Source organism: Ursus maritimus, unplaced genomic scaffold, assembly GCF_017311325.1.
Source record: "Ursus maritimus isolate PB19 unplaced genomic scaffold, ASM1731132v1 scaffold_29, whole genome shotgun sequence".
In the NCBI taxonomy this organism is placed as follows: Eukaryota; Metazoa; Chordata; class Mammalia; order Carnivora; family Ursidae; genus Ursus; species Ursus maritimus.
In genome coordinates this window covers 34,174,335-34,318,513 of record NW_024425452.1, presented here as the reverse complement: position 1 = coordinate 34,318,513, position 144,179 = coordinate 34,174,335, and the positions used below count along the sequence as shown (strand labels likewise).

General features: G+C 39.1%; 2 protein-coding genes across 6 annotated transcripts; both read right to left on the bottom strand.

Annotated features, from left to right (window-relative positions):
- Positions 1-39,921: 39,921 nt before the first annotated feature.
- LOC103657441 (cytochrome b5 reductase 4) lies at positions 39,922-122,044 on the bottom strand. 5 transcript variants are annotated; one of them, XM_008684884.2, is made up of 16 exons: positions 121,818-122,043; positions 117,692-117,845; positions 97,620-97,720; positions 93,734-93,815; positions 84,644-84,673; positions 81,225-81,285; positions 79,775-79,832; positions 78,292-78,385; positions 76,224-76,256; positions 74,145-74,267; positions 59,608-59,748; positions 57,996-58,148; positions 55,096-55,246; positions 54,704-54,790; positions 45,114-45,278; positions 39,922-40,447 (listed from the first exon to the last, which is right to left on the bottom strand). In XM_008684884.2, exons 1-16 carry the CDS (start codon positions 121,890-121,892, stop codon positions 40,393-40,395), a joined length of 1,563 nt encoding a protein of 520 aa, XP_008683106.2. In that variant the 5' UTR covers positions 121,893-122,043; the 3' UTR covers positions 39,922-40,392. The 5 variants fall into 5 exon arrangements, 4 of the variants coding, with proteins under 4 accessions (XP_008683106.2, XP_040499642.1, XP_040499641.1 ...); XR_005838365.1 differs by lacking the exon at positions 39,922-40,447 and adding an exon at positions 52,580-52,649 and having other exon boundaries at positions 45,141-45,278; positions 121,818-122,044; XM_040643709.1 differs by lacking the exon at positions 39,922-40,447 and adding an exon at positions 46,281-46,334 and having other exon boundaries at positions 45,142-45,278; positions 121,818-122,044.
- Positions 122,045-124,192: 2,148 nt separating this feature from the next.
- RIPPLY2 (ripply transcriptional repressor 2) lies at positions 124,193-128,357 on the bottom strand. Its single transcript, XM_040643722.1, has 3 exons — positions 127,995-128,357; positions 127,673-127,737; positions 124,193-124,454 (listed from the first exon to the last, which is right to left on the bottom strand). Exons 1-3 carry the CDS (start codon positions 128,355-128,357, stop codon positions 124,307-124,309), a joined length of 576 nt encoding a protein of 191 aa, XP_040499656.1. The 3' UTR covers positions 124,193-124,306.
- Positions 128,358-144,179: the final 15,822 nt, after the last annotated feature.

Here is a 144,179-nt window from a genome sequence, read left to right as displayed (position 1 = left end):
GAACTTCTTTCAAAATTGGAGCCGATCCTCTCAAACCCTGCTGCTGTTTTATCAACTAAGCTTATGTAATATTCTAAATCCTTTGTTGTCATTTCAATAGTCTTCAAAGCATCTTCACCAGGAGGAGATTGCATCTTAAGACACTTTTCTCTTTGCTCAGCCGTAAGAAACACCTGCTCATTCCTTCCAGTTTGATCATGAGATGGTAGCAATTCAGTCCCGTCTTCAGGCTCCACTGTAATTCTAGTTGTCTTGCTGTTTCCACCACATCTGCACGTCCTTCCTCCACTGAAGTCTTGAATCCTTTCAAGTCATCCATGAGGACTGGAATCAATTTTTTCCAAATTCTGTTAATCCTGTTGATAATTTGACCTCATCCAATGAATCACGAACGTTCTTGATGGCATCTAGAATGGTGAATGTTTTCCAGAAGATTGGACTTGTCTTTGCCTAGATCACTATGACAACCATAGCCTTATGAAATGTATTTTTTAAATAAGATGACTTGAAAGTCAAAATTACTCCTGATTCATGAGCTGCAGAATGGATGTCGTGTTGGCGGGCATGAAAACAACATGAATCTTGTTTTCATACATCTTCAGAGCTCTTGGGTGACCAAGTACATCGTCAATAAGCAGTAATATTTGGAAAGGAATCTTTATTTTGAGCAGTAGGTCTCAACAGTGAGCTTAAGATATTCAGTAAACCGTACTGTACAGAGATGTGCTGTCACCTAGGCTTTGTCATTCCACTTACAGAGCGCGGGCAGAGAGGATTTAGTGTAATTCTTAAAAACCCTCGAATTTTCAGAATGGTACGTGAGCACTGGCTTCAGCTTAAAGTCACCAGCTGCGTTAGCCCCTACAAAGAGAGTCGGCCGCTTTGAAGCTTTGAAGCCAGGCATTGGCTTCTCTTCTCTAGCTTTAAAGTCCTAGACGGCATCTTCTTCTAAGAGACGTCTGTTTTATCTGGCCCAGAAATCTGTTGTTTAGTGTAGCCGCCTGCATGGATGATCCTAGCTAGATCTTTGGGAAAACTTGCCGCGGCTTCTGCATCGGCACCTGCTGCTTCACTTTGCACACTGATGTTATAGAGATGGCTTCTTTCTTTAAACCTCATGAGGTAACCTCTGCTAACTTCAGACTTTCCTTCTGCAGCTTCCTCGCCTCTCTCAGCCTTCATAGGATTGAAGAGAGTTAGGGCCTTGCTCTGGATTAGGCTTTGGCTGAAGGGAACTTTGGGGCTGGTTTGATCATCTATCCAGATCATTAAAACGTCCCCGTATTGGCAATATGGCTGTTTTACTCTCTTACCATGTGTGTGTTCACTGGAGTAGCACTTTTCATTTTGTTCAAGAACTTTTCCTTTGCCTTCACAACTTGGCTAACGGATCCTAGAGGCCTAGCTTCTGGTCTAATTTGACTTCCAACATGCCTTCCTCACTAAGCTTAATTACTTCTAGCTTTCGATTAAAAGTGAAAGATGTGCAACTCTTCTTTTATTTGAACACTTATAGGCCACTGTACAATTATTAATTGGCCTAATTTCAATACTGTTGTGTTTCCAGAAATAGGGAGGCCCAAGGAGAAGGAGAGAGATGGTTGGTGGAGCAGTCAGACACATACAACACGTACTGAACAAACTCACCATGGGACATGGGTGTGGTTGGTGGTGTCCCAAAGCAATACAAGAGCCACATCAAAAATCACTGATCCCAGATCACCATAACAAATAACAATGATGAAAAAATTTGAAATGTTGTAAGAATTTTAAAAATGCGGCACAGAGACACAAAGTGAGCAAATGCTGTTAGAAAAATTGTGCCCATCGACTTGCTCCACAAAGGGTTTCCACAAACCTTCGATTTGTACAAAATATAACACCTGTGAAGGGCAATAAAGAGAAGCATAATAAAATGAATATGAGAAAGAGGGAATATTCAGTGGAAAGGAAAGGGTACCAGGTGAAAATAATTTAAAATTCACCTCTATCTAGGTAGATGGGAAAACCCACAGAAGCTCAATCCTGAAGACAGCTCTGAACTCATGGATGTCTGTTCCCTGGCAAAATAATGAAAAAATTCACCCTTGTTCATTTGTGAAAAATAATTTAAATCAATGATTGAAATGTGGTTGTTTGGTGGCATCCACACTATCAAGAAGAGTCAATGTAACAGCCCATGAGAACAGGGGTCAGAGTTAGAGACCGAGGTTCAAGTTTCTGATCTGCCACCAACTCGTTTGGTCTTGGTTTTCTTTTCTGCAAAGTAGTGATAAGCACTGTCTCTGGGATTGTTGCAACTAGAATGGGCTCACTTCTGTGAAGAGCTTACCACAGGGTCTGTCACACAGTAACTGCTCCTCAGGGGGCAGTAGCCATTGTTCTCAGTTGCCATGACACGGCGATCACATGGCCATAGTCTCCACCTTGTAGAGAAAGGAGGAGATTTTGAGCCTGGACATTTGAGTTTCAGGCTGAGTCCAAAAGTAAAGTTTGTATTTTGAGCAAGTCAATGAATCTATGTATGCTCCTTTTTATGACAAAGTCCCACTCATCCAAACCTCACAAATAACAACTAATTCTGCTTCAATTCCAGAGCCACATAAAAAGTAAAATCAAGGACAGCCTAGTTCCAACCAGTGTCACCGTAAGATCTGAAGGCCTTTGGCCTCAAATAGGATTTCCATGAAACTAGAACATTTCCCAGGGAGACAACGCAGCTGTTCCCTGTGGTTCCTATAGTGCTATTTCTCTGTGCCTGAGTGTTTTCTAGAGCTGGTTGCTTCCTTCTCATAAGAAAGGATGTGGGCTTGGGGAACTCAAACTCAGGAACATAAGCAAAACAATGAGGGAAAGAAATCTGTGGGCAGAAGTATCCCCCATTCAAACAGAAGAGAAGTTTTTCCAATATGGAGTTTTTTCAAAAAGTTAAAACTAGAACTACCCTACAGTTCAGCAATTGCACTACTAAGTATTTATCCAAAGAATAAAAACATACTTATTTGAAGGGATACATGCACCCCGATTTTATAACAACATTACCAACAATAACCAAATTACAAAAAGAGCCCAAATGTCTATCAACTGATGAAAATAAGCCATATATATATATATACACACACACAAACAAACAGGTGGTGGGTATTAAAGAGGGAGCTTATTGTGATGGTATGTAAGTGATGAGTCACTAAATTCTAAGATTGCACAATATGTTTTTTTTTTTTTAAGATTTTATTTATTTATTCGACAGGACAGAGACAGCCAGCGAGAGAGGGAACACAAGCAGGGGGAGTGGGAGAGGAAGAAGCAGGCTCCCAGTGGAGGAGCCTGATGTGGGGCTCTATCCTAGAATGCTGGGATCACGCCCTGAGCCGAAGGCAGACGCTTAACCGCTGTGCCACCCAGGCGCCCCAGATTGCACAATATGTTAAGTGGCTGGAATTTAAATAAAAACTTGGGGGAAAAAGAAAAGGAGTTTTTCACTACCTGCTGTTTTGGGGATCTCATAACATGGCTCATTCCTTTGATAAAAAGAGTAGGCTCTGCAATGTTTGCTTTCAACCTGGGTTCCCCAGAGCAGTGCTCCCCCAGGCTTTCCAAGTGAGCAGCCACTTTCTGTCTGGGACAGGATTAACAGCAGGTCTGTAATCCATTCTCCACAGGGTTGTCCCCAGGAAATAAAGAAACTAAAGAAGGTGACATTGTCTAATCTTATAAAGATGCTAATAACAGGTCTCCTGCCAGGCAAAATAATTGAATCGCTAGTGGGAGAGTCCTTCTGTAAAAACAGTTTTAGGATAGGTACCAGGTCGCTAAGATTGCTTCTGGTAAACAAATGTGGCACCTGTGAATTTCTGGGGCAGGTCTCCCTGAAAGGTCATGTAAGCTCTGTAACCAGCTGAGTATAAAACGGAGAGTTTTCAAGGCTCAAATGGCCCACTTCTGTGTAAATGATTCGACCAGCACATATTCCTTAGGAACCTCATATTGCCTGGGCCAGAATCAATCCAGTGCTTTGAGAAAGGGCCTAGGACCTGCACTGACCGTCCTAGACTGGCTCATGCTTACCCTATGCCTCTTGATTACTTGTCTCCTTGAAATTATTAGTAAAACTTGCCATTGGCAAGATCTCTGATCCATGTGAGTCTGATGTCACAGTCCCATTTTTGTGATCAGCCAGGAGTCTAGTAAAGAAAGAGGGTGGGATGCACTCAAATTGAAAGTAGCAGGCATCAGTCTGTGGGGTAAACCCCATACCTTCTTGGGGGGGCTCCACAAACTGAACAGAAATGTCCATCTTCTGTTCAATCTGCCATATGTAAGGACCTGGAACTTGGTCCTCAAAGAGATAGTTTAGATGAGTATTAAGAGGATAAAGGGATGGAATTTAGAAACCCAAATAGAGATTTCATTCCCATCCAACAGATTTCTCTCAATTTCAAAATAAAGGGCTTTCATTATAGACTATTCTTTGACTCTGAATTTAGCTAAGCTCCTAACATCAGAGCAGGGATGGTGATACCAAGCACTCGCAAATCCTGCCAAGTGGGTGGAATGTTTGAGTCAAAGTAGTCAAGCAAGCAGAACAGCCACACCAAGCGGGAATACCAGTATTTTCCAGGTCGGATGTGGACGAATGAGTTCCTGACCACACATCCCTCCATCCTGCCTCCAGCTCTGCCTCTCAGCAGCCCCACCACATAAGTCCATATCGTCTGACTTTGTCCCTGGACTTCCCAATCATTCTAATTTTCTACCCATGTCCTCTTATTTTCATTTTCATCCTCTGGGCTCAGCCTTGGTAAGATACCTGCCTTACTGAACAACAACAACAAAGTTCCCAAGCACTTCTTCCTCATGATGGAGAATTACTTTCCTTTAGTCCGTCTGAAAGCATTCTGCTGTATAACTCAAATGAATCACTAAGGAGCATGTCTCTTGATTAAATTCAGAATATGAAGGTGCATGTGGTTGCTTAATCACCAGAAATAGTTGTCTCTGGAGTGTGGATGGGAACCTGAGCTGTCAGTTCCCTGCCAGGACCAGGTGAAATCATTTGACTCAAGACTGACTAAGCAAGGTATGTCTTTAGAGGGCAGTTGCGTTGTTTGAAAACCAGCTCTTGCCTTCAGCTTCTGAGGAAAACTCAGGATTTGCAGTGCTGATTAGAGAACAGAGTGTCTGCCAGACTCTAATGGATGTTTCCCAAGATTGTGGAAGCAGAATGAAAACTGCGTTATCAAGAGCAATCAACTGTGGGCTCCATTTCGGATGTCTCACTGGGCAAGAGCTGTTTAACTCTATACCAGATATAAGGTGTAAATCGATAACTCGAGTGGACATCTCAAGTAGATATCATGGATTTCTGCATACTCTAAAGAAGACATGAAATATAGAATATTTGTAACACAATAAGAGATTTTAGAGGCTAATATACCTGACAACATCCTTATCTTCCTTCCCCCAAAGACAATCGTTTGTTTATATTTAACATTTACTATTATGAATACTGTATAAGATTTATAAAGATTGACTCGATTCATCCCTGTGAAACCATATGAAGTAGGATAGATATTATTGTTGTTATCTTCATTCCAGATGAGGAAACCAAGGAAGAGAGGGATGAAATAATTTGTCCAAGGCCACACGGCTTGCCTAACTCCAGTTTAGAGTCTGCTCCGGAATCTCTGCTCTCATCCACTCTGCTATGTTGCCTTGTTGAGTATTTTAAACACAAAACTTTAAAGCATTTAATTATTATTTATCTTAAAATAGTCCTTCTTTATCTAAGAAGATACATGCATGGAAACCTTGGCATGTGGGCTAGGGAGCCTCCAGCAGAAAGTGGGCAAACATCGCTCACAAGATAGTGGACAAAGTGAGCAATTGCTGCTTTGATTCAACCATCTTGCCAAAGCCTGGAAATGTCCCTCTTATCCAAGTTCTGCCTTCATCATTTGGGTCTGAGTAGAGGATCTTATCTGTTTTCTTGTTCCCTGTTCTACGTCCAGGCTCCCAAATTATTATTGCCCATTAGATGCCAGATAACCCTTCCAAGATCATTTACTCATTTATTCTATAAACTTTTTTCCATATGCGTAGCCTGTTCTTGGCATAAAAATAACTGAGAGCATCTTCTAGGTGAGTGGAAATATAAAAATGTGACTGGAAATATAATAAAAAATGGGATAGGAAAACTCACAAGTTAATGCAAGTTAATCCAGCATATATCGGACAGACCAAAGATCAGTGATCCATCCCACCTTTTACTGAATACTAGTGCTAGACACTATGATAATATGAAGTGAAACAAACATTATTAATTGCCTTTAATGTTCCTGAGTCTATACTAGGTTCTGAGGACATATTAGTGGACCATATAAACTCAGTCCCTGCTTCACAATACATACAGTCTTTGGAGAAGGTTGACAATAAGAAGGTAATTACAAGTATAAATTATTAAAAACTTCTAAATTTATGTTTCTAGGATCAACTTCATTAAATGCCGAGATGCCCTGATCAGGCAGTTACATTCTCAGGAACTCCTTATTCAGACTGATAATTCCTCTTGTTAGAGCTTTTGGAAAATACATGATATTGAGCACTAAGTAATTAAATTGTAATTTCCAGAGGTGATACTGCTGGGTAGAGGGAGAGATTGAATAGTTACACAGGCTGCTATGGTGGGGTGCACTGGGGGTTCTCAATGGGAAGGGATTCTTTCTGCCTCGGTCCCGAAAAATGGAAAGTTAGCAAGAGCCAGAGCATACTGGATGGGAGCAAACCCTCCCTTTGAAGTCAACAGACAAACATTCAGTACATAAACTATAATTGGAGAAGATTTTAAATCATAAATTAAAAAAAAGACTTTTAAATTTATACGTGAAGGAAACTAGAAAAAGAACAACAAAGTTTAAGGATTGTGGAAGGAAGGAAATAATAAATACCAGAGCATAAATAAATAAAATAGAGACTAAAAAAGTAAAAGAAAAGATCAATGAAACCAAGAGCTAATTCTTTGAAAAGATAAACAAAATTGACGAAACTTTAGCTGGACTCCTCAAGAAAGAGAGGACACAAATAAATAAAACCAGAAATGAAAGAGGAGAAGTAATAACTGACATCACAGGGGTGCCTGGGTGGCTCAGTCATTAAGTGTCTGCCTTCGGCTCAGGTCATGATCCCAGCGTTCTGGGATCGAGCCCCACATCAGGCTCCCTGCTCAGTGGGAAGCCTGCTTCTCCCTCTCCCACTCCCCCTGCTTGGGTTCCCTCTCTTGCTGCCTCTTTCTCTGTCAAATAAATAAATAAAATCTTTTTTAAAAAATTAAAAAAATAACTGACATCACAAAATACAAAGGATTATAATGGAATTCTGTGAAAAAGTATATGCCAACAAATCAAAAACCTAGAAGAAATGGATAAATTCCTAGAAATAGACAATGTTCCAAAACTGAGTCAGGAAGAAATAAAAAATCTGAACAGACCAATTACTAGTAACAAAATTGAATCAGTAAATAAAAAACTCCCAATAAATGAAAGTTCAGATGGCATCACAGGTAAATTCTACCAAACAATTAAAGGAGAGTTAATACCTAATTCTTCAAACTTTACGAAGAAGAAGGAAGAGGAGGAGGGGGAGGGGGAGGAGAAGGGGGGAGGAGGAGGAGGAGGACGAGGAGGAGGAGAAGAAAAAGAAGAGGAGGGAAAGCTTCAAATACATTCTATGAGGCCAGCATTACCCTGATATCAAAACCAGACAAAGACACTACAAGAAAAGAAAACTACCGGCCAATATCCCTGATGAACATAGATGCAAAGATACTCAACAAAATGGTAGCAAACCACATTCAACAATACATTAAAAGGATCATTCACCACAATCAAATGGGATTTATTCTGGGGATTCAAGGATGGTTTAATAGTCACAAATCGATCAACATGATACATCACATCAACAAAAGATAAAACTTATGATTATTTCAATAGATGCAGAAAAAGCATTTGACAAAGTACAACATCCATTCACAATAAAAACTCTCAACAAAGTGGGTTCCCTTCGAGGGAACATGCCTCAACATACGTTAACTCACAGTTGATATCATACTTGGTGGTGAAAAACCAAGAGCTTTTCCTCTAAGATCAGGAAGAAGAAAAGGATGCCCATTCTCACCACCTTTATTCAACATAGTACTGGAAATCCTAGCCACAGCAATTAGACAAGAAAAGAAATGAAAAGCATTTGACTTGGTAAAGAAGACATAAAACTGTCACTATTTGTAGATGACATGATACTATATATAGAAAACCTTAAAGACTCCACCAAAAAACTATTAGGGCTGATAAAATGAATTCAGTAATGTTGCAGAATACAAAATTAATAAACCGAAATTGGTTACATTTTTACACACTAGTAACAAAGTAGCAGAAAGAGAAATTAAGGAAACAATTCAATTTACAATTGTGCCAAAAAGAATAAAATACCTAAGAATAAACTTAACCAAGGAGGTGAAAGGCCCATACTTTGAAAACTATAAAACACTGTTGAAAAAAAAAAATGAAGATGACACCAATATATAGAAAGATATTCCATGTTCATGGTTTGGAAGAATCAATATTGTTAAAATGTCCACACTATCCAAAAGCCATCTACAGATTCAGTGTAATCCCTATCAAAATACCACAGTATTTTTCACAGAACTAGAACAAATAATACTAAAATTTCTGTGGAACCACAAAGGACCCCAAATAGCTAATGCACTCTTGAGAAAGAAGAACAAAGCTGGAAGAATCACAATCCCAAATTTCAAGATATATTACAAAGCTATAGTAATCAAAACAGTATGGTACTGGCATAACAACAGACACATAGATCAATAGAACAGAGAACCCAGAAATAAACCCACACTTATATGGCCAATTAACAAAGGGGAAAAGACAGTCTCTTCAATAAATGGTACTGGGAAAACTGGACAGCTACATGCAAAAGAATGAAACTGGACCACTTTCTTAGACAAAAATAAATTCGAAATGGATTAAAAACTTAAATGTGAGACCTGAAACCATAAAACTGCTAGAAAAAAACATAGGCAGTAATTTCTTCATCATTGGCCATAGCAACATTTTTCTAGATGTCTCTTCAGTCAAGGGAAACAAAAGTAAAATTAAACTATTGGAACTACACCAAAGGAAACCATCAAGAAAACAAAAAGGCAATCTACTGAATGGGAGAAGATATTTGCAAATGATGTATCTGATAAGTGGTTGATATCTGAAATATATTTTAAAAAAACTTACAAAACTAAAACCAAAAAACCCCCCAAACAATCCAGTTAAAAAATGAGCAGAGGACCTAAATAGACATTTTTTCCAAAGAAAATATACAGCTGACCAACAGACACATGAAAAGATGCTCAACATCACTAATATCAGGGAATTGCAAATCGAAACCACAATGAGACATCACGTTATACATGTCAGAATGGCTAGAATCAAAAAGACAAGAAATGACAAGTGTTGGTGAGGACGTGAAAGAAAAGGAACCCTCATGCACTGTTGGTGGGAATGTAAGTTTGGCCAGCCACTGTGGAAAACAATATGAAGATTCCTCAAAAAATTAAAAATAGGACTACCATATGATCCAATACTTCCACTACTGGGTATTTACCCAAAGAAAACAAAAACACTAATTTGAAAAGATATATGTACCCCCACGTTTGCTGCAGCATTATTTACAATAGCCACATTACGAAAGCAACCCAAGTGTCCATCAATAGATGAATGGATAAAGATGTCGTACACACAGACACACAGACAGGAATATTACTCAGCCATTAAAAAGGATGAGAGCTTGCCATTTATGATTACATGGATGGATTTAGAGGGTATTATGCTAAGTAAATTAAGTGGACAGAGAAAGACAAATACCATATGATTTCACTTATGTGTGGAATCTAAAAAACAAATGAATATACAAACAAACAAAAAGCTAAAACAGATCTAGAAATACAGAGAACAAACAGGTGTTTGCCAGAGGGAAGGGATAGGGAATGGGCAAAATGGGTGAAGGGGAGTGGGAGATTAGGCTTCAAGTTACAGAATGAGAAAATCACAGGGATAAAATGTACAGCATAGGGAATATAGTCAATGGCATTGTAACAGTGCTGTATGATGACAGATAATTGCCTTACTGCATAATGTATAGACTGGTCAAATCACTATGTTGTACAACTGAAACTAATGTAACATTGCGTGTCAGCCATAGTTCAATTTAAAAAATAATAAAAAGACAAACACTTAGTAATAAATGCCCTGAACAAAAGGCAGAAATTAATTCAATACAAATGATAAGGACGAGAGTGACGGGGAAACACACATGAATCCAGACTGTTCTGCAACTAAGACAACTTTCATTGTTGTCATGATTCTCTTAAGAATGAGAAGTGGCTATTAATACTAGGATCCACTTTACAGTCTTTGCAGATTATGTTATTTAAGTATAATAAACCTATGTATTCTTCTTAGAATAGACTGTCATTTCTTTCTGCAATCTTCATAAATTTCCCTGAGCATTCTTGTAGAAGGAGGACCCTTCCTAACCAGAATAAAACAAACCTTCAAGCAGAGCCCCTGAGTGATATTTATACCTTCTTTACCAGAGCTGTGTTCTCTGTTCTTAATTTCATCCAGCTTCAAGTAGCAAGTGTTTTGAAAAAGGATCAAACACCTTTCTCTTTACTCTAAACTTCATCATCTCCTCTTAGAAGAGCACCTTGGCTCTAAGGAAAACGGTCAGTGCTATAGCCTAAGTAATGCTTATACTAGCCAAAGCCCCAGTGCCTTTCAAAAGACTTCATTTAATAGATATTTACTAAAACATGTATAAGTATGTAAAGTAAATGATAATGACCACAGAGCAGTTTCCAGAGCTGTGTTCTAAAAATAGAGTTCTGAGATGTCTCCTTAGACAAGTAAGGTAAGGCTGGTCAACCAGCACTAAAAGACAATGAGGTATAGAAACAACAAACAATAAGAACAACAAACCCAGTCTTCACGCTAATGAAGCAGGCAGATTTACCTCCTTAATTGGCCACCTTTTCCCCACCTTCTCTAATGTTCCTAAGGATATCTAGATAAATTATTGTTGTTGTATGACCTGGGAATTCTGGGAGTTCACCATTACATATAAGACAGTGGTTGGTAAATGGGAGAGGTAGGAGAGTACAGGACCTTTAAAGCAGAAGCAATATGTGCTCAGAAATTATTTTTATGTCATTTTCATTTGAGAAGAGAGAGCTGGAGAAGAAATACTAAGGAAAAAAACCTATATAATAATGGGCACATGAGAGCTTTAATTTATAAAGTGTATGAAAGAAATATGGGTAAGGAAAATATGTTCAACATTTCCTTTTTAATCCCAGTGGATTTACAGATAAGGGTTGGGGAGGCAAAACCTAAAACCATGCAATTAATTACATAGCCTTCGACTAGTTTAGGGTTTGGGATTCAGAAGACCAAATAATGGGGGCGCCTGGGTGGCTCAGTCGTTAAGCGTCTGCCGTTCGGCTCAGGGCGTGATCCCGGGGTCCTGGGATCAAGCCCCACATCAGGCTCTTCCACTATGAGCCTGCTTCTTCCTCTCCCACTCCCCCTGCTTGTGTTCCCTCTCTCGCTGGCTGTCTCTATCTCTGTCGAATAAATAAATAAATAAATCTTTAAAAAAAAAAAAAAGAAGAAGACCAAATAATGTATAGACCCCAAACTAAAGAGTGTCCATGGCTCTCCCAATATCACCCAATATAAGGGTTCCATCAAATTCCCCTTTAGCTACAATACTGGCACTTTTATATCCCAGCAAAAAAGTACATTCATGAGCTCACATTTGTGTTTCCTAGCCTGACTGTTCCTAAGCAAGCCAGTGAATCACTATAGGACTCTGTGTCTCTTTAGAACTGAATCTGAGGCCCTTAGAGAAAGGGAAAAAATTCAATCATGATTTTAATGCTGGGATTCAAAGTGCTAGTATTTCCTTTGAGAGAGCTGTAAGAACATATTCACAAGGGCATGTTTGAGTAGTAAGAGAGGAAAGCCATTCTATAGCAATTATAAAAGCTTGAAAAAAATATTTAAAGCTCTTCCTCAGGTAATATCCAGTTCCTATCATTTCTCAAGATGACCTTGCTTATCCTAGGCCACACACCTTGCAACGCCCAGGTAATACTAATCATTTCCTTCTAGTCGATTAGTAGCTATGTTTAACCCAATTAATAGCAAGTGACGGTAAAGTCTGGGAAAGTTCAAAGTCCACTGCCTATTTCCTGTTGCTCAGAAAGACAGGTGCCCAGCACTGTGGCTCTTTGAATGAACAAAGGGAATGGAAAATTGTCATAGAAGTTTTACTGGTCTACTTTCATCCTTTTGCCAAGTTTTAAAGACTTTACCATGAAAATCACAATAAATGAAGGAAAATCTGCCCATGGTTCTAAATGAATAAAAAAAATCATTTTTTGTTTCTAAAGACAAAAATGATATCAAAGCTTTATGTGCATTTGTGTTCCCTTTCTTTTTTAAAAATTTTTTAAAGATTTTATTAATTTACATTTTTTTGCAAGAGAGAGAGCAGTATAAGCAGGGAAGGGTGGGGGGAGCAGACTCCCCGCTAAGATGTGGGCTTGATGTGGGGCTCAATGTGGGGGTTGACATGGGGCTTGACCCCAGGACCCTGAGGTCATGACCCGAGCTGAAGTCAGGCACTTAACCGACTGAGCCACCCAGGCGCCCTTTGTTATCCCTTTCTACGTCCAAGACCTGGGAAGTATGACTTTAGTGAGGAAACTCAGGACAAAAGTAGAAATAAGCAACCTACTTAAAATAAGCCAGAAGCCACCAAAACCAGTGAAATACCTACAAACAAACCTAACCAAAGCGGTGAAAGACCTGTACTCTGAAAACTATGAAACACTGGTGAAAGAAATTGAAGATGACACAAAGAAATGGAAAAACATCCCATGCTCATGGATTGGAAGAACAAATATTGTTAAGATGTCTGTATTACCCAAAGCAATCTACACATTTAATATAATCCCTATCAAAATACCAACAGCATTTTTCACAGAGCTAGAACAAACAATCCTAAAATTTGTATGGAACCACAAAAGACCCAGAATAGCCAAAGCAATCTTGAAAAAAAAATGCAAAGCAGGAGGCATCACAATTCCAGACTTCAAGTTATATTACCAAGCTGTATTACCAAGTTATAATACCAAGTTATATATCAAATAGTATGGGACTGACACAAAAATAGACACTTAGATCAATGGAACACAATAGAAAAGCCTAGAAGTGAACTGACAATTATATGGTCAACTAATCTTTGACAAAGCAGGGAAGAATATCCACGGTCTCTTCAACAAATGGTATTGGGAGAAATGAACAGCCACATGCAGAAGAATGAAACTGGACCACTTCCTTTTACCATACAAAAAAATAAATTCAAAATCGATGAAAGACCTAACTGTGAGACCTGAAACCATAAAAATCCCAGAGTAGAACATAGGCAGCAACCTCTTTGACATCGGCTGTAGCAACTCTTCCTAAGATATGTCTTCTGAGGCAAGGGAAACAAAAGCAAAAATAAACTATTGGAACTATGTCAAAATGAAAAGCTTCTGCACAGCAAAGGAAACAATCAACAAAACTAAAAGGCAACCTATGGAATGGGTGAAGATATTTACAAATGACATAGCTGATAAAGGGTTAGTGTCCAAAAAAGTATAAAGAACTTAAAAAACTCAACACCCAAAAAATGACTAACCCAACTTAAAAATGGGCAGAAGACATGAACAGACATTTCTCCAAAAAAGACATCCAGAAGGGCAATAGGCACATGAACAGATGTTCATCATCACTTATCAGGGAAATGCAAATCAAAACCACAATGAGATAGCACCTCACACCTGTCAGAATGGCTAAAATCAATGACAGGTGTTGGTGAGGGTGTAGAGAAAAGGGAACCCTCTTGTACTGTTGGTGAGAATGCAAACTGGTGTAGTCACTCTGGAAAACAGTATGGAGGTTCCTCAAAAAGTTAAAAATAGAACTACCCTATGACCCAGCAATTGCACTACTAGGTATTTACCCCCCAAATACAAAAACACTAATTCAAAGGGATATATGCACTCCTATGTTTATAGCAGCATTATCTACAATACCCAGGATATGGAAGCAACCCAGATGTCTATTAATTGATGAATGGATAAAGAAGTGGTGTGGGGCACCTGGGAGGCTCAGTCGTTAAGCATCTGCCTTCGGCTCAGGGTGTGATCCTGGTGTTCTGGGATCGAGCCCCACATCAGGCTCCTCCGCTAGGAGCCTGCTTCTTCCTTTCCCACTCCCCGTCTCTCTCTCTCTGTCAAATAAATAAATAAAATCTTAAAAAAAAGAAAGAAAGAAAGAAAAAGAAGTGGTGTGTGTGTGTGTGTGTGTGTGATGGAATATTTATTTTTCAGCCATAAGAAGGAATGAAATCTGGCCGTTTGCAATGACATGGATAGAGCTAGAGAGTATAATGCTAAGTGAAATAAGTCAGTCAAAGACAAATACAATGATTTTACTTATATGTGGAATTTAAGAAACAAAACAAATGAGCAATGGGGGGGAGAGAGAGAGAGAGAGAGAGACAAATGAAGAAACAGACTCTTAATTCTGGAGAACAAACTGATGGTTACCACAGGGCAGGTGGGTGGGTGGATGGGTGAAATAGGTGATGGGGGTTAAGGAGCGCACTTGTGATGAGCACTGGGTGTTGCATGGAAGTGCTGAATCGCTACATTGTACACCTGATACTAATGTTACACTGTATTTTAACTAACTGTATTAAAATAAAAACTTAAAAAAAATAAAGTAAGCCAGAAGCTGCCTTAAATTTTGTTTGGCTTTTTAGAAAACTATTTTCTCCATTTTCTCTTTCTTTTGGAGAAAGAAAGCCTGTTAGCAGGGAAAGTATGAATTTTATCAAGAGAGTGATAAGCCTCCTTTTCCGTGCAAAATCGTAATCCAACCCAGAATGTCTTGTCAGAGTGACCTCCTGAATGTAGCCCGCACATTAGTTTGTGCTTCTGCTGGTGACTCTTCCCTTGTATGTTTATTTTACAGTCTTTTCTAAGTTGAAAGCATCATTGATAGCGTGGTGTGGCTCTAAGAAATGAAGAAATGAGTGGTGAGATTGTAGAAAACAGCAAGAGATTATTTATGACCATGTTGACCTTTGAGGTTATGTTCCCTGGACTCCCGAATTTTGGTTATAGCATATTAGTTTCCTAGGTCTGCTGTAACAAGGTCCCACAAACTTGATAGTTCTGGAAGCTGGTGAGAAATCAAGGGACCCACAAGTCTGGCTCCTTCTGGAGGCTCCGAGGAAGAGTCTGTCTTGTGCCTCTCTCCTGGCCTCTGCGGCTGCCAGTATCTCACCATGCTTGTGGATGCCTTGCTGTAAGATCTACCCCCGTCATCACACGGTGTCCCCCCACCTATCTATCTCTGTTTTCTCTTCTCATAAGAATGCTACTCATATTGAATAAGGGGCCCTGCCTACTTATATCTTAATTACATCAGCAAAAAACCCTCAAGTAAGTTCACGGTCACAGGTACCAGGGAAAATGACCTCAACATATCTTTGTGTAGGACACAGTTCAACTCACAACAGTCAGAATTTTTTTTCTGATTTTAACAAAAATGACTAAAGGCCAAGAAGCCATTTTGTGTAAACCATTTTATGGTCCTATTCACCCCTAAAATGTACACCTTCGGGTTAACCTATGAGATTTGGATGTTAAGCAAGTTACGTGTTATACAGAAGGCCACAACTGGGCAACTGGCTTTTAAAAGAAATCTGCCAATCCAGTGCCCTTTGGCCCCATTAAAATAATCCAACTGAGGGCTCCTGGGTGGCTCAGTGGGTTTAGTGTCTGCCTTCGGCTTAGGTCATGATCCCAGGGTCCTGGGATCGAGTTCTGCGGCAGGCTCCTTGTTCAGTGGGGAGTCTGGTTCCGCTTCTCCCTCTCCCTCTGTCCTTCCCACCTTCTTGTTCTCTCTCTCTCTCAAATAAATAAAATCTTAAAAAAAATAATCCATTGTATTGCTACATTTGGGCGGGGCTCTAGAAATACCTTATTTGAAGTTGGCAAAATTGGAAGGAGCACAAATCAAATAAAATAGACCCTGTGAAGTCATCACAACAAAAACGAAATTTATTTCTTTAAAAGTTGAAAAGAATTGGGGAGAAAATGATAAAGAAATGGGTGAAGGAAATCCAACACATAGCTGGAATTACCAAAAAAGAAAGAAAAAAAGACAAACAATATAGGGATTAGGGGGACAGAAACAAAATGGTAAGTATTATCCCCCCGTAACACAGACATGTAAATGTTGAATTCTAGCAATGTAAAAGTGATTAAATAGCACAGATCGAAGTGGGAAGATGGGAAAACGGTGGGAGGAAGAGTAAGTACAAGGATCTGTAATACATCTGAGTGAAAAGATATCATTTCACAAGCAGGAAATGAAGTAATAGAAATATTAGCATATACGAGTCATACAAAGATAAATTTTAAAAATATATTATTGATCAAAATTGGGGGATGGGGGAAGAAGTTGAGAAGATGCGCAAATAAGCTTATTTTTATCATTGGTACATAGTACGGAAAAACGAATACTGTCTCGAAAAAAATAAAGGGCTAAGGGGATTATAGATCTATACTTACACAAGTAACCACAAAACAAAACACTGAGCTTCCTAAATATTAGAAGAATCACCCCCATCAATATAAAGAAAATTTTAAAAATAAATAGATCACAGAGTGAAATTCTTTAAAACCATAAAAATAGCAAATATAAATAATAGAATTAAGACCACATGTATTTTTGAATTAATAAATATAGGACAATTTAATTCATCTATTAAAAGAGGAAGAATTGTAGACTAGATCAAAAGATACAACACGATCTCAAGCTGTGGGTAAAACTCACCTAAAACAAAGTGATTCCTAACAATGGAAAATAAATGTGGGGAAAAAGTTATATGGATCAGGTAAATAAAAGCAAAAGAAAGCAAGTGTCTCAGCTGCAATATCAGAATAAGAAAAAGAAAAATTAAAAGAAAATTAAAGGAGACAATACAAAGGCATTTTACAATCCTAACATTTGCAATTAGTGATGAGTATGTGACAGCCATAAATATTTACATAAGCACAAAATAACAGAGATAAATTTTTATTATTCAGAAAGAATCGGAAATACCAGAAATGTTGACAAAACTGGCTTTAATTCCCTTTCAGCCTATGAGAGACAAATCGGTAAAAAATAAGAATATAGAAAACCTAGATAATAAAATTAATGGGATAGAAAAATTAATAAATACCCAGTATCCAAAAAAACCAGAGACTACATCTTTTTAAGCAACCATGGTATAATCACCAAGACTGACCAGAGGAGGCAACAAAGAAAATCCCAACAAGATAAATTCTTTACGATATTGAGTTTTGCCATGCAAGAAAATGAATGCCTTTCTGTTTGTCCAAATATGAGTTTTCCTCTAGGAGCATTTTATCATTTACTTCACATAGGTTTGTGCCTAATTATTGCTACATTTATTTCTTGATATTTGATCTTATTTGTCACTCTGTTAATAGGCTCTTTCATTCCACCATTTGTTATACTGACTATAAATATGCATAGAGAATTACATATATGTACGTATATAATATATATACATACATTAGATACATACATTATATGTACATTATATTTTATATATATATATGTGAATATTAGTTTTAAACTATGCTCCTTCTAATGAATCATTGAACACTACATCAAAAACTAATATACTGGCTAATTGAACATAATAAAAACATTAAAATAAAAAAATAAACTATGCTCCTTTACTGAACTGTAGATTTTCCCGCTGATTCTGGTTGTTGCATGCCAGGAAACTGCAATCAACTTCAGCACCTCTATGGTCCCAAGCAAGGTGGCCAGCAGCAGACCCTGAAGTTTCCTGCAAATACCAAGGCAGCTGAAGCCCATTCATCTGCCTCCACTGCCGGAAAAGAACATGATTTCTGCCTTCTATCCACTTTCCAAAACAATACAGGCATGCATTTTATTCATACAATCTAAATTGCATCCAGAGGGGAAAGCAAGCCTAGTAAATGTACTTTCCAGCTTCCGACCCCCGTGATTTAGGAGAGGACATGAGAGGGGATGTGAATGAATGCAAGCTGCCAAAGGGGGAAAAAAAGGGGGGGGTGGATCCAGCATGAATATAAAATAATAAAAATTTCCTAAGATGTTCCAAAGATGTCAATGAGAAGTGGCCAAAGAATATAAACAGTTCACAGAAAAATAAGCAAACATATGAGTAAACAGTTCAAAGAAAAGGATGCCTATTTAATGGCTCTTAAATGAAAGGATGTTCACATCACTTTTATAAGTGAATAAGGGGAATACAAATTTAACATACTCCAAAGTAACAGTTTTCATTGTTTGCCTGGAAACATCATAACGTTGGCAGCACGCTGTAGTGGTGAGTGTGTGAGGGAACAGGAGCTCTCATATAATAGTGGGGGTGTGCAGTTTGGCATTATCTAACAAAATTACAATTGCAAATATATATTTCATTTAACATAGAAATTCCACTTCCAAGAATTTGTTCTCCAGCTATATTTATACATGTGAAACTGTAGAGCAAATATCTTCACACAACTAAGTGTCCATTGATAAGGGTTTGGTTAAATTATGGTGTAGTCATACAATGGATTATTATCCATCTTAAAAAAGAATGAAGAAAAACTGTGAACTGCTTTGGACATATTTTCCAGACATTAAGTGAAAAAAACCAAGGTACAGAACTTTATGAAAAGAAATCTAACATTTGTTTTAAAGAAGGAGAAATCACCTGTATTGCATTGGCTATTATATGCTAAGAATTCTGGAAAAGCAAATAGGAAACTAACAATAGTGGTTATCTTTGGGAGGGGACAATAAGAAATGAGTAGATGAAGGAAAGGGTGAGAACCATGCTATTGGGTTTCATGGTTGGATTATATAAATATGTTGCCTAGACAAAAATATATAAATGATTTTTTAAATGAAGGAGACTGGAGGAGGAAAAGAACTTGCCAGAAGGTCAGTGGAATGCTACAGAGGCAATATGAAAAGACTTGAGAACAAGCCCCATGAAGAATGAAGAACGAGTCTGTGGAATTGAGTTTCTAAAAACAAGAGCTGATAGAACAGAGAACTCCTACATATAAGATAGCTGCTAGCCATTTGCCATCTTCCCTGGAAACAGGAAATAGTAAGGTTAAAATATGGTTTCACTTCAATAACCAAATAACACAGCAAATACAGGGGTAGGTTATCCAAAGAATACACAGACTTGCTTTCTCTGAAGCCCAGCACTCCCTGAAATACAGAACCCTCAGTTCACTCGGTTAAATATCCTGCAGTGGCTTTTGATCGAGTTGCTTTAGAATACAGAGAATACAAATATACACATAATCTGCACCAGCCTACCTCTGAACCTTCGCTGCTTTCCTCCTTCCACACAAGATACTCTCACTTCCAGCCTGGTTATAACTTCCTGTTTTTAAAACCTGTGCATTTTCCTTTAAGGATGCTGGTCTTACTTCCTGGAATATCCTAGAGAGCAGGTAAGACCTTTGAGAAACAGTTTTGAAATCCTCCCTAATTATGGAACAATTTGTTCCCTCCTATGCCTTCCCACCCCGAATGCCCATATTTCTGTTTTTTATTGTTCATTGGGCTATATGATGATCAGGGGAATAGAGGTCCGACGCCCCATTAAAATTGGCAGATGTCGGATGTGATCCTTTTATCCGTAGAAACCAACCTGATGGCCTAGAGTGAGCACAGTGCCTGACCTCACATTATGCTGACCGCATGCACAGTGAAGTATAAAAGACACGATTGGGAATGAGAAAACCCGGGCGGTCCTTCTATGCTTACACATTTCAAACGTTATGAAGAAATGAGACGATTACTACTCTGCTCTACTATATTTACAACGTCAGGAACAAAACCCAAGGCATCCTCGGGCTGCACCGATCAGACCCTGAACACATCAGAATATATTCCACTTCAAAAGCTGTCCCGCGGGCTTGCCATCAATGCCGTTGTTCAATGGGGAGTATAAATGTGCGAAAGCGTACTGTGGAAGTGAAGCTCTGTGAGTTGCATAATCATACCTGAGGAAAGATCAAGATTCGGGTGTGTGTTGTTTCATTATAGCGTGCATATTTTAAACTTCCAAATTTAATGTACTACTAATTTAGCATTTTGGTTTGTTTCCTCAAGGACAAAAAGGAGAAAAAGTCCACAAATACTTCGACCTTGACCTCACCAACACCACATCCCTAATTACAAAACAAACAGAAATAGGACCTCTTTAAGAAGTCTTGGTCTTCGCAGTGGGTCTCTCTCATGTCAGAAAAATACATCTTCATGTACGCTTCATCCAAAAGTTCCAATCATCAAATGCAATCTCAGGTTCACATTTTAAAGTGTTTTGTTTTGGGGTTTTTTTGCTTTTTTTTTTTTTAATTTATTTAAGGACTCTCTACACCTCACATGGGGCTCGAACTCATGACCCCGAGATCAAGAGTCGCATGCTCTTCTGATGGAGCCAGCCAGGTACGCCCCTCAGGTTCATATTTTACATCCAAAGTCTTGCCCTAATGAGGCAAACTCATCTTGGTCCTTCAATACGAGGATCAACACCCCTGCGAAAACTTCCTGACATCCTCCACTTCTTCACTCTTGAATCTTCTGCCTTAACATTCTAGGCCTACCTCCATCATTGTCTTTATTATACCACAGTATAATACTTATTTACGCGTTTAGCGCTCTTCTCCCCTCTTGAGAAAAGAGATTGTGTCTTCCTCAGTGTTGTATCAGTATCTTCAAGCACCATGTCTGCATTTAGAAGGGAAGTAAAAGTAAGGGCTCTTAAGACACTTGAATTCAGACAGCTAAAATTAAAAGAAAGCATAGGTGTTAATGGCATTTTGACTAAGAATGCAGAGGGAACTTTCTTATTATGCCAAATACTTGAAGTTTTTGATGTCCAGAGTTAGTCTTTACTTTTTTCAAAAAAATGGAAGTGTGGTACTTTCCTGTTCATCTAGAGAACCTCAGGGGTGCCTGGCTGGCTCAGTTGGAAGAGCATGCAACTCTTGATCTCAGGGTTGTGAGTTCGAGCCCCATGATGGGTAGAGAGATTACTAAATAAATAAATAAATAAAACTTAAAAAAAAAAAAAGGACCTGAGATTCTGGGTCTCAGGGGGTGTACTTTGGACTGCCATGGGGGGGAAAAAAAGTCAGCTCTGCCAGGAGGAAATTTAAGCATAACATGAACAATGTAATGTCCATAATATATGTCCATATGTCCAAAGTTCATAACAGTGTCTCAGCAAGTCTATACATGAATAAAAAGTGAATGAGAGACTCTGTTTTAGGTGAAGTTAAGGACAGTTTGGAAGAAAAGTTAAAAACCCTTCAGTGATGAGTGTTTGCCAGCTGATTCTCTAAATTTAATTCTCTGACGAACTATGTTTGAGAGGGGAGTACTGCTGGTTCAAGAATAGGTCTGGAAATATGCAAGAATTCTCAGTATCTCCCCCTTCCCAACCCCCTTCACACGCAAATGATTTATCAATTCTGATTAACTGAATTAAGAAGCTCATCTTCCAAAATGGAAACCGCCATGATGGGACGGGAAGGGAATACGTGAAGCAATCCTCTGAAAGCTCTAAGCAAGCGCTCAGTTCAAACCAGGACCACCTCTTGCTAATTAAGGTTGGAAGCAATCTTAGACTAGAAGGAGGAAAAAAGCTGAGTCTGAAAGGCTCAGGCTCTTGGTCTCACTCTTCATACCTTTGGTGCAGAGCAGTACACCCAGATTTTGTTCTTGGAGGAAGCTGGAGAGGGGCTCTACTCTAAAAGCTGAGAAATCCAGTTTTCAAACCAAACACATGCAGATATCTAAAATAACTCGCATTGTTTTCAACACAAACAAGTGAACAGAGAAAACAATTTGTATTTTTAAGTACCCCTCTTATCTAAGGAGGAAGGGTTCTGGTAAGTGAAGGATTTTGTTTGTGGAGCACGAAGCCAGCAGGATGGTGGCCTCTGGCTTCCTTAAAAGACAGCGTGAGGAGACGAGTGGGAGGCCCAGCTGGAGGAGTTTGCAGCACCCCCTGTCCGTCCAAGAATGGAGATGTGGAGGGAGTTGAGGGGACTCAGAGGAGGGAAGTGCTGGAGGGAGGCAGGTGGGAGAGGAAACGGAAGACAGGGGCAGGCTACAACAAAAGACAAGAGGAAAATTGCCCACAATGCGGAAGAGGTGAGAGGCTCTGAGCTCTCTCTTGCCAACCAGCTTCCCTGCCAAACCTGCAGCGAAATGTCCTGCCTCATCAATGCTTGAGGGAGAGACTTTTTATCTGGAAAAATGAGGAGCCCCCTGAGTTCTGTTCCAAGCCAGTCATGGGTTGAGGACAAAAGTTGTCCACAGGGCCCAGCCACATCTGTCTCACACAATTATTTCAGTCTTTTGATTTTGATTTGATTTCAACTTCAAAGGGGATCAACTAATTTCATCATCGATAGAGATGAAAGAAAGAGATAAATGAACCCCAACCAACATGGGCTACGCATCCTGCAGGGGTTTGCTCTTGGTCAAAAACAGTGGTGTTACTTGGAGCCAATAATAGAAAATCTCTTCAGAAATCTTTGAAATCGAGTTTACTGGGCCATGCTGTCACAATCTCAATTGGAACAGCTATACTGACGGAGCTGTAAATATTTTCCTTTGAAATCACAACAGTCCAATATAGGGTGTCTCTGGAGTAAAATCCTTCCTCCTGGCTGAGGAAATTGGTTGCCATGGTAACAGAGTTAAAGCAGCAAGTGGCTGAAAATCGTTTTCCATGCCCAGCATGATTCCTTCCTTTTTCACAAAATAACAACAACACTCTGACAGGCAAAATAACAAAAAAGAAAAACTCTCTAACTGCGGACACTCTAGAATTCATAGATACAATCTTATTTGTTCCATTAATCCGTCTCCCACGCCACCTTATCATCTGGTCCCTACCAAAAATGTTTTGATTCATCCCACCTCTTACTATAAATCTGCCTTCTCTTCGGATGGATGCGATGGTACAGTGTCATTCCATAGTTCTTCACAAATGTTTACAGGCAGCCAGGAGCCAGAACAGAGCAAATAACACCCGCAGAACCCCGTGCGTACACGCACTGAGGCTATTCACAAACAAATCTAAGCTGGATCCTGACCTGTGAAGGTAAATGCATTGCCTTACCCTTCAGACTGACCTTCCTTACCAAGTTCCTCATTTCATCTGAAGGTGAGGCCACTTCCTGTAGGCCCAGACTCCTAGTTCTGGCGTTATCTCTTATTTCACCATCTGTTCTTCAAGTCCCACCAGCTGCTAAGTGAGTCGAATACTTCTTTGCCATGTTGCTTGACGTTGACCCTTCCTCTGCCCTCCCTAGCAACTTTTCAAATGCAGGAACTTCATACCTACACTCTATGTACTGTTCTCTCTCTCTCCTGGCATCATAGTCTTTCTCTTTTATTTTCTCTCTGACCTATTTCCTCACCTTCTGATTTTAACGTAGAAACCCAAAAACATTTTTCTTTTCTTAGCCTTGAAAGACAGAGAACTCCTTCAGGGTAAGACCTGCCCTTGTTGAGGAAATAATCTGAATCAGAATCAGCTGCTTTGGGGTAGAAGCTCAGCCTCAAGGGCCCAAAGGTGGGCAGAACTGTTGTGCTCAAGGTGAGGGGAAGATCCGTTGGCTGCCCCAGCAGAAGAGGAAGGACACAGGGGCCAGCAAGATCACAGAAAGCTTTGCATCTCGGGGTTCCCAAGCTTTGGAGAAGTGAGCAAAGTCACAGAATGCTTTGTGAAAGTAGATTTGGGTTTTAGTTTTGTTTATTTTGTGGGTGTTTTGTGTGAGACAGTTGGTGAAGGTACTATGCTTATCATCCAGATTGCCATGGCAGGATTCGGACAGCCATTTGTCTCCTTTAGGGAGACAGGAAGCTGGCACAGAAATTATGATCGAGTACTAGGAAATTCCCAAAACCTTAGGACTTTGAATTCTCCTTCGTCATGTGTTCAAGTGTTGGATTATGTTTACAAAAATATCTGAAGAGCAGGAGGCCCTGGCTGATGTCTAGCTTACATTTTACTAAATTTATGTAATTTTATATCCTGCCTTTAATCTTTTCTGGCTCAAGGGAGAGCATAAAAATAAATAGACAAAATTCAAAGAATGTGAAAAAAGGACACTATACATGTGATTATAACCTTATAAAACTATTCAGAGGGAAAAAAAGGAAATCTATCAAAATATCAATCAACTGGTGATAGGATTATGGGTAACTTTCTCTTCTTTTTTCAAATATCTGTAATATGGTTATATGACTTTAATTATACACTTTAAATAGGTAATTAAAAAGGCTATGTAATGTGAGGAAATGTTCATAATAGAGTGTTATGTTTAAAAACTAGAAGTACTTGGGTATGTCTGCAATAATATAAAATAAAAATCCTATATATATATACATATACAGACAAGAGGTAGAAAGGATATTCAAAATTGTCACAGTTTGATTTTTCTGGGAAGCAGACTCTGAGACTGAGTTGGGTTCAAGAGGTTTTTCAGGAAGCTCTTAGGATCAACACCTCTGGAAAAGAGAAAACAAGAAGGCGTGTATCAGAGGGAGAAATCTAACTGGTCTACCAGAGTTGTCCCCTGGTGGGTCAGAATACCCATCCTGCATACTCCCACCCAACTCAGTCTGTAGAGTGTGGACACTCCAGGGAGGGGTGGCCTTGGGAAGGCAGTTGCCCGCCTGCAGGGACCTGCACCTGAAGCTTGTCTGCTGACAACACTCCTAACTTTTCCTGACTTACACCCTGCTAAGGAGCTAGTCCTCTTCCTTTCATTCCCTGTGTCACTAGTCAGTGCTTAACCACCTCTTTCTGCAACCATCCCTTATCTTTCTGCTTTCTGGCTTGAAAATGACGTAAAGGAGTCATGCCAGTCACCTTATAAGCATTCAGTGACAAACAACAGGCCAACACTCTAAGGATGGTGAAGCAAAAGAATAACTAGTCTGGGTCTTTACTGGCACTATTGAATTATCACACAACCCTGACACCATCCCCTTCTGGACTTCTTATTAAGTAAATAATCAATATCCTCATAATTTAAACTACACCTGGTTGGGCTTTGTTGCTTGCAGCTAAAACCATTTCTAACCCTATTTAGGAAAGTGGGGATAGCTGCAAGATTGAGAGGAAAGAATGCATAGGGTTTAGAAGCTGGCTTGAGTTCTGTAAGTTGGAAGGGTTGTGGGACTTTGGAAACTTAATGATGAGATCACTTCTGACTATGTCTGTTTCCAATTGCTCCATGGTTTAATTTTCTGAATACCTCTCTGTTCATGATACAAAACAAATTAATCCTTCCTTTACCTCTAAGCTAAATGGAACAGGTGTGTGGAGAAAGAAAGGATACTAATGAGATTTTCTGTGTGGCCATTAAAAAACCACCCCTTCATTCGGTACATTGAGATTCCTAGAACTTTTGTAAAAAGACCCGCATCCGGACAATTCCCAGTATTATCTATGATTCTAAGTGTAAGCTGTTACCCTCTCTATTATTCAGCAGGTAGGATTCCTGTGGAGTTGTGGGAGGACATGCTAATCTCCATTCTTAGGACAGCTGTGAAATGACTCCCCCGTTGACTGGCTGTGGACCACGGGGGAAGACATTCAGGAACTAGGAGTTTAATCCACTTGCCAGAATTCTCTCAGCAAGTGAGGACTGGAGATAGAAAAAAACTTTTGTGCTTCCCAATTTTTTATCCTTCATCCTCTCTAAATGATGCTGCTTAGAAGAGGTAAATTTCAAACTTTTATGTTGTCATATATAAAAAGAGCTACAGAAATAAAAGCTTCCTGAATTATCATTTTAGATGAGTTTCAAGAACTGTAGTTTTGAATTGGAACATCATGGAAAATAAGACGGAGTGCCTGGGTTGACTTTTAAGAATAGAACAAATCCATTGCCAAAGAAGAAGGAGGACAGGCTCCGAGCCCCAGGTCTACGGATCACACATGCTAATACGCATTTGGAAATGCCAGTTATTTAGCGAGATGCCCCCCCAAGTTGGCAACACATTTCTGGTTATACTGATACCCTAAATTCTGTTTTGTCACGGCTCTTACCTTTACATGGATGGCTGCACACTTGTCCCAATGAAATGAATTCTTGGTTCATGGTGGAAATGCACTGGCCTAGCAGAAAACCTCTCAGCTCCTCTCTGCTAGAGTGTGCTTCCCTTCCAGGTCTCCGTACTTTCCAGCTCAGACATCCTGGCACATCTTCCCAGACCCAGCTTTTGGCTGCTTATATGATTATGTGTTTATCTTTGACCCATCAAGTGTCGTGCGTTGAAGTCCCCACATACAATGTCCATGTAGCCTGACTCTGCTATAAGATCTGTCTGCTGCTTTCTCTCAGCACATTAAGTGAATCGGAACTCTGGGGGGCACTGGGGCAGCTGGCAAGTCCAGCACTACAAAGCCTCACTAGGAACCGGGTGCTTCCATGCTCAGGCCCACTCTCACCCCTTCTGTTCATGACTCTTTTGAGCCCTCTGCTCATCGGAAATGCCAAGCATCGAACACGAGTTCAGCAAGCGCAGTCCTTCCCTTTAGGGCGCTTGTGAGTCATTAAATCAGATTAGGTGATCAGAGCAGTTGAAAGGCCTACACAGGCACAGCCATGCCAACCCCGAACAGACACATCAAATGCATGATAGACTTTGAATTACTTTTTAACCCCAAGTCAAAGAAGTTGGCATCAAAGATCAATTTAAACTGGGATGAGAAAGAGTAACAGTTGGCAGAGAGACATAGTGATCCCCTCTAATTCATATATTCTGTGAATTGGTAACAGAAGCAAAGCTATAAGACCCTTCCCCCAAGATTATGGACTATTCTTAGAGTTCTCTTTTTAGTCTAAATGGGGGTATGACAACGCTGGGCGGTGCTTCTCAAAGTGCGAGGCCGAGAGGCCTTTTCTTCAGAATCACTGAGGACGAGCAGCTTATTTAAAATGCAATTTCATGGGCGCCATCTCAGAGCTAAATCAGAATTTCCTGGGGGGTGGGGAATTCTGGAAGTGTGTATTTCAATCAGATCCCCAAATTTGAGACTCAAGATACAGGGACTGCGGAATTTTGCCACCATCATCCCTGTTCCCCTCATGTGCCTGGAGCTCCAGGGCCCCTTGTTCGCACACTCCCAGGCGCCCCCCTTGGATTGGCACGTTCAGTAGGTCCGAGGCGGGGCCCTGGGATCCGCATGTTTCACAAACGTCCCAAGTGATTGTTGTGATGGGGCAACTCAGGGGGACTGTGATAGGAGATAATGGCTTAAAGCACATGTCCGTTAGACTCTACACAAACACAGGTGACACGTACTGAGTCCTTACCACTAAACACTGCCGAATGTGTTCCTACGTCAGCTCACCTGAAAACTATCTTTAGAGACAGGTGGTATTATGGTCCCTATTTTATGGAGACTTAGCAAAAGTAACTTGAGGGCACACAGCCAGCGTGCGGTGGAGACAGAATTCAAACGCATATCACAGGAGCTGAAGATCCTTGCTCTTCCGCATCAGACTGGCTTGTCTTTCTTTTCGTATCAGACAACCGACCTCCAGAACGGCTTCTCTGCTGTGTTAGACCTGAGACAATCTACTCTATGTGCTCTTGCAATTTTTTGAACCAGAACATAATACTCAGGGGTAGAAAATCTTGTCCTCTTTATTTTTTCCAACCAAAGCCTTGTTTTTAGGTTTTATTTTTAGAAATTATTTTTCCGATATTCAAATTCTAGATCAACTTCATTTCTTTATCAGAACATCACCTTCTGCAGTGTTTGCTTCCCTTCTAGTGACCTGGTTGGCTTTGCCAGAACTCAGGAGTGTTACTGCCCAGAGGCTGGAGCAGAAGTCACAAGACCTCCCCCTGAGCAACTGCAACAAAAGTGCTTTAGTCTTAGGTGTTCGTGATGGGTTTTTTTTATTAACTATGTCTAATGTTCACACATAAATTCCAAGTCAGGCTGATTTCTTGAGCTCGTGAACTCATTTTTTTTTAAAGATTTTATTTATTTATTCGACAGAGAGAGAGACAGCCAGCGAGAGAGGGAACACAAGCAGGGGGATGGGAGAGGAAGAAGCAGGCTCATAGCGGAGGAGCCTGATGTGGGGCTCGATCCCATAACGCCGGGATCACGCCCTGAGCCGAAGGCAGACGCTTAACCGCTGTGCCACCCAGGCGCCCCTCGTGAACTCATTTTTAAGTTTACCAAAGAAAGTCTGTAAAAACCCATCTTCTGAAAACGACTTCCTGTGCACACACAGTGCTTGGGGCTGTGCCACATCAAAGGAAGGGTTGTGTCGGGGTTCAGGGCATGGAGAGGTCGCGGGTGGGGCGGGGGTGGAGAAGGAGATGAAGTTGGTCTTGTCTGACATTAATGGACATTACATGACATTTTTTCTCGTTCAGATGCAAAGGTGGGAAGAGGAACTTGCTGGTGGCTACAATGAACGGGCACAGCACTCTGAGCCTGATTTGGGTTGTGGTCGCCTTCCTGTGGGGTTAGGTGGTGCTGGGCAGTCTCTGAGCAACCGGGCAATGCATCAGAAGTAGTCCCAATGCCCAGCAACAACAAATCAGGAACTGTTCTTAAAAGGTGATTGCATTTTTTGTCACCAGATCCAACAGTGGCCTATTTAGTTACTGGAAATGCTTAAGGCACCACTCAGAACTGCCTGCTTCAGAGTCCTTTTTGTCTGTTTTATCCTTTAAAATTTTTTCAACAGCTTTATTGAGGTATAATTGGCACAGAATACACTGCATATATTTAAAGCCATAGAAAAGTGTTGGCATATGCTTACACCCGTGAAACCATCACCACCGTCAAGTCAACTCGGCACCACCAGCAAAAGCTTCCTTGTAGCCTTTCGGAATCCCAGCTGCCTTCTCCGGAGACCCCTGCGACCACTGAGCATCCTGCTGCCTGATGCTACTGCTTCCTTTGCATTTTCTAGCATTTTATATAAATGGAATCATACAGCATGTACTCTTTTTATCTGGCTTCTTCCATTCAACAAAACTATTTTGAGATTAAATCCATTACTGTATTAATAGTTAATTCCTTTTCATTGCTACTATTATTGATTTTATTGGTAGTATTCCATTGTATGGACACACCAACTTGTTAATTCACCTGTTGATGGACATTTGTGTTGTTCCCAGTTTGGAACCATTATGAATAAAGATGACATTATGAATAATTATTTACAAATCTTTGTGTGAATATGCTTTCATTTCTCTTGGGTAAATACCAAGCAGAGGAATGGTGGGATCATAGAGTAGACACATGCTTTTATTTTTAAGAAAGTGCCGAACTGTTTTCCAAAGTGGCTGTACCATTTACATTCTCACCAGCAGTGTGTGAGCCTTCTGGTTCCTTCACATCCTCCCCAAACCCTGGGCTGGTCAGATCTCTAAATCGTAGCCATTCTAATGGATGTGTATTGGTATCATGGTGATTTTAACTGCATAATGACTTCCGATGTTGAACATGTTTTCATGTGCTTATTTGTCATCTATCTTCCTTGGCAGTATGTTTGCTCAAATTATTTGCCTATTTTTTAAAATAGTGTGTTCTCTTATTTTTGAGTTTTGAGAGTTCTATTTACATTCAGGACACAAATTCTTCATCAATCATATGAATTGCAAATACTTTCCCCCAAAGAGTTTCTTTTTATCCTCACAGTCCTTTAAGAAGTGTGTTAATTAGAAGAATCAAATCTGCCAGGAGCTGGGTATCGAATGCCCACTGTTGCAGATGGCCAGCCTCATATGAGGAGAGTCAGAGACCAGACGAGGTCCCTGCTGCTGTGGGGCAGTGCCTCAGTGCTGTGTTGGCTTCAAAGTGTGGGTGGGACAGGAACAGGCTGTGGCAGGGAAGACTCCACACAGGCATTATGCTAGAGGCCCTCCCACAGTATCTTATTTCATTCTCACACTCAGTGCTAAGAGCCATCACTATTCTGATTCCATAGCAACTTGCCTAAGGTTATGCGGTCTGCAGGGAGCAAGGCTTAAAATCAAACATTGTGTGTCTGACTACAAAACCCATGTTTGTTGCTTTCACAATGTCGCCCTGCCTCCACACAGCCTTGCGTGACCATGGGATGGAGTGGAAAAGACAGCCAACTTAACCTAATCCAGCACCAGGTCAACAAGTGTTCCTTGAAGGTCATCCATGTGCTCAGAACTAAGATATTCCAAGGTAGGTAAGCACAGCCCCAAGTGGATGAACACTAATTGCATAGAAATGGTAATGACCATAGAGATACTCGCTGGACTTGAGAATAGAATGAACTCAGTGAGAACTTACAACAAAGAGATAGAAAATATAAAAAAGAGTCAGAGATGAACAATTCAATAACAAATAAAAAATTCACTAGAGACAATCAACAGCAAATTAGAGGAGGCAGAACAAATCAGGGACCTGGAAGACAAGGGGATGGAAAGGAACAAGCTTTTTCAAATTTATGCATGAATGAGTGAATGAATGAACGAATGAATGAATGTTAAGGGAACTCAGCAACACCATCAAATGTAATAACATTTATATTATAGGGATCCCAGAAGAAGAAAAGTGAGAGAAGGGGACAGAAAACTTATTTAAAGAAATAATAGCTAAAAAATAATAATAGCTAAAAAACTTCCCTAATCTGGGGAAGGAAACAGATATCCAGATCCAGGAACACAGAGATTCCCTAACAAGATGAACTGAAGGAGGTCCACACCAAGACCTAAATAGTTAAAATGGTAAAAAGTAATGATAAAGAGAGAATTTTAAAANCGGTGGGGGGGGGGGTGGGCAGAGGAAAGAAAAGAAAAAAAGTTACATTCAAAGGAAACCTTGTAAGGCTATCAGCTGATTTCTCAGCAGAGACTTTCTAGGTCAGAAGGGAGTGACCTGATATATTCAAAGTACTAAAAGGAAAACAAACCTGCAAACAAGAATACTCTACCCAGTAAGTTTATTCAGAATAGAAGGAGAGATAAAGAGTTTCCCAAACAAACAATAGTTAAAGGAGTTTATTACCACTAAACCAGCCCTACAGGAAATGTTACAGAGAATTCCTTGAGTGGAAAGAAAAGGTTATAACTACAGGTAAGAAAATTATGAAAGGAAAAATTTTCACAGGTAAAAGCAAACATACATTAAATGTAGATTAATCACTTATAAAGCCAGTATGGAGGTTAAAACACAAAAGTAGTCAAATCAGTTATGTCTAGAAAAATCAATCAAGGGATACACAAAATAAAAACATGTAAAACAGGGCATTGTATACATAAATGTGGAGGGGAGAGTAAACATTTAGTCCTTTTAGAATGTCTTTGAACTTTTGCAACCATCAACTTAATATAGACTGCTATACACATAGGATATTACGTATGAACCTAATGGTAACCACAACTTAAAAACCTATAATAGGTACACAAAAAATAAAGAGAAAGGAATCAAAACATAACACTGAAAGTCATCTAGCCACAAGGGAAGAGAGCAAAAGAAAGAAACAGAAGAACTACAAAACAACTGGAAAACAATCCACTAAATGGCCATAAGTACATACTCACCAGTAATTACTTTAAATGTAAATGGACCAAATGCTCCAATCAAAAGACATAGGGTGATTGGATAGATAAAAAGGAAAAACAACAAGACCCATCTACATGCTGCTTACAACAGATTCACTTCAGCCTAAAGACACATACAGACTGAAAGTGAAGGGCTGGAAAAACATATCATACAAATGGAAGTGAAAAAAAAGCCAAGGTAATAATACTTATATGGGACGAGATAGACTTAAAACACAGACTGTAGCAAGAGACAAAGAAGGGCATTACATAATGATAAAAGAACAATCCAACAAATGGATATAACAATTGTAAATATCTATGCACCAAACATCAGAACACCTTAATACATACAGCAAATATTAAAAGAAATAAAGAGATTGACAGGAATACATGGTAGGCGACTGTAACACCCCACTTACATCAACAGATAAATCATCTAGACAAAAATTAACCAGGAAACAGTGGCTTTGAATGACACATTAGACTGGATGACCTAACAGATATATATCTAGAACATTCCATCCAAAACCAGCACAATACACATTTCCTTTTTTTTTTTTTTTTTTGAAGATTTCATTTATTTATTAGAGAGAGAGAGCACACAAGCAGGGGGAGTGGAAGGTTCCCCAAGGAGCAGGGAGCCCGATGAGGGCTCGATCCCAGGACCCTGGGATCGTGACCTGAGCTGAAGGCAGACACTTAACCAACTGAGCCATGCAGGTGCCCTAGAAATCATATTGTTTTTATCTTTCTCTTAAAAAATGAGAAGATGTGAATGGACATACAGGTGACCAACAGACACACGAAAAGATGTTCAACATCACTCATCATCAGGAAAATGCAAATCAAAACTACAATGAGATAGCACCTCACACCTATCAGAATGGCTAAAATCAACAACACAAGAAACAAGTGTTGGCGAGGATGTGGAGAAAAAGGAACCCTCCCATACTATTGGTGGGAATGCAAACTGCTACAGCCATTGTGCAAAACAGTATGAAGTTTCCTCAAAAAGTCAAAAATAGAGCTACTCTACGATTCAGTAATTGTACTACTGGGTATTTACCCCCAAAATACAAAAACACTAGTTCAAAGGGATACATGCACCCCTATGTGTATTGCAGCATTATTTACAATAGCCAAACTATGCAAGCAGCCCATGTGTCCAATGACAGATGAATGAATAAAGATGCAGCATATATACACAATGGAATATTATTTAACCATGAAAAAGAATGAAATCTTGCCATTTGCAACAATGTGGGTGGAGCTAGAAAGTATTAAGCTAAGTGAAATAAGTCAGAGAAATACACCATGATTTCATGCATGAATTTTTTCCACATTTCATGTGGATTTTTTTAAAAATGATTTTGTTTATTTGACAGAGAGCGAGAAAGAGTGAGAGAACACAAGCAGGGGGAGCGGCAGACAGAGAGGGAGAAGCAGGCTGGGCAGAGAGCCTGATGTGGGGCGCAATCCCAGGAATCATGACCATAACCTGGGCTGAAGGCAGACGCTTAATTGACTGAGCCACCCAGGTGCCCCTCATATGTGGAATTTAAGAAACAAAACAAGCAAAGGGAAAGAGAGAAACCGGGGGGAAGAAGCCAAGAAACAGAGTCTTAACTATAGAGAACTGATGGTTACTAGAGGGGAGGTTGGTGGGGGGATGGGTTAAATAGGTGAAGGGGATTGAAAGTACAGTTATGATGAGCACAGAGTAATGCACAGAATTGTAGAATCACTATATTGTACACCAGAAACTAATATAACACTGTATGTTATCTATATTGGAATTAAAATAAAATCTAAATTTTAAAAAAGACAAGCATGGGAAGGATGGATAGAAAGTTTAGAGTAATAGTAACTCTGGGAGTGGTATAGAGGAAAATGGAATCTTGGGGTGGTCCCCAGGAATCTTCCAACAATATTTATACGCTTTGTTTCTCAAGCTAGGTGAACAATACTTGCCTGTTGATTACATTTTCGTTCTACATTTTTGAGTGTCTGAAATATTTGATTTTTATTAAAAAGATAAGGAAGTACTGGCATCGAATCCTAATGCTTGTCAAAACTCTAACAGGTTTATAAGAACTCGTAACATACAGCTGGTGTATGAGAGAGCGATGGTTCATAAACCGTCCAGTAAGTCATGACTCCATACGATTCTAAACTTGTGAGCTTTCCTGTGAATAGCTCAGCTTCTTTGTTTTGTCAAGAATATCAAAACCCAGAAAAATCTAAGATAGTATTAGTGGCTCACATTTATTAAGCAGTTACCCTGTACAAGATACCAATCATCTCCATTATATTATATGAGAAAAACATGGCACCAAGAGACAAGTCAGTTTCCCAAACCCACCCAGCCAATCAGGGACAGAGTGGGGTCCAGAGCCTTCCCTATTACTTTCTCCTATGCCCCTTCTGGAGTAGTCATTATGTTTCTGTCTCACTTATGAGTAATTTTTAAACTAGTATGGATAAAATAAGTACTTCTGACAGTTTCTAGAACTGCCCATAATGAGAAGCTTTGTAATTTCATAGACTGAAAAACAAAATTCGGAGAGCTTTCTAGAAGGCCACCCGATCAGAACACCTGGCCTTGAGGCCCTGAAATAGCTCCCACCAGTGGCGTGACCTCCGGCGGGCTAATGAGACCACCTGATCTCTAGTCCCGGCTCTACCATTTTCAACTCATAACTTAGCTTTCTTTAAGCCTCATCACAAAACCTCACTAGGTTCGTCCGAGTTAAATGAAAACATGCACAGTGCCAGGTCTGTCACCTCCCTGAGACTGTTACCCTCTGGGCAGAGTCAGCAGTGCCCATCTCTTCCCAAACCCACATTCAATCACCTCACATTTGAAACTGACTTTAGCAGGATTTATGCCCTAGAAATTGGCAATTTCTACGTTTCAGGGTTTTTCGTTTGTTTGAGAGCTGGTTGTTAAACACTTACCAGCACTCCTGTGAGTGTTGTTGGAAGTTGCTTTGTCAATTGACAAGCGTTATATAAATAGTAGCTACTGTTACTTAAGATTTCATGACCAACAGAACATGAAGAACTTTTAAGGGTGAATACACCGCCCACACGAATATTGTTCTACCTGTCACAGAAAACCGCACGCGGCACACAAATGTAAGGCCTTCCTCTGCACCCCGAGCCGGCAGGATGGGACTCCAGGAGCCAGGGGTCTTCCCGGGAGTCGGTCCAGCTCAGTGGGGCAGAGCTCCAGGGCTGGGTTGTGAGTGAGCCGATGGTTATCAGCAGCGTGCTACTTTGACTTTTGACTGTGTGCTTCCTGAAACCCCGGTGAGCACTGAGAACCCGGTCCTTGGTTCTCTTTGCCGCTCCCTAAGTGGGTGAGGGAGAACACCTGCTTCTAAAGGTTTATTGGACAGAATTTCCACCTCATCAAAGGTGTAGGATAATACATTTACGATTTTAAATTATGAGTATATATATTAAAAAACGCCACACTTAATATAGGAAAGGTAATGATGGAAATCTAGATGTGTAATGATTTCTGTTTTTTTTCCTAAACGGCACAAAAATGTGGCTACTCTGAGAACTGCCTTGTGACATTTCTTGTATAAATAAAATATTAACTTGCTCAGACTGTGGAAGATCCCCAGCGTAACAAACACCTGAATATATTTTACTAAAAATTTCACAGCCTCTTCGCTTAGACATATTTAAAGAGCAATTGCAGAGCAGAAAGAACGGCTTTCCTGAGCATGGTCTAAATGAGAGGAAATGGAGCTGTAATGAAGTCCATGCAGGCTGCTTCAGCCAGCACTGCAAATAACACCACCCCCGTCCCTGCTCTGATCACCGCGGGCGGACACGGCTGATTAGAAATTCCCAACTCAGAACATAAGCTCTTTGAATTGGAGAAAAATGTTGCCACCTCATTTTCAGATTTCCCTCCGAGGGTCCAGTTGCTGCAAAGCAATGGACAGAATGTACTGCGTGTAAATGGTTTGTGCCTCCTGACGGCCGAGCTTCCAGGAATCGCGTACGGCTTCTACTTCCCTCGTGGCAGCAGAGTTCCGACGCTCAACGCTTGAAGTGTTTCCCAGGGAGGCAGAATCACAGGTGCTGAATCATGGCCCTGCTTGTCCTCAGCTGCCTGCCCCTCGGCCTGGCCCCTCTAGAATGTTCCCCCCAACTCCGCCGCTCCAGTTCTCAAAATTTCAGTCATTCACAGATCAACTTCACAGCTGCCTCTTGTAACTCTTATTTATTTAACGTTTTTATTTTGATCAAATCTCAGTGTCTCTAAGCTTGTTTTTGCCCTCAGCTCTCACAGCGGTGGGATCCCACGTGATTTGCTGTCACCCAGTGGAAGAAAATACTTGCAAAACATATCTGATAAAAGACCTGTGCATCGGGTACAGAAAGAATGCTTACAACTCAGGGACAAGAAAAAAATCCAATTTAAAAATGGGCCGATTTAAACAGATGCCCTACAAAAGACAATATACCGATGGCCAATAAGAACAGGATAATACGTTCAACATCACTAGACATTAGACAAATGCAAATTAAAACCACAACAAGATAAAATGCCAGGATTTTTTTCCCCTGGCATTTTCTTAAAAGTTTGAAACAGTGTATTCAAAAGCACAATTATCTAGTAAATATTTGTCTCTACATCAGACATAGAAATATATACAGAATAAAACAGGATTTTTTTTTTAATATTTAAGAGAGAGAGAGAGTGCAAGCAGGAGGAGGGGCAGAGAGAGAGGGAAACAGGCTCCACACTGAGCAAGGAGGCAGACGAGGGGCTCAATCTCAGGACCCCGAGATCATGCATGACCTGAGGCAAAAATCAAGAGTCCCATGCTTAACTGACTGAACCACCCAGGCATCCCTAAAATAGGGTTTGTTTTTTTTTTAAGGTTAACTATATAGTTACCACATGACCCAGCAATTAAACTTCCAGTTATTCATCCGAGAGAAATTAAAATCCACAGAAAGCTCTGGACATGGATGTTTGGGGAATAGCAAGCTTCTGCGAGTGAGACCCCATTCTAAGAGCTGAGTGCTTGGGGGTGGGGTGGGGGCAGCAGCCCAAGGTGCCCTCGGCTTGCCTGGTATGGAGCCATTGCCTCATGAGCAGGACCCCAATTTCGGTGTGTGTCACCCAAGGTAGAGCCTCCACTCTGTGCATGCTGACCGGGCGGCCGAAGAAAACCTTACCCAGGAAAGAAAACGTATTTTTGCATTTTAGACAGATCACCCTGGCAACTGATTCGACGTCTGCCAAACTGGCAACCCGGGCTTTCCAAAAGAACTCACCGTGAAGAGCAAAGCAGGACACCAAGAGACTGGGACTGGTTAAGGTTTTCCTTTTCAAGTTATTAGTCAGAATTTTAACTATTGTAGAGCAGAGTGGGTTCGTCTGGTTCATCAGCAGATACGGCCCCAGACAGGCCAAGGTTATGGGGCAGAGGTGGTGGGTCACAGAGGAAGTATGAGCTTTTGTCAGCACGACGAAGCTGAGCGTTCCGGAATGTGGGAGCGCCTCGCACTCCTCTCACGTTCTATTACGGTAAAAAGCGAGAGCTCGTAGCAATACCTAGACAGAACACAACGATCTCACCTTGGACAGGTTTCTCTCTGTTCTCTTTGTAGGCTGCAGAAAGCGGAATGTTCCGCCCTAAATGTCAACGCCCTAACACCTGCAAATTTTGAATATGTTACATTAAACAGCAAAAGACTTTGCAGCGTAAGCAACAGATTTTATGATTGGGAGATTATTCTGGATCATGTGGGTGGGCCCAGTCGAATCACGTGAGCCTTTAAAAGCAGTGAACTTGGTCCAGCTGGGGCAAAAGATGTAGCGGAAGGGAAACGGCGAGATTTGAAGCCTGAGAGCGGCTGGACCGGCCCGTGCTGCAGAGGCCACAGAGACAGCATGAGAAGCAATGTGGGCAGCTTTACAAGCAAAGCCTGGTCCCCGGCTAACAGCTGGGAACTCCATCCTACAACTGCAGGGAATTGAATTCGGCCAACAACCTCAGTGCGGTTCCCCAGAGCCTCCGGGGAAGAGTGCAGCCCAGCGGGCAAACTGATTTCAGCCACGTGAGGCCTTCAGCAGAGGACCCCGCTGAGGCCCCTTATGCTTGGGCTTCTCAGCCACGAAACTGTTCTGGCAGCAATAGAAAACTAATAAACACAATTTTTTTTTTTTAAACAAGCAAGCAAACAGAATTCTTAAGCAAAAGGACTTTGAATGCAATTCCTTTTCCTCATTGCAAACATGTAATGTAGGAGTCTTGGAGTCCTTTGGACAAAAAAAAAAAAAGTGGGGCGCCTGCGTGGCTCAGTCATTAAGCCACGTCTGCCTTCGGCCCAGGGTGTGATCCCAGCTCCCTGCTCCACTGGCAGCCTGCTTCTTCCTCTCCCACTCCCCATGCTTGTGTTCCCTCTTTCACTGGCTGTCTCTGTCAAAGAAATGATCTTTAAAAAAAAAAAGTTACAATCTATACTCCCACCTATGCCCCTCAGTATATGGCTGTATACAATGGGAGCTTGAAATTCTATGTAGGGGATTTTCTCTCCAGGACCTTCTAGAAGACCCTGGAAAGGAGAACGGATTTCAGTGAGATTAAGACTGTAACCAGGATACTGTCCTAATCCAGTTGAGGGATGATAGGGCAGGGCTGGCTGGTGTGAAGTCAGGTTGGAGAGGGAGATACCTGGACTGAATGGTCTGGAAGGTAGTCCGGGGGAATCTAAGAATGTAACAGAAGGGGACTTGGGGCGAGATGCCCACGGTGGGAGTTGAGTACGGGGGAGCTTGTGGAACATCCACGAGGCATCCAGGCGGTGCCTGGACACTGAAAAGTGAAGCTCAGTGATTCTCGATTAGAGACTCTAATTTGGGAATAATTAACATCTGGGTCCAGAAGATGCTTATGGATTTCCTTTTGCTTTAAAATACAATAAGAAGAGGAATGAGGAAGAGATACAGATAGAGTAATAGAGAATTTTGTGTGCTGGAGGTGATTAGAAAAGGATGGGAGAAAAAAGGTTAGAAAAGATGAGAAAACTGTTGGCTGAGGTGGAATTGATTATTTACTAATAAACTACAAAAAAAGGTGTGCCCAGAGTTCACGATCTCTCTTTGAGGAGACACGGGAGGAGGCAGGGAGGCAGAAGCTAGAGAATGTTCCCGTTAGCCCCCAGGGAGCACTGGCAGCCAGGACAGCCGGGTCCTGCCGGCCCCGGGAATGGTGAGGTGGGTGGAAGGGGCTTGCGGAAGCGGGAGGTGCAGGAGGCGGGGTCCCCAGCCACCTGCACACGTGCGGCCTCAGCAGCCGGGGGTTTGTCATCAGGAACGCTGATGTTGTGTTCTTCTTGAGTACCTCATTCAGTGAAGATGTAGCTGTTTATAACATCATTTTTAGGGAAATTGGAGACTCCTCCCACCCCCCATTTCTGTGAAAACAGGGCTGCTGTACTGAGTAAGACTGAAAAATCTCAGCTCCTGCAGTAGCCACCTATGCATTCAACAGTTTCCTCGTGAAAAGCTCACAGTGACTTTTCTGGATGTCCTTTGCTAAATCCCCATCTGTGAAGGTACTTGAAGGCTGCACGCAGCAGCAGGGGGAGAGAATAAATTGCCCACACACCAGAGCGCGGGAGGGCTCCCTGCTGAACTGCCAGCTGGGCGGGAAGCAGCCAGCCAGGGAAGGTAGCATTTAGGACACACTGGGCCTCTAGATGGGCTCAAAAAGAATGACAATTTAACCCATTCCAAAGACCCAAATGATTATCTTGGGTCTACACTTTCATGATCCTTCCTGACACCTGTAATTTTGGCTAAGAATCAAAACAGTTAAGATTCTCTTCAGTCCTCTGACACATCTAATCCAAAACTGCATTTGTGAAGTGTCACTAGAATCTTCTATTGTTGCCTTTTAAATTCCCCTTAGACACAGGATATTGCTGCATTCAAACACATTTCTACCACAAGAATTAAAAAGTACTTAAGTACTTTTATTCTACTCTGTATCAATGCCACATACACACACAAAATGTTTGGATCACTTAATAAGTTATAACATTCCATGTTTTAATAGGAATACAAGGACATAAACAATCATTCCTGAGTTAACAGTGCAATGTAAAATTTAATCAGTATTGCTAATAAGACATTTTACAGCATAGAAACATGATCAAGATGATCATTTACTTTACCATGTCATAAAACACAAGAGCTTACCGTAGAACAGTGATACACTTTAAATGGTACGGAACTTCGTGACTCATCACAAAAGACTCCTGTAGGGACTTGTTGCCATGATTGATTCCAGGTCAAAGATCAGTAGTAAAATAAGTTATGGTACAAAATAAAGTCAACAAGTCATCGATACTGAAGGAACAGCTGATTTCATTGAAGAAACTGAAACCTGGATTCTAGTTGACCTTTTAGTCAGTATGTACAAAAATGTGCTCTTAAAAAATCCTAAGTAATCACAAATTCAGACAAAACAGTTGAATAAAGGACAATGACAGCTCTTCATTATGCTGTAAAACTATGGATCTCATCTTTGGAAAAATTCAGATCATGCAGCAACCTGAAAAACAAATACAAAGTACATGTTTCTTTGGGAAAATGTTTAAAAATAAAGAAGTAAGATCAAAGTTTATCACTGTAACCATAGTATTTTTTCATTTTCCCCCTGCTTAGTACGTACTTTCTAAAAAAAAAAAACCCCACAAATATTACTTCTAAAAAATTAACAATCATATCTTGATATCAAATATCTAGTCAGTGTTCAAATTTTCAATTGTCTAAGAAGTGCCATAATTTTTAAGTTTGTTTAATGACAATTTAAAGTCTATTCATTGTGATTGACTGATGTCTTTTAGGTATCTTTTGATCTACAACATCCCTTCTCTCTCTCTCTCTCTCTCTGTCCTGCAATTTCTTTGTTGACAAAGCCAGATTTTCATGTGTTGAGCCTCCCAGAGTCTTCATTTTGCTGCGTCTCTGTGGTGTACTTTAATAATATGTTCCTATGCCTTCTTTTTTAAAATATGCTCCTACGTCCTATTATTTCCCACAATTTAATAACTGGATCCAGAGGCTTGATCGAGTACAGGTTCCATTCTTTTTTAACAAGACTACATCATAGGTGGTGTTCTTCCATCAGGAGGCACGTAATACCTGATTGTCCCTCTTTGGGGATGCTAACAACCACTGGTGACTGTGTACACATAGCTGGTGACACCTACCATAATTCATTTATCAGCTAAGGAATTCTACAGAGAAAAACAAACTTCTGCTCATTTCTTATGTAGTTACCCAGTAGTATAGCTCATACAGAAAAGGCAGAATAAATGCATGGTCTTTCCCCCCCTTTATCCACCAGGTTTCAAAGTAAGGCGTAAACACCCCAGCATTCTCTCTTCATTCTCCCAAACTGAACAAGGCAAGCAGAAGTACTGCTCACGTATAATTCAACTTGGAAAACATTATAAATAGAGACTGAAAGCTTAGAAGTAGCTCTGTTTAAAATGCTGCTGACTAAAATAACATAATAAAAATTATTTAAAAAAATGCTGCTGAAAACAGAGAAAGACAAATACCATATGATTTCACTCATGTGGAGTTTAAAAAACAAAATGGGGGCGCCTGGGTAGCGCAGTCGTTAAGCGTCTGCCTTCGGCCCAGGGCGTGATCCCGGCGTTATGGGATCGAGCCCCACATCAGGCTCCTCCGCTGTGAGCCTGCTTCTTCCTCTCCCACTCCCCCTGCTTGTGTTCCCTCTCTCGCTGGCTGTCTCTATCCTGTCAAATAAATAAATAAAATCTTAAAAAAAAAAAAAATGAACAAACAACAAAAAAAAAGACAAAAAAATACTCTTGAATACAGAGAACAAACTGGTGGTGGTCGGGGGGGCTGGAGGACATACATAAAGGGAGGAAGAGTACAGTTACTGTGATGAGCACTGAGTCACGTACAGAAATGCTGAATCATTACACTGTATGCATGGGACTAACATAACACTGTATGTTATAAAAAAGAAAAAAATGTTCCTGAAAATGCCAACATTTATTTAGTACTTAGTATATGTAGTCACATGCCTCAGTATTATTATGTATCCCTTGTACAGACGAGTGCACTAAAGTTTGGAAAGGTTAAGTAGTTGGCTCTAGGATATCTGATTGCAAGATGACTGTACGTGGTAGAGCTGGGATTCAAACTCAAAGTAGCAGCTTCCAGACAGACACACATATTCAGACAAAGCAACAATATGGCCAGAGGGCCAACCTGGTGCCAATAGTCAAGCCTCTCCTCGCTGGATGAACTCCTCCTGCCTTTCCAGCCACACTCGCTGTCCCTCACGGGCTAGTGGCTTCACACGTCTGAATACCCGCATCCCCCATGTGTCTGCTCGTTCCTCTGCCTACTCCCACCCTCTCTACCTCTCTGACGGGCAACATCGGGGCCATCACTCAAAGAGCAGGTAGCTCCCCTCTCTCCAAAACACACCCGTAAGTAAAAGTAAATTGCCTCTTCCTGAATTTTCCTAACACTTTGTTTTCACCTCTCGTAAGAGTATTTATGATATTCTGAGTCATATTTTAGTTATCAGTGTGTGCAGCTGTTTCCACTAGGCAGTGTGGGCCTCGAAAGCAGACACTGTTTTATTTATCTACATAATAAACAGGTGGGTATTTAGTAGATGAAAGCATCTTCACTGAGCAAGTAATTATCTTGCTCTTTATCTATATTAAAATCCGTTTCTGAGTCTCTGTTACCATATCATACAAATTTAACAGGTTTTCACCAAATATGGAGAGTATGTTTGAAATGGTTATGCATATATAGCAGACATGAGATTAACATGAGATTAACTTTGGAGGGCCTTAAGGACTGGGCATCACAGAGTCAGTTTTCAGGATAGCGAAAACTATGATATAATAAGAGATCCATGTAACTGCCAAGTAAGAGATACACTACATCCATTAAGATGGTCAAGGCAAGGAAATCAAAGAAACAAGAGTCCTAAATGGCACAGGGGCAGATGCTATGAATCGCAAGTACACGCACTCTTTAGAGATACTGTGGATTCGGTTCCAGACCACCGCAATAAAGCAAATACTGCAACAGGACAAGTCAAATGAATTTTTTTGTTTTCCGGTGCATATCAAAGTTATCTTTACACTACAGTCCAGTGAGTGTGCAACAGCATTATAGCTAAAAGAACAATGTACATACTTCAATTAAAAAATACTTTACTGCTAAAAAATGCTAACCATCATCTGAGCTCTGGGCAAGTTGTAATCACTGATCACAGATCACCAGTAACAAATATAATAATAATGAAGAAGCGTGAAATATTGTGAGACACAAAGTGAGCAAACGCTGCTGGGAAGGTAGCACCGATGGACTTGCTCGATGCAGGGTGGCCACCAACCTTCAATATGTTAAAAAAAAAAGGCAATGTCTGCGAAGCACAATCATGTGAAGAGCAGTAATGGACGAGGGGTGCCTGTACTGATGGAAATCGGGCTACACCTCCCCAGGCGCGCCGGCAGCATGCTGGACGGCGAGCAAAGGCGGGGATGCACAGATGATGACCGCCAATACTCCTGAGCAGTCCTAGGCAAGCCGGCCAGCGCAGCACGGGAAGATCAGCTCCGAGTCAAGCTGACAAACTGAAGCTGTTGAATTACAGTCAGTTTTAAAAGTTCAGACATACTAGGATCTTGGTTTCCTTCTATTCAATTCCACACGCACCGAGCCTCCGGTGTGCAAGGAAGCGGGCTAAGCCTTGCGCGGAACGAGAATGAGGATGAAGACCCCGCAAACAGCCCATCGTTCATGGGAGAAAACAACCCACTTCTTTAGGAGGCTGGACAAGGGATTCTTCCTCAGTCAGTTAACTGCTCTAAGTGGCCTTAAAGACAGTCTCTTTCAATGCTGAAGAGTATGATTCTCATCATTTAAAAGGATTATTATGCTGCCATCTATAAAGTAAGCATTAAGATACATCCAAAATCACTTGTCAATAAAGTTGAAGAATGTAGCTCTTAGCCTTGTTCTTTCTGAAAAATTATTTTACTTCAAACCATATTGTTAGTCTTCACTATAATTTTAATAGTTTTGTTTTACCTTTGAAAGATTAAAGAAGTTGTAATATTTAAAAAAAAATTCAAGTTTCGAGTGCTTAAACAAAAGAATATTTTTCTGAAGGCATTAAAATCCAAAAATACACTTAAATTTAATTAAAATACTTTTAAAATGCAACATGGAAAGAAACATTTCTCAATGTTTTTATTTATTGAGGTCAATCTTTTTCCTAATTAAAATTAAAAATAAAATAGCAAGAGAGAAAACTATCCAGAAAATGGTAGGTTTAGTCGTATATCGAAAACAATAAAAAACAGGGCATTTAAGGCAGTCTTATTTTAAAATCACCTATACACCCAATAGTGGTTACAGTTACCAAAATATTTTAAAGTGTCATTTTAGATCTAAATCCGAGCAAGGTGAATTTCAAATAAGAGGAACACCAGCACTGATGTTTCATTGCCCAGAATCAACTCTTAGTCTCCACTTATTTATGTGCCAGTCTCTCCTTCTGTCTTGCTGTCTGGCTTTCAATCACTATAATTTACTAGTTTTTTTTTTTTTTTAAGGTTTTATTTATTTGACAGAAAGAGAGAGACAGCCAGCGAGAGAGGGAACACAGCAGGGGGAGTGGGAGAGGAAGAAGCAGGCTCCCAGCGGAGGAGCCCGATGCGGGGCTCGATCCCAGAACGCCGGGATCACGCCCTGAGCCGAAGGCAGACGCTTAACGACTGAACCACCCAGGCCCCCCAGTAATTTACTAGCTTTTTTCTAATTGCAGAGAATGAAGAAAAGTCAAAAGCTACAATGAGATGAACAATGCTTATTAATTACTATATGTTATAAAGCTTTGGTGGAAGAACAGGTTGAATCCAATGTCCCACCTAAGATTGTGGCACCAAACTCATGAATATGTATCCATACTGCCGGTCATTAGCAGAGATCATCCATCATTCACGTCTAACTCCATGCATAAACCTGGCCTCCAACCTCCCACCTGCATGAAGCTTAAAAACTTTACTATTTTCTTAGGCTGTAACCGAAAATTGCAGTGCCGGTTTGCATGAATGGGAAGAACAGAGAGCTAAGTCAATTGCTTTTATGGAAGATTTGCATTTCAGAGTGTTGGGTATTCTTCTCCCTACCACATTACTACTCACCTTATTCCTTGTTCTGTGAATGGTGTTGGTCCACAAATGCAGATGAGGACTTTGGATTTGTCTAAACTTCTTTTCAAAAATTCAGAAAGAAGAGCTGGTGAAATGTGTCCCCGTTTGCCATTCCATTCAGAAGTCGGTGCTGAGAGAACATATTCAACGTCAAATCTAGAGAAAAGAAACATTTTTTAAAAACATTTTAAAAAGTCTATTATTTCAAACGTATTATTAGCATGTTTCAAGTTCATGAAAATGTTTTCTTTCCTCCCCCTTGAGAACAATTTAATACATAAAGATTGATACACTGGATATACTTGCTAGAAAAGCACTAGAACAGATTAGAAGCAAAGATTTAACAAAAACATACAGGTAAGTCCATATTTACTAAGGATTAGCTTTTGCTACGGATAAGAAGAGTAATCTGACATTGTTTACTAAATTCACTAGAGAGTTCCAAGGGATCTCAAAGAACTCCACATTTCCATTAATAATCTGCCTGCATAAATCACACTACAGAGCATTTACCAATGACACGTACATTTCAATCTCCGACCCGAACCTCTCCAATGAGTTCCAGACCCAAGAGCCTATTTGACTTCTCACTATCGCTGTCTCCACCGCTTCAACCTCAACTTACAAGCTTCCTACCCCACACCTGATGTTATCCTTGGGAATGGTGCCTTGGAACTTGGTTGCCAAAGCCTGGAGCCTGGGATTTATCCTGGGGACCTTTCCCAGCCTCACCACCCGTAGGCACAGCCTCGCCAAGTCCTAGCTCCTAACTGTGTGTCTACGTGTTTCAGTCTTCACATGCTGCCCATTCTCTTTCTTTCTATAATGCTTCTACCACGCCCTACTCCTCAGTTCCTAGAGCAAGCATCATTTCCACAGGCGGAAGCATTGCAGCCCATTAGCCCTTTGTTATATGTATTGGAGAAACGTCTTCCTTTCCCTTTTGTGGTCTTCAAGACGACTATTCTACGAATGTCTACCTTCCCCGTCAGATCATGAGCGCCCCGAGAGCAAGGACCACGTTTGCTTTGGCTGCCCCTGCATCCCTAGCAGCCAACACCCAGGAAGCACTCAAATACTAAGAAACGACACATACAAAAGAAAAAGGAAAGGTGCAGAATTAAAGTGAGAAAGAAGAACATCAAAACCAAGTCTCACCATGTGACTACAGACCACTTTTTCCCACAGTTCTGTAATCTGCCGAGTGAACTGCTGGTAAAGAATCACAGTAAATTAAACGTTTTATGTTGTCCCTGCTCTCTGACGTAGCAAACACAATTAACTGTTACCATTTTTAGTAGCATCAGATCAAATGATTTTCTACCATTACCAGTGAATAACTGAAATATTTCCTCAAGACTAGCAGAAACCAATCATCCATTAATGTCAATCTTAAGAAGAAGCCGAAGTGAAGTTTCCCTTGTGAGGGGGCTTGGGGAGCCAAGTATCAGAATGGAAACAAGATGGCATGGGTGCTGCTGCCCTCCCCTCGCTGTGCTGCAGCCGAGTTACAGTTCCCAAAACCTGATGGCACGAAGCACAAAGGACCAACTCTGAGAGCCTGCCAGGGGTGAGAGAACCAGTCCTCGCTCTCACCCAGACCCCAGCCTCTAGGTCTCATTTGTCCAGCTGTAGTACAAGGTGGGAGAACTCGATGATGCCTATTCTAATATTCAGATTTTATATTTAAGAACCCTACAGAACTATGTTCTAGTTCTTACCTCTGAGGCTCCCATGCAGTTTTAGCAGCACTCTAACCTACCCTGTATAAAAGAGCTTCCCCAAAAACGTCTTTCACTAACTGATTTTTCCTTGCTAGCTGTAAAATTAAGATCGTTTTAGATAATTCTAGAATGTCGTCTTTGTTTACTGCTCCATGAGGCAGGATCCGTGCCTACCTTATTTAATACCGGATCTAGGCTTGACTTGAGGTAAGTGTGCAAAAATACCTGATGAATGAGTACAGAAATGTATTTACAAAGAAGCTATATTGGTCAAAAATAAAAACTGTACTTAGAACAAAAGTCATATGCTGGCATCTATGAAATCACATTTAAAAATGTATGTGAGGGGCACCTGGGTGTCTCAGTCAGTTAAGTGTCTGCTTTCAGCTCAAGTTGTGATCCCAGGATTCTGGGATCAGGTCCCACACTGGGCTCCTTGCTCAGCAACGAGTCTGCTTCTCCTTCTGCCTGCCACTCCCCCTGCTTGTGTGTGCACGCACTCTCTTTCTCTGACCAGTAAATAAATAAAATCTTTTAAAAAAAATGTATGTGAATTTGTAAGTGCACTTTTCTAGGAAGATCCACAACCTTTCATCAGATCATCAACGGAGACCCCAAAGCAGCTGCAGAACCACTATCTGAAGACATTTCTAGTCACACATAGACAACTGTTTTGATAAAAGATAGCAACTGCCTCGCTGAATTAAAAATAAAGAAGTGTCTCCTCTGGCTCTATTTCCAACAAGTCTGTCACTGGAATAAAACTGCTAAGATACATAAATCAATAGTGGTGTCCCTCTCATCTGAAAAAATTCGTAATTTTCCTTTACTCAGATGTTTAAAAGAAAAAAAAAGCCTAACCATTGGCATACTTTCTGCAGGCATCTAAGGTGGTAAGTAGCTGAGACCCTTATATAAATGGTGTAAACTTCTCGTGCATTTTGTATTTACTCACACAATGGTCCCTTGGCCATAACTCTTGGGCCCTCAAAGGAAAAAGCCAACAGCCACATGGATGCAATTTTTAGGGATATTGTAAAAGAGGCTGCCACCCTGCTTATCCACTTTAAAGGACTAGAAGAGCTTAAACTGGAGTAGGAACCGTACCAAGCTAAGACTCAAGAACACTTAAAAGAGAGATTCCTTTTTACCCTATCAAGACACAGATGGTTACTATGGAATCCTCTCTTTTGGATTATTCTGAAAGGTCAATTTATCATCTGAAACAATTACAGCCTTGAGGCATAAGGGTAAATGTTCTGAAATTCCTTCCCGCCCTATGATTTCAAAATGCAGGAAAGGACTAGAATTCTTGAAAATGTTACCTGACAACAAATTTAGGTAATCCATAAAGTGCAAAGCAACAGAAAGAGAGAGAGAGAGAGAGAGAAAATAGACCTGCTTCCGGTGAATGCCTATGTGCTCTAAACGCCAACGGGAGTAAATAAGCTTCTGAAAAGCGTTCTTCTAGAGTAGACTGATAACGATCCGGGATGAAAAATCCTGACATACTAATGTATTCATTCAGTCTGAATCCTAGGCAGAGCCCGCAGTCGTCCAACAACCCAGTCCCTCCTCCGCCAGCCGGTTAGCTTCTGAAACCTACCTCCTTCACATTTCTTACACACAATCCCTAGCTTTCCATGTTTACGGCCACAACTCCACATCCAGCCCTTCGATCTCTTGTCTAAAATACTGCCCTGATACCCTGAGTTCCAACCTATCTGACACATCATTGCTGTATTAGTTCTCCTAAAAACCCAGATCCCATCTCAAAACTTAGTGCTCTTGAAGCTTCTGTGATTGGTAACTGTCCAGAGAATAGTATTTCAGGGTATTCAGGGCCTAGATTTCTCTAGAAAAAGAAAAATACTAGATCGTATGGTATTTTTCTTTCTCTAACTATTTACCTATTTCACTTACCATTATACTCTCTAGCTCCATCCATGTTTTTGCAAATGGCAAGATTTCATTCTTTTCTGTGGCTGAATAATACCATATGATTTCACTAATACATGTAATTTAAGAAATAAAACAAATGAGCAAAGGAGAAAAAAAGAGGGAGACGAACCAAGAAGCCGACACTTAACTACAGAGAACAAACAGGTGGTTACCAGAGCGGAGGTGGGTGGGGATGGGTGAAATAGGTGATGGGGAGTAAAGAGTGCACGTATCATCATGAGCACCGAGTAATGTACAGAATTGTTGAATCACCATACTCTACACCTGAAACTAACAGAACATGTTAACTACACTGGAATCAAAATTAAAAACTTAATAAAAAATACTAGAAACAGCAAGAAGACTTGCTATTTGCTCACAGGAAAATAACTCACAAAATAAACAGCTAGGGATTAAAATTTGATAAAATATATATATTATGCAAACACTTCTCAAAATAAATCTGATGAAATACTTCCTGATGTTCATGGTAATCCATGAGAAAAGGCTAACCTATCAAACGAGTTTGGGACTAATGGGTTAAGAAAAGTTTATTTTTATAGACTTCTTCAAAATTCCTCAAACCCTCAAATACGCTAATTTCACAGCAAACCTTCAAGAAGGTAATATGGTGCACATTCTTCCTCAAACTTATTTATTCACAGAGCCCTTTAGAGGGGAACACATGAACATTTCAAGAAACACATTCCAAGAAATACACCATTTGAAGAACATCTGGGAAGAACAGAGTGCTTAAGGGTCCAGATTAGGGGCCCACATAGCTGAGCGCATCACAAGCTGGAAAAAAAGAAAGGGGTTCGAGCACATTTTCAATTTGCTTATGCCTCTGAAATCATCAGCTTTTGCTCTCTCAATTGGACTGAAACATTGCTGGTCCTAATGCGGACACCAGAGTACAGAAACAGAGCTAAGCATTGTCCACAGAGCCTGCTGGTAATAAAGGGAGACGAGCTTCCTTCCCTGAGGCCAGAGCTTCCCGGCCCACTACGTACACACTTAATATATGAACTACACTTAGGGTCTTCCATTCCCTGATTTTAACCTACCCTGTTTCTCTGGCTGTAAAGCAAGAGGATTCGAAGTGATCTTTCTAAATAGATCTAATTAACGGTTCTATTTTTGCGAAGTTATTTCACATAGTTCATTATGCACTGTATATAGTTCAATGAAACTGGACTGTGCTCTTTTGCTAAATGCTAAATCACTCAACATACTGGCCCTCAAAGTTTTTTGCTCCTGAAATCCTATCACCCAAATTTCTTCTCCTGTTCACAGAAATGCTAATTGCTTCCCAAAGCTCAGCTCAAAAGCCCCTTCCTTCACCACGCTTTCCTCTTCCTAGACCTCTGTAACATAGGATTTGTTCCTCTCAAGGTACAGACTTTACCGTTACTGCTGACTTCAGACCTTCACCACCACTAGGGTATTCTGGTGCACTCTGGATCTTTCCCAACACTAAGCACATTTTGCAAACAGCACACAGACATCTGAAGGGATGCCTGTGATCCCCTGGTGCCTGTAACAGGCACACAATGCCCCGTCCTCTGTGCCCCCCTCCTCTGCTGCTTGGAATCCCTGGCCCTTTCTCTTTCCCTTCTGCCCTAAACATTAGCCTCATCCTTTCTAAAGGAAAAACAATGACACTAACATATTGTGTGCGGGATACAATATTCTGTGCTGGGTACTTCACCTTTCTAGAGGCTATGTGTCAAAATAGATCAATAGGCTTGGTATTCTGACCTGATGATTCTTCCGATGAATTTTTATCCTGCACGGAGAGGTACAGAACAACTTCTAATCACTATGCCAGACAGCAGGGCATCGGTTACATAAATCGTGGTATGCTTACATGACTGAATATAATGCAGCTATGAAAAATCATGGTACAGTGCAGGTTTTCCCAACTGGCACTACAGGCATTTGGGGATGAATATTTCTTTGTAGCGAGAGGCTGTCCTGTGTGCTGTAGGAAGTTAGCAGCCTTCCTGGCCTCTACCAACTAGATGCCCTCAGTGGTGATGATAAAAAATGTTCTCAGACGTAAATGTCCCCCGAAGTGATGGCAGGGGGTGGGGGCGGGGAGAGTTGAGGTGGCAGACAAAAATTACTCCAGATGGAGAACCACTGGTTTAAAATATTCTATACACAGAATAGGCATAATACACTAAGAGAAAATATAGTTATAAAACGTATAGTTAGTATGACCACATTGTTTAAAAAATGCAAAACAAAAAGATGAGTGTGTATACGTGCGCATGTGTTTGTGTGTCGGAGAGAGACAGAGATAGCTTTACTAAAAGGTTATTTTTCTCCCAAAATGATTGCTTTGAAAACGAAGGAAAACACTTGTTATGCTTATATATTACAAAATGTTGCCCAGAAGTCAGTCTCATTGTCAAGCTGTCCCGCCCCTCAAAAATCGTTCTGCCAAAGCTGAGAACTCACAAGCTAGGGCATTCTGCTGGGATGGGACCTCACGCACAACACTGTTCAGTAGTCAAGAGAAAGATAAGTGAAATTTAATTTGCTTTCCAGTTCACATAGTAATCAGCTACATCTACTACCATATATATTTGCCTTCTGTTTTCTCTCAATTTTCTTAAGAAAAATAAATGGATGAGATTCTGCTAGATCTGAAATGTTGTGAACGGAGTCTTCACTACTGGAGTTAAGAGTCAAGTATAATAACATCTGGATAAAATTCAAGTAAGCTGTTTTCTGTTCAGATTTTATACTTAGTGGAAACTTGATTGAAATAGAAATATCCAAAAAAAGTACTTTTGATATACCTGTGTTTTGCGCAATTCTATTAAGTTTAGCGATGTGGGTAAATGAAGAGATACATTCCTTGGATTGCATGAGAAAATAAGCCAACACAGTATCTTGTTCACTGCCATACCCCTGTATATAGGCGCATGGTAGAAGCTCCCATGTATTTAATGAATGAATGAATTACATTCATTACAAATATGCTAATTCTGGGCGAGGCACTTACATATACACTATCTCACTGACCCCCGTACCCAAACAATATTACGATGTAGGTACTGATATCCCTAGTCTACAAATGGAAAAACTGAAGCCATAAATGCTAACTGAAATACAGATGTGACTAACTGAAATAACCTTATATTAAATCTGAACTTTTAGGGGCGCCTGGGTGGCACAGTGGTTAAGCGTCTGCCTTTGGCTCAGGGCGTGATCTCAGCGTTATGGGATCGAGCCCCTCATCAGGCTCCTCCGCTATGAGCCTGCTTCTTCCTCTCCCACTTCCCCTGCTTGTGTTCCCTCTCTCGCTGGCTGTCTCTCTCTCTGTCGAATAAATAAATAAAATCTTTAAAAAAAAAAAATCTGAACTTTTACTTTCCTTTCTTATATGGGACTCAACAGTCAAGCGCGCTACAAGACCCATCAATAAGCTTTTAAGGCTCACTTTCTCATAAGGCCTCAGCATATGGTAATGTTGCTCATCAACAGGCCAAAGCCATCTATACAAGCACAGCCTCTTTGTTTGCCAGTGCAGGCCGACAGGAGTCTCCAGGGAGCGTAAATTATACAACACTAAAGGTCAGTGCCAACAGAGTGCCTCAAGCAAGGACAGCTACGTCTCTAGGAAGAGGAAGGAGGAGGTAGCGAGCAGAGAGAGAGAGAGAGAGCACAGAAGTGAGAGGGGAGAGCAGGAAGAGGAGAAGGAGCAGAACAGGAAGGATGAAGGCAGGCCAGAAGTCAGAACACCAGCACTTCTCTCTGCAAGGTGGAAGCAGCACTCACCTGGGGAGTGCTGTTAGACCAGTCAACCAGACTGGGGGGGGGAGGCTTTTCTCATCCTCAACACTCCAGCCTATGCAATCCACCAACAGAAATTACGATTATGTAGACCAAAACAAAACAAAATGAAAGAAAATACACTATATATTTAGAGGCTGTCAACGCATTTCTTGATACCAAATACTTCTTAAATCAAGTTTAACTCCCACTGAAAGACTAAATGGACAATGTCTGTTTATTCAAATGATGGTAAATGGATCTTCTTGTACAAGGGAACTATCTTGAAAAAATAACTTTGTCAAAACACTGCCAGAAATACTTTTAAAAAAAAAAAACCTACAGTAAAAAGGCCTAGCTATGCTGTTTAAATTATTCTAAATATGTGGTTAGGAAAACAGGAGCTCAAACAGTTAATACAGAAACGAAACACAAGAAGGTAGAGTTCTTCTAAACCACAATTCAAATATCTGAGGTAGGGCTTCCCAGTTTTCAAGGCAGTTATACAGTCTTCTCTAATCCTCACATTAGAGCCTTATGAAGTAAGTAGGAAAATGTCATTATTTTATTTTTGAAGATAAAGAGACAGGCCCAAAGAGCTAAGTAATTTTTGAATAAGTTCCAAGCTAGTGAAGGGTAGAATGAAAGCTTGAAATTAGGGCTTTAGGCTTTTTGATACATGCTGCTTCTAATTTTCCACTTTGAAAATAGTGAAAAAGACACTTGGAAACCCCAGGAATTTGTATTTCTTTAAACCATGCTCCAAACTGCCTTATAGCTACCTACATAATAGTAAATATTCTTAGGTTTATGTTCCTTAAGTATGTAGGAAGACAAAATACTTCAAGGATAAGTAAGTTCAGGTCGTCCTTAATTTGTGAGCGTTATTTATGAAGAGAGGAGGAGGAGGATGGAGGACGGGAGGGAAGAAAGCCAGAGCCGGCCAAGCACTCCCTTAGCTAGGACACTCAGAACGTAATCACAAGAAACGGAGCCCAGCGCAGCTGAGTTTCTGACGTCTTTAACTCTAACTTTCCAAAGGCCTAGACTTTCATCTGTACTGTATGATCCTCAACATATTTACTTCAGATATTTTGTGTGAAGTCCTTATAAAGTCCTGAATTTCATAAAAATAGTTTTAGAAATGCTTTAGAAAGTATGACAGCTAGTCCAATTCATTCTCTGAAAAAATTCCTTTAAAATTTCCTACGACTTTTAAATCTGTTTAGGGGACACGGGGCATGTGCCCATTTCGATTATCTTCTTTCAGCGGACTGTGTTAGGGCTTTTTTTTCAGTGAAACAGATGTCCATGCTCTCTCGTTTTACCACAGTTTGGCCTGATTCAAACTTTTCTCTATTGCCTACGCCTGCATTTCGTAAGGTGCGTACTGAGGACCACAGCCATTAATAAATGTTAATGTAAATAGACAAAAATGAAGAAAATCTTAACGACGTATAAGGAAGACCCCATCTTGAAAAGTCACAATGGACATTAGCATATTAAAGGTTCTAAAAGGGGCGCCTGGGTGGCACAGCGGTTAAGCGTCTGCCTTCGGCTCAGGGCGTGATCGCGGCGTTATGGGATCGAGCCCCACATCAGGTTCCTCCGCTATGAGCCTGCTTCTTCCTCTCCCGCTCCCCCTGCTTGTGTTCCCTCTCTCGCTGGCTGTCTCTATCTCTGTCGAATAAATAAATAAAATCTTTAAAAAAAATTAATAAATAAATAAAGGTTCTAAAAAATTCTGTACTAAAGAAAAATACTTATTTTTGCTAAGTCCATCTCATCACATTTATTTGATTTGTACCCACTATAACAAGAAAATCTTGAATTAGCAAACTGGCTACCCTACGTCATTTTCAATGAAACCCAACTCAGTATAAGTCACACACACGTAAAGTCCAAGATATATTTTACTGATACATATATGAAGTCATATTAATCTTACTGAACAGTATTACTTTGGGGGAAGGACATAAACATGACTTACATTGAGAGAATTATTGATTAGCTTATTTTGTCTTTGAAGAAACTTCCTGGCTAATTTAAAACTCCAATCAAAGGAGGTAAGGCCTAGATTGACTACACATTTTTGAATATTGAAATGAAGAGCTAACACCAGTTTAATACCTTTTATCTTTAAATGCTAATTTCTCCAACTGGCTTCTCCAAATTATATCATCCTCTGCTTTATTGAAGAACATCAGCTTCACTTTCCTTAAAAGAAAAAACAACAACAACTCAAAAAGAACTATTTCGATTACATTTAAAATACGCATGAATGGAAAAGTCTAAACGTCGAGTGGCATGAAATTTTTTTTAGTGCCAATTAGGTAACCAAAGTATCAAAAATAAAAGAATCAAGTTAGTAAAACAGCTAGGACTGGAGGACGTAGGGTAAGAAATGATAAATGAGGGAATGAGAATATGTCTATCAAGGCCCACTGAGTAATTAATTTAGAACACCTTATACTAACCTAATAGCCTCACAAAGGACAGTAATTAAAGATAAAATTACATACCTGAGACTGGGTATGTTAGTCAAAGCATAATTCAGTATTTTAACCATTGGTGTGAAGCCTGTTCCAGCTGCCAATAAAAAGAGGTCTTCTAATTCTTGGAACTGGGATATTTTAAAATTGCCCTCAGGATTGCTTACGGAAACAAAATCTCCTAAACAATGAAATATAAACTAAATCAGAAAAAAAAAATCAGGGAAACTGAGGTTTAGCTAGTCGAATTTAGAACACTGATGAGTAACAGGGTGAATGCATAACGTTCAGACTACGTCTTAGCCTTTAAAATGTATAAGGAGTTTTGGAAATACTCATTAAGCCCCCAAATATATTTGGATTCTATCATTCTAACCAAATCAATAATGAGATTTTACTAAACTCATTTCCCATCATTATTTTCCCAAATCATTTGGAGTCTCTAATTTACAAACTGACAAGTACTCAAGTATAAATTGTCAGTAAAGAACTGATCGCTAAACTAAATTATAAGCACCTCGAAAGCAAAGTTCATGTATACCTGCCTTGCACAGTACAAGGTTGAGAATATATACTCACTACTTTCGTATTGATTCTTAGCCAGAACAATAAAACCAGGAGAGAAAATTCAAACAGAAATGTCTTCTACAGTCATATGTCAGTAAATGTGCTAATGTCACCTCCATCAAATCTTTCAAAAGACCTATAAACAACAGCTCTTCTGAATTTAATGCCTATAAAAACAAAGACCAGAAACTATACTTAGAGCATGCTACTTCTTAATCTAGAATAAGAATATTTGAGAAAAAATATTTGCAGTGCATTTGATATAATCACTCGGTACTACCCAGAGAACTGCCTTTAGGACATTTCGGAAATTTCCAATGTAATTTTAAAAATAAAAAAGTGAAGTTAAACATTTTAAAAACAATTTCAAATATTTGCTTTATTTTTTTTCAATGCTCATAAATTTTCCTTCTTGTCCATAGCAGGATAGTAGGAATCTTGCAGTAATTGATGAATTAAGTATTAGAAAGGAACAGAAGCTTCCTGTCCTAGTTCAAAAGGACCATAAGATCACAATATCTTCAGGAAAAAGTCAGCTGGTTGTTTACTAAAGATGCCTCAAAGAATGATGCTAACTTGGTAACTTTTGTCAGCACTCCAGTCCTTCCAAGGTCAGAAAACTGAGTAGACTCAGGCAAGGGACCGGATTTTAATCCAGTTCACAGGATAGTAAAGTAGGCCTGCCAGAACAGCAATGAACCGATTCACAGAAGGCGTGTGCACCTAGCGACCTGAGTCTTACACACCCACCCAGGGCATCTCATCCCCAGGATCAGAACATTTGGAAGGCCAAAATAATCATAAAAGAGTTGCTTGGTGAACATGGAATTGAAACAAAGAAGTGGGTAATCTCAGACGGGAGCTCATGCAGGCTTGAGGGGGCTTCGTGAGTTATCACTAACCTCTAAGCGATACAAGTACTTGTGCTATGTCTAGCTCCCCTGGATGAAGCTGAAAAAACATGGGTCTTGTTCTTTGGGCTTTCCTTTTCCACGCTCTAGGCGACTTCTCCACCCTGCTCTGTTCACACAATCTCTATAAGCAGGTTACAAGAACAGGGGTTCAGTTTCCACATGCTGTATTACAATCACGCATCGGTCTACCACAAGATAATAGTGTCACCTCTGCTAGATTTTCAGGCATTCCGAGATTCTTTAGGTTCACAGTTATATTCAGTATTTTGATCTATGTAATCAAAGAGGACTAACCGCACCCACTATGTAAAGACTGGCTTAACTTTCACAACACAACACGTTTTCTTTCCAAGTTGTAACGATCTGCTTCACTGATACCGTGAGGTTACTGCTAATGCTGTGTTCCAGATGGGAAGAGCACTTCTACTGTCAGACAAAAGGCAGTGAAGAGTTGCAGATGCAGAAAGAGGAATAGGAACAGGAACAGGGGTCTTGAAATCTTAATAGATTTCATTATAGTCTTTTTACTAATTCTTTCAAAGTACATTTACTGAGAGCCTATTATGTGCCAATTGCCATGCTAGTTATGGGAACTACAAAGATAAGACAATCGTTACCCTCAAAACTCAAAGTTCTGTAAAGAAGGAATGTTATTTATTCTGATCCTAGAGCTATGAACAAAGTATTAGTTACTGAGGGGTTCAGGAGAAAGGAGGCTTCATAAAGGATGTGATATTTTGCTTGGGTCTTTAAAAACAAAAGCTACCTGACAGGCAGAGCAAGGGGTGATGGGCACCCTACGCGAGGCTCCTGCATGTACCTATGAGTGAGGTGACGAACGCGTGGAACTCTGCGGAGCGCTCACACAAGCAGTTACCGCGAGAGACCAAGCTGGAGAGATCACGGGAGTCTGTGCTCAGAGACCAGGATGTGCAGAGGACTTAATCAGCTAAGGAATGGACACTCATCAGAAGTTTCAAAGCTGCAGAGCGACCTGATTAAATCTATCCTGAGGGCAGTTTGGAAATGCAGATAAACAGAAAGAGAAAGACACTGTTAGAGGCAACTGAGAGAGAGCAGTTAGAGGTCACGAGAGAAATGATGAAGGCTTAATCTGAGAGGGTGGCAGAAGGGATAGAAAAGAAAGAGTAAAAAGTCACTGGGAGGTAGACTCCCCAGAACTTAGTAGTGGCCTGGACTGGCAGGGAGAAAATGGAGTCAAGGATGACTCAAGCCTGCAGACTGGGTCGAGGATGAACCGTGAGGCTGCAAACAACAAAGATGAGGAATGTGGGAGTAAGGATAGGTTGGGTGGGCCAAAGAAATAGACTCTGGTCGTAGACATGTTGAGTTTCCTTATTTCACGGACTCCCCCATGGAGATAACTAGAGGACAGTGGAACACGTGATCCAATCTAGAACACAAATGAGGTTTAAAAAAGATACTAACCAATGTGAAGATGATCAAGCTCTGGTGTGAAGAGTCCAGCAGGATAGATTTTGATCAAAAAGTAGATGTATTTATTGTTGACAAGAACTGGTTCCTTGACCTCTGAGAGTAAGAAATCAGATACAGGTGTATATGGCTTCACAATTTCAGTACCTAGAAAAAGTTATGACAAAGAAATTTAATTCTAAAAATCTCAAAAGCTCTGAATAAAGATGAAACATACTAATTTTACGATGCCATCAGTACATATTTAAAACTGTACACATCTAATGTGTACATAATTCTGACTCTCTATGTGTGTATGTGTGTGCGTATACACAAGCCTATGCATGCTGGAATAATTTACACAAATCAATACTTTAACCATCATATAAACAATGTGTATTTATTAAGTGGGGCATAAGATGATAGGGATTTATGGTAATGAACTTAGACAACCATCTGTTCTATCAGGAGGATATAAACTTTGTAATGGGCTACGAATAAAAAGGCATCAAAATTTTACGCGGATGTAAGAAAGTACTCACATAATAACCTTAATCATGCACCAATTTTTTAACATTGGTTACTGATGGCCATGGGGATCATTTGGGTTGAGAAAGGGAAGAATTTCACTTTTTTACTCTATATACTTTGAATTGCTTTAATGTTTTAATATATGATATATTACTTTGGCAACTGAAGGAAAAAATATGCATCCAACTACCTCTAAGAATATTTAAAAAAAAAACCCGGGATAAATTTAGTAAGAATTCATGTTATATCTTAGCTAGCCAAACCCCATAGAAAGAGGAGTCACCACACATTGAAGAGACCCACATTTTCTACGTGGCTCCTCGACATACACAGAATTCATCTCCTTGTGAATTCTGATACATCGACAGAAACTGCGCTGCAGAGGGGACCAGCTACTGAACGACAAGCTGGCGCTGGCGCTGATGAAGGGAGGAACCTCCCAGCACCGTGGTAATATGCCGTCCCGACCACGTCGGCTACACTGGCTGTGGGAAACACCGCGACTGACGTGAGAATGTGACCTTCTGAGGCTTCGAAAGGCCAAGAAAATGCTAGATGTGGTTAAGAAGGGCATTTAAAACAAGTACATAAGGTAACTTCAGGATGAAAACGAGGGGAGAAACTCACAGTAAGGAGTATCTCTATAGAGCTTCTTATCCTGGTGGCACACATGTAAGGACATCATTTACAGTCACTCACTCACTTTGAATTCTATAAATTCAGTTCCATAAATGACACAAGCAGGTGTGGTTGCCAAGAGACACTGGCATGTGTTTCTAATAGTTTCCCCCACAGGACCACCTGGGCACTCCCCTCACCTCTTCCCTTAGGGTTCTGGGAGTAATACATTCCAGTGCTGGTGGAACTCTCTCTGCCCAACTAGTGGCAGTGTCTCTGCTCCCCACAGCGTATGGTGTGGCTACGGCTCCAACACACAGGAACGTTGCATCTACAAACCTAGAATTGGGCCATCACTCAATCAGCTGCCAGAAACATGGATTAATAACCTAAATAGTTACATCCTAAAAGATGAGTACTGATTTGGAAGTGCTTATAAATAAAGAAAATGTTTCCCCAAAGCCTCTATTTACCTTACCTGTAATAGTTAGCTTGAGGTAAACATGTTGCCCAATTGGCACCTGAAGATGAGTGCTTGGTGGTAGCATCAAGCAGAAAAGCTTCGTATCATGAGTAACACCTTCCTTGGAAATTAACTGGCACTTTCTGTAGTGCAAACCTAGAAAGCGATTCATTTTCTCTTATTGATGAATACATTAAATAAGAAGTAACACCAGACCCACTAAGTGAAAGCACAGATTGAGCTTTTCTGCTTTCGCAAGCTTGAATTTCACTAAAATGCCTATGCACTTTAAAAATTCATCAGTAGTCTGAAAATCTTACAGTTGGAATTTCACTTTATTTCCCGAGATATCTATTTTCTAAAACCGGCCAATACTTCTGTAGGTTGAAAAACAAACTCTATTAAGTGAGTTTTATTTCCTCATGTCTAATTATAGCATATTAAAAGCATTACATTCTAAGAAATTAAAACCTATTTCTTCATAAATTCACTTTTTAAATAATTTCATCTTTTAAACCTTATTCACAGCTATATAACTACATTACAGATGTGGAAAATATTTGATAATCAACAAATCTACATTCTAAAGTCTTTTCTTACAGAGTGGTCTTGAAATTCAAGTATTTAAGGTTTAACAATACTTGTACTATTAAATAATTCTAGAAATACTTCTTTGATAAACACAGGAAAAATACACATTCTGTTTCTCTATGTTTGTGTATGAATTATAGAACATTTTAACTATCAAGAAATGATTAAAACAGAAAAATTAACTTTTATGTTTAAGTGTGTAAGTTTTCACTACCTGGAAAATTAATTTAAGTGAAAAATGAAAATTCCCAGTTTGTACTACTAATATACAAATAAACAAAAAGGAACAAAGTGTTTCTATAAATACTGAAAATATTTAAAATTAATATCCCAAGCTCAGGAAATATTTATCATTTGTATACAGAGCAAAATAATACCATTTAGGTTAGAAGAACTTGTTATAGAAATTCTGAAAGCAATATTTTCACTTACAGAACTCCTGTGGACACAAATAGCATGCCAGACTAGACTGATGATATTGGTTTGTTTTGTTTTTTCCTTGCTTATAAAACAGCATTTACAGATATGGAAAGGAATCAACTCTGATTCCTTCTTTTTTAACCTAAAAATATTTAAGTAGGGACAGATTTATTCCAGATCTTAGGAAGTGAAGGCCCAACACCTAATAATCAATGGTTCGTGGAAAACTGAAATTCACTTATAATCCTAAGAAATCATTTTGGCCATGGTTTTATCCAATTTCTCTTCTTCCCTTGTCCCTTCAGGCCCTAAAGACCCTGGTCTGAATCTTCCCCCTGCTCCCCTGGTGGCTCATAAATTTAAAGTGCAGCATTGCACACCAAAACCAAGGGGCATTACTGAACTCACCTCATTCTAGTGCCCGGGCAGAGCTCAGACCAGATTACAGCTAAAGGAATCACTATAAAGTTATCCTAGAACACCTAACCCAGTGTTAGACTGACAAAGGATCAATGGACATAGGCTCACCTAAAAGGAGAAACGAAGGTTCAAATGATCTGTCCCTTCCTTTCTGGGACCCAGAGTGAGAATACAATCAGAGACCCACATACTATACACGTAAACATTTAAAAGTTATAAATCAGATGCATAACTATTAAATAAAATATGTTCTATGCTGTACCATTAAATAAACCTTCATGATGTCCTAGGTTAGGTTCAAAATCAGGATTCTTGAACTCCTCAGAGTTCTTTGCAGGAAGATGGCAGAAGGATGAGAGCTGCACCCCCCACCGACTGGCTACGGCCCGGCCCCCACTTCTTTTCTCACCTCAGGCTCTGCCTGATACTGAGTGGAGCCTTATGCAGGTATGGACAAACCAGCCCATGTTTAAGCTCATCCTCTTGCTTTCCTCATAAACGGCCCTGGCCACTCTTTGAATGCAAGTGGATCTGGGACTATTTGAGCAGAAATTCTGGGTGCCAGATACCTAGCATGCAGCTGTTGAAGGAAAGAGGGTGGACGTTTCTTGAGGTGGATATTTCTTGGCCTTGCACACTTCTCATCCTGTGGGAGGGATATGACCGGAAGAGAGACACTGGGGAGTTCTCTAAGTCTGGAGTCCAGGGCAGATGCCTGTCTGGCCCAGGTCTGAGGGCCTTAGTGCTTTCTTACAATAAAATTGAATGCATGCCCTTCTGAAAACGTTACTGCTGGCTGAAAAGGTTCATGTTCTGCCTTGACAATTTCAACTCTAGCATTTGCCAGAAAGGATCTGCTACAGGAGCTATGCATCTCCTCAATTATATTTCAAACACAATGAAAGCCCAGGTTACAGTAATTTACTGACACTTCTTGTTAAGTTCATCGAGTATTCTTGCTATTTAACACCCAAGAGATAATTTCAGCATCTTGCCTAGAAGTCTGCCCTAATTTCAAAGAACACCCAGATTCTAAAAGTCCAGGAAACACTGAAGGAAGTTTTCATCTTTTAATTACACTGAGAGAGACGGCACAGACACACGGCCCGGAAACACAGGAGGAGAAAAGACAGGAAGCAGACGCGCCGACTACTTTGGGCTGCACGGCGCCATTATTTAAGTGTCAGGTTTTGGGCTTTGTGAGCATAAATAATTACACAAGAAAATGAAAAACTGAAATAATATAAGATGGTGAAACATAAGCATAAGACAGAAAAATTTCTGTCCCAAACACCTAACTTCTCTTAATAACATACAAATGATATTACTCAGGGTAATACTAAAATACTAAGGATAATATGATTAATCCGGGCATACTCTTTTCTTTTGGTTGAAAAGACACTGCATTTTTTTTTCTAAAGGATAGAATTTCACAAGGCTCAAATCTAGACAAAGTCTTCAGTGGGAGAGAGAACACAAAGAGAACCCTGGTTACGAGTCCACACTGCCCTCCATCTGGTCTTTAACTCCTACTTGACCTCAGCACACTTTTAAAGCACCCATCCACTCCTACTTTCCCTACTAGAAACAGAGACTTAGAGAAGTTATATAGCTTGCGCAAGGTCACAGAGCAGCCGGAGAAGATGTGGGAAGAGGCAAGATGTGATTAGAGTTTCCTGCCCCAGTTCAGAGGCTTTGTTCAAAAAGTACGAGAAGCTACTGTTCTAGACTAGCTTCTGGTTTGGTGTCTTCCTCCCTCTTCTGACCATGTCATTTCAAGCACAAATATTTATAGATTATCCCTCCACCCTTTACAACTTCCTAAATAACTATTTAATGTACAAATTAAGGAATCAGTTCAGCAAGTCAAGATTCTTCTCAGGTATATCTCTTGTTGAATATTCCCATTCTCTACTATTCTCATCAACCACACTTTTTCTCAGCACTCATTACTACTTTTGATCACCTAACTGTCATTTACTTACCTCCTAATTTGCAATCTACCTTTATTCATTTAGTTCTCCATGATCTTCCTAAACCAAGGTAGGGCAACCAATTAGCTGGATTTTAACACACTCAAAAATGCAGTCCATGGAAAAGAAACAACCCCAAACATATTAACATCTATAATAGTTAAAAATATATTTATGGGGGCGCCTGGGTGGCTCAGTCATTAAGTGTCTGCCTTTGGCTCAGGTCATGATCCCAGCGTTCTGGGATTGAGCCCGGCATCGGGCTCCCTGCTCTGCGGGAAGCCTGCTTCTCCCTCTTCCACTCCCCCTGCTTGTGTTCTCTCACTGCCTCTCTCTCTGTCAAATAAATAAATAAAGTCTTTTATATATATATATATGTGTGTATATATATATGTGTGTATATATACATATATATAAAATTTATGTAATATATATATATATTTATGTACATACTTAAGTATGTCCACACAGAAAAAAACACAACCTACAGCCATTCAATACAATAGACATTCCACTCAGAATCTGTCACAGTCATATGCTTTCACTCATTTATGGAACATAAGAAATAGGAAGATCAGTAGGAGAAGAAAGGGGAGGAAGGAAGGGGGGGTAAACAGAAGGGGGAATGAACCATGAGAGACTGTGGACTCTGGGAAACAAAGTGAGGGCTTCAGAGGGAAGGGGAGTGGTGATGGGTATTAAGGAGGGCACATATTGCATGGTGCACTGGGTGTTATGCTCAAATAATGAATCATGGAACATTACATCAAAAACTAAGGATATACTGTATGGTGACTAACATAATACAAAATTATAAAAAAAAAAAAAAAAAAAGATAGAACACCCAGATTCTAAAAGTCCAGGAAACACTGAAGGAAGTTTTCATCTTTTAATTACACTGAGAGTAATTAAAATCTGTCACTGTTCACATAGCAGGGGCCAGGCTGATTTAGCTTGCTAGCTATTTCTGCCAAGACAGTGACCTTGATGAGCAATGAACCTGACTGCAGGGATGATGCTCGGAACACTTGAGTATAAACTATTTTCAAGCACTGTACAAATGTTTAACATTTTGACTACTGATAAAATAATTCAAACTTATTAAGTTATTAGAATATCTTCCTATACTGAAGACACAGCAAAGTTGGAATATTACTCTTAAAAGCATTACATAACTGCACTTATTTTTTGTTTTTAAAAAATTATTGAGGGTTTTCACTAATTTTGATAAAGCTTCCACTTAATCTCTAGTAGTTTAGTTTTAATATCCTCACTCAAACCACTCTGTATATATGAATAAGAACACATAGGCTGCTTGAGTGGCTCAGTCGGTCAAGCATCTGACTCTTGATTTCGGCTCAGGTCATGATCTCAGGGTCGAGAGATCAAACCCCACGTTGGGCTCTGTGCTGGCCGTGAAGTCTGCTTAATATTCTCTCTCTCTCTCTCTGCCCTCCCTACCCCCTTCTCTCTCTCTCTTAAAAAAAAATATATATCCATAACTTGTCTTCAAACACTAAAGATGATGAGTATCTGTGGATACATGTTTATTCATATATTAGAATAAAATACAATAAAACGATGCTCAAAGACTGAGAATTTTCATACATAATTGTTAAATTAGTATTATCAAATCGACAGAAAGCACAGATTCCTTTTTGTTTTAGCTATTGTTAAAACAATATCTATTGTTTAGATATTTTTAACAATAGCTATTGTTAAAAAATCCTAAAGTCATATTAAGATGTTTTACTACCTCAGACTGATGGGAACTGAATCTTTCGAGGTGAGGATTTGGTGGAGTTAAACAGTAGTGTTAAATTAGGACAAAGGCAGCTCTTTCTCCATGACTAGATTCAATGGAGTCTAGACCCCACACCATTCAGCAAGACTGTCACTAAATTTGAATACTTCTACACCTAGCACCTTTCCTCTCTTGCTCCGTAACTAATAATGCTGCCAACACTGTACGCTCAAGTGCCTGAATCATCTGAATTCTAAGGTTTTAAACTTTTTCCATTTTATCTTTTAATACAGCAAATAATTTCTTACTCAGGTACAGTCTGCCCCATCTTTTCTGTGTTTCTTCAGATTTCACGTTTGGGCCATTCTAATAGAGATGAAAATAAGACGGCAAGATGCCAAAGCACTATATGGTTACTGAGTACGCAACACCTTCGTGCATGCTGGGCGGAGGAGATAACGGAGGAGAACAAAGCATAGTTTTCCTTTGCTACTTGCAGTGTTTCTTCTTTTCTAGTAATTCTGAATGCTTATTTCAGACAGCAAATAAACATGGATGTACAGGCAAAGACTGGGCAGACGTGTGGGGGTGGCTCTTCCTACATCTGCAAGAAGGTCTGTTCCATGGTGAGCAAGCAGCTTGCCCTACAAAAAGGCTCCATTAAATGATTGCTTACAGTGCGTCCACGAGGACGTTTATGAGCGCAGACAGTACCTCAGTGTGTGTGCGTGCACGCGGTGCCTGCAGCTAAGAAGCCTTATGAAAGTAGACGTCAAACCACGCAAAACGGTTCAGCTTTCTAGGTTAAAAATAGTAAAATACCAACAATTTCACATAGTTCAACACAGATTATAAAGACTAAAGTTACAGATTCAATACATGTATTTAACATAAAGGTTTATAAGTGGCTGCTGACATCAAAATTGTGACAAAATTTGTTAAACTCTTTACAGTTTTGTATCCTGATGTTCATTTACGGAAGTGTTCGTTGGCAAATCTATAAAACTAACTGTCTGGTGATCAAAGGCCCCACAGTAAAGGCAACTGCAATTAAAATAAAATTTTAGGTTGGCTACAGAAATAGTAACCCAATTGCCTATCAGTTGCTGACCCTTAATAGACAAACAAGGTCCTCACCCATCACACACACACACACAACTATTCACTCACAATTGTCACCTCTGAGGGGAAAAAAATGGGAAGCATCCAACTCAAAAATGGTAGTCTAGTTCCACTGATACAGTTGAAGATATCACATATTACATTTGGATTAAAGGTAAAACTGAAGTAGTTTCTCTTCTCTAACTATGTTCTTTGCTTTATTTTAATCTTTTGTGTAAGTAAATTCTAAATTCTACATTCTAGATTTGACATGAGAAGGTACTGCATTAAAAGTTTTAGATTTACAGGCTTATTTTAATAAGAGGAAGCCAGCATGCTAGTATTGTAAAAGTCAATAATTTTAGGGGCGCCGGGGTGGCTCAGTTGGTTAAGAATCCGCCTTAGGCTCAGGTCATGATCCCAGAGTCCTGGGATCGAGCCCCGCATCAGGCTTCTTTTCGGCGGGGAAGCCTGCTTCTCCCTCTCCCCCTCCCCCTGCTTGTCTTCCATCTCTCGCCATCTCTGTCAGATAAAAAAAAAAATCTTAAAAAAAAAAAAGTCAACAATTTTAACATATTGAAAACCTAGGAACACGTGATGGACTGTAAACATTTGACATTACTGATGGCAAGTTAATAGTAATAATTTGATGATACAAGTACTCAGCTTTGCTAGTGATTAATCCACAATTTCTGTCATGATTTAAGTAGTGGAAAGAACAAAGAAGAAATCATCTTTGCTAATTCAGTCACATAAATAAACGATCCCCTAAACTCTGAGTCATTTTCCAAAGTGAAAAACCCAATTCAATGAAAAATACTGCATTGATCCGATTTCAGACAAGAAAGCTAAAACTAACTAATGGTTCAGGACTCAAGCAGAAATTTATGGCAGAGACAAAAGAGTTCATGGAAAGCCTCGGGAAATTACTGAGAAAACTTGAGTGATACTCACTCTAACACTTTCCAAATGGAGGTCACCCTTTGTTCTTAGTATCATTTATTTCTTGGACTTGGCTTTTATCTGGTTTGCTATGATTTTTCAATCACTAGATAGATAATATCAGGGCAAGAGATTTCACTTTAACAATATCTCTTTTCGTTGTCACTGTCTTTTATCTATTTTCTTCCGACCTGCTGGATTGCACTATTATTCCTCTACGTTCTCTCTCCCTTCCTAATACCACAAAATTCTGGCCTCTGCTCCTATAAAAGAATTCTATTTTACCTTTCCCCACTTGTGGCTTACACTTTTCTTTCTCTACAGCCTGCAAAATGCCTTGGCACAATAAATACCTAGTAACAATTTGAACCTTTTCCTAGAAAACCCTTCATAGTTTTTTGTTACTTGTTTGAAAGTTATTTTCATTACATTGCTTGAAATTCACCTCTTTCAGGGAGTCATTCACAATGCAACTCATCCGCATCTGTTTGCTGGGGGTCATCTTGGAATATGCTCAGTTTGTACTATAGAACTTGCCCTTGTTGGTCTGTTGCTTTATAAAAAAGTATTCTTCAGTCTCATACTCCGGAAAATAATTAGCACAGTGCCTAAAACAGCTTTCTACTCACAATGTATACTCAAAATAATGCTACCTGATAACGTCTCTGAAATTAAATATTATCCGCAAATATAACTTTATGGTTTTTAAAATATTTATAATGTTAAATATTTAAAGATGCTAAAGTGAATACCTGCAGTTAATTCCTTCTAACTCCCCTAAAATAATAGCAAAGGTTTGTGTGTGTGTGTGTGTGTGTGTGTGTGTGTGTGTGTGTGTTTGGTTGGTTGGTTGGTTGTTTTTTAAAGCATAAGCCTGCAAGGACACAAAGAATGGAAATAAAAAGCAACAAAACTTTAGGAGCTGACAAGGCAAAGAAACAACTGGTAACTGACTCAGCGGACTCAATAAAGCTGAATCTTAAATTAGAAGTAAAGAAAGCCAAGACTTGACTCACTTGAAACAAAAAATCCCTGAAGCCTCAGAAACTGGCAGGACCCATTATATCTGGAATCGGAGTGAAGGTGGAGCTGAAACCACGTTCTGAATGAAAGTTCATTTAAGAAATCTAGATGCTCCCACCCCCCACCTTTTCTGAAGTCTTCCCCTACTTAGCATGGCCACATGTAACCCTGTCCTATCCCGGGTAAGTGTTAGAAGTGTACTCTCTAGAGTGGGTAAAACAAAGAGTCTCTGGATTGGGTATATGCTAGAGGCTGAATTGTGTCCCCCTCAATTTTCCTATGTTGAAGCTATAACCCCCAGTACCTCACAATGTGACTACCTGGAGCTAGGTTCTTTTAAAAGGTGAATTAAGTGAAAATGAGGTCATTAGTGGGGGTGATCCCTAATCCAATATGATTGATATCCTTGAAAAAGAGGCTATCAGGGGCACAGACACACAGAGGGAAGATCATGTGAAGATGGCCACCCACAAGCCAAGGACAGAAGCATCAGAAGGAACCAACTTTGCCAACACCTTAATCTTGGACTTCTGGCCTCTAGACTGAGAAAATAAATTTCTGTTATCAGGCCACCCAGTCTGGTACTTTGTTATGGCAGCCTTAGCAACTAATACAGTATGCCAGGCAACAAACAAACTATGAAGAGAAGGAAAATCAATATTTCTCAGAACTGAAGGTTGTAAGTTCCCATAATGAAAAGATAGCACAAAGGAGAAAGAGCCAACCTGAAAAATGAAAACAGACCCACATTAAGGCATATCAAATTGTGAAATTTCAAAATTCTTGGAACAAGGAGCAAATCCTGTCAATTTCCAAAAAGAAAATACAGTGGACATTTACTATGTGAAAATTCATCAGGTAGAACACTTTTAATATTCATCCCTTTACATAAATATTATACTAACACTAAAAACCTAAAAAAATAAAGGAAAAAGGGAAATGAAATGAAGAAGGAAATTAATTACATCCTTTAGGAATAAACTGAGACAATGGTTTAGATAAGCAGAAAAACAATAAACACATCTTCTTTAATATAAAAAATAATGAGATGTGCATACAAGGTATAAACTTAAACTTGGTTATGAACCTTTTATAAAAAGGAACCTGAAGGAGTAAATGGTTGAACAACAGTCTGAGCACAAGTGGGCTTCTCCATTCAGGTATCACTATCTAATAACTTTGTAATGCCTAACATTAGATAGTAGAGGCTGAAATTTAACCTCTATTAAAAAAAAGAGTTTTCCAAGCAAGTAAAAGCTAAAGGAATTCATCACCACTAACCCAGTCTTACAAGAAATGTTAGAGGTACTTCATTAAGCTGAAAAGAAAGAGCACTAATTAGTAAGAAGAAAATATATGAAGGTATAAATTTCATTGGTAAAGGTAAATACATATAAAGATAGTGGATTAATCACTTATAAAGCTAGTATGAAGGTTAATGACAAAAGTGATAAAAACAACTGTAACTACAATAATTTTTTAAAGTTTATACAAAAAAAGGTTTTTATTAAATGTGACATCAAAAACATAAAACATGGGTGTGGGGAAAGAGTAAAAATGTAGAGTTGTAGAATGCATTCAAACTTAAGTTGCTATCAACTTAAAATAGACTGCTACCAATACAGACTTTTAGATGCAAGCCTCATGCTAATCATAAAGCAAACACCCACAGCAGATACACGAAAGATAACAAAAGGAATCCAAAGTGTGACACTAAAGAAAGTTATCAAATCTCAAAGAGAGGAAGAGAAGAAAGGAACAGAGAAGAACTACAAAACAGCCAGAAAACAATTAACAAGATGGCAAAAAGTACACACCTATCAGTAATCACTTTAAGTACAAATGGACGAAATTCTCCAGTCAAAAGACAGAATAGCTGAATGAATTCAAAAACAGGACCCATCCATATACTGCCGACAAAAGACTCACTTCAGATGTAAGGACACACACAAATGGAAAGCAAAGGGATGAAAAAAGATGTTCCATGAGAATGGAAACCCAAAAAAAGCTGGGGTAGCTATACTTATAACATGCAAAGTAGACTTTAAAACAAGGACTGTAATCAGAGACAAAGAAGGCATTACATAATGATAAAAGGGTTGATCCAACAAGAGGATGTAACATTTGTAAATACTTCTGTACCCAACAGAGGTTAAAGTATCTAAATATATCAACCAAATATTAACAGACCTAATGGGAGAAACTGACAATACAGTAATAGTAAGGGACTTCAATATTCCACTTATACCAGGAAGGAAATCAATAAGGAAACAGTGGCCTTAAATGACATATTAGACGAGACTGACTTAATAGATAAACACAGAACATTTCAACCAAAAGTAAGTAACAGAACACACACATTCTTCTCAAGTGCACATGGAACATTCTCCAGGACAGATCATACGTTAGGTCACAAAACAAGTTTAATACATTTACGAAGATTAAAATCATATCAAACATCTTTTCCCACTAGAATGGTATAAAAAATTCACAAATGTGTGGAGATTAAACAGCATGCTTGAACAACCAATGGGTCAACAAAGAAATCAAAGAAGAAATCAAAAAAACTTTGAGACAAATGAAAAGGAACTACAATATATCAAAATTTACGGGACGCAGCAAAAGCAGTTGTAAGAGGAAGTTCATAGTGCTAAATACCTACCTCAATAAACAAAAAAATCTCAAACAATCTAGCTACACATGTCAAGGAACTAGAAAATGAAAAACAAGTGAAGCACTAAGTAGAAGGAAGAAAATATTAAAGATCGGAGTGGAAATAAATGAAACAGGGACTAAAAAGACAATAAAAGAGATCAATGAAACTAAGATCTTGTACCCGATTAGATAAATAAAATTGACTAACCTTTAGCTAGACTCACCAAGAAAAAAAAAAGGGCTCAAATAAATAAAATCAGAAACAAGAGAGAAAATGTTACAACTGATACCACAGAAATATAAAAGATCATAAAAGAATTCTATGAACAATTATACACCAACAAATTGAACAACCTAGAGGAAATGGATAAATTTCTAGAAATATACAACTTTCAAGACTAAATCATGAAAAAAATAGAAAATCTCAATGAACCAATTACTAGAAAGGACTGAATCAGTGAGTAAAAACCTCCCAACAAACAAAGTCCAGGACCAGAAGTCTTCACTAATGAATTCTACCAAACATTCAAAGTAATGTTAATGCCAATCCTTTACAAACTCTTCCCAAAAAAAGAAAAGGAGGTAATGCTTTTTAACCCATTTTATGAGGCTAGCATTACCCTGATACCAAAACCAGACAAGGAGACCACAAGGGAAGAAATTTATAGGCCAATATCTTAATGAACATAAATGTAAAAATCCTCAACAAAATATTAACAAACTGGACTCAACAATACATTAAAAGGGTCATACACCATGATCAAGGAGGATTTATTCTAGGGACACAAGAATGGTTCAACACCCATAAATCAATGAATGTGATATGCTACATTAATAAATGGAAGACAGAAATCATACAATCATCTCAATAGACACGGAAAACGCATTTGACAAAATTCAACACCCATTTATGACAGAAATTTTTAACAGAGTGGGTAGAGGGGGAACACACCTCAGTGTAATAAAGGCTGTGAATGACAAGGCCACAGCTAACATCATACTCAGTGGTAAAAAGCTGACCAGGAACTAAGGAAGGATGCCCCTTTCACCACTTTTATTCAACACAATACTGGAAGTCCCAGTCCCAGTCATTAGGCAAGAAAAAGAAATAAAAAGCATCAAATTAGAAAGGAAGAGGTAGAAGTGTCACTATTTGCAGATGACATAATATATAGAAAAAACCCCTCGAGACTCCACCAAAAACCTGTTAGATACAGTAAACGAAGCTGCAGGATACAAAATCAACACACAAAAAACCTGTAGCATTTCTATACACTAATATGAACTATCAGAAAGAGAAATTGAGAAAACAACCTCATTTACAACTGTATCAAAAAGAATAAAATACCTAGGAATAAATTTAACCAAGGAGGTAAAAACCTGTACTCTGAAAACTATTAGATATAGACAGGAAGAAACTGAAGATGGCATAAATAAATGGAAAGAAATACTATGCTCATGAATTGTAGGAATCCATGAATATTGTTTTAAAAAAAGTCCATACTACCCAAAACAATCTATAGATTTAGTGTAATCACTATCAAAATACCAACAGCATGTTTCACAGAACTAGAACAATTAATCCTAAAATTTGTATGGAATCACAAAACCCTCAAATAGCCAGAGCAGAGAAAGACCAAAGCTGGAGGTACCATACTCCCGGTTTTCAAACTATACCACAAAGCTATAGTAAGCAAAACATGGTAGCCATAAAAACAGACATATAGATCAACAGAACAGAATAGAAAGCCCAGAAATATACACAGAGATTCGAAGGGGCACATGCACCCTAACATTTATAGCAACAATGTTCACAATAGCCAAAATATGGAAAGAACCCAGATATCCATCGACAAATGAGTGGATGAAGATGTAGTGTGTGTGTGTGTGTGTGTGTGTGTATGTATGTATAATGGAGTATTATTCAGCCACCAAAAAGAATGAAAGCTACCCATTTGCAATGACGGATGGAACTACAGGACATTATGCTAAGCAAAATAAGTCAGTCTGAGAAAGACAAATACCATATGATCTCACTCATGTGGAATTTAAGAAACAAAATAGATGAACATAGGGGAAGGGAAGGAAAATAAAATAAGATGAAAACAGGGAGGGAGGCAAACCATAACAGACTCTTAACTATAGAAAACAAACTGAAGGTTGCTGGAGGGGAGGCGGATAGGGGGAAGGGGTAACTGGGTGATGGGCATTAAAGAGGGCACTTGATATAATGAGCACTGGGTATTATATGCAACTGATGAATCACTAAATTCTACCCCTGGAACCAACAATACAGTGTATGTTAACTAAATTGAATTTAAATAAAAAATTTAAAGAAAAAGAAAATCATCAACAAAATGAAAAGGTAACCTACTGAATGCGAGAAAATATTCGCAAATCTTATATCTGAGAAAGGTTTAATATCCAAAATATATTAAAAAAAACCCATACAACTCAATAGCAAAACACAATCTGATTAAAAAATAGATTAAAAATCTAAAAATAAAATTCAAAAAATGTCTCGAAAGAGACATTTTTCCAAAGAGGACATACAGATGGCCAACAAATACACGAAAAGGTGCTCAACATCGCCAACCATCAGGGAAACGTAAATCAAAACCACAATGAGCCACACCTGTGAGAATGGCTATTGTCAAAAGGACAAGAAATAACAAGTGTTGGCAAAGATGCATAGAATAGGGTACCCTTGTGCACTGTTGGAGGGAATGTGAATTGGTGCAGCCACTATGGAAAACAGCATGGAGGTTTCTCAAAAAATTAAAAACAGGAGTACCAAATGATCCAGTATTCCACTTCTGCGTATTTATCTGAGAAAATGAAGACACTAATTTGGAAAGATACGTGTCCCTCCATGTTCACTGCAGCATTATTTATAGTAGCCAAGATATGGAAGCAACGTAAGTGTTCACTGATAAATGAATGGATAAAGAAGATACGGTATGTATGTGTCTGTATATATATGCATACACGATGGTATACCATTCAGCTATTTTAAAAAAGAATAAAGGCTTGCCACTTGTGACAACATGGATGGATCTTGAGGATATTATGCTAAGTGAAACAAGTCAGACACAGAGAGACAGATACCGTCTGATCTCACTTACATACGGAATCTAAAAAACAGAACAAACAAACCAACCCAAGCTCACAGATACAGAAAACAGACTGGTGGTTGTCAGAGGCGGAGGTGGTGGGGTGGGCAAAATATGCGAAGAGGGTTAAAAGGTACAAACTTCCAGCTATAAAATAAATAAATCATGGGGACATAATATACTGCACGGGGACTACAGTTAATAAGTCAGTAATGAATATTTGAAAGTTGCTAAGAAAGTAGATCTTTATTAAAAGAGCTCATCACAAGAAAAAGCTTTTGTGACTATACAGTGATAAGTGTTAACTAGACTTACTGTGGTGATCATTTCACAAAGTCTATAAATATCAAATCATTATATGATATACCAGAAACTAGCTTAATATTATATGTCAATCCTACCTCAATTTGAAAAAAGGAGGAAAACAGATAAATGTCCTTTTACAACTTCTTATAGAGAGATACAAGGGCCCTTTGGCTCCTCCCAAATAGCCTTCCAAACTCTGGTACAACTGCATCACTGACACGACAATTTCATGAACACAGTACTCGAAATGAGAGCGCAGCATACCTGTATCTTTCTTTGGAATAAGTGAATTATGATTCTCTAGGGGGTGACCAAGACGTTTCCAAGAAGTATTCTCTTTTTTCTTTAGGACAATCTCTATTTTTCCTACGTTCTCAACAACCCGCACTGAAAAGAAGATAAATTCCATTTGTATTCATTGAAACTAAATATAACACATTACTTTAAAATCAGTCTTTCTCAAACAATACAAATATCCTCATCTGATACGAATAACAGGGATCATTAGTAAGATAAGACTTTGTACACATATTTGTCAAAATTGTTTATGCCTTAAATGATATTAAATCCAGCTTATTTTATGAATCAAATTAACTCTTTTCAAACTAATTTATCAAGGGACAAACTAATATGTACTGCTAGTTTTCATACAAGCTCAAATACAGCCATGGCAAATAACACATAGCTTTAAAAAAAAAAAAAAAGAGGGGGCTAACATACAAATTGGTCATTGAATGGACCTATAAAAGCAAATTTAATTTATACTCTTAACATTTCTTAATTGGGATCTGAGGTGTTCTTATGAATAAATTCAGTGGATTAATACTGAGCCAAGTAAACAAAGAAAAAACCTCATGAATCATTATAAAGTACATAAGAATCTTAAATAATTAAAGACCTTTTAGGGTATCTTTTAATTTTTGACTGAGTTCAGAATATATGGGTATAATAACAAAAAACAGACCTTTATATACTGGTTAAATTTTATGAATTGAATATGCTTTTAAGGACCTAAACTATATTTCAGTTTGTTTTTAAAAACAATCTGTTCTTCCTCAAAGTAAACACATAGTTCAATAGCAATTTAACAATAACTTTTTAAGACATTAGTCAAATCCATTCATTTCAATGAGCACTGATTTGAAGCTTAACAAATACAGAAACATGGTCCTTGACTTTAATTTTTACAATTTACAGAGCTTGCTGCCATATACAGGAAAAAGAAAGCACAGAACCAGTGTCAGATATTCTGATAGTACTTTAAAACAAGAAACGATATCATTTTTTAAAGTATATATATTTATACATATATGTGTACATCTCTCTATATATCTATATTTATATAAGAAAATATTATTCAGTCTTAAAAAAAAAAAAAGAAAACCTTTCATTTGCAACAACACTGATGAACCCAGAGGCATTATGCTAAATCAAATAAGCCAGATACAGAAGACAAATACTGCATGGTGTCCCTTATATGTAGAATCTTTAAAGAAAAAAAAGTCATGTACTCATTAAAAAGAGAGTAGAATGGTGGTTGCCAGGCTGGGAGGGTAAGGAATGGGGAGAGGGTGAGAAAAGGGTACAAGCTTTAAGACATGAATAAGGTCTGAGGATCTAATATATAACCATGGTGACTACAGTTAATAATACTGTATAATTCCAATTTGCTCAGACAGTGCACACACAGAAAAGTAAATATTCGAGGTGATGGATGTGTTAACTTGATTATGGGAATCTTTTTACAATGTATACACACATCAAATCATCATGCAATTAAATATATTACAATTTTGTTAATTACACATCAATAGAACTAAAAACAAAAGACAAAAAAAAACAAGAAACCACCATTCTATGAATCTTCTGTTGTTAAACAGCTTTGTGAAATCCATACTGTACTTTTATATGCAGCAATATTCATAACTTACTATGCCCTGTCAACATTACATATTTATATTTTTGAGCCTAAGAAAAATGTGTCTAGTATCTTCCTACATGTTGCATGTCAGGAGGAGGGCAGAGATAAGGAAGGAAGGAGGAATTGAAAGAAGACAAGAATTTTCTTCTAAGGAGAGAAAAAGGAAAGGGTAAAAAGATGAAAGGAATAAGGAGAAAGAGAAAACAGAGGGAAAAAACCTAAAACCAGAGGCAGAAGAACACATTTATAAAAATTAATGTATTCGTTTATATAGAAAATGTCACATCTTTGTTTTGCAATATGAAAATATACATATGAAAAATAAGACAAATGCTGATTTTCTCTTTCCCGCTCTCTTCTTATGTATGTATATATACATATATAGGTGTGTATATACAAATAATTATTTTTTGGTAGCTTACCAGAAAGATCTTCTTGAATTTCATGACTTAGCCCTAGGAAAGAAAAATATGTTTAGTTAAAATCCAACTTCAATTCATACGGTCTATGAACACCATGTAAGAGCATTTAAACAGTTCTTATATGCACTATGCACTATTTCAAATCTCTCAAAATGAGTAAAACATATTCTGATGGCCAGGAAAAAGAAACTGTACACAACCAAAATGTCCAATTGTTTAAATATAAATACAGTTTTCCAACTTTTCAATTTCTCTCCCTATTAAAGAGCAAACACCCAATTGCCCACAAGCGGGTAACCACACTAGTCCAAAGCATGGTCCCAGACAGAGAAACCTACAGACCAAGAAGGCAGCAGGGCAGGTAGGACTCCAGCACCTGCAGTGCGCATGCTCTGGTGCGTGCACAAGTATAGACGTGCGTGAAGGCCAGGCTTGTGTCTGGCTCCGTCCTCCCTTTCTTATTGTTCTCTACGGTTGAATATTTATTCAGTTATTGAAAGAAAATCATTGAGTATCTATGTGTTACTTTCTAGGTATTATAGATACAACAGTTAATGAAAGAGAAAAACCATTGCCCTTCTGGAAATTGCATTCCAGAAGGGGGAGAGAGATGCAAGAAATATTTTTACAGACATCTGCTCTAAACTTCACTGTGTTAATATGGCTATCTGGAACTTATAATTCTGCATTATTTTAGTCCTTCCGATCCAGTATCAGCATCCAAGGGTCTCATATTTTTTGACTCTGGAATTTTTGTTTCTTTTGTATTGTGTGTTACATATTGTTACACTATGAACAAAATTAGCCATAAAGTATTTGAAACAACAGAGGTGGCACAGAGGTTTTACTTAAAGAAAAATCATGCAGTGCTAATGAGTAATGTACACTTTTCTAGACATCTGAGTGTATGGTTAAAACTCTCCCCTAAGAGGCAATATACATTAGATCTTTTATTTTCTTTTAAGATTTTGTATTTCTTTATGGGGGGGGGGGCACAAGCAGGGGGAGGAGCTGCAGGAGAGGGAGAAGCAGACTCCCCTCAAGACTGGGGAGCCAGATGCAGGGCTCGATCCCAGGACCTCGAGATCATGACCCAAGCCAAAGTGAGACACAACCGACTGAGCCACCCAGATGCCCCTATGCATTAGATCTTATGCTAAGAAAAACAGGACAAGTTATTGTTTCTAGAAGAAAAGTTTAAGGTTCCAGTTTGATTAATCTACTGAATGGAGAAAATAGGAAAGAAAAAATTTATCAACTCTGATCAAATTCAAGACAAAGGTACTTCATTAATACAGTAAAGCAGTGAACAGAATCCTGAGTCAGCTGTTGTCTGGGGAATCAGTCTCTGTTTTGCAAAAGTAAATGATATGCTCTTCATATAAGAACGCCTGCTTAAAACACAATTTTCTTGTTGTTGTTGTTGTTGTTTTTATTTGCTTATTTCCACCTTCTAGAGTAACATCACCTTCATTAGAGAAGAAAAGGGTGAAATCCTAAAGTCATTTGGGAAAAAGTGGATTAAGAACCTGGTACTTTTGATTTCAGATTTTAGTCCTACTTTCTTTCTTCTGATTTCTAATTTCTCAAAGGAGACAGAAATGATTGTATGGTTGATCTCTGGTCATGAAGGAACAGGAGGCTGAGGACTACAATACAACTTTACAGTCTATGCTGCAGCCTCTGACCTCCCATGACAGGGCCAGCAAAACACAGGCCCATGGAACCAGCACTTAGTGATGGCTGCTCGGTAGGAGCACGTGGCAGGCCTCCAGAGATTTGTTTGTAGGTGTCAGGTAAAAGACACTTAACAAAGCCGGGGCAACAAATATTTCATATTATGATTTATTTTGACTGCATACAATTATTTAAACCTGGGAAAAATGAGGTCATGCTACAATTCCTAGCCCTATCATTAGTATGAAGAAAAAACAGAATAGAAATTGATCAAAAATGACAAACCAATTGACAATATCAGATAAAATACTACAGCTACCTAGACTGTAGACCAAGTTATTGCCAAACTTAAAGGAAACTGGAGTAGTTTCCATTAATATAAAGTACTTACCAAGATGTATAATATATGAATAATCCTTGATAATTGTTTCTGCTCTAAAGGAATCATCCTGATGATCAACTATTACTGAGTCTAAATTAATATCCTTAAACAGAAAGCAAAAAGAAAGATTAAAAAGTAAAATTTTGCCCAAATTTCTACAACTACACTTTTAAGATAATCCATGGATGTTCATATGCCACTTCTTTATAGAATCCACAAGATGAGGAAAGATTACGCCTGTTTTTTCCTCATATAACCCAGTTCTCCTTCAAAACACATACTGCAATTTTAATTACACATTGATATCTTAATAGCTTAATTAACATTATTAGCTATTAACATTTATAGCTTAATATCTACCTCACCCACTCATCTCTAAGCTCTAAACGTATGGAACTGTCTAGAATATTGCTTAGTACCTAGTAGGTGCTAAATAAATATTTGTTGAATAAATAATTTGGAAAAATTAAAATCAGATCAGCAATCAAGATATGTATGTTTATTTTAATCTGTCTACTATTACATGATGCTGGGCAAATAACACGACCTCTGACTTCAGCTTATAAGAAAAATTCAGTAACAAATTTTTAGATATCTCTAATTTCTACATAGCGTCAGTCCAAGTTATTTTGGTACTTATCCTTTATACCATACACTGAACACATTATTCCACAGAGAAATCTTCCCCCTTCCCTCAGTCATTCATCCTCTGTGCCTCACTGATATTACCAATGGGAGCAACTTCCCTAGGCTGTGCCCTCTTGGTTTTGGACTGTGTGATGCAGAAATTCCTAGTTGCCAGAACTTGCCTTTAAATTTACATGGTTCCTCAAGTGAGGGAACCCTGCCAACTGCTGAAGGAAAGGATCTACTTGGAGATGTTGTAAGTTGTCCGTGTATTTATCTGATTTCCCAGACAGATTATAAGCCCCGTGAAAGCCAAGTATCTACGTATCTGGCTCATCATTAGATCCCTGAATTCTTAAATAGTGTTGCAAAGAAAGTCGGAATTCAGTAAGTACTTAGTAAATCAACTGTCTCCTTAATTTTAGTTTCAAGAGGGCGTTGGAATCCCATTAGTGGTTTAAGCCTACTAAGCCACAGTAATACAGTCTCTACTGTCTCTCAAATCCCAATCTATGTGCAGGAAATTAGTTCTTACAATAAAGTTAACTGGGATTCTCCTTTTGTTATCCATGCTTAAAACACACACACACACACACACACACACACACACACACACACACAGTATATAATATATTTCCTAGTCTAGCTTTTTTAAAGAGGTACAGCATGGTTGTTAAGAGTATATATTCTGGAGCCAGACTGCCTGGATTCAAAATGCTAGACCCTGCCACTTACTGTGTGACGTTGGGTAAATTATTTAATCTCCCCCATGGAGTTTCTGTGAGTAAATAAGTTAATACAAGAGCACTTAGAAAATAGCTAACATTTATTGAACATTTACTTTTTTTTTTATTTTAAAGTTTACCTTCTGTTTGGTATATATGACAATGGTGACTAAAGAGTCTGTCTGGAACCAGTCATAGCTGTAAAATATTAAAAGAATGAATAATTACATTGGTAATTGTGTACTAAATATATTAAGTCATTAAATATATGATTTAAAAATATATATGGTTTAAAAATATACAATATGACTTAACGTAAGTATATGATTTTTAAATATATGGGTTGAAATCTACAGTGAAAAATAGATTTCTCTAAATAAACTTTTTTCTAAATAATGGGGTGGGATGTCTTACCGTTATATAAGTGGTAATTATTTCTGAATTTAAAATACCTATACTAACATGTAGTCCAACTTGGATTAAAACAAACATTATTCTTGACAAGATACTTTTTAGAAAGGTTACACAACATATTCTCTTAAGAAGCATGACGAAATCTACATACTTATTACCTTCACTCCTCCCCGTCACAAACATAATATTATTCAAGATACTAATTCATCAAGGGCTTTAAATGGTTCGACAATAAACCTTAAGGTAAAACTAAGTCTTCTGTTTTGTAATAGCTGTCCATCAAACTGCACTTATTACAGACATAAGGACACCCACAGGTAAATCCTAGAGGTTTCCTTATTAAGTTGAAACTGTATATGAAATACTTTAATAGATTTAACAAATATACCAGGATGCTACTGTTATATTATAGACTGGCAGTAGAGAGAAAGGCAGAAAGAGAAAAAAAAAATCACAAAGAACACTCAACCCTGAAGGCAACTGAAATGTTAACATTAACAAAAGTACATATGGATCAAATAATTTACTAAGACAGTTGCTGTGCCTTACATTTTAAAAACAGAATACAGTAGTTGAATAAATTATGGTATGGTCATACGATGGAAGGCAGACAAAAATGCTTTTGCACAATATTTAATGACACAGGAAATTGCTCATAGAATACATTGCAATGCCAGTATTATCAAAATAGAATAATACAGAAATAGGTGTTATACGACTCAAACTAGGTAGAATAAACCAAATATTAAGTATACACCTAGAGTTGATACATTACGATTGATTTTATCACCTGCTTTTTTGTATTTCTCTATATTTTTCAAGTTTTCTACCATGAATAGTATACTTTATAATCAGAAAAAACATTCTTGAATAGTTTCTTAAAGTTAAAAATATTTTTTAAGTTTTTTTAAATTTGAAGTTTTTTAAACACAAAGATTTAAACATAAAAGCCTTTAAACTGGACCAAACTTCAGTTATACTAAAAGCTCGCATTTACAGAAAACAGCTCATTCTCCAACAACACCTGACATATGGGACCCTCTAGTTCTTGTGTCAAAGAAGCGTGATTAATATAGTAGGCAATAACTCAAAGTCAGAGCGCCTTATTTTTTTTTAATGTGTATGTTTTGGTGTAGAACTGAGTTAGCTTTGGAAAAGCAAAACAAGACTGCATACCTTGGAGAACTAGGGCCTTCTTTGGCAAGTGTATCTGTCACTTGGCTCTTGGGAAGCATGCCTTCACAAAGAAAAACAAAACAGCTATAGTTAATCTAGAAAGCATTTTTTTCTTCTGGTAAAGGTATTGTAAAACATCATAAAAGGACACAAATCATAGATGTGCTACGTAATGAATTTTCATAAAGTAAAACATACCCTTGTAGTCAGCACCCATCCTATGCCCCCTTCCAATCACCACTCCTCCCCCAAGGGTTCTCATTATTCTGACTTCTAGCATCATTACTTTTTGTCTATATTTGACCTTCATAAAAATGTAGTCATAAGATATTCTCTCTTTCGGTCTGGCTTTTTTTGTCCTGCATTACAGGCCTTATGTCAAACAAGCATGACTGACAGTAAGCAAGAAGTCAAACTGTGAGGTTTCTGAGATCTTACCCATGCTGTTGAATGCAACAGTTGTTTGTTCCTTTTTATTACTAAATATTACTATATTGTATAAATATATGTGAATTTATACATTCTCCTGTTGATGGACATTTGGGTTGTTTCCAGTTTTCGGCTAGTGGACACAAATACCGCTGTTAGAAATATTTGTGTATACGTGCGTGTACATTCTTGAAGAATGTATATCCATTTATCTGGTAAGTTCATAAGGTGTGTGTATGTTCAGCTTTAGTAGATGCCGCTACACACTTTTCCAACGTGGCTGTACCGATTTACACTTTTTACCAGAAGTGTCTGAGAGTTCCAGATACTCCACAACATCAAAGACACGTGGTGTTCTGTCTTTTTCCATCTTTTTTTTTTTTTTTTTTAAAGATTTTATTTATTTATTCGACAGAGATAGAGACAGCCAGCGAGAGAGGGAACACAGGCAGGGGGAGTGGGAGAGGAAGAAGCAGGCTCATAGTGGAGGAGCCTGATGTGGGGCTCGATCCCAGAACGCCAGGATCACGCCCTGAGCCGAAGGCAGATGCTTAACCGCTGTGCCACCCAGGCGCCCCTGTCTTTTTCCATCTTAGTTACTCTTGTGGGCATGCATCAACACAGCATGATAAAAGCCTGCTAAAACTGTGGTTTTCAAATGAAAACTCTGAAATGTGGAAGAACTCTGGAGATTTTGGAAGCATTAAATATTTCCCTCCCACAACAGGAGTGCATTGTTTGTTACCTGTAAGGTTCAGTTTGGAAAAAAGGAGGACTGCTGCTAAAAGACTTCTGAAAATCACTGTATCAATTACATTTCTATTCCTCAAACTCTGCAGGGTAATAAATTTTATGTTTAGTCTCTGGTGAGTCTTAGAATTCTCACATAAGAAGTCATAGTATATAAAGTCAGAGAGGGGAGGCCTCTCTGACAGGCCAGTTTGGAGGTTTTCAGGATTCTTTCTGGCCAAGAAGTTTCTGTTTAAACCCAACTCAAGTGCAATAATAGGATATCAAACAGCCATATTTGGGGGATGAGGCTGCCCATGAGCCCTGAGCTCAGGCCTTCCTCAGTTTCCATCTCTTCCTATGTAACTACAAAACACAATTAACTTTCAGATAAACAAAGGAAATCTCAGAGATGTGACATAACAAAGCCAAAGTAATGAACTAACTAGTGGTGAACCCTAAAGAAGGATGCTTTACTAGAAAACTAAAAGTATAACAACAGGACTGTAACAATTTAAATGTATTTTTGTCTAAAATGACAGAAAATAAGAAAAGATAACCTTATTAAATGATTTGAAAATCACTGGAAAGCTATTTTACTGAAAGATCAATGTCATTTATCTTTTGGAGGCCTTATAGATAGATAAATTAAAAATGTATCACAATCTAACAATTTGTATAAGAAAAATCCATCAACAGGATTCACAAACTGTTAGTCAATTTTGATCTTATTAGGACCTGATTAGGACCAGAAAACTGGATTTGAGGCGTCAGCACTGTGATCTCACGAAAACCACCATTTCTGCTTCCTCAAATTCAAACTACTAAAGAAATCTGCCCTGCAGTCTCATGAGAGAACAAATGAGCCAATTTCCACACCTTCTAAAGAACTACACGGTATCATGCAAATATAACTTTTTAGAACAGAATAATGTCATAGGCAGTAGAATGTGTCTTGATGTCAACATTTACCAAGCAACACAAAACATCTTATATATAATATCCTCCTAGAAAAGTTGAAGGAATCCGTGGTGAATGTGGGGTGGAGTTTAATTAATTAATTAAGGTTAGGCAGACTAAATGAACATTCTCCTCTCCCAAAGTGCTGCCTGACGACTGATGTTAATTTGAAGGGGTCAGGTCTCAAGTGGAATACGCTAGCAGTTTATCTCATTCAGGATCTAAAATAGCTGTTTGAATAATGACATTGCAGGCAGATATCACATCTGCAAATACACAGACATACCACATAGACTTAAATGAGCCAAATATGAGAAGCAGCTAATAAATATAACAATCTTATAGCATCCAAGATCAAATAGGTAACTGTGCTGGCCAGATCACTTATGCAATGTTAATATTCCATTCTTAAGACCACCTTGAACTGAGGTATCAGTTAAATGCAGAGCATCCAGAGGAGGGCAATAGGAAAATAAAGGTTCTGGAAGCCATAAGTGGTGGGAATGGAAATGCCCAGTCCCTCAGTAATGAGTCTTTAAGCGAAGCTTCTATGCCTAGTATCACAAAAGAGTCAATCATCAGATGAAACCTAAGATCGGCCTGTCACTGAACACAGTGCTACAGTGTAAGACAAAAAGCTTCTGATATTACATCACAAACTGCAATAAGTCAGTCTACAATACAGATTATTTTCTCAAGTTAAAAAAGGAAAGGTAATTTGGCAATCCAGCTTGTAGCTGTATTTCTATAACTTTCTTGTGCAAATATGGAGAAAAAACCTGTAAAATAAGCATTTCCTGAGAGTCAATACTGACCACTAGACCATACCTTTCTTTTTTTTGGAGGGCGGGGGCGGGAGGGGGTGTGGACATTGGCAGCCATAATTCTGAGTCCTACTGAATGGATGAAGAAGCCAGAGCTGCTGAGCTTGGTAAAGAAGTTTAATAGGCTACTCAGCAACTGTATGTAAACACTGGCGTTGAGCTCCATGCCAGAGGGATGTGCCCTGTTCAGTGTTGCTTCTGAGGGTAGAACTCCTCATCACTGCAAATATTCAAGCTGCAGGCAGATGAACACATGTTCGGGGATGTTACTGGAGGGACTACTTACTGTAAGAGTAACGGATGGAATAAGGGATCTATAAGGTTCTGCCAAATCCTCTAAGTTAGGCAAGTGAAGACATCTTTTGTATAAAAAAAATATCTAAATACTACCCCAAATAATTCTGCAAAGCCATTTTGTATGTGAATGTAACTCATGTGAATATGATCCATTTTTTACCATAAACATATATGACTTACCATTTAAGACTTTCTTTTCTTCACCATAGTCTGTACAGTGATTCAGGAAAAAAAAGGCAGTTAGGAATACGATAACATCGAAGAGAGTATCAGTTAATATGATATTCGAAGATAACAGCCCTGTTTTTGAAGAGCTTTCTTTTAAGGTCTGAGGAGAAAAACAAGGCTAATAAATAGACAGCTGATCTTTGAAACAAGGAAGCTTCATCTCTGAAAATTACCAGGCCATTTCTTCTCCAGGTGTTTATCTCCCACTTCACTGAGTTTTTTTCTACTTCTTTGAACATTTTTTTTTCTAATATCTTGGTTAATTTCTTTAGAAAGCATACAAAAACCCAAGTTTTGTTCAGGTTATCATATGCTAAAGTAGTCAAAATTATCCAGAATTTTTTCTATTATACTTCATAAATAAAACATACCTGTTAACAACCCAAAGAAAGACACCTTATTATCTTTTTTTTTATCTAGGTCACGACTTAAAATGATTACTGTTACTCCAAATTTAAACAGCAAAATGATTAAAATATAAGACTTTCACTTGTATATACAATTCACTATAATTAGTGTTACAACCCAGGAAAATTTAACAGGTATTTTCTTTCAGGATGGCAACCAACTCACAAATCTACATTGCATTTTGATCACCACAAGTGCCACGCCAGATGGTCTAAAACCCTCAGCAAGATAAATAGAGTTAAAAAAAAAAAAAAAAAAAGAATGACAAGCCAACAAAATATCCAAGCAGTTAACTGACAGATATCAACTGTTAAGGTGAACTTGTTTTATAGAAAAAGAAACTACTTAAATGAAAGCTTTCAAATTATTTATGTTCTGATTTTCAATCAACCAGAGATCCTGTCATTACCTCCACCTCACCCAACTATCATAAAATAATCATGATGTAGGAGGCCAGATGACTACTGTTTTTATTTTCCTTACTTTACTGAAATAATTTCATAGCTGAAAGGGATCTTTAACAACATAGAGCAAATTACCATCTGATCCCCTCATTTACGACTGACAACCAGAGGTCGAGGACTTGAATGAAACCCACAGCTCTTCAGCCACAAAGCCAAGACTGGACTCCATCTTCTGACTCTCAGCCTCGTATTTCTTACTACGCCATTACTAGTGTTAATACTTCCTGGAAAGACATAAGACCTAAAAATCATTTACATTATACCTCAAAATGAGCTTTGTTTATCACGTGCCAAGTAAAAGACTCGCCATTACAGTTTGCAAGGGATCGCCGACGTCCCTGCTCGTCACTTTCTTTCATCAGTGGGCGTCATCAGTCTTTCCTACTGCAGTTGTGATTGTTTTATCTTAGAACAAACAACAAACTCGCAGATATAAGTAAATTAAGTCTATTTGCAGTGCACCACATAGTTGGCAGTTTGAGGAATTTCATTTGTCAAGTAAAACAATTTGTTTTTATCTAAGAGGATCACAGATTTTGAAAAATCGCCCCAGTTAATTTGTTTCTAGGGGAAAATGTACATTTATCTTACATGACTTACTTTCTGCCTGATGTGAATTGATTGAACCTGTCAGAACTTTCTGGATCCTACTAAATAAGTAATTTTTTCCTGAGTCTTTTTTTTAATATACAAAAAGTACCAGTAGGAAGAAATCTTCTACTTAAATAATCTAAATTACGTTTAAAAAGAACTCTACTAGTCTTTTGCAACTCTTTTAAAAACTGAGACACAGAAATGAGACTATTTTGTATTATTAAGCATATTTACATCTGAATCATCTTAGTCACATGAGACTGACAAGAAATCTGAAATTCTGTCTGGATAATTAATTCCTTCATTTAGTTGGATCCGTGGCCAAAAGAATTTCTATTTTCTCACAACATTGGTTGGTTAAACTGCATTACTCTGGTAAGAATCTCTGTTTTCTGGAGAGATCAGAGTCATTTTGAAAAATAGCACTACAATTTATAGACTGCACTCTACTCTTTTTTTGGTAAGAGGGTGGATGAGAATTTTTAATTGTGACCCCAATCTATTTTACCCCTGTTGAGTGGAGTCACGGAGGACCCCCCCTGGGGTAAAGAAAGAAAAATTCTGTTTTACCAGTATGCTCATTCTTTTAATATTTGTTGATCACCATCTTAATAGAGATACTGGTATAATATAAAACCATTTTGATAAAAAGTTAGGAAAATACAAATATATATTCAGTTTGCTTACCGAATTACTAGAATCACCCATAAATTTGGAAAGATTCATAGTGAAAGTAGTAACGTGGTTACTTTTGTGTATGTATGGGCAGGGAAACAAGTAGATGGGAGACAGAAGTATGACAAGAGCACTACTCATACCTGAATCATGTGAATGCATTATTTATTCAAATAAATTAAACAATTAAAAATAAAACGTTGATACATTCATTTGAATACATACAATACGATAACACTTTAAAAGAGGTATGTAGAAGGTTAGGTATAGAAACACAGAGGAGGGTATCTCTGCTTGGAAGGAATTTGAAAGGACTCCATTGAGAAGGTAATATTTTAGCTATGTTTTTGAAAACCTGCAGGCATTTGCCACAAGGCCCTGAAGAAAAGCTTTCTGGGAAGACAAATGCTGAGCACTTACATCTGAATGTTTTACATTTATCATGGAGCTACAAACCTCATCTTCTCATTTCAGAAACCCTCTGGATTTTGGGTTGGATAATTTTGGGCTGGATAATTCGATTGCGGGGTTCTATCCTATGCACTGTAGGGTATTCAGGGGCATCACCATCCTCTCCTCTACCCGCTAGGATGCAGCAGCACCTGGTTTAGTTGTGACAACCAAAGTGTCTCCAGACATTGCTCCCTTCAGGAGCAAAATCAACCCCTGTTGATTTTGGCATATACAAATACTGGCATTTATAATGAATGAATGAATGAATGAATGGGAGAAAGAGAGAAAGAGAAAGAAAGAAAGAAAGAAAGAAAGAAAGAAAGAAAGAAAGAGAAAGAAAGAAGCAAAACGGGTAACTTTTATAAGGTGATTCTCTGCCTTACAAAAGGAAGCATCCATGAGTTCTTTTAGGCAGGATTATCCAGTTGAGTAACTACAGCCTTTAAATAAGGTACATATACATATAAATCTCAGTATCTTCACTTTCATTTTTATTTAAAATTTTAAAAAAACAATTTTTAAGTTTTTATTGAAATTCCAGTTAGTTTACAAAAAGGGGGGATGGGAGGGGGGAAAATTCCAATTAGGTAACATATAGTATCTTCACTTTTAAAGTGAAGGTGTTAGAACAGCTTCTAAATCCTCTTTCATTTTTAAGTAGTCTACTGATCTATGGTATCGGGTGCTTTATAGTCAGTAACTACTTGAGTGAGTGGGTGTGAAAATGAAAAACATAAAGTATTAGAAACTATGATAAAGTAATGAGAAATTAAGAAGAAACATTTCTGACGCTGCCCTATGCCATTGGAAAATATGACCATTTTTAAAATATGACTTTCATTAAAATTTTTTAAAGTACACTTATGGTCTAGAACAGTGCTGCCCAAAAGAAATATAATGCAAGCCACAAGCATAATTTTAAATTTTCTAATAACCACACTAACAAAATAAAAAGGAACAGGTTAAATTAATTTTAATAATATATTCTTACTTAACATAATATATCCAGAACATTATCATTTCAACATGTAATCAACGTAAAATTTATGAGACGTTTTACATTCTTTTTTTCAACTAAGTCTTGAAATGCACTATTTTACACTTTTAACACATCTATATGTGGAGGAGGCACATTCTAGCATTCAACAGCCACAGGTGGTGTGTGCCTACAATAATGACAGCAAAGGATTAAAATAAGGGCAAAAAGCAAGAACATTTTTCATCTTTGCCAGAGAATGAAGTGTTCCCATAAATAAGTAACCAAGAACTGAAGCTTTACCTTTCAAGCAAAGTTTCTCCTTTTATTCATTACTGATATCTTTCTCAAGCACAATATAAACCATCATGCTTTTTAAACAAAGGATTATTAAAAAAAACACTTAATTCTTTGCTTGATAAGGATCCACTAGTATTATGTTTGGGTTTTTAAAAAAGATTTTATTTATTTATTCATGAGAGGGAGAGGGAGAGAGAGGTAGAAGCAGGTTCCCTGCTGAGCCCGATGCGGGGCTCAATCCCAGGACCCTGGGATCATGACCTGAGCCGAAGGCAGATGCTTAACCAATTGAGCCACTCAGGCGCCCCCACTAGTATTATGCTTTATATTCTGATGCAGTTAGCTCCTGTTTTCTTCCTAGACACCCATGCATTTCGCCACTGCCACACTAGAAACCACCAGATAAACTGAAAACTATCCTTCCAGAACTGCCCAACTGTAGGGATGCCCATAAAATGCTTGGATTTTGGATTCCCTTGCTTTGGGGTCTGGCAGGCCACCTACCTAAAAGAGGGTGCCAGGGATCTTGTATTGAAAGAAGCCCATGCATAAAATTCCTCTTTGGTGCAGCCCCTGTCTCCCCGTCTCGTCCCACAAATCCTCATGCCGGCAATAGTCTCTCTTCACCTACTGTCCCCACTTCATCTCTGGTTTCATTCTCTATTCCTACTTCATTTCTTTTCATCCTCTGTTCCCATCTCATCTAGAAGTTCTAATTGCGGAGTTCTAACATGCTCTGGTTTGCCAGAGTAACAGTTTATCCCGTCGTCCCAGCACAATTACTAAGAGAGCCTCCTTGCATACTCAGAACTGCCCCAGTTTGGACAACTATAGTTACCCCATTCTAGTAGTTTCCATGAATAAGGCCAGCTGAGTTCAGTGACAATCCCTCTAAAGATGAAAGGCCCAAGTGGTATTTATGTTAAAATGGTACTTCACCTTAATTATCATGAACATTCCTTATTTCTGACATGTTAGATCTTTCTGCTTACTCTGTCCCTTTTCATATGCTCTACTCCTGCTGGTTAGCCTGGAGTTCAGACTGTATCCTGCCAGATCCTAAGTCTCTATTGTTAAAAAAAAAAAAAAAAAAAAAAAAAAACCAAAAAAAACAAAAAACAAAAAACCCGATCCCCTTACTTGCAGTCAGCACCTTTCTGATTTGTGAAATTCCTGTCTTTGCTTCCTAATGCTTTGCAAGTTGTCTCATCACTACCCGCTACTGGCCTCGCTCTAGCAAAACACGAATACTCCAAAAAGGCTTTACAGCGAAAAACACAGATTAACAACCATCCTCTCACATGCCATGGCAATAAGAATGATAACGCTTTTTCACAGAAACAGAGCCATCTTTCAGGTAAAACACACCAGTGCATGCTAGTTTATACCTAATAACTGTAGAGATACAAGAAAGAATAGATGTGGGCAGCCTCAGTCCTGCAGGAGTGCAGGGGTGAAGGGAGCTACAACGGCAGCAACCTCTAACCATCTCCACCATCTATCGGTTGGCAGTTTCTCAAGTGCTAGGTGCTCAGCAAACATGACCTCCCTGAACCCTCATGATGACATTAGGATGTTTCATTCTTAAACCCATTGTACTGCTGAGGAGAAACTCTCAGATCTGCTCACTGATGCCAGAGAACGTAACAGCTTATGAGTGGCAGAGATGCGATTTGAACCCATGTTGATGTCTATGAGACTTGTACTCTTTCTGTAGATCCTCTGTGGCCTCAGTACAGGGCTGGGGACCATGTTAAGAAGGAAACTTTTAATTTATGAATACATAATAGTTGACTCCACATCTCATTGTGGGTAAGAAATGTGTTTGCACCCCTGAGCCGGGAGGAGCGGGGGAGAGGGAACACTCACTACAGTTTCACTTCTTTATGATTAGAATTTAATTAGAAAGCCTGTTTCCTAGACCCGTCAAACCCTCCTGATTTTGGTTTTGTGGTTGTTGTTTTATTTTTCTTCCTAGTCTTAACTACCTGTATTTCATCCTCATTGTTACACTGAAGGATTTTAAGCTGCCAATTATTTTCTCTCAGCATTTTTAAGATACTGTTCTGTTGTTCTCTGGTTTCTACTGCTGTTCTAGTAAATAGGCTGTAACAGCTCCTAAATCCCATGAGTTAGCTGTCCATACAGCACACACTGGTTTGTTGCTGCATCTGTCTCTCTTGGCTGTTTCCGAATCCTCTCACTGTCTTTAGCGTTCTGCAGTTTTACTATAGTCTACGCATGGATTTCTTTTTATTTATCTTGTTTGGAATTGCTGAACGAGCTGAATTTGAGGATTTATGACATCAACTCTGGAAAATTCTTAGCCACTATCCCTTCAGATGTTGCCTCTTCCTCTTTCTCACCACGACTTCTGGAAATCTGATTACAAGTGTCAGATCCCCCACGTCTCATGACTATATTTCTACCCTTTTGTTTCTCTGTGCCACATTCTATATAATTTCTACTGCCCAATCTTGCAGTTCACTGAGCTCTGTTGCTGTGTCTAAACTCTCTGGCTATTTGTGCTATGTAGTTTTCACCAGCTCTATTTTTCATTTCTAGAGGTTCTATTTGTTTTTATTTTTCTTTAATTCAACATGATTATTTTTAATCTTGCTTTTTACTTGTTACTAATGCATTCTTTTAAATATAATTCTTTGAAATATAGTTCAAGTATAATTATTTTTATTCTATATATGAATAATGAAGTCCTAGGGGTGAAAATCTGCTCATTTCTGCTAACCCACTTCCTCATGTTGTCTAATTTTTTATTGTGTACTAATAATTATCTGATGTGTGCCTGTGGGAATTTTGAGAGCTTTAGGTTGAAAGTGTGTTTCACCATTAAAATTTTGTATATACCTCTGCCACACAGCCTGGGAGACCACTAACGAGAGGCCATTTTATTTTTTGGTTTGAGGTTTCTGAGACCACATAGGTGGAATATATTTGAATTCCCAACTCTTATGTAGTCAGGGCTGTGATTACAAAGTCTCAGAGGAAGTCTCTCTTTCCTCTCCCCCATCACCGCATAAACAAGGTCAGGGCAAACAAGAGAACCTGACATCTCCCTTGTTGTTGGAGAGATTTTTTTAAGACTTCCCATTTCACTGATCATATAGACCCTTCAAGAGTCCAAGCCATAGGCAGCGATCTCAGTTCCAACTCCCAGCCTTTACAGACCCACGATCTGGTCTCCCATCCCGTATGACCATTAAAATTCCAATGTGGCTCTTAAGTTCCTAATATTTAGATAATTGCTGGAGGGAAACAGAGGAAGCTTGTCACCCTGGATTGCTGCTTCTACTTACCCTTTTTGTATGGGGAAATACCTGAAAAAAATTTCACTGTATAACTTGTTGTATTCTGATTTTTGAGTCATATGAATGTATTGTACATTCAAAAAGTGAAATTCTAAAAAACTAGTCTGGAAGTCAAACTCTACTCTACAAACTCCTTTTTAACACTGTCCCCAGCCCTGATACTGAGGCCTGATACAGAAAGAGTACAAGTTTCATAGACATCAACATGGGTTCAAATCGCATCTCTGCCACTCATAAGCTGTTACGTTCTCTGGCATCAGTGAACAGATCTGAGAGTTTCTCCTCAGCAGTAAAATGGGTTTAAGAATGAAACATCCTAATGTCATCATGACGGTTCAGGGAGGTCATGTTTGCTGAGCACCTAAAAAATCTGGGGAGATTTCCTTTTGAACTAATCTGCTTATTTTAAATGGTGTTTGTTGTACTTGGTGAAGCATTTTGAGGATGATCTGTCTTTCATTTCCAGGGAGGAGGAAGGAAACCAGAAAAGCCTTTTATAAACTTCATGTCTCCTATGGACTAAAAGCCTAAGGAGCCTGCCACGCTTTCTGATTACCCTGAATGGTAACACAGAAGAACACAGGACCGCTAGTATCAGGTTATATAAATGAGATAACAGTCAGGACGAGGTAAAAGTAGTCATTTAGAAACTTTAGTTACTATCATGTCTCCTGCTGGCAGTAAATCAGTGAACTTAGGAGTCAATTAAAAGGAGAAAAGGAATTGGTTTACAAAGGGAACAGGTTTACAAGAATTTCCACACCCTAAAGATCAGACTAGTATGCTTTTGGTATATACACACACTGCTTTTTTGTTCTGTAACAATAAGAGGGAAAAAAATAATCCTTTTGAGCATCTATTACAGTCACACTGAAAGGAACTTTACTCATGTTAATTCTTAGCCCTATGTATCATTGTACAGATTAAAACTGAGGCTCAGAGGCAGAAACTGGCCCAAAGAAGGCACAGCCAATAGGCCATGGAGCTAGGGTTCAAGTCTAGGTATGCCTGTACTGTTTCCACACTGCTGATGAAGGCCTCTGGAAACAGGCCTTGAATTACAAAACTCACTGAACTAATAAACAGAAGACTCAGGTCAAACAAGCCAATTTATTCCTAATTTGAGTGTCAAAGTCAGGAGTTATTCAAAAGAAATGACTAGCATTTCTTCCATAGTAAAGAATTAAGCAAGACAATTCTGCTATTCCTATTGCATGTCTAAAATTTTCAGGGGGTGCTCTTCTGAAAGAAGCTTAGGACGTAAAGAGGTGATCTCCAACACTATACAGATTATAGAGTCAGGTCACGAGGTAAGGGGAAGAAATTGGTGTATTTTAAAAGGAGCTTAAAATCAGAACATGGGTTTTCCAAACTAAAGGAGGGACAAGGTTCAAGGCAAATGGGAGACAAAGCTGGGAGGAAAAATTTCACTGTGTAACTTGTTGTATTTTCTGATTTTTGAGTCATGTGAATGTACTGCACATTCAAAAAGCAAAATTCTAAAAAACTAGTCTGAAAGTCAAACTCTACTCAAATGTTCTAATTTATATAATAACAGAATACAAGACTAATGCAAACTATATAAGGAGTAAATAAAGTTGTTTCACTTCCACAGTGCTCATTCCTCACACTACGAGTGTTCCCTCAAAACATGTCAAAATTTTAGGGTAAAGTCATTGCTTCATTCTAAAGAGTTAAAGTAAAATCTTTACAGTGGCTAGACCAAGAGGCCAGTGAAAAATACGAACAATACAGTGATTTATTTAAATCTATCTGTTGAAACCTAAGTAAAAAAAAGTATACGTGTGTCCCACGTCACCGCCAGGTTAGCACCGGCACCGCTCACCTTTAGGAACAGCAGGCTTAATGGCCATCCTGCCAACCAGGCATTCCTTCAGCATGGACTCATAATTGACCCAGCGATGAACCTGGCACGAGATATAAATGCAAGAAAAGCAACATGACTCTAACTCCATGAGATGCTCTAATTTTATTTGCAGCAAAACTAACCATTCTTATACTGCTCTGAAAAAACTTAAGAAACAGATTCAATTAGCCAATAAGAGAGCAACAAGAAGGCAGCAGACATAGGAATTCTTTAGAACAATGTTCTCTAAGTGTTGTCTACAGACCTCTGGAGGTTCTTGACACCCTTTCAGATATCCATGAGGTCTCAATTAGTTTCATAATAATACTGAGATGTTATTTGCCTTTTTCATTGGCGTTGACACTTGCACTGATGTGGAAAAAGCAGTTGGGGGTGAAACTGCTTACATGTTGGCACAAGTCAAGCCAGAGGTTTCAATCTTTACGTTCTTCACCATCACATACCCATAGGGGTAGGGGAGATTGGTTTCATTTAAGAATATCCTTCATGAAGGGGCGCCTGGGGGGCCCAGTCGGTTGAGCGTCCGACTCTTGATCTCGGCTCAGGTATTCACCTCAGGGTCATAAGTTCAAGCCCCGCATTGGGCTCCACACTGCATGTGGAGCCTGCTTTAAAAAAAAAAAAAAAGAAGACTATCTTTCATGAAGTAGAAGAAATGATTAATTTTCTTAAATCTTAATGCTTGAGTATAGGTCTTGGTCACAAAAGAAGTTCTCAAAACATTTCTGCTGCAAAGTAAGATGGTCACCTTGAGGAAAAATACCTATGTGATTATTTGATTTGCAAATTGAACTGATCTTTTGTCTCAGAAGGCTGTTTATATGTAGAAGAAAAAAAAAAAAAGACTGAGAAACTGGTTATTCAGACTTGGGTATCTGACAGACATTTTTTTGAAAATGAACAGACTGAGACTATCACTTCAAGGAAAACAACTGACAGTATTTGTTGCCAGACTCAATGGTGGGAATTAAATTTAAATACCCTCTGGAGGACACCTTCTCAATATACATAAAAGCCTAAAAATATGCTGCTCTTTCACTGAGTAATTCGTGAATTTACCTGAGAAAATATTCACATATACACAAAGATGCAGGTATCAGGATATTCATCATAGCACTATTTATATTAGCAAAATATTGGAAATAATCTAGATGTCCAATTGTAAAAGACCAGTAAAGGAAAATATATCATTCCTAATATAATTATATTATTCTATTCTATTATTATATTATATTACTATAATAATCATAATTATTAATATTAATAATTATTATTAATATATTATATAATAATTTATTATTCCATGAAACATTAGATCATCAGTAAAATAAATCAGGTCAAATAATACTGACATGAGAATCTTTGTGTATGTTCCTAAGTAAATAAATATATACGTAAATAGCAAATACATAATGTGTAATTATAAATGGGCACTCATTTATTAATAGAAATTGGTAAATTACATTTATCAAATATTTAAGGACCATCCGATGACATGTAGAGCACTATCCCTGGGGCTATAGTGTTGGGTAGAATTTTAATAGATAAATGAAGGAGAAAGATATTCAAGGAGGCAAAAGTATGAGGTTTGTTAATCATGGAACTAGTGATTTGCTCAAAGCAAAATGCATGTTGAGAATATTTGTCTTAATAACAGTATTTTAAGGCCTCAAAGTCCACGCCAGGGACTTTCGATTTATCCCACTGTCAACGGTGTGCATCTGAAGAGCTGCAGAACAAGATGCTGAGATGACTGTCTTGAACAATACTCATCCCGCTGTCATGTTATTTACATTGGTACTGAAGGCAAAGGTATCAGGATAGTATTAAAATAGCAGGACCAGAGAAGGTGATCATGACTTCATCTAAGGCAGCAGGAAGACAGAAAAGGATGTAATGTTTAAAGACAGCACCTCGGGATTTCACCAGTGCTGGATACTGGTGCACAATGAGGAAGGCAAAGATTCTCATGTGGCTTCAGGTCCCCATTACCAGAAATAGGAAACAGAGGAGGAATAAAAGGGAAGAAGATGAATTGATATTATTTGAAGGCAAAATGAACTGAAGTGCCAATGGGTAATCAAATTGCCCATCACGTGTCTGGAAATAAAAAACAGGAGGTCAGAAGCCAAAGTAGAGACAGAAATCTGACAGTGAAAAGATTATTTAATATTCTTTGTACAAATTAAATACTAGCCCTGAATAAATTCTCAAATATTTAAAGATACAAGAAGCTTCCCCACAGTTTCTAGAATATACAGTTGTTTACTTCTGTGGTAAGTAAAAGTCTTAAATAAACATCACTGGGCCTATTAAAGCCAAGGGGAATGCAGCAATCTCGTAACTAACGTACCGTTTAAACTGCTAAAGAATTCTTGTGACTTCTCCAAAGCTTAAATTAAGATTTGCTAAAATAAGGTCCATATAACCTCACAACACTGAGGAATACAAACAGGACTAGATTTTACTGGAAACTCTTCTTGAGGAAGAGTACATTCAGCATCAGGAAGTTACAGAACAGATATAAGAAAAAAGTATGGCAATTTTTCACACAAATGTTTCCAAACTTTTCTATTTAGCTTGCATTGCTAGACAATAACAAATTCCAAATGACAATGGGAATTTGCCTTAAATCAGCAATAAGAACTTCCAAGGAGAATGCTATTATGACCAGTGGCCAAACACAACTTTCCTCCAATCCACAAAGAACATTAACGGCAAATGGGATTCTGCTGTTCAAGCAGATGCACCTCAGTCCATTTAAATATAAAACAAACTGTATTTCCAGCAACCTGGTCAAAAAATAAATCCTAAAATAGCTGAGAAGGTAGGAGGAACAGAAACCAAATTATATTTGTTCAGGAGTCAACTCGGGGCGCCTGGGTGGCTCAGTCGGTTGAGCATCCAACTCTTGGTTTCAGCTCAGGTCTGATCCCAGGTTTGTGAGACTGAGCTGCTCAGCACGGAGTCTCCCTGAGGATTCTCTCCCTCTGCCCCTCTACTCACTCGTGTGTGCTCTCTGTCTCTGATAAATAATCTTAAAAAAAAAAAAAGAAGAAGTCAACTCTAAAAATAACCCGATCTCATTCCAGTATCTCAAATGGTAAAATCCCAGTACCACAACATGGATCATCATCACTAAAATACAAAATAAAGTGTATGTGAGACAAAGGCAAATTTCTATTTTTCTCAAGACTGTTGTTTCAAAATAATGGTTCAGCCTATTGATAGTAGTTCACATACTCTATGTAACTTTTAAATAGTATAAGAGCTAATGTTTGTTTTTAGTAAATGTAAGCGGAAATGAAAGGGGAAAGATGACTAATACAAGTATCTTCTGAAATATACATATAGAATCTCTGCTACCACTCTAGGAAAAATAAATTTTCTATTCATTAATCATCTAAACTTTCTACATCATATGCAGATTCAGTATACCAAGACAGGCCGGTTATTTAACATTCCCCAAAGGAGAAAAAACTAATAAGCACACAGAAGCTTAAGCATCTTGTTCTTTCTTCTAATTGCTACTGCCTCCCATAACCCAACCCTCATCATCATGAAAATCAATCAAAACCGAGTAAACAGCTGCCAGGAGAGGAGACAGCAAGCACTTAAGAGCAGATGCCCAGATACAGATTTGAAACCATCTCTAAAATTAGAGTAAAATAATTCGAAGGGAAATTAAACAGTTGTTACTTATGAGCATCTTCCTACATGTCAAAATTCAAGCCAACAAATGTGAAATTTGTGCAACTATTTTCTTTTTTTTCTACAACTATCACACGGCTAAATCTAAGAGAACTTTTCCACTGTAATACTATGATTACCTTCACCACCTCACCTGATCAAAGAGGTCAGTGCCATCAGATCCTGCAGCTTTCATTAGTTCATCTTCTCCACCAGGATGATACTCCATATATGGGCTGACATTATAAACAAGCCCTATCAAAACAAGGGGAAATAATATTCTAGATGAGCTTCTTAAAAGTTGTACAAACTAGAAATGTAAGTTTCAATAAATCTTTTCAAATACATCCTATTTAACAAATCATTATCATTTCAAAGTATTAAGTACATAAAGAATTTAAGATTTTACCAGACTAGCAAGCTAACAAGTTAGCCCGCCAGTTTCATGGGTCCTGGGCAGACAATGTCAGACAAAAAGGCTAATTTAGTACTCACATCACTAGCAGTAGCCACGATATCAGCATTTGCATGAGTTCCCCGTACCCCAATTCCTACAGACCTATGCAAAGAGGGCCAGATAATACCTGTGCACTAAAGTGCTGTATGACAGGAGGGGAAGTCCAAGTTTAGGAAAGTCGAATCTTTTATAATGGGCAGGAAGTACACATGCCCTTTGTTCTGGAGGGGAGACATTATCTTTATTATACCAAACAGTTCTACTACTCGAGGTTGTTTACTATGCCAGCATCCCTGAAAAGACTGTTCAGAACAAAGACAGGCAGTGTTTCTGCTTCTAAGAAGTGCAGGTATTTGAAATACCTAGAGAGAACTGCCTCCTAACACAAAGAAATAATGAATCACTGCTTATAATTTTTAAAACTTCTCTTCCTCTCTCTCTCCTCCATCATCTTCTACTGCCCTGCTAGGAGAATTTAATGAAGAAGAATCAAACTGTCACCCACGTGTCTGATCATCTCAGCGACCGCTGGGCAAACCAGTGTGACTGGGCCACTGAGGCATGCTCTGAGAAAGCAAGCACGATCCTTCTCTGCAGTTGGCCAAGGAACAAAGATTATTGTTTAGATCTTAATAATCCTTTTATCTTCTCCAAACCTTTATCTCACCTGTTCATATATTTAAATATATCTTTATCTTAAAAAAAAAGAAATAGGGAAAAACAAATGGAGGAAAATTTGCTCAATGATTAGCCTTCCCAAGGAAATGAGCTGCTTTTTAATCCTCTACTTGAAAACTAGACAGTAGTCAAATCCAGCCCTGAAGACACCTCAAGAGTACAATGAGATCAACTGGTTTTCTTATATCCAGGACTAGTCCCTCTTTATGCTATGACTTCCATGAATTTAAATAACTTTAGGTAACTTAAAATTTTCATCCTATAGGATAATCTTGGGAGGAAAGAAGAGACTGGATTTCAGGCCCAAAAAGGTACTATAGTTTTTCCACAAGTTTAATTTTAGAGAATAACCAACCAGATAGATTTCTTTCTAAGATGGCTTAAAAGCAATTTAGGCAACAAAAAGAAGTAAATTCACAAGATCTCTCTTTTAGCAGTCCTCCAAAGAAGTCTGAAAAAAAAACGCAAACAACTGGTGGAGTTCCCTCCTTTCTTCTTCCCTATCCACCTTCTCTACCAAATTTGGAAGGAGTTTTTCCTATTGTTTAATTCTTAAAATCCACAGACCACAAATGCCAGATGTAATGATTAAGATCAGAGTTATTCCCAATAGATTTTTTTTTTTTAAGACAGAACGCCTTACTTGGAATTCCAAACTTTCTCTGCAACCAAACCTTGACTAGAGTTTCTCAAGAACATGAAACTGACAACAACAATCATGAACCTTCTGTGATGGAATTTCATATGTTTCGGCAACTGGCAGAAAGATAAATAGGAGCTTTGCCAGCTATCCACAATCAGCATATAAAGCCTCAAACATCCCACATGTGTTCTCTTCGACCTCTCAGCCCTATAGATTGACCCTTATCCTCTCATAGTGTCACCCCAGACCTGAACAGCTTCCATGCTCTTCAAATGGACAAAACTAGGAATGCCTATAAAATCCCTCACTGTAAGGAACTGAGAGCGTTAGCGTCTCAGTCCAAGAACTGTTAGATCCAACCACACTTGGCAGTGTGAGTAGCTTGTTACTTATGAGACATAACCCAGCTTCCAAAACCAACAATGCTTTTCCTCTGGTGCAGAGGCTTTCTTCTCTCTTTTTCTTCCTCTATGTTATCTCCTTCCTTTTTCCTCTTCAAATGCATTTCCTAACAACTAAAACTTGAATGTGGCAGAAGAAAACAAACACAGAGAACCTAACTTTACGCTTTTCTTTCATGCTCGATTGTGTTCTATTTGTACTATACGTGCTGTTCAGACAGCAATCTCTCACTTACAAGCCTCTAGCCCCCCGTGGATTCTGACCACCTGGTTTTTGAAACTAATTTTGCTTGCAATTTTCTAAGTTCTGCAATGACACAATCAACTTCTTCCTATAGCTCTAGTTGCACAATATGGCAGATGTGTACAACAGATTGCCCGTCAAATATAAATACATGGTATTTAGGGACCCACAGACATAATCTCAACTCAATGCTAGGCTATTAACGAATTCTGCAAAACCTAAATCCTAATAATGATGTTAAAAACAAAAATGGGCAGGAAGAGGTTCATAAAACATCAGTCCTGAATGGTACAAAACTGCTGTGACCAGGATCCTCTGGTCACAGCCCAACAGGGGCTTTTAGATCATTTACGTGGGTCACCTTCAGTTGCAGAGGGGGAGTCAGGGAGAATATCTATCGACTGATCGATCAATCTATCTATCCATCCACCCAGCCATCCATCTTATCTACTCATCCCCTCCTTTATGCTGATATTTTATTTTTTGTTTTGTACTTTTGAAAACTCTAACCAGGAGTAGATATAAGGATTGACTGAGTACTGTCAAGACGAGCAAGTTAGGGGCATCTGGTGGCTCAGTCAGTTAAGCGTCTGCCTTCAGCTCAGGTCATGATCCCAGGGTCCTGGGACAGAGTGTTATATGTCAACTATATCTCACTGTACTGGAAAAAAAATAGATAAAAAAGAACAACTTATTAAAATTAAAATACAACAGTTTTATTAGGAACATCTACTCTAATGTTTAAGACATCACTTTTAAACACCCTAACGATATTCAGGGGTACCTTTTTTAGCTTCATCCTGGCCAAGCTACAGTGCAACGGAAAGCACACATTCAGAACAACAGCTACACTGAGTTCTTTAGGCAATGTACTGGTACCTATTCTAGTGTTTCTCATGAAATTATCTCTTGTGTTATATGTTTGGAACTCTGAGCTCTCAAACAAGTTCTCAGAATAAAAATTACTCACTTTAAAACGACCACTTAGTGCTCTGTATCATCAGAAACTTATACTGCCAATTCAATCACAGAGTGATAGAGTCTGACGACGAGGAGAACTCTAAAGGCAATTTCTAGTCTGATTTCTGACCCAGTACAGGGTCAAGATCTACAGACAAGACGATCATCCAGCATCTGCTTGATAGGCTAGGAGCTCACTGCTCATATAAAGGCTACGTTCAAGGATCAATATCATTTTTATATCTAAAAACTAATGTTGTCATTTTACACAGAAAGAACTCTTCCCCATCTTGGTAAATGCTGCCCCTAGTTTTTCACATATAATTTTTATATCTGTTGTAACTTAAACCCGAACTGCTACTGCTAAAGCCTAAGGCATCCTAGAACAAAATGTTTGTTTGTGTGTAAAAATTTTAAAAACCCACAACGAAACGTGCAAAAGAAAAGCAAATATGCCAGTGGCCTAACCCCACTAAAAATGTTACTAGGACTGAGCATGAAATGTCATCCTAAACTTCCTGGAAGCCAAGGCTAAAAAGAGACACTGGTAACACTGGTTGCATTATCTGATCTTAAAAAGTATTAAAAAGAAAACAAAAGGAGACTCCTTTCTTTTTTAAAAAGGAGAAAGCGTCTTTGAGTTTTTGATGTTGATATTGTGAGAAACGTGAGTCCCTGTACGGGGGTCACTGACCACACGACAGATACTATGATTTAACAATACGCAGAAACCTTCTTCAGGTAGCATTCCTACCATCCTCCCCAGCGCTGAGTCACCACTAATGTACGTTCTGTCTCTTGAGACTTGCAAATTTGGGGCATTTCAAATTAATGGAAGCATACAATACAGGGTCTTTTGTTTGCCTTCTTTCATGAGGATAATATTGTCAAGGTTCATCCATGTTGCAGCATGTGTCAATACATCATTCCTTTTTATGGCTGAATAATATTGCACGTATGGATAGAGCACACTTTGTTTATCTATTCATCAGTTCATTGACATTTAAGTTATTTCCACCTTGGGATTATTACAAATAATGCTGCTATGAACATTCATGTACGCATTTTTGCGTGGACATATATTTTTATTTCTTTTGAGTATATACATAGGAGTAAATCTGCCGGGTCATATACAATTTATGTTTACCTTTTTGAGGAACTGCCAGAATGTTTTCTATACTCAGCAGCAATGTGGGAAGCTTCCAATTTCAGAGCACTCTTTTTTAGTCACCACTCCAACTTCCCATAGACAGAAAAAGCCTTTTCCCACCTACAGAACCTGAATCACTTATCTCAGATAACGAAACTCACAACTGGATCGCAGCAAGCTCCAACTCGTTCTCAACCCCAGCTCTATATCTGACACCACAATGTAAGCCTCAAGTGACATTTATACCTATTAACCTATCTCCCAGATGAGGCTCCCACAATTTTTCAGGGTAGGTAACCCCATGTGAACCGTGATAACCCACCGATAGGGAGTGAACTGCATCCCTATGGTTCGAGGCCACACACCCACTGATAATTTGTCATTTTCTTTGTTCTATTTTATGTCAGAGAACCTCAAAGCATGATCCAGAGCTTCCTGAGGGAGCTTAAATGTCTTTTGGTGGGTGGTCCAAGGCCAAACCGTTTTTGTAGTAATACTAACAAGATGCCATCTGCCTTTTTAAAAATCTTTCTTCCACAAGTGTGTAAGATAAAATGCAGAAGGTGACACAAGAATACAGTTGTCACCTATGAAGTTATACTTTAAAAATATGTGCCAAGATGTAAAACAATGCCACTTCTCTATTTTTTGTTTGGAAAATAAAGTTATTTTTCATAAAAATATCTATTATTTGTGATAACATATGGTGACTTTATTGTTTTTATTTTAAAATTAATTTTAAAATATTCTTTGTCTTTTTTTTTTTAAGGTGGTTTTATTGGGGTACCTGAGTGGCTTAGTCAGTTGAACATCAGACTGTTGGTTTCAGCTCAGGTCATGATTGCAGGGTCATGAGACAGAGCCCCAAGTCAGGCTCCGCACTCAGCATGGAGTCTGCTTGGGATCCTCTCCCTCCCCATGTTCACGCTTGCACGCGTTCTCTCTCTCTCTCTCTCTCTCAAATAAATAAATAAATAAAATCTTGGTTTTATTAAAGCACTGGGACAGGACCTGTGGGCAGAAAGAGCTGCCTCTTTAAATTTCATAATTTTCATTTCTGAAAGGCAAAAACATCAACAGATATAACATCATAAACAAAACCTCCTCGGGGGTCTGTGTAATTTTTACAAGAGTAAAGAGATCTTAAAGCCAAAAAAATTTCAGAACTATTGCTATAAGTAAAAGTATTTTTGTAATCATATTTAAAATTAGTTTTGAAAATTCAAACAGAGATTTAACTCTACAGCCCCACATTGTATTCACTCAACAAGAATTTATTTAATGCCCATCATGTACATGCCAAATATTATGCGACTCACTGTAGTATTTCTACTTATTTCACAATTCCCCATGGCTCATTTTGTTGGCTCTAAAATCAATGAAGAAAAAGGTGTGCTCACACAATAAAATCATAGCATATTTCACTGTATTCAAATGTACAGATCCATTTTCGCAAGTACTGTGACCACTTTGCCATCTTGTGTTCAGTAAAGAAATAACACATTATTTTAATTTTACTACCGATATTTATCTAGTTCTTCTATCAACTGCTGAGAGAGGGTGTTAAAATACGCAACCATAACTGCTGATTTTATTTCTACCTTTCAATACTATCAGTGTTTGCTTCATGTATTTTGAAACTTTGTTATAAAGCATAAACAGTCTTCATAATGAACTGACTCTTTTAATGTTACGAAATGTCTATCTCTAGTAAGATTCTTTGTCTTGGTAATATACTTCATCTAATATCAATATAGGTCAACCCTGTTATACTTACTGTCTAGACAGTACACATTTTTCTCCACTTATACTTTCAACCTATCTGTGTCTATATATTTTAAGTGTACCCCTTCTACAGAGCACCTAAATAGATATTTCTACAAAGACACACGAATGGCCAATAGACACATGAAAACATGCTCAACATCACTCATCATCAGAAAAATGCAAATCAAAACTACAATGAGATACCACCTCACACCTGTCAGAATGACTAAAATCAAAAACACAAGAAGTAAGTGTTGACAAGGATGTGGAAAAAAAGGAACCCTCATGCACTGCTGGTGGGAAGACAACTTGGTGTAGCCACTCTGGAAAATAGCAGGAAGGCTGCTCAAAAAAAATTAAGGAGAAATACCATATAATCCAGTAATTCCACTACTAGGTATTTACCCAAAGAAAACAAAAACACTAATTTGACAAGATGCACGCACCCTTACATTTATTACAGCATTATTTACAATAGCCAAGATATGAAAGCAACCCAAATGTCCATGGACTGATGAATGGATAAAGATGTGATATATATATACATTGGCATATTAGTCAGCCACAAAAAAAAAAAAAAAAAAAGAATGAGATCGTGCCATTTGCAACAACATGGATGAACCTAGAGGGTATTATGCTAAGTGAAATAAATCAGACAGACAGAAAAATACCATATTATTTCACTCATATGTGGAATTTAAGAAACAAAACAAATGAACAAAGAAAAGAAGAGGCCAAAAAACTCCCCCAAAAACAAAACAAACAAACAAACAAAAACAACCCTGGCTCTTAAATACAGAGAATAAACTGGTGGTTGCCACAGGGGAGGTGGATTGGGGGATGGGTGAATTAGATAAAGGGGATTAAGAGTACACATAGTGTTGAGCACTGAGTAATGTATAGAATTGCTGAATCATTATATTATACATCTGAAACTAATGTAACACTGTATGTAATTATACTTCAATTTAAAAAGAAAAAGAAAAAGAAAAAAGAAAAGGAACTGACCTAAGTAACTTTGGAAACCAACTGACTGGGAACGTAAAACCAAAGACAAATAATTACATAAAACACTGCAAAATGAGCAAACAAAACAAATAAATACAGTGTATCCCTTAGAGGCATCATGTAGTTAGGTCTTGATACACATAAACACACAATCTCTATCTTTCAATTCAAATGACTGGTCCATTTACCCTTAATTATTGATGTAGCTGAATTTAGAGCTACCATTTTATCAGTCTTCAATCCTTATCCTCAAATTTTCTTTTTCTTCGTCCAAGTTTTCTGTGTCTCTATTCCTCTCTCCCTGCCTTCTTTTGGGTTAACAAAACTTTTTAGAATTTCATTTTATTTTATCTATTGATTTTTTTTTTTTTAGCTATACCTCCTCTCATTATTTTTAAAGTGATTGTTTTAGGAATATCTAGTATATATCTTTAACTTTAACCACTTTACTTTAGTTAATACTGCACCCAACTAGGTGTTGGACAGTAGAATATCTTAGAATTTCAGGATTAAAAGCATTATTTGTCTCTTAGACTCCTGAAAATTTTCTAAAATGACTGTAAAAGATAAATAACACATAAAGCCAAAATGACACAGAAATCAGAAGAGGAGATGACAGCAATAAAGTTTTAGACGCCTGAAAGCCAAATGGATGAGTGATAACATACTCAGCAGAATGAAGAAAGGTGAAAATAAAGCCTGTATAAGTTGGAGGGGAACCTATAAAAAGCCAATGTATGCAACACCCCGTCCCCCCCCCACCAACCAAAAAATGTAAGAACCAGAGATTCCAGGTAGTTCTGAAGTTAGGGGGCAGGAAGGTCTCAAATTCAATAGAAGAAGCAATATGAGCCGTAAATCCCCTCCCCCATCCTACACTACCAAGCAACCAGCCCCTTCTCTACCCCGCAAGAAGTATACATTTATTCCCTAGAGAGGATGGACCAGAGAAACATTATAATAAAGGAAACACACTCGGGAGTGCGGGAGAGGTTTGAACTAAAAATCAGAAGCAAAAGTTTACAAGTCAAAACATTAAGATCCACCATCCCAGCAGCACCCGTTTTCCAAATAACCCTCAGAACACTTATTTGCAGATGATGGGGGGAATTCCAGCCCAAAAGACTTGCACACAGTCGGTTGGGGACGCCTGCCAGTGCAGCCAAACAGATGCATAAAAGAGTTCTGCCCACACACGTGGAGCTTCCATTCTGCTCTCTGGTCCATCACTCTCAAAATAAAAGGACAGACCTTTGAAGAAAGTCCTCTAAAATTAAGATTAATATCTAAGCAACTTAAATTGTCAGCCTCTGGTGCACGATTTTAAAAAGAAAAAGAAAGATGAAAAATGAGTTTCTGCTTCACACAAACTTAGAAAAGAGCCAGGTAACAACTGTCCTGAATTCAAGCTGGAGCTTCTAACTTCACCAAACAACTTCAATGATGGTGAGTAGAATTTACAAAAGAGCAAAGACAATCTGATCTGAATGCCTCAGTTTGCGTGGGAAAATTTAAATAGAATGTGATAAAGGCCTCTATGCACTTCAGAATGTCAACAGGGCATAATTATCAAAGATCATCTTATGTGACATTAGTATTAGGAAAAAAAGCCCTGATATATAACTAGGAAATTGATTTGAGGCAATTGATCATTAAAAATTAACCAGACGTCTGAGGAATCAGTTACACTCCAAATATTTTGAAAAACATTCATAAACTAGGGAGAACAATGACCAAACACCATTAGCAATAGCCACATTGACCATATACTTAAAAGTGGTTTTACAATTTATGTCAGTATTAAACAGGACACCCTCTCTCTAAAAGATCAGTTTTCCCCATTCCATAGGGTCACTTCCCTGTCTGCCTATGCCTTAGGTCTACCACTGCCAGCTACCAACAGCACTTGACTACCTTGCTATTACCTCCTTGTGGGGAGGGGGAGCAAGTATGTCCTTGTGCTTTGGATTATTTCTTATTTTCCAAAGTAAGTCAGCTGCAAAGATTAGCTAAGATATAATAATGAACTTCAGAAGTAGAAAGCCACAGGAAAAATGTGTTCCTACCCTTAACAAAAAAGAAAAAGCCAGGCGTGCCTGGGTGGCTCAGTTGGTTAAGGGTCTGATTTGGGCTCAGGTCATAATCTCAGGGTCCAGGGTGGGCCCCACCTGGAGCCTTGTATCGGGCTCTGCTTTCAGTGGGGAGTCTGCTTGTGCTCTATTTCTCTCTCTCAAATAAATAAATAAAATCTTTAAAACATGAAAAATAGGGTGCCTGGGTGGCTCAGTTGGTTAAGTGCCTCCCTTCAGCTCAGGTCATGATCCTAGGGTTCTGGGATCAAGCCCCACATGGGGCTCCCTGCTCAGCAGGGAACCTACTTCTCCCTCTCCCTCTGCTGCTCTCCCTTCTCGTGTGTGCTTTCTCTCCTCTCTGTCAAATAAATAAATAAAATCTTTTAAAAAAATTAAATAAATAAAATGTAAATAAAACAACAAAAAAAGAAAAAGCCAGACAATCCATAAAAACCATAAGTTTTTGAGCCCATCAGGCAAGTGAGGTCACAAGGCAACCAATAATCTAAGTGGTAGCCCCTCTGAGAAGATGGGATACACGAGTTGTTTCATCTTTGACGGAGCACGGGAAAAAGACATTGCTATTAAAACAACTGAAATGTTAACAAATACTTGAAGGGCCAAATGTGCACTCATGCCAATTTACAACCCTGAAGGCCTCAGACACAGGATTCTGTACCTGCTCACAACCAAACTCGAGGGTGGAGCAGGAGTACCCAGAAGTGTCTGTACACTTTCCGACTGCCCAAATACACGGTGATTATCAGCTGCTGGTGGGGCAGACGCAAGAAATTCACGCGTGCTTCACACTGAACCCTCACATGCAGCAAAAGTTGTCTGCTTGGGGAGGTACAGCAAAGCCTCTCACCCTTGAGTTCCTGCGTTGATACCAGGCAGAAGTTTGCTGCTGCTGGGAAGGGAAGGAAACACACATCCCCCTTCACTCTGGTCTGACGCTAGGTAAATGCAAGATAAACACTGGGGGAGGGACAGAAAGCCCACTCATGCCCAGGCTCTGTGCTGATACAAACTAGAGGTCTTCTAGCACTGGGAGAGGCAGGGAAATTGCTCAGAGCCTATACCCTCTGCCCTGTCCTCCTCCTCTTGCCCTGCTGATATAAGGCAAAGCTCCACTGTCAGGAGGGGAGGTTGGGGAGAGGCAAAAACCCGCCTGCATTCTAGATATTACACCCAGTATGAGGCAGAAGAGAATGTCCACTGAGGAAGTGACACAAACACTGAAAAAGTTCAGCCTCAGGGTGCTTTGGGTGGCTCAGTCGGTTAAGCAACTGCTTCGGCTCAGGTCATGATCCCAGAGTTCTGGGATCGAGTCCCTCATTGGGCTCCTTGCTCAGCAGGGAGCCTGCTTCTCCCTCTACCTGCTGCTCCCCCTGCTTGTACTCTCTCTCTGACAAATAAATAAATAAAATCTAAAAAAAAAAAAAGTTCAGACTCTGGGGCTCAAGTGCACAGGACCTGCCTGAGACTGAGGCTCAAACAGGAAAATTGCAAAACCCCTTCTGCCTCCACCACAAGTCTTGCACCAAGTAACAAGCAAGAGCAGCCCGGAGCACGGAAGGAGAGCCTACACAGCTATGCAAGGCAAGCTGTCAGCTAAGAGTGCAACAGGAACGAGGAGAAAATCCTCCAAGGCTGCGGGGCCCCACGCTACAAACAAGTTAGCAGCAACCCACTGTGGGAGGTATTTGAAGTCTGTGGTATACTGATGGTAACAACAGCAACAATAAACCCCAAAACCAACTCAACTACTACCCAGACTGACTCAATCGAATTGTCTGCCAGAAAAAGTGTACTTGTTTCTAAGTGTAAATACCTCAGGTTCTACTTTCCACCTTATGCAATGCGTGACATTCAAGCAAACATTACAAGTCACACTGAAAAAAAAAGACAAAAGAACTCTTTGTCAAGAGAGAAAAACAGTAACATAACCAGACTTAAGATGGTGTATATGTTAAACTATTACACAGGGATGTTAAAATAACTGTAATTAATGCCTTTAAAAAATCTAGTAGAAAATGTGGATGACATTTAACAGAGAAGAAATGTCATCACAGAGACAAAAACTACAAAAAGGCGTTTAATGGAAATACTAATACATTGTAAAATGGGCTCAAAACTCAATAATGGACCATGAATCTAAGAAATAAGAAAACTATCCAGAAATAACAAAGTTTCAAACTGATTAAGGAACTCCTGGGGCCCATAATCTAGAAACATCAAATATCAAGTTTCTCAACTGGTTACTATTTTGTGAAATATAAAGCCCTACTACGGTTTAAAACTCCTACGTGTAATCAAAATATACAAATGATTCAAGGTACATTTACTGAACACTAGCCAGGAGCCATGCCCTGTGCTAGAAGGTAGGGGTAGGGAGGGAAGCAGTGAATTATATTCCCAAACTCAATTTAAATAGGAAAGACACTAAAAATGACCAAAACATGTTACAGATGTTCTAACAGAAGTCCAACACCAAGTGCTAAGGAAGAAAGCCCAGGGAAAGAAACACAGTCTGAGACGGCCAAAGTCATGAAGAGATTAAAGGAAGAAACTGTTGGCAGAAAGAAAGCAAAGAATTGAAGGGTGTTAGGGGCGCCTGGGTGGCTCAGTCATTAAACGTCTGCCTTCAGCTCGGGTCATGAACCCAGGGTCCTGGGATCCAGCCCCGCGTCGGGCTCCCTGCTCAGCGAAAAGAAAAGAAAAGAAAAGAAAAGAAAAGAAAAGAAAAGAAAAGAAAAGAAAAGAAAAGAAAAGAAAAGAAAAGAAAAGAAAAGAAAAGAAAAGAAAAGAAAAGAAAAGAAAAGAAAAGAATTGAAGGGTGTTAAATAGTGCTGGACAGGCAACTGCCCAAGGTCATGAGGAGGCTGGAGAGGACTGATAAGAGCATATGGAGATGAACCATAGTTAAGAAAATGTCTTAGAAAGAGTGGGATCTTTGAAAAGAGCGTGTCTTGGGCACCTGGGTGGCTCAGTGGGTTAAGCAACTGTCTTCGGCTCAGGTCATGATCCCAAGGTCCTGAGATCAAGTCCCACATTGGGCTCCTTGCTCAGCGGGGAGTCTGCTTCTCCCTCTTCCTCTGCCCCTAACCCTGCTCATGCTCTCATTCTCTCTCAAATAAATAAATAAAATTAAAAAAAAAAAAGAGTGTGTCTTTCCAATACAAGAGGAGAGAAGAAAGAAGATAGACATCACTAACTTTAAGCACCTTCTATTCACGGTGAATAACTATGTATGTGCATGTGATCTCTCTCTCACAATCACACCACCCAGCCTTTGCGTGTGCTTCTTCCCAGAGCCTGGAGCGCCGTTCCCATTCCTCTCTGCCTAGTTAACTTTCAGATCTCAGCTCCATCTTCTGCAGTGGTCACTCAGCACAGTGTACCTCTCCTTCACAATACTTGTCAGATTTAATTAATGCTTTGTGATCCCCACCACACTGTAAATTCCCTAAAATCAAAAGCCATCTCTGTTTTATATTTTCATGTTATCCCCAGAACCTGGTAGAGTGCATGATAAGAAATATTGATTAAATGAGTGAACCAAGATAGAGGAAAAGTTCAAAACTATCTTCTCTATTTTTTATGAATGACAGCTACACACAGGTAACAAAAAAAGCAAAAGCCATGTTTCATTAAATTACTAGAAATAAAAACTGTCCCAGAAGGATATCCTATATGATTGTTAATTAACATAAAAAAGAACTACAAGTAATAGGCACCCCATGGTAATTTCTTAATCAATTAATTTACATATGGCACTCGAAGTGAGTAACACACAAATGCTAACCCAGGATTCAATCCAGAGTTGAATATAATAAAACAGGAGAAAGTATGCCGTAACAGTTCAAGCTTAAAAGCTTAAGATCGGGTAATTCAAGACTATAATGACAGTAACTGTATAGTTTAAGCATAAAAGCTTAGAATCAGGTAATTCAAGAACATAACGAGAGTAACTGCAAATTATCTCCATAAATATATTGATGCCAACACTGCAGGAAAAGAGTCTTAAAATAGCCACCTTCTTAACTATGACAGGAGTAGAAATTAATGAAATAGAAAATGGATAAGCAACAAAGAAAATCAAAACCAAAAGTTAATAAAATTGATGCACTTCCAGTGAGACTGATCAAGAAAAAAAGAGAGAAGCCAAACAATCAGCAATATCCGGACCACAACAGGTGTATCACCACAGAACCTAAAGATGTAATAAGGGAATGCTGTGCACAGCTTTCTGGCAATATGGCAACATGGTCAATACCTGAGATTAGAATGAACAAATTCACTGAAAAACATAACATAAAAACTAAAAACAAAAGAAAATTTGAATTATCCTATATCTTTTTTTAAAATTGAGTTTATAATCACAAACATTCCCACAAAGAAAAAAATTTCAAAACGTTGGCTGAAGCTTGTAAACTGCTGTGTCAACCAAACAAAACCCCTGTGGGTCAGAGGAGGCCTGAGACCACCAGTTTGCTTCCTCTACTGAATTTTTAGTGAATGCAAGAAAGGGACAGAAAGAAGAAAACTTAAAAACAAAAACAAAAGCAAGGAAAAGATTGACAATTTAGGAGATACAGACAGAGTAAAAGCAAATCGTCTTGGATGTCAGCAGGACAGAACGAATAAAATCAGCAAGGATGAGATCATCTGCATTTAATAGGAGACAATAGGCAATGTGAAAACCTACAGATCAGGTTTGAAATGAGTAAGGGGAAATGTAGCTGTAAAAAAACGTTGATTTGTATTTCCTAAGCAAGCAAGCGATAGCAGAAGAGAGGTGTTCAGAAATCTGCCGTCAGGAAGTGATCAGGGCTGCGCACGAAGCAGACCAGGTACAGAGGAGCTGAGCTCCCTGTGATAATGGCACGTTATTGTTCAGATAAGCTCTGTACGCTTGTGATAATACACTCCATTACAAATTAAAAAGTTAGTCCCAAATTTGAAAGGCTATTCTTAGAAGAAAAAAGTTTCTCTGCTAGAGACAAAGAATACTACAGTTTCTCAAAATAAAAGTGAAGCAAGGAGCTAAGGAGACTTAAAGAAAAGAGCCTAATGTTGGAAAAATCAGCTCTGTTCTTGGTGGACTTGAATCTAACCCAAAAAGTATAAAACTCTCTTTATTTCTGGAGTATAAATAAAAAACAGCCTAGTCGATGCTCTTTTCTCTCAGCAGTTACGTTCCACGAAGTCACTGTGAACACTGAATTGGCAAACACTGAACCATTGCTCCTTGGGGGAAAAGGCAGCGTTAGGTTCCTGTAAGCCTCTGGTCACATTTTTGTCAAACAGTCCATAACCGTGGTGCTTACGGTGTATTTCTGTTTAAAGATACCTTAGTCCATATGTATTGCTGCTTCATGGGCATTTAATTCACAGCCGGCAGCACTGAATTCACGCCAGAACAAAGCTTAACTAACATACGTATTTTCTCTGTGAGGCACATCACAGCCTTCAGCACTATCCTTGGGGGCCACTTTAAGCCAAGAACACCAACAAAAAGCACAAAATATGAAAAACATGGCACGTAACAGACCTCAAGAAAGAGACATCTTTACGGTATGAGAGCAGAAATAGGAAGGCAGAGCATGGCCTTGTTCAACCTGAAATAGGAATGTGTGCTTGGGCCAACACATTTTTCCCTGTGCTGCTCATGTCTGCAAATGACTATGAAAGCACTGTGAGTATTGATTTCTGGGGTTACAACTTTAGTGAGTAGGCAAATTTGCAAATTTGGAATTCACGAACAATGAGGATTGTCTGTATGCACAAAAATTTACACTACCATCCTACAAAGTAAATTTTAAAAACATTTACTGTAAACGTATTTAGAAATCTAGGAAGCTGGATTCCTATAACAGGACTAAATACTACTTCTCGGAATCGATCTACCAAGATTTTCCTTTTTTTTTTAAAGATTTTTTATTTATTAGAGAGAGAGCAGAGTGAGCGAGCGAGAACATGAGTGGGGGGAGGAGCAGAGGGAGAGGGAGAAGCAGCCTCCCTGCTCAGCAGGGAGCCTGATGCGGGGTTCAACCCCAGGACCCTGAGATCATGACCTGAACTGAAATCAAGAGCTGGACACTCAACCAACTGAGCCACCCAGGGGCCCGAAGATATTCTAAATAGTAATGAAACACAAAAAGTATGGACCCATTTGAAGTCACTTTTACAGTGATCTCAAACAGGCCTCTTCAATTTACTAGTATATGATAATCAGCATTAGGAGAAATCAAAGCATGTTTATTTCTAAGTTAAAATGAAATCCATTAAATCCCTTATGAGCAACTTAATCTCATAAATTGTTTAAAGATTTTATTTATTTATTTGAGAGAAAGAGAGAGAGAGGGCACACACAGGGGGAGGGGCAGAGGGAGAGGAAGAGAATCTCAAGCAGACTTCCCGCTGAGCACAGAACCCAACCTAGGGCTTATTCTCAGGACCCTGCCATAGCCACCTGAGCCAAAACCAAGAGTCAGACTCCTAACTGACTGAGCCACCCAGGTAGGTGCCCCAAATCCCATCAATTTTTAACAGAGCAGCCAGTCTACTGACGGTAATCATCTTTTTCTAAATACCATTCATTCAAATGACTGTTACTGAGTATCAGGCAGGCTACGCTCACCCTCACTCTCACTGAGATCAAAGGCTGTATACCTTGCTGCCAAAAAATGATTTCATGACTTAAGATATCATTACCCACACTGATTACATCCTATAATAAAATATACTACAGGGGAAACAAAGCCTGATGTAGGCTCTACGGAGCTTTCACAGATGAGTGATTCAGATGTTTGCTCAAAGTTTCACATGTTTGTAAATCACCTTTCATTCTCGAGAGAGAAACAGCAATAACAGAGAAAACTACCAAAGTTTGCATTAATGGTAAATTCAACAAGAATTTTTAAAAAGCATTATCACTCCTATCCTATCCATTCCCTCAACATTCCAATTACAACCTACTACATTACAGTAATTACATACTTCACAGAAAATGGTGATTAAGTGAACAAACTGGAAACCCCATATACTGCCTTACAGATCATTCTAGGCCAGTGCTCACATTTTAGTTTATGTTTTACAGACTGCTGCCAGCCAAGTGTTCTTTTCACACCATCTTTTTTAGGAATGTAACTGGACTCAACACAATTGAACACGTGCATAAATACTGATATATACACAAAAAAAGAAAATAATCTCCATTATATTAGCCATAAAAACCCATACCAAAGTGTATATTTTCTAAGATTTCTTTAAAAAACTAATTGTGTCTACCTTAACACGATCAGCTAAAATTGGAACAGATCTAAATATGGGGCAATTGTTAGACAAATGAAGAATTTAATATTTTATCAAGGAGGGGAAAATGATACCACGATACCATGTTTCCCTATGGTACAGCTTCAATTAAAAATTGGGCCCAAACGTTATCTCTGACCTTCTAAGCTAAATTTGGCATACATTCGCCTTTAAGAAGATATCATTTAGGGGCGCCTGAGTGGCTCAGCCGTTAAGCGTCTGCCTTCGGCTCAGGGCTTGATCCCGGCGTTATGGGATCGAGCCCCACGCTGGGCTCTTCTGCTGGGAGCCTGCTTCTTCCTCTCCCACTCCCCCCGCTTGTGTTCCCTCTCTCGCTGGCTGTCTCTCTCTCTGTCAAATAAATAAATAAAATCTTTAAAAAAAAAAAAAGATATCATTTATATTTTAAATTAGAACAATAAGAAAAAGATGGTAACATTTAGTCACATGCTTACTTTAAATTTTGACTATCTCAGAAATTACCAGTAATCTGTTTAATCTGTTTGTCTCACAGTCATCCTACTTTCCATTGTCTTTGTCAACATCCTGGTTCCCCAATACCACCTGAACTTCTGTAACGAGCTAAATGCTGTTTGTCCCGTTTAATTCACTACACCCACCGCCAGACTCATGTTTCCAAGGCATACTCTGACCACACTGTCCCCACATTCATGTATCTCCTGGAGTCCATACAGCCATCTAAATTAAGGACATTAAGGACATTTTTCAGCCTGGCTTCCAAGGTCCTTTACTATCTGACCTAGCATAGCTTTCTAGTCTCCTTTATAACTGTTCAACAGTTAACCTAAGTTCCAGAATGTATCTCAAGCCTTTCTGGGTCTGTAGCTTAGGCTTTCCCTCTGCTTTGATGTACTTCCTCCTTATTTTCTAATGAAAACCTGCTCACAGCTTCCAAGCTATCACTACGACAACGGTGTCTCTGATTTTCCTAACCCACACATCTCCCTCCTTCCAATCTGATGTCACTTTCTTTATAGCTTCTTAGGGCACTTCACTCAGATATGTCCACCCGTCCATCATTTATCCTCCCCTACTAGAGGGAAAGCTCAAAGAGCATGACCTAAATTGAGTATTTCTTGATAATATAAATTGAACTCATCAAAAAGGGGGAAAAAAAAGACACTTTACTTTTTGCAAAGGGGTTTTCCTTATTACTAATAGAGCCTTATTACTAATAGAGTAGAACACATTCTCCAACAGAGACTTTAAACAAATTTATCCTTAAATCAACAACCTTACCAGACAAGGTGCTATACATTCATTCTTTATAGGAGATCTATAACTGGGAGCAGTGTACATATTACTTTTCAAACACAGCATACTAGTCCCTTATCTCCATCAATACACCAAATGAATAATAAAGTATGACTGTTATATTAATGTCTCATTTATCTAACATCACTAAGACACGAAGGGCTCACATAAGTGAGTTTTCTAGAGAGGTGGCTTCCTACTATAGAAACAGAACTCACATGCCTACAGCCTGCACCAGCGGAGATTCTCCTGGACACTGACCTCCACTTCACCCAGTCTAGCAGAAAACACTCATGCAGAGTGTGGCAGTCATTTTCTACCAGATACTTACACCTGGTAAAACAGGTGGGCAGCATGGAGAAAGAGCAAGGAGGGTATTAAAAACCCTACAGAATGGCAAAAGGAGCGGCACCTGGGTGGCTCTCAGTTGGTTAAGTGGCCAACTCTTGATTTCGGCTCAGGTCATGATATCAGGGTCATGAGATAGAGCCCCATGTTGGGCTCCACGCTCAGCGGTGAGTCTGTCTCTCTCCCTCTCCCTCTGTCCTTCCCCCCTCTGGTGTGCACACTCCTGTTCTCTCTTTCTCTCAAACAAATAAATCTTTTTTAAAAATTAAAAATAAATAAATAAAATAAATGGCAAAGGGAGTTTTTTTGCATCTAGCAGAATCCTCATTCCAGTTTATGGGTACTATCCACAGTTGTATTTCCCTGAGAAACTTCGGGGAGTTGAGCAGCTGTTCTTCTGTCTTAGAACAAGTGATGTCATCACCTGCTGAAGAGTCCACCCCCTTTGCTACTGAAAAAAATTTCACACTCTGATTGTGTCTGTTATGGGTTGAATTGCGTACCCCCCAAATTCATATGTTGAAGTCCTACCCACAAGTATTTCAGAACGTGACCCTATTTGGATATACGGTCAATGCAGATATAATTAGATGAGGTCATTCTAGAGTAGGGCAGGGTCTTAATCCAATATGCCTGGGGTCCTTATAAAAATGGGAAATTTGGACCCAGACAAGTACACAGGGAGAATGCAGTGTGAAGCTGAAGGCAGACTGGGGTGATGCTTCTACAAGCCAAGCAACTTCAAAGACTGGCAGCAAACCAGCAGAAGCTAGGTGAGAGACAGAGACATTTTTCTTTTTCACGGCCTTGTGAAAAAGGCACCCTGATCTCAGATTTTAGCCTCCAGAACGATGAGAAAATAACTCACTGTGGTTTAAGCCACCTAGTTTGTGCTACTTTGTTTGGGTGTCCCTAGCAAACTAACAGTGTCTACTGAAATCTTTACATTTATCACATCACCAATCCACCAGGACAACCACACACCTCTGTGAGTAACAAAACTTCTTAAAAATGTTAAGCAAATTCATTCAACAAACAACACATATTGATGACCTCTATGTGCCAGGCACCAAGGACAGAACAGTATGGCTGACATGACATGGTCTCTGCCCTCATACACTCTGCCCACAGTGTAATCAGGATAACTGACAACATACCATAATTATACAATGATAAATTACAATTGTGTAACACCAATGAATGACAAACCGACACTTCAAAGATCGTGGGCATATTTAACCATATCTGGATGACTCCATGACATTGCTATGGAAGCCCATTGTACATTCCCACGCCCTTTATTGCTTTCGTTCCCCTCTGAGGTGTGAGACTGTTGATTACCGTGAGGTCTGCTTTTATCAGCTACTCTCCTGTATCTCTGCTCACTCTCACCAATCTACTCATTTCTAGTTTGGCGTTTCTAATTTGCTATGGGGCTACAAAAATCAGATCATTAATATTGCTAAGAAACTGACATTAAATAATAAAAATTGCTTCATGTGAGAACTTAAGATTTGGCTTAAACACAGGCTTTCTGATTTACTTTCGATTCTCAGAGACATTTTTCTGGCAGAACAATTTCTCCCATTCAAAATGATTCTGTTATAAGGCACTAAGGTGGGACATGATTATATGTAAACTAGAGTGTTACTGAATAACCCCCCGGGGAAAACACTTGCTTTCTTTCAAAGGGAGTACAGTGCAGGTATGCTATGTAAACAGTTACCTAAGAAAGAAATACTGTCCAAATTCAGAATTACATACTTCATAGTCCAGCGTAAGGCATATTTTTGTTATCTAATTGTGAATCATATCACCAAATAATAGGATCATGAGGTCATATGCCATTACAACTGGAAAGCCCAGCCAAAACTTTTTGCAGTACGTAATAAATACCACGTACCTCTTATGCATATCCAGCAATCATCTTTTTTGGTGTGTTTTTTAAGTTCTTCTTCAGTTACTTCAATTAACCTGCCTTTTAATCCTGTTAGATCCTTTCCACTTTTGGTGAGGCGAATCCAATCCATAAGACTTCTGCCCTGTTTTAGAGGGACCTAAAAAAGGAAAAGGGAAGAAGTCAATGTGGCTTCTTTGAGTCAGCTGCCTCCCCCTCCCCCACCCGCTGCTTCTCCGCAGGCTGCATCAGTACTCTTATCCTCATTCAAAAAGATAAGAAAACTCAAACCTAACAATTCAACAATTTTTTTTTACAGATTTAGATGGTTGTCAAAATCATCTCTGATGTATTAGAATTATAAATAGAACAATATAAAATACATGGACTATGACGTAGGGCTTAGAAATTCTGTCACACAAATGTTCACCATAATGGTATCTAATACAACAAGAACACTGTTGAACCTGGAGGCAGAAAACAAGTTTTGGTCCTGGCTCTGCTCTGTCACTAATATGCTGGAGTCACTTACCAACTTAGACCAAAATTTCTTTCCCTTAAAAATCCCAAGAGATTTAATAGAAGAAAATATAAATGGCTAGCTAAAGTTGATTTTCTGGATTGTCAATATACATAGAACATTAGAAATCACAAGGCAGCAATCTGTTTTCTAAGAATTCACTGAGAAACAAAAGTTCTCAAATAATGTAAAAAAACAAACAAACTGTAACACTCTAGGGAAGGGTTTGGCAAACTGGCCCATGCCTGTTTCTGTATCACTCTGGAGCCTAGAATCATTTTCACACATTGCGGTGGTGGGAAAGAGACTCAACTGTTGTGTGGCCCTCAGAGCCTAAAATATTTATTATCTGGCCCTTTGCAGAAAAGTTTGCCTACCCCTGCACAAAAGATTTACTAAAGGATGTTCGGTTTTGGTAGTTTTTGCTTTTTCAAAATACACTTTAAAGGCTTTTGGATGAGAGATATTACTAATATTTTAACCAATTAAGACAACCTAGTGGAAATTTTTCAGAGATGGTCTTGAGCTACTGTCTAAACTTGTACAACTAGTTTGTAACAAAGTACCAGAGAAATGTCTGAAGACCAAAGACACGTTCAAAGAAGAAGTATATTGCTACAGACTCAACGTTTGTGCCCCTCCAAAGTTCATGCTGAAATCCTAACCTCCAATGTGATGGTATTAGGAAGTAAGGTTATGGTAGGTGATTAAATCATAAAGGTAGAGCCTTCATGAATGCTATTAATGCCCTTATTAAAAAGGCCACGAAGAGCTCCCTCATCCTTTCTGCCATGTGAGGATGTGGGGGAAAAAATGGCTATGACCCAGGAATCAGGCCTTCATCAGACATCGAACTCGGTGCATTGATCTTGGAATTCCCAGCCTCCAGAACTGTGAGAAATAGACTGCTGTTGTTTAAAATCCACCTTATAAAGTGTACGGTCCTCTGTTATAACAGACTGAATAGACTAAGATATTTATATACCTCACTTTCTGGAATCTTGCCTATTGTGGGCATTCATTTTCCCCCCAAATAACCAAGTTAATAGGTCTCTGGTACCACTGCAATTTCACATTCCTTCCTACCAATTTTATCACCCCATTCTCACCATCCCTGAAACTCTCTAGGTCTCTTAGTCCCAATAAATGAAGTAAAGTATGAGAATATGATCTTTCCCATCCAAACCGAATCACTCATCTCTCGTCTATGTGGATTCCATAATCCACTGTGGTTAATGCATAATCTTCCGAAAATGCAAACCTAAGCATGGGCCCTCCCTCTTTCAGTGGCTCCCCACACTACCTTATAATAATATCTCTAAATTCCCTAGACTGGTTTACCAGGCCCTTCATATCTGGTCACAGTTTACCTCACTAGCTCTGAGTTTTAATTTTTGCTCCTTGCTATTAAATGCTTTAGCTAAATGGGAACTGATTCATTGATTGCTATGAAACACCTGCTCCTCAACCTGGCCCAGTTCCCTCCCTCTTTCCCACAGACACTATCTCCTCCAGAAGCCTTCTCTGACCCCAAGCCCTCTGTGTCATAACACACAGTAATAGTACTTATGACATTTATAACTGACTATTTATTAGTCTGTGCAGCCTATTAGACTAAACTCCTTGGAAACAGAGACCACATCTCCAGCAAATAGTAGGTTCTCAAAAAATATTTATTTACTAATATTAGTAGAAACAATAATAGCTATCACATCTAGAATGCAGACTCTGCACCAGACACTGTGCTCAGGGCTTTACACAACAATCACACAACAATCCATGGAATGCAAATAAAAGTCTAAGGGCAAGTAACACAGTGAGTGCTAAGAGAAACATTATCTCATTTAATCCCATGAACAGCCCTATAAAATGGGTACTATTATTCTCATTTACACCTGAGAAAACTGAGACTCAGAGACTAAGTCGGGAGTTGGGAAAAGAATCTGGGTCTTTCTCACTCAAAAGTCTATGCTTTTAACTATTATGATATAAAAGCTCCCCAATTAGCTTCTATTTTTTCAACCTCTATCCATTTCATACAATCCTGAATCAGGTTCTGATACATGCAAGATTACCTTATTTCATAAAGGGGAAAAAAAGTCTCACTTTCCCTTTGAATTGTGCAATAACGGTATTCTGTTCTCTTTTTGGACCCAAAGACTCACCTTTGCCATCACCGCCTGTGGACCTTTAGTCTTTGCCTCTGAGCTTTCTCCTTTAAAAGGATGCTAAGAACGTGGTTTGTAGTTTTAGTACAGAAGCCAGCAACTCTTATACTCTAATTCAGAGATTCTTTCTCCAGAAAGTCTATACTATTTAGCCAAGCATCCAGTACAAGGAAAGAAAAGGTCAAACATAAGGAGGGGACAGATGATTAGATGACTGGATGATATATGGAGCTATGGAGCAATAAATGACATCACATCCAAGTTTCAGCGTTCAAAGCAACATTTCTTAATCAGTTTCCTTTTCTGTGATATAGAGGTAACAAAAGCAACCACTTCATGGGATTATTGTAAAGATTAAATGAGTTAATACACATGAAGCACTCAGAACACTTAGAACATACATACCGTAAGCACCAAATAAATCTCAGCTATAGTATTATTACAGTTGGAATTACAGACTCTGAAAAGCTAATGAAAGCTACAGATCCCTGAATCCATAATTCTGATATAGAGTCAAACTCCTGGTTTAAGTGGAGAGGAGGAAAAGAAAGAAAAAAAAAAAAAAGTCAGTGAAGATCTTAATCATGCTAAGATCCAAGAGTCCTAGAAATGGGGGTGGGGGTAGGGGGAGTGGCCCAAGTAGGCGAAAGTTTCAAAAACAAAATATGAACAAAACATGCAAATGAACTTATAGAATGAGGAACTAACGAATAACTGCACAGGAGACAATTTTATTACATTTTATAAATATAAAATACATTTGTATTCCACCTGTTGCTAAGAGTAAACTATGTTCAACAAAAAGTTAGAGTATTGTATTAGCTTCAAAATCAGCAAGTGGTATCAACAGAAAAGACCGTGTGATGAAACAGGTACTAGAGGAAGAAAGGCAGCATGGCTTAGAGAAGTGTCCGTAAACCCACCCCAGGATTGTAAACATTTGTTCTCGCTCCCCCCATCTTCCCTAGCTCTGGGAGTCCCCACCTTTGGAGGATGGTCACTGGTCAGTGTCGCTACTGCCCAACCTCTCCCTTCTCCTAGGGAACCCACATCACTCACAACTCCTTCCGGAAAGTACAGAACAAAAGACCGGAGACACGATAGACTGAGGGACCGAAGCTAATACTGAGTACCTATGATAACGGCAAAAGAACGGTGCTGGCCCTGTCCTACACAACTCAATTTAATTCGCGGGAAAAGACTTCCCAGAACGGGAAAAGAGGATGGGGGGAAAAGGCTAATAGGTGAGAGAAAGGGAGGTTAGGATAGTTCGAGGAAGGCAGACGGCCGGGGAAAGAGATCACCAGCAAGGACGAGAAGGAACGCAGGCTGGAGAGGAGGACAGGGGTTGGAAGAGGGGGCCGAAAGAGAGAATGCACCGTTCGGTAGTACGGAACGCCGGCGGGAGGCGAGCTGAACAAGACGCACGGTGTCACCCACTTACCTTGCTACGCCCCCCGGAGGCGACGCGCTGCTGCGAGCTGGGGGCCGGGAAAGACTGGGAAGGGACGTTCAGCATCCTGGACCCCTGGCCCGGGCCCTGCCCGGGGTCCGCCGCCGGACAGGATCGCTCGGCTCGACCCCTCTAGGGTACCACCTCCCGCTCCGGCTCCGAGGCCGGGCAGAGGCCAAGCCCCCGACCCACTTCCGGGGTCGTCCGGGGTGAGGCGCGCGGTGACGCAGCACGTCGAGGCCGCGGGAGGCGGAGCCAACGGGACCAACGCAGCGCCGGCAGGGGAGGAACCAGACCAGAGTACGCGGGCCGCGTTAGCCCGGCGCCCTGAATTTCAGCACCGCACTGAGGTGACAGCTATCCCGCGGAAGGACCGAAGACAGAGCGAAGCTGTTCCTTAGCCCTGGTGCTGACAGAATCTGAGCGTAAATTCTTACCAACTCCTGTTAACCCAGAACACGAGTGTCTGCCCGTTGCTAAGCCCTACCTTCGCACCACCCGAAGTATGGAAGAAAATACCACCGTCAAAGCATTCGGATTTCTCTGAAACCCTCTCCTCTAAAGCACCCGGCTGTACAGGAAAGAGAAATTTTAAGAGTTAAGGCGTCAAATGCAAACAGCCACAGCCACTCTTATGAGGTGAAGCCTCACTTTTAAGAACCCCCACTAATGACTAAAGAATGAATCAAAGAAGTTAGTAGTCTCCTGTCCATTCACCCACTCAAAAGTTCTTCCTCCTCATCTAACTTCCCGTCTTCGCCGAAAGCTACAGGGAATTGTGTACAGATACAGCCCATCCCCAAATGCAGTGACGAACAGTTGTTTGTCAGATAGGTTTAGTCGGAATGCCATCTCTGCACTTACTAAATGAGCAGCCTTATGCAAGTTATTTTAGTATTTTCCCCATCTGCCTAATGGATTTAGGTTTCAGGAAAAATTAAATGAGATGTCATATGTAAACTACCTAGTATAGTGCCCGGTTAATAGTAGGCACTCAAAAAATGGCAGGGGCTCGTCATACTATTCCGACATACTGAAAGAAGCTCAAATACTGTGCAGCTAAAAACAAGACCCTAATGTTCCAGGTCCAGATTGGTGACCTGGTGGGTTTTTTGCATATCCCTTGGGGAACACACACCTCCTGAGTGCAGAATTCAGTGAAGGGAAAGTTTTCAGAAGAAATACGTTCTAAATAACTCTCCCTGTCCGCCTGCCATTAGTAATTTTTCCTTACTCTGACACATGATTTGAACTTGCTCTATTTCAACAGCCTTGTCCTTTAAGTTCCTGTAATTCAATGTTTGTAGCATCCTTTCAATTAGAAGGAAGGTGTGTGATCTATGTAGCCATCCAAGTAAGAGGCATTCCGTAGCCAGGTAACCATCTCTGACCTTCACCTCTACCCATCATCATTCTGGGATACTAAGAAACATTTGCAATTAAAATGCTTATTGTGAGACTGCATTTGAGCTAAAGAACTTCATGACCATAGTCTAGTTTACCTCTACTTTGCAATGTGCTCCTGTTTTCTCTGTCATTAAATGATGATGTATTCTTCTGTGAGTTACATTTAAAAAAACTAATCACTGAGAATTTCTTATTTCACTACCCATGAGAAAATGTGTACATGACAATATAAGGAGCAAGGAGCCAGAACAAAGGAAGGTGATGCGGTTGAAGAATGTTTCATATCTGCCAAATGTCTTAGCTCCCCCTTAGACAGAAATGGAAAAAGATCAAATTCTAGCCTTTTGGCTCTCCTTTTTTAGACACCATATAAGTCATGCTCACTTAAACATTTTTTTTTTAAATTCTGGGGATCCCTCAATGAAGTGCTGTAATTATTGAACACCAATGCTATTTAATTACTGGATTTAACAGCAGCGGAAGAGTATTGAAGTGCATATTACTTGATTCATCATTCATTAAAAATCCCTAAAATTTAATAGCCATGGCATTAATTCCCATTTTCAATTATAGACAATGATTTAAAGTGTTTTTCACCATCTGCTAGCAAACACATAATATTGTGTGATTGGTAGCATAAGGTGATTTTCTTCATTATCTAAAAATATCCATCAGCAACTACAGTATCTAACGGAGATCAGTAGGAAATACCAGATGTTACAAGATTCAATCTTGAAAATAAAATATTGTCATTCTTTGCAAAGTTTTAGCTAAATATTTGCAAATTATAACTAAAATAAAATTTGTAATTTGATGAAGAGATCAAAATTATCTTTTGTAAGCCCCAAATGTTTACAATCCAATCAAGACATCCGTAAACAGCACATATTTTTAAATTCCAACATTGAATTATAGTGTAGGGGTAAAAAAAGCCACACTACTATAGAATTACAAAATATTTCATTTTATTAATAATTTATATACAAATAAATTAGTTTGAAGGATTATGATACATTTGTACACTAAATTTAAATCCTATAAGCTTTGAATGTCATTGCAAGTAACTAATCAGGTTAATTTTCACATATCAGCTCCTCAATATCATCTTCACTATCAGAATCTTCATAAAATGAAATTGTGGCTTGAATTGGAAAATTTTTCAGAAGAGCTTCTGCTTCTTGATATAAGTAATCATAACACTTTGATTTTGGCCAAAATAGTCTGAAAGAAGCAGACAACATAATATGCTTTATTTTTTTCACATTCAGAATCCTTATACTCATAAAATGTTCAAATTTTAAGAGCTCCATATACTTGACAATTGATGTGTGCCTTTAGATAGTTTAAAAATGCTACTATCTCAGGTTTCATGGGAGTCTACTTGCCAAAGTATCAATAACTAATTAATCATTTTAAGTCTTTATCCAAGCTATAAATTGGATCAAACAAATTCACACAAAACCCTTTGTGATAAATATTTAGCTCACTTCAGGTATTATGGATATATTTATTCTTACAATATACAGAAGAAGGTTTGTCTTCCAATTTCCAAATTCGTTTGTGAAAAAAATATGAACCTACCATTATATTACATAAAATTCTGAAACCCAATTTTACAAAGACAACAAAATATTATGCACCTTCCAGAAAAGCAGAAATCACCTAGTATCTTGCTTAAAACTCACAGATTTAACTGTTAGTTACAGATGTAGCTAACAATGTAAGTTTAGAAGAGTACAAAAAGCAATATTCTAAAGTTTTTCTGTGCACTCAGACCAGGGCTATAAGAAGGCTTCCTCTGACCCCAAGCTTGATCCCATCTCCCTCCCCTTTCCCCATCCAACTAAATTTGGAATACCATATTGGAATATTGAGAATAATACTGGCTTTATACAACTTGCATGTAACACAATTACCTCAGACTTTCAAATTTTTGGCAAATATTAATCTTGCCATCTGGTCTTCTATTATTTTCCTCCAAAGCAAAGCAAAGCAAAGAAGAATGATATGGCTGACTCACCAACAATAGTGCAGTCATTTTAGTGTAGGGTAGTTAGCCCTATGTACCCATTTATAACAGAGTGCTTCTAACAAACAGAAGGTTACATTATGCTCAGTGTATTCCATTTTAAAAGGCAGAAAAATAGGCAATGTAGTTTATAAATGTTTCTAGCCAGATGGCAAAAAAAAAAAAAAAGTTTTTAATTTTAGTGCCTAAATAAGCAACCATCAATAATTCAGTCATTCAATAAATATTTTAGTGATCTCTTGTGCCAGAAGTAATTCATAACTCAAAGATGAAAAAATCATGGTCTCTATCCCCAAGAAGTTGACAATTAAGTAAAAAGAATGAGAAATACCCAATAGTATTCAAGATAGAAATTAATAAAAATAAAATAAACTTAAAAAAGTACAAATAAATGGTTACGGTAGTTCAGAAAAGAAAGGGATTTCTTATATAGGAAACAAATGATTTTCTGATGCTTGACTAGAACTGTCAAACCCAAAGAATGTTGTTTAATTATTACCACACTCTGCCCAGAATCTTTCACTGACCACTCTTCTTTCAGGGACTTCATACGTTCCTGAATTCTCCCCTGTTCTGAGTGATTTTTCTCAGTCTCCTTTGTGGAACTCTTTTTCTTGTATACAGGTTGGTATTGGCTTCCTCAGGGTTTTACCAAGAGTGATCATTTCTCCTCTCTCTTTCCCCTGGAAGACCTGATCCACTGCCATGATTTCTTCAACTGTTCATTTACCGAAGACTCCCACTGTCTGTATTTCTGCTTAAGATCTTGACTCTGGGCCCCTTACCTCTGTGTGTGTGTGTGTGTGTGTGTGTGTGTGTGTGTGCTCGCGCGCGCGCGCCCCCAGCTCTTTACTGGACGTACACATTTGAATACCCCATAGGCACATTAAATACGATAAATGAAAAAATGGACTCATTATCTTACTCCCCAAATCTGTTTTAAGCCCTAATTTCCACTCTGTTAACACAGCATTCATCTGGTCATCAGCCACAAACTTGGAAGCCATTCTCTCTTTTTACCTCTTCTTTACCTACCATATCCAATACATTATAAGCCTAATCTATTATGTCCCCTAAGCATTCCTCAAATTCGCCCAGTCCCATCCCCACTTCCAATGCCTTAGAATGGCTCTTTATCATATCTTGCCTGAATTACAGTAACTTCCAATTTCATTTTGGTTTACTAAGCGTATATACCATTTTCTTATTGCTTTTTCTGAAACATAAATCTGATCACATTACCTTTGAGTAACCCACAATACCAGCCACAAAATAAAGGCCATGGGTTCCCAATGTCACATACAGGAATAGGACAAAACTCTATACCAAGGTGTACAAGATCCAGCCTATGGCTTACCTATTAGAATGACAACAGCTTCATGCACCCAAATTCCAGCTCCTGGAGGCTCCCATAGGAGCCATGTTGTTCGGTGACTCTGTATCCCTTCTCCTATGCTATTTCTTCTGTCCCTCTTTTCCCCACCTACCATCCACCTGGCTAACTTCAAGGCTCAGCTAGGTAACCACATCCTATCATACACACTTCCCAGATCTTTCCCCACTCCCTCTGGCAGAGTTAGGTACTTCATGTCCTTTACATACTGGTAAAAGTGACCAAACTAAACTATTGCCGTATTTGCCAGAAGGGTGTGATTATTTTTTTTCCTGCGTCCATCACTAGTGGTAGCACATGGTAGAAAATTAATCAACATGTATTGACCTCTACAAGCCATTTATAAACATATATATACAAATATCATACGGTTCTGCATTTCACAGCTCTCTGAAGCAAGCAAACTGCAGAATGAACCTTTCACCTGACTAAAAGCTACAAAGATTTCTACAGAAAGGCCGACTTCCCTTCCCATGGCTAGGAACGGTAAATTAGCTCCTCATTGTTATGTCAAGTAACCTCGATCCCTTTTAGGAAGCTTCGTGATTTTAGGATTTTCATTATACTCCATTTTCTCTTCCACGTCAAGCTCGATTTGCTGTAAAACTGCAACTATGAACACCATTCTTCCTTCTGGTTTGCAAGAGAATAAGAATATACACAGTCGGCCTGCTGTGAAGTCAATTTCATTCGAACCCTTTAGCATTAAAACAGAACTGGTTTGCAGACACAAGATGTCACCGGTTGACTTTCACGATGCCATCCACTTTCCCTCTTTCTAATATACTCTTAAAGAGTTTACCGAGTGGCCACTGAGTAACAGTTCTTTAGGCGACAGCGTGAACTACATTTATCAATTCGATGAGTAAAGGACCTCTGGGATCCGTGAAGACAGATTTTCCCAGAGAGAACTGCAAGGCCCGCAGTGGAGCTCGGCGGCTGGAGCGCGGCGCGGCGATTCCCGGCTCCACCCGGGGCTGCCGGAGCGGGGGACCTTCCGGGAGGCCTGTCACTCACCTGACTGGGTGTCTGTGCTGGGAGAGCTTTCCTGAGGCTGCGGCCACCCCGGGGCCGTCCGGCATCTGGGGACGAAAGAAGATGAATCGCGGTTATCTTCCAGAAATGGGAAAAGCGGTCTAGTGTTCCTGCGCCCGCGGGGAACGTGACCCGCGGGGCCCTCAGCAGCCTCGCTCCCGGCCGGAGGACACCCTCGCAGCATCAGGACCCCAGGGCCTCCGGTAGGGCCGGCCGGGCGCGCGTCTCCCTCGGGCGGGCATACCCAGTCCGGGCGGCTCAGCGGCCCTCCGGGGACGTGCGGCCCGACGCGCGGCTCACTCACCGCCTCCGCCGCGTGCTGCGGCGCCCCCTCCTCCTCGTGACCTGGGGCGTCGACCCACGGTCTCCAGAAGCCTGCGGATCTGCGGGGCGGGGGACACAAGGCGCGCGGAGGAGACGCGAGCCCAGACCCGGGAGGACCGCCCGCAGCCGAGCGCGGACCCGCGGCGGGCGGGGGGCGGAGAGCGATGGGGAGGAGCTGGGGAGACGCGGGCGGCAGGGCCAGGGTGGGGGAGGCGCTGCCGCCGGAGTCCGCGCCCTCGCGCCGCGTGGGGCGGTCGGGGCCCGCGGGTGGCGGGCGGCGGCGGCGGCGGCGGCAGCGCGCGCACTCGCCGGCTCCCCTCGCCGAGGGCTCCCCGGTGTCCATGGCGCGGCGGGGCCGAGCAGAAGACAGCTGCCAGCCCGCGGGTCAGCCGGGCCTCTTCCCTCCGCCCGAGCCGAGCGCCGAGCTTATATACACAGCCCGGCCGCTGGCTGCACACGGAGAGGTCCGCTCGCTCTCCGCCCCTCTCTCCCCAGCTAGCCGCAGAAACAAAAAGGGTGCGCGTGAAGGCGCAATGGGCTGAACCCCGGGTGCGAACGCGTGCAACTCCCAAATGGCCCGGGAATGGGTTTTGTTGAGCGAGTGTTAATCGGTCTTCGACACATGGCTGCGGGGGGGGAAAAAACAACATTCGCCCGAGCAGCCCATTTCCAAGTGAAGAGTCTAGGAGGAGATAAAATTAAGCAATTCTACACGTTTTGTGTATTTCTGCAAAAAGGCCAAGTGGCTGGTAATTGCTTGACTCGAGGCTTTTTGGAATGTGGTCAATGCAACAAGCTCTGCATCCCGTCTGCTAAAAGCTGGGATGCGGACTAAATTTAAAGGAATGGCCTTTATAGGCAAACAATGAATCATGGAACACTACAGCAAAAACTCATGAAGTACGGCATAGTGACTAACATAACATAATAAAAATAAATAAATTAAAAAAATAAAAGGAATGGCCTTAACTCCTCTTTCGGGCAGAATAAAAACTGGGTGAATGAACAGACTCCTTAAGAAAGGAGGTTTTTGTTAATGTATTGACAGACTAGGTTCTGCCTGTTATTATTTGTAGATAATACTAAAAAGAATAACAAAAGGTGAATTGTGAAAGACTGAACGTTACAGCCAGGAAAGCCGAAGATTGGAGTCATGTGATTTAGGCTTAGAGCTCTATGTTATTTTCTCCTATGTTTGTGATTTTCCTCAACATCTTACCAGTGTCCCCTGAAGAGAAGTCTTGAATTTCATGTATTCACTTCAGTCACTTCTTGGCATTTCGTCACTCAATGATAATTAGAAATTATTTCGTGGAGGCGGGGTGTGTGTAGAATGATAATGAAATCTTGAGAAGTTATGGGACAAGTTGTCAGCCTCTCTGTGACCCTGTTTCTCTTATTTAAGTTGACCCTCACTTATTACAAAAGTCCATTAAACTTGGTAAAAAAGTGTTATGCTTCAAAGGAAAGATGATATATAAATGCCATAATTTTTTCAAAATATTTTAAATAATAGAGCTGAACTTCTTAAAAGTTATAGATAAAAGCTTTTAATGTAAGTAATAGTGTCTCAGCTATTCATTCAGTTACTGTGTAGGAAAATAATCTAATACTTGAAGATTTATAATGATCTACCCATCAGGAAAGTGGTTCGTTTCAGATAGTGAAATCAGTAAGGATAGGTATCTAATACATGTCTCAATGTCCTAGACTTACTATTGGCTAAATAAATTAAAACTTACAGAATACTTGCTACAAGGCCACACATAAGAAGCTCTCAACAAATTTTAAGCTGTGTTTAAAATATGTAAACCCTTAACAGATGTTAAGCTAGCTGATGAAATGTTCATCATTTCGGTTTCATAAACATCTTTTAAGGTGTCTGTAATGTGGTAAGGACTGTGCTTTCGGAAATAATGGTGAATAAGATATCCCCACTTCCCCATCCCCATCCTCAAGAGGGTTACAGTCATTGTGAACTATGACCATCACAATGGCCACATAAGCAAAGGTCTTTAAAAAGTGCCACATTCAGTAACAAAAGCACATTTTAACCAGAGAAGTGGCACAAGGAAGTGAATTGGTAAGTCTATTTGGGACAACCAGGAAAACCTTTTTAGAATAAAAGAAACCTAAACTGGGATTTCTAAAAGAATCAGGAAATAGTGTAGTCTGTGTGTGTGGTGCAGGAGGAGGAAAAGAAGGAAGGAACAGTGCTTCTGAGGACCAGGGACTGCTGGAGCAGAGATGTGGCTGAAGAGTTAGAAGGGCTGGGGCTAACAGGAGCCTAATATACCATGAAAGAGCATTTTGGATTTATTCTGTAAGCACTGGTGAAATATTTTAAGCAGGAGAATGGAATGGTCTACGTGTACATTTTTTAAAGATTTTACTTATTTATTTGACACAGAGAGAGAGAGAGAGAAAGCGAGTGCACAAGCAGGGGGAGTGCCCGGTAGAGGGAGAGGGAGAAACAGGCTGCCCACTGAGGAAGGAGCCTGAAGCAGGGCTTAATCCCAGGACCCTGGGATCATATCCTGAGCCAAAGGCAGACACATAACCAACTGAGCCACCCAGGCAACCCTAAAGTTTACATTTGATAAAAGTCTCTCTGGCAGCCAGATGGAAGACAGATATAGGGAATTCTGATACTGGAAAAAAGGAAAGCATTTGCAAAGTCATTGACATAGTTCAGGCAAAAGGTGATGAGAAGATGTATAGTAAGGATGGAAATGAAAGAACATGTTTGAGGGATACTTAGGAAATAGAATGTATGCTACTACCTGAATCATAAAATGTGGGGCCACATGAAGGTGGAGTCTATATATGTTCCCAGGTTTCTAACCTGGTTAACTAGGTAAGTGGTGATGGCTCAAACTAAGACAGAGAAAACAGGAAATATAGGATGAAGAGCAAGTGAGATGCTTTTCGGTTTTTTTATTCTGTTAATAGTGTGCAGGGAAAAATAATGAATTTGGTTTTGGATCTTGGATCAGTCTGGTCAGGTTGGGCTATGCAGCGATATCAAAGAACTCCAAACTCTCATTGCCTTAGAATATAAAGGTTTATTTCCGACTCATGCCGTATTCCATTTTTGGTGGGTAGGATTTACTCCAGGTCATCTTCACTTAAGGATACTAGCTGATGGAACCTCTTGCCATTGGAACAGTGCCATTTGTCATAACAGGGGGAAGGGAATAAAATTAACAGATTTTTAAAGACTTAGTAACATGCAGGTGAAGAAACTATCCAAAGGGCAATCAGAGATAAGAGTTCAGTAGAGAGTTTAGGACTAAAGATTTAAATGTGGGAGTCATAAGAAAAGAAGTAGTAAGGACTGATTCATTTTCCCAGGAAATTTTGTAGTTTAAGAACAGGACCAAGGACAGAGCTCTGGAGAGCAACATCTGATGGTGGAGTGAGAAGAGATGCAAACCAAAACAAAGCAAAACCATTCCTGAAAAGGAATGGTAGTAGAAGGTACATTTGTAGAGCAGGTGTGGTGGGACCATGGCCTGAAAGAATCCTAACAAGGAAGGAAAGGCCCAAGGCATTAAGTGCCACCAGTGGGTCAAACAAAATAAGGATGCATGTTCATTGAATTTGGCAAGTAGGGGTCATAGTGACTTTAACAAGATCTCAAGTGTATGGAGATAGATGCTTTTTTTTTTTTTTACAGTAAATTGAGCTGTAGAGGTAAAAAAATAAAACAGTAAGTTGAGACTACCTTTCTGAGAGGAAAAAAGAGAGAGAAGAGGAATGTGGGATCAGTAGAGGGGTTTTGGTTTTAGGGTGCAAGAGGCAAAAGAATGTTTATAAGATGAAGAGGTGAGGCAGGAGTAGAGAGGCCTCGAGAGAAAGGGGACTGGACAATGACTCCGGGTCCCATAAGCAGAAAGAAGAAATGACATCAGGAGCTGTCGGGAGGATTCTCATGCAGTTGGAGGGTATTCAGCAGTGATTACTCAAGAAGCAGTTTTAATCAAGGTGACTAGATCTGGCATGAAGAAGGAGGGGGCAATGTAATGATGCGATGTGAATTTGAGAGAACATCAATTGTCTTAAAATTGTGGGGAAAAATGCATTACTAGAAGGAGAAAAGGGAGAGCCAATTAATAAACATATGATAAAATGTATGCTTGATCAAATTTAGATAAACTGAGAGTAGAAATATGTATTGCTGGAACTAGACCATTTATATACGTATCCATTTGTTCCACCTATTTATACAGATACTGAAGCTCATTTCCAGTGTGGCCAAGACCAAAAGAACTTATTCATGTTACATTTAAAATTTATTTAGAAATCTGTGTGAGTCCCACTAATGCACTTAAAACATGTGCTTTTTTATGAAGATGTAATTCACATACAACATTATATTCGTTTCAGGCGCACAATGTGATGATTCAATATGTGTATATATTATGAAATAATGATCACAGTAAGTCTGGTTAACATCTACTACCACACATAGTTACAATTCTTTTTCTTGTGATAGGGATTTTAAGATCTACTCTATTAGCAACTTTCAAATATACAAAATATTATTTATGGCTATAGTCACCAGGCTGTAGATTACATCCCCAGGACTTATTTATTTTGTAACTGGAAGTTTGTACCATTTGACAACCTTCATTCATCTCATGCACACCCATCCCCCACTTTTGGCAACCACCGATTTCTTCTCTGTATCTATGAGTTTGAGCTTGCTTCTTTGTTTAAAGATTCCACATATAAGTGAGATCAAATGTTATTTGTCTTTCTCTGACTTATTGTATTTAGCATAATGCCCTGAAGTGCCATCCACGTTGTCCCAAATGTCCGAATTCCCTCTTTTTTCATGTAATATATATATTACATTTTCTTTATCCATTCATCATTGGTAGATAATTAGGTTATTTCCATGACGTGGCTTTCATAAATAATACTGCAGTGGGGGTACAGATATCTTTTCAAGTCAGTATTTTTGTTTTCTTTGGATAAATACCCAGCTATGCCATTGCTGGGTCATATGGTAGTTCTATTTTTTATTTCTTGAGGAACTTCTATATTGTTTTTCATAGTGTCTGCACCAATTTGCATTCCCACCAACAGTGCACAACTGTGTCCTTTTCTCCACATCGTCGATGATATTTGTTATCTCTTGTTTTTTTGATAATAGCCATTCTAACAGGTGTGAGGTGATATCTCATTGTTGTTTTGATTTTCATTTCCCTGATGATGAGTGATGATGAGCACCTTTTTATTTACCTACTGGCCATTGGTACATCTTCTTTGGAAAAATGTCTACTCAGATATTCTGCCCATTTCTTAATTGGCTAGTTTGCTTTTTTTGCTATTGAGTTGTAATAGTCCTTTATATATTTTGGATATTAGCCCCTTACCAGAAGTATGACTTGCAAATATTTTCAATCACTCAGTAGATTGCCTTTTAATTTTGTTGATGCTTTCCTTCTCTCTCTAGTTTGATATAGTCCAACTATTTTGTTTATGCTTTTATTGCCTTTGATTTTAGCATCCGATCCAAAAAACTCATTGTGAAGACTGATGTCAAGGATCTTATAGCCTAAGGGTTTTTTTCCCTAGGAGTTTTATGTTTTCAGATCTTATGCTCAAGTCTTTAATTCATTTTGAGTTGATTTTTGTGTATGGTGCAAGATACTGATCGTTTCATTTTTTTGCATGCGTCTGTCCAGTTTTCCCAACATCATTTATTAAAGAGATTGTTCTTTCCCCATTGCATATTTGTGCCTCCCTTGTCATAAGTTAATTGACCATATGTGCATGGGTTTATTTCTGGGCTCTCTCTTCTCTTCTCTTGATCTATGTGCATGTGTTTATGCCAATATTGTATTGATTAGTAATACTATGTAATATGGTTTAAAATCAAGAAGCGTGATGCCTCCAACTTTGTTCTTCTTTCTCAAGCTTACTTTGGCTATTCAGGGTCTTTTGTGGTTCCATGCAACTTTAAGGTTGTTTTTTTGATTTCTGTGAAAAATGCCATTGGAATTTTGGTAAGAGCTGCACTGAATCTAGATTGCGTTGAGTATTATAAGCATTTTAATATTAATTCTTTTAATCCACTAACATGGAATCTTTCCATTTATTTGTGTCTTTTTCAATTTCTTTCATCAGTATCTTAAAGTTTGCAGAGTATATATCTTTCACTTCCTTAAATTTATTCCTAGGAATGTAATCTTTTTAATACATTTGTAATTGGGAATGTTTTCTTAATTTCTTTTTCTGATAATTTGTTATTCGTGTATAGAAACCCAACTGATTTTTATGTATTAATGTTGTATCTTGCTACTTTACTGAATTCATTTATTAACTAACATTTTTTGGCAGAGTCGTTAGGGTTTTCTATATATCATGGAATCTTCAAATGGAGACGGTTTTATTTCCTCCTTTGCATTTTGGATATCTTTTATTTCTTCTTCTTGCCTAATTGCTGTGGTTAGGACTTCCAATTCTGTGTTGAATAAAAGCAGCAAGAATAGTTATCCTTGTCATATTCCTGATTTTAGAGGAAAAGCTTTCAGCTTTACACCATTGAAAGTGATGTTAGATATGGGCTTGTCATATATGGTCTTTATTATGTTGAGGAATGTTCCCTCTATAACCACTTTGTTGAAAGTTTCAATCATAGATGGATGTTGAATTTTGTCAAATACTTTCCCTGAATCTGTTGAGATGATATGATTTTTATCCTTCATTTTGTTAATGTTGTGTATTATGTTGATTGATTTATAGATGTTGAGCCATCTTTGCATCCCTGGAATAAATCCCACCTGGTTACGGCGTATGATCCTTTTAATGTATGGTTGAATTCAGTTTTTCAATATCCTGTTGAGGATTGTTGCCTCTATGTTTATCAGGAACACTGGCGTGTAATTTTCTCTTCTTATAGGATCCTTGTCTGATTTTGGTATCGGTAATGCTGGCTTCATAAAATGAGGTTGGGAGTGCCCCTTCCTCTTATTTTCTAAGAGTCTGAGAAAGATTGGTTTAATTCTTCTTTGAATGTTTGGTAGAATTCACCAGTAAAGCCATCTGCTCCTGGACTTTTATTTGTTGGGAGGTTTTTGATGACTGATTGAATCCCCTTACTAGTAATTGTCCTGTTCAGATTTTCGATTTCTTCATGTTTCAGTCTTGGTAGGTTGTACCTTTCTGGAATTCATCCATTTCTAAAATATGTACTTTATGTAACGTATTGATATGTTCTTCATAACATACCAAGGAGGTGTGTTATGATCTACATAATCTTTTAGGATTAAAAATATTAAAAACTTCATTCATTCAACAAGTATTTATTGAACACCTACTGTGTGCCAGGTGCTGTTCTAGGAGCTTAAGCTCCTCAGTGAACAAGAGACAAAACTCCTTACCTTCACGGAATTTACATTCTGACATCTAAGCCACCAATGTTTTTAACTTACGGCAAAGAAAGTATTATAAACTCACCTTACACATGGTGCCTGTGTACGTAACATGTTTTCTTTTTTTTTATTTTGGGATTTTGTATGACTATAAGATGAGAGAAGGGAAGCATACCCTGGAGAAAGGATGTTAGGCAACCATCGTTGAGGTGGATGGATGGAAAAAAATCAAAAGCACATAAAAACAATGAGTATGTGTTTTTCTATTATCCAGAAAATAATATTAAATGAAAAGATAAATTAGAGCTTGAACTAGGTTCCCATTTTGAATGTGACCTGATGTTGCCCCACCCTTTTCGATGGACAGGATGACCTCAACTAGGGTATGACTTAGTCTCCACTTAGAGACTAAGGTGAGAAACAGAAGTGTGAAGCAATGAGGGGAATATAATGACTCACATCTGCTATTGCCACCGTGTGCCTCCTCAATAATGCCGGTTTTGCTGGTACGAAAGTAGGGCCAGTCTCAGTTTCTGCACATCCTTTTTTATCCATGATTTTATGAATATTATTTAAGGAAAATTATAACATATGCTTTATAAGCTAGACTCCTTTTTAAAAGACTGTACATATAAAGTGTGCTCCTTTCTAGGATAATTATTCATTTGTGTCTGAATGCCAACAGCATCAAATTTATTAACTTACTTATTTAGGGTATTTTATTTTAGTTATATAATCATGTTTTCATGTAAAAAGATTGTGAAAAATCCACTACCAAACCCTACACATAATATGTATGAGGGATCTTCTTGGCGTGATGGAAATGCTCTAAAATTGGATCACACGGAGAGTTGCACAACTCTGTAATTTACTAGATGTCATTAACTTGTTCATTAAAAATGGGTGAATTTTATGGTGTGCAAAATACAGCTTAATAGAAAAACTTTAAATTTGGCATTAAAGTATTGTTTCCGAGCCATACTCAGTCTAGGCTCGAGAAACTAAATGCTGCAGTCAGAAGCAAGCCTGCTGGAGGTGTTTCTATTTGTGTTTTTTAAAATATGCATCTTGGATAGAAAAAGTGGTTGTGACAATGTCTGTTATAACTTTGGAATTTGCTTCCAAGCATATGTTGTATTTACACTGGCCTCTGGACAGTTCTAAGTGGTTTCATTGCAGCGCAGTCTCTGCGAGGTTCCACCCCGATGCTTTGACTCATGGTGGTCAGAGCAAGATCTTTAGAAAAGATTGTACTGGGTCTACAGCAAGGACTTTAGACCTCCAAACTATTGAGTGCAGTGACAAACTCTCCGTCAGGTCTCTGTTAATAAAGTCTCCACTATTGCTGAATTGTCAGGAGCCAAGCCCTCATACTGAGGCCATTACAAAAGAAACGTTTGCATCACTTCAATTTGAGATTGAACTAAAGAGCAAGCAAATGTCTTCAAGTAACTAGGATTTTTATTGTGCCTTGTCAGAAAGTGAAAAACAGGAATGGCTTCTAAACTTATTAGTAAGCTAAAAGACTCTTTCTTCCCCCTTACAGTTGGATCGCAACTTCTATGATCAACCCTTTCTGCCAATAAAATCTTACTTGAGATAATTGATTTCACAGAGGTCTTTTTTCAGTTTGAAGATTAGATTCTTCGTGAAAGGTGGCATTTCCAAGTTTCAGGCGTTTGAGGATCTTCCCAGGTTTAAGATAAAGATAACAGTTGTGGTAAAACTGACTTAGAACTGAGCAGAGCTGGCGTGTGTTGTTTTAAACCAAGAAGGTGCTCACAGATGGCTCAGAGAGAGATTTAGCAAGTCTGTGCTAATCACACTCATACATGGGAATATCCCCATTGAAAACAGCCGGATTTCACTGTGCTCCTTAAGTAACTTCCTTATTTGGTTAATAATAACAATAAAGTATAATATGTAATGGCCTAAAAACAATATGCTTTATATTATAGTTGGTTGTATATTATTAAAGCCACAGTGAGAGTTTATGAGAAGTGGTTCCAATTCAAAGTATACTGAAGATACAAAGTATTTGCAGAAGTTTAGCTTTGGACAAGGAAACTCTTCAGAGTTCCTGATGGCTTCACTTCTAGATATTTCTAAACTTCTACGCTAGCCCCAAACAGTTAACTTAATGTCTCCTAATAAATCATATAATATAAAAATACAATATGTAAAAAATGTATTCACTTAACATAAAAGGATTGATCTTCTCATTACAAAACTGTATTTTACCATGTTCTGTCACATCTGACACTTTATGTTAAATGTCATTAACTATACAATTTTAATATCCTATATTATTAAAGGTCAGTGGCCAAAATATGATAAACATCAAGATTTAGTTTTAATTTTTGCTTTTAGAATGCAACATAAAATAGAGAGATGATTCAGAAAAGAAAATTAAATTCAATTAAACATTTATTGATCAGCCACTATGTGCCAAGCACTGTATTAAGCATTGAGCATACAGTTTGAATAAGACCAACTTGTCTTATTTACAGCTCTCATAGTGCTTGTATTCTGGCTGGAAAACAGAAAATAAATAATTGAAGAAGATAATCACAGATTTGCAATAGTGCTATAGACAGAATTGAAGAGGGATTTAATGCAAAGTAATTGGAGGAAGCCTCTCTTAAGCAGGGTAGTCAGGGAAGGCCTAGGAAGAGATGACATTTAGGCTGAGACTTGAATGAAAAATGAGACAGGACCATTCCCTAAATGATCTATAAATTATTTCTGCTATATCCAGACCATACAAAATCATAGCAGAAAATACCTACCTGTTCTGGTTGGTTCATGCTATTAGTGGGAGACCAGACAGCTGACGTGTGGGTTGTACCAGAGAAGGAAAGATATATTGAATAGCATTTTTCTGTATTTGTTTCTGAGTTGTATTAATTACTTAGAGAATTACTTAGATTATAGAATGAAATTCATTTTCCTTAAATATGTAAATACCTCTCAGTTTAATGGGAAGCCAAATTTTAACTGAAAGTATTAAGTTTAAAAAATTACTATAATATGGCGGCAGCAATATGTGCATGATAATTTAAGTAGGGAAAAAAAAGGTACTAGTATGAAATTGAATAGAATTGAGTTTTTGTTATTACTGAATGAAATATATATGAGGATTTAGAGAAGGTTACAAGCTAAGAATGAACTATCAGTGAAGATATAAGAAAATGAAACTTTGTATATCTTTAATGCCGCTTGGCATTCATAAGGCCCTCCGTGATGTCTAAGTAATTGAAAAGAAAGGCAGACAAGTGTGGTCTTCGTAAAACTTGTTTAAATTTTATCTGTTATCCCGTAACAGTCTTGGTTACTACAAGGAGACGTTTCAGTTGTCATGGTGGTGCAAGAACCTCCCTCTGCCTATGCCATAGCTGTTCCCCACCCCCACTCTCATTCTTGCTAAAAGAATCCCAATTTGTGCAGATATAAAGAAGTCGAGTGCTTTGCGGAAAAACTAGTCTCTTCCTCAATTGCAGGGAGAGAATCATGACGTGATCTTGCCGGTGATTAGTTTAGGCAGTCATGTGATCCAATTCTGAACAATGATATTTAAAAAGTAGTCTGTATTATGGTGGCAGAGTGGTTGTGGGAAAAGTCTTTCTTACTGCCTAAAAGAGAAGCATGGGAGGAAACACACCAGTCCTCCATGTTCTACCTCTCAATCCTGTATTTACTTTTGATACCAGGATCTGGGGCTCATGAAAGCGTACACGGGCTAAGATCCTGAAACTAGCAGGTTGGAAGGATGTAAAGATCCTGGGAACATTTCAATAACCATCCGTGGAAATATCCAACATCAGGACTTTTGGTATGAGAATGTGAATTTTCTTATTTGAGTTTTACCCCCGAAAAGGTGTTTTAGTTTTTTGTAGCTGCATGTATCTTCGTTCAGTGAGTAGTTCTATTTTCAGGTAGTATTCAATAGATTAACTGAGCACACTCTTTTGTAATCCAAATAGGCAGTTGATTTGAAATTTTAATATAAGCATGCCAAACTACTCTTCCCAGAAATGGGATGTGGTTCCCATCCCACAGTGCAGTGCTCCCTGAGTAGGTGAATACAAATTATCGTTATCTCACTGATCCTTAAAATCTTCGGTGTAGAGAAAGTGCTATTTAGTTGTTCTGTCTTTTGAAAGTTTACGCTGAAGTTTGACAAGCAGGGGGTTATCTAAGATGGTGGTTCTTAAGCCTGCTGCCCTTTAAAAACACAAAAGAGCCAATTATTTTACCAGCAAAATGAGTTTCTTTGGGAATAGCAGAGAATTGCAATTTGAGATGAGCAAGCTATGGTGAACCGTGCAGAAGTCCAGAAAACAAAAGAGAGGGGCTTACTTTTACAGGGGAAAGGAGGAAGCTGGAAGGTCTATTGCAGCTTCTCATTGGCTGAGTGTGGTGGTTTCCCCTGGGCTGAGCTGCTGCTAGGCAAGGAGAAATTCTTCTTCTTCTTTTTTTTTATTAATATTTTTTTATTATATTATGTTAGTCACCATACAGTATACCCCTAGTTTTTGATGTAAAGTTCCATGATTCATTACTTGCGTTTAACACCCAGTGCACCATGCAATACGTGCCCTCCTTACTACCCATCACCATTCTTCTATCCTCCCACCTCCTAGGTAAAGTAATTTTCTTCCTATTGTGGGATGAAAGGTATGCTTCTTATGGCTTCCTGACTCCATTTTAAATAAGGTTTCCTTTAATTTACTTTCACAAGCTGCTCAGGACCCCTGTAAATTCTTAAAAATTATTGAGAATAATTATTTCAAAATGAAAAGTTTAATGAAAATTATTGAGGACCCCAAAAACCTTTAGCTTATGTGGATTACATCTATCAATATTTACTTTATTAACAATTAAAACCGAGCAAATTGTAAACTATATACTTATTAATTCCTTTAAAATAACAGTTACCCACTGCATAGTAACATGAAATATATATTCTTATAAAAATGACTGTATTTTCCAGAACTCATTTCTTTTGCGGATTTCTTTAATGTCTTGCTTAATAAAAGATGACTGGATGTTCATGTCAGTTCTGCATTCAATCTGTTGCAATATGTTGCCTTTGTTGAAGTGAATGGAGAAAATCCAGTCTCAAACAGATATGTCTGGAAAAGGAAGCACTTTGGAACCCTAACCTGCATTGTAGAGACTCCCCAGGAGTCTCCCCAGTAAGTGAATAACCTGATAAAATATCCTTGTAGTAGTTTTTTCTTCTTGCCTGCTTTGTACTTTCTGGTTTCTTACTCTTGCTCCCTGAGATCACGTTAAATAAACGTCCTGCGCACAGGTGTTTGTTTCAGGCTCCGCTCTGGGCAGATCTCAGGCTAAGACAGAGCAATTACTACAGAGTCAAAATAAAGTTGGCTTCAGAGATTAGGACCATGAAAGCAGCAAGTAGCATTCTGTTTGTTCTCATTTTAAAAAGAAAAAAAAAATACAATGTATCCAAGGTGTGGGTAACTGCTGACCCATCTTAGAGGTCCCTTGCATGGGCAGACTTTGCAAGTATAGCTCAGACCCCTAAGTACAAGTCAGACCTTCCCACCACCCCAGTGTTTTACTAGGTATATAGGATCTGACATCTCTTGGGTTCACAGGCATCTTGAGGTGCCATGACCTGGGGGGGGGTCGACCAGGGGACAATCAGAAAGAACCCCAGAAAATCATATGTCTTTCCAAATGTCCTTCCCACTGTAAACTTATAGGGTCTGGTGCCCACAAAGTGACATTCTCTTAGGGACGAAAAGCACAGTCTGGTGTTTTAGTCACAACAGGCAAGGCCCTGCTGCATGAAGAAATATACCCCAGATTTCAGTGGCGTACATGATAAACATTTAGTTTTCACTTAATGCTAAGTCCAACGCAGATACTCCCCACCGCACAGCCTTCTAGGATGGGTGTCCTTCAAGTTCTTTCTATCCTATAGATTCACTGTCTTTATAGTTATGATCCCCAGGGTGCAGTGAAAGGGAAAGCAGGGTCAAGAATAGGTGATTTCCTACTTTCCAGGTCTGGAGGTGGCACTTGCTACTTCTGTGCACATCCCATTGGCCAGAACCAGGCACATGGTCCCACCTAGATGCTGAGGGCTGGAGAATATAGATTCCTTGTGTGTCCAGGAGGAAAAATGAAATGACTTAGTAAGCGAGCCTCAGGAGGGTCTCTGCCTTATCTTGCAAGAGGTTCTTGCTCAGTGACTGAGGACCCAGATCCCTCCTCAGGCCCACTTCTAAGCACTAGGCTTTTCTCTTCTTGGGCCACTTGCTCCAGATGAATTGCTAGGCGTCTGGGGTCCCATATACTATGCCCACTTCTTGCTCCTCTCCCCAGTCTGCCCATCCCCACGGCCTCTTTATCCCTGCCGTGCCCCATGTTCACTTCTAACAGACCCCAATGACTCATTAAATCTAGAGCCTAAATCAAAAGCAGCCAAAATAGTCAAATCCCTTTCTCTAAGGGCATGGAAGGCCTGGTCTTTGAACTCTCCCAGAGGGTAAGAAATAATTACATTCCATCCCTCCAATTCAGCAAGGAAAGTGTTGAGAAAGAACGCAATAGTAAAAATTTCACAGTCAGAGTGATTGAATATTTACATTCTACTACGAGCATTCCATGTCCCTTTTTCTCCCTGAGCATCGTGCCCTCCCCAGTTCAGATCCTCACCAACTTCTGCCTGGACTTGTCCAGGATCTTTGCCTCTACCCTGCAGACATTATCTTTTAACATAAAAATCTGACCAAGTCATTCTATGGTGTAGAATCCCATAATGGTTCTTGATAGTCCTATAGATAAGCTTATGCTCAACAGCACGATACTTGTGGTAGGCAAAATAACGCCCCCCAACCCCCAGCCACCCCTGCATCCTCATCTCCCGAATCTGTATGTTTTGGTAATATTGCTCATAAACTGGAAAGTGTACAAGGACTTCAGGACAATGTAGTAATCATAGCAAAGTTTCATGTAATGAAGTTAACTAATTTCTTTGAGTGAATATTTTAAGCAATTAAAAATCCGAGATTTTAACAAGTCAAATCTGATTGAAAGATAGGTTTTGTATAGACATTATGAACAAATATAAGCTCATAAGATCAAACATCAGGTTATATTATCTAGACACAGCTGTTAAGGAAATGATATTGGGCAAAACTTTCCAAACTTCTGACTTAAAAAATCAGAACTCTAACCGTTTATGAAAACACAATTCAGAAGAAATTTTGGGGCTTCCCTAGTGTTACGCCATCCAACAGAGGCATACTTGGTGACTTGCTGCTGTAGAAATCTGACCCTTTCAGAACTTATTGGAAGAGCAAAAACATTGCACAACAGCAGATCCATCTACGGTCTCACAATCCTGAGGACTGAGGCTGGCAATATTTTTCATGATGATTTTATTTACATATTACAGATGAGGAAGTTGGCCCCAGGAGGCTGAGCAACTTAACTGCAGGTCCCAGAGCTGGTAATAGACTGTGTTGGGATTTGAGCTCAGGCAATCAAGCCCAGTGCCTGTGGTCTCTTACATGAGGGTGTCTATCGCCTGCTGCTGCCTCCAAACACAGTCGCCATTTCCTAGGTGACCTCCTCAACAGGATGGCTTCTAAAAACCCCAGTGAGCACGAAAGGAGGTAGGGGTTGAACTGGGCTAACCAGACATAGCAGCTGTGAACACTCCTGTTGTTGGTTGAGGCTATTCCAGGCTGTGAAGGTCTGACTGAAAGGTCTAGGGGCTCCGGGTCCCTCAGGAATGTCTTTCTGCCTCCAATGCTGACTTCATAATTGGAGGTTTCTGTCCCCAGATAAATGAGTGGTGCGTGGTAGTGCTTTTCCTGTGAGAAATAAAAGATTTTAGACTTCCCTCTCCATGGCATGTTTGCTCCATAATATTAAATTTAATAATTAGAATTTAATTTGTTAATAGATTGAAATTTAATTTTAAACATAGAATGACTTTTAGTAGTGAGGATCCAACTTATTGATATTTTTTGAGAGAGAAAGAGAGCACATGCACGAGAATGAGTGGGGGAAGAGGGGGGAGAGAGAGAATCCCAAGCAGGCTCCACGCCCAGCCCAATGTGGGGCTCGATCTCACCACCCTGAGATCATGAGTTGAGCCAAAAATCAAGAGTTGGATACTTAACCAACTGAGCCACCCAGGTGTCCCTGAAATTCTCAATAACAATAGTTTCCTCATAAAATGAAGCAGAAAAGTGTTACCTTTGAGAAACGCCCCACCTTGGTCTGGTTCTTGTCCTAAGCCACCTTTCTGGTTCTCTCTTTACCGTTGGTCTTGGCAGCGGAACCGAGGCCTTTCGAATCCACAGCTGGGTGTGGACACTGCTGTTCCTTCCCCGCCCCCCCCCCCCACCGACCTGTGAGGAGCCGGAGATTCTGCCGTCAGAAAGCTCTGTTTGATAAATCTGCTTTGCGCTCTGCCTTTCCTGAAGATTTTGCTTTGTGTCAGGATCTGCTTATGGGAAAACCTGGACAAAGATAAAGACCAAGTGAAACACCACTGTGGGTTCAAATCCACGTCCTTTCTGAGGGCTGGGTTTTTGACCCTGAGAGATCACACTACGTTCCTAGGCTTATACCCATTGTCTTTAGTTTAAAAATCCTTCTGCATAAGCTTACCCCAAATCCTGGGCACTGGGGTGGCCAGGCTCAGCAGTTCACTCCAGCTAATGACTACTAAGCCCTGGCTCTGGGGTCGGATACAGCTTCAGGGCTGCACAGGGAGTCCACGTGTGGAA

Coding starts and splice junctions, on each gene's coding strand:
- LOC103657441 (XM_008684884.2), bottom strand. CDS start 121,892: ATGCTGAACGTCCCTTCCCAGTCTTTCCCGGCCCCCAGCTCGCAGCAG. Junction 81,286..84,643: donor AGAAAAGAAAGTCTTAAATG/GTAAGTCATATA, acceptor TTCTTTGTGAAG/GCATGCTTCCCAAGAGCCAA. Junction 40,448..45,113: donor TTCACAGAACAAGGAATAAG/GTGAGTAGTAAT, acceptor TTTGTTTTTCAG/GTTGCTGCATGATCTGAATT.
- RIPPLY2 (XM_040643722.1), bottom strand. CDS start 128,357: ATGGACACCGGGGAGCCCTCGGCGAGGGGAGCCGGCGAGTGCGCGCGC. Junction 127,738..127,994: donor CGCAGCACGCGGCGGAGGCG/GTGAGTGAGCCG, acceptor TTTCGTCCCCAG/ATGCCGGACGGCCCCGGGGT. Junction 124,455..127,672: donor CAGCACAGACACCCAGTCAG/GTGAGTGACAGG, acceptor TGCTTCTTTCAG/ACTATTTTGGCCAAAATCAA.